Source organism: Amblyomma mixtum, chromosome 4 (genome assembly GCF_055824585.1).
Source record: "Amblyomma mixtum isolate Tamu chromosome 4, ASM5582458v1, whole genome shotgun sequence".
Classification (NCBI taxonomy): Eukaryota; Metazoa; Arthropoda; class Arachnida; order Ixodida; family Ixodidae; genus Amblyomma; species Amblyomma mixtum.
In genome coordinates this window covers 43945929-44090107 of record NC_143015.1, presented here as the reverse complement: position 1 = coordinate 44090107, position 144179 = coordinate 43945929, and the positions used below count along the sequence as shown (strand labels likewise).

General features: G+C 47.6%; 4 protein-coding genes and 1 pseudogene across 7 annotated transcripts in view; 3 read left to right on the top strand and 2 right to left on the bottom strand.

Annotated features, from left to right (window-relative positions):
* The window catches only part of LOC149346354 (U-scoloptoxin(16)-Er9a-like), a 23671-nt gene extending 7038 nt beyond the window's left edge, over positions 1–16633 (top strand). The window contains exon 3 of the mRNA XM_089541307.1: positions 16516–16633. Within this exon, the coding sequence (XP_089397433.1) occupies positions 16516–16633 (118 nt within the window). The remainder of the gene's footprint in view (positions 1–16515) is intronic.
* Positions 16634–28127: 11494 nt separating this feature from the next.
* Positions 28128–30441, top strand: LOC149346353 (uncharacterized). The gene is made up of 2 exons (XM_089541306.1): positions 28128–28619; positions 30436–30441. Exons 1-2 carry the CDS (start codon positions 28128–28130, stop codon positions 30439–30441), a joined length of 498 nt encoding a protein of 165 aa, XP_089397432.1.
* Positions 30442–53447: 23006 nt separating this feature from the next.
* On the bottom strand, positions 53448–93053 carry LOC149346351 (uncharacterized). Of its 4 annotated transcripts, none has more exons than XM_089586373.1 (8): positions 92782–93053; positions 91220–91466; positions 79924–80027; positions 79079–79210; positions 63027–63125; positions 60309–60412; positions 55648–55779; positions 53448–53584 (listed from the first exon to the last, which is right to left on the bottom strand). In XM_089586373.1, the coding sequence occupies exons 2-7, from the start codon at positions 91333–91335 to the stop codon at positions 55711–55713; spliced, it is 624 nt and encodes a 207-aa protein (XP_089442499.1). In that variant the 5' UTR covers positions 91336–91466; positions 92782–93053; the 3' UTR covers positions 53448–53584; positions 55648–55710. The 4 variants fall into 4 exon arrangements, with proteins under 4 accessions (XP_089442499.1, XP_089442501.1, XP_089442498.1 ...); XM_089586375.1 differs by having other exon boundaries at positions 91220–91431; XM_089586372.1 differs by lacking the exons at positions 91220–91466; positions 92782–93053 and adding exons at positions 61883–61998; positions 82062–82251.
* LOC149346352 (uncharacterized) lies at positions 71636–76050 on the top strand. Its single transcript, XM_089586011.1, has 3 exons — positions 71636–71712; positions 75272–75749; positions 75980–76050. Exons 2-3 carry the CDS (start codon positions 75284–75286, stop codon positions 76048–76050), a joined length of 537 nt encoding a protein of 178 aa, XP_089442137.1. The 5' UTR covers positions 71636–71712; positions 75272–75283.
* Positions 93054–96007: 2954 nt separating the features above from the next.
* On the bottom strand, positions 96008–97687 carry LOC149346350 (uncharacterized; annotated as a pseudogene).
* Positions 97688–144179: the final 46492 nt, after the last annotated feature.

The following is a 144179-nucleotide window of genomic DNA, read 5'->3' as shown; positions in this document are numbered from 1 at the left end:
ACGTTCGGACGGGCCCCTCGGGAGTTGGAAATAATTGTTTTTGAAGTGGGAACAGATGCAGCCAACGCAATGGCGACCTCCTCCGCGTGTGTTATGTCACGGGCTCGGAAAGTAAGGCAGTTCACTGTTTTGAATTGGTACACGATTGCGGACGTGTACAATCCCCCATGGTGGGGGCCGGAGGCATCCACGTAGAATACGCCGGGCTTCGATCCATAGTGGCGGGCCAGGGCTTCCGCCCGCGCCAGGCGCGATGAAGTGCTGGCCAAAATGCAGCTTCAGTCGACTGAGATTGTTACTTTCACAAAAAGGGCTGAAAGATTGAGGCAGAGATTCAGTCTGAGAGCACTAATCAGGAAATCGTCGAACTACGGCAGCAAATAAGCTGGAGCAATACATCAGGCGGAATAACTTGGAAGTACATGTACTTGCGCAAACCAAAAACGAAAACTTGTTCCAAAATATCTATGCTATAGCGCAGTACTTGAGCTTCCTCAGTGGACTCAGCACAACGTTGAAGGGATTCATAGACTGCCCGCTAAACATGGCAAAATCCCGGCAGTTCTGGTTCGCATTTCCTCTCGGGTAGCGAGGAACCAGTGGGTGGCAAAAAAGCGAAGTATTCGGAAAGCTGAATCAGCGGGGTACTTCCTTGACAATTTAACAGCGCAGAACAAAAGGCTCTTGTGGATGATGAGGACAAGAGCTACAGAAAAGCAGTATGAATATCATTGGCGCTCTAATGGAAAGCTCTTTACGCGCAAGTGCCAGGGTGAAACGGTAATACAGGTCGCATGTGATGCTGACCTCGAATAGATTATCTAAACAGACACCGCCTCTCTTTCGTCTTATATATCGGTTTCTTCCCTTCTTTTTCTTTTATGGCATTGCAAACGAAGCCTCTTTACTACTATGCTTTATCTTTTAACTCGGCGGTGCGCAGCTGTCTTTTTCACGAAAATTACAGGATGTCAGTCTTTCATGTGAATATTAGAAGTCTAAAAAATATGCAATTGGAAATGCAAACAGCTTTGGGTTTCCTGAATCATACATTTGATATACTCGCCAGCTCTAAAACATGGTCCACAAGTCGAAATGACGTTATCTTTGTTCCTGCCAACAAATTTAAAGGCGTGTTCACAGAAAACCGTAGAGGAGGTGGAATCGCATTTTATGTTAAAACCTTGACTATGAAGTTTTAACAGATTTTTTCTTATCGGTACCACTACGAATCAGTTGCTATGAAATGTTTTGAAACACTTATTGCTTGCGTTTATCGACCCCCATCTAGCGAAAGTGCCGAATTTATTAAGTTTGTGTGTGACCTTCTTGAATCAGCATGTATGATAAATTTCTCTCTTGTTTTAGTTGGAGATTTCAACATGAATAGTTTGACAAACAGCTCCCCACGACGTCTTTTTTAGGAAGCCACTGATACATTTACCTGCACCAATGTTATTCAGTCAACAACAAGAATAACTTTAGAGATCGACTCATTATTAATTTCTGTCTTAGAACTCATGAGTTTTCCAGATTTGTATCAGGTGTGTTTTCATTTAATTTAAGCGACCATCTGCTTATTTTCTGCTTTTTCTTCGGGCGATAAGAAAACGGAAACAAGTACCAACTCACCAGATAGTACATGGCAATCTCAGTCAAGTGTATTTGGCTAGGTTTAGATTGGTGATGGAAAGCACTGCCTGTAGCTACGTTCACAATGTGTTAAATCCTAGTGTAGTGTACATCTCCCTTCTGTTAGTAAAATGGAAATATGATACCACATTTCCTTTGAAAGTGGGAAAAGCCCACAAAGTCTCGAAAGTTGTGGGCAACATTATATCAACGAACTTATACCCGTGAAAAACTTTTTTGAGAAATTCATCCAATCGACAGATCCAGTCATACTGAAGGAATACAAAAAAGTTAGAAGTTAGTTAGGCTCTGATATTAAAAAAGCAAGGAAACAATAGTATAAGAACAAATTTGCTGCAGTCTCCAACTGCCCAAAGAAAATCTGGGACTGTCCCAGCGACTTCATGGGAAGGGCGACATTCCATATTCGTAGCACATTAACAATCAATGGCGCTGAATAGAGTGGCGCTGCTTAGGCAGACAAGTTGAATGCGCATTTTGTAATCTCTGGTGAATCATCTTAGAAGCCGGACAGAAATCATGTAATTGGATAATTAATTGCTTCTCCAATTGGAAGTTACATGTTCTTGAACCCATGCACTGAACATGAAGTATTAACATTCCTTAGAAATACATTATAGGCAAATCAACTCCGGCAGGCGCAAATAAAATTAAGGCTGTTGCTGGTCTAATCAGCTTGCCCTTGCAGCACATATGTAACAACGCATCACTTGAAGGTGTTTTTACAAATGGTATGAAAATTGCCACACTGGTTGTTTTACACAAAGATGGTCTCATGACAATATAAACAACTACAGACCTATATCTGTACTTCCATTGTTTTCTAAACTGCTGGAATATTTGATTTATAATCAGACTGTGTAAATTCTTTGACGACAGACAAATGTTTGTTAAAGAACAGTTCGGGTTTCGTAAGAAGTCAATGGAAATGGAACTGCTTAGTGTAAAGTACAAAAAAAATATTTTCTGATATGGGTGACAAACAATTCACGGTCTCAAGTTTTTTCGATCTCAAAAAGGCATTTGATCCAATTAAACATGATATTTTATTTCATAAGCTGCCGTTTTATGGCATTCGAGGAGTTTACGTAAATCTGATCCGTAGTTATCTTTCCCGTCGCGTGCAGTACACACGTTTGAAAGGTCATCAGTCACAACCTGGACAATTAATTTGAGGTGTTCCACAAGGGTCTATTTGCGTCCAATATTTTTTATACTTTATATCAATGATATAATAGCCATCCCAAGAACTCCCACAATAATTTTATAGAATTTTTTCTGGCTTGTGTCTTAGTAATATTCAGTCTGAGGCGAATGCGTGGTTACAAGAATTGTGTTTATGGTTAAATATAACTTAACCAAAATTAAATGTTAATAGAACAAACATTATCCTGTTTAAGGCACGCAACAAGCGTGATGACTTTGAAATTAAGCTCACATTCAGAAAAAGTTTAACTGAGCGTGCTTCTTTCTACAAGTTTTAGGCATCATTTTTGAAGAACGCTAGAGTTCGACCATGCATATTCACAGGATTCATGCCAGCATATCAAGGCCACTCTATGTGCTATATAAAATTAGAGACCTTGTTCCGAAATGGCTGAAGTGGCAATAATATATTTACTCTAATTCAACTGTATCTACATTATTGTGTACTTGTTTTGGTAGGTACAACGAAAACCAGCCTCACGAGGCTGATAACGTGAGGCTGATAACGTTACAAAAAAAATCAATACGATGTCCAAAACCTTTCATAAATGATCCTGCAGGTTTGTACTTCTCCAAAAATCCCATGCTAAAAGTAAACGAATTATTTCTGTCTAAATTGTTTTCTTATGTCTTTAACGATTTGAAGCCTCTTCCCAATAATTACCTTGAATGCTTGCCTGGCATGCTTTATAAACTAAGGCATGCCAGTAACAGAGTACTACTCTTAAAAACTAACCATGGAAAATAAATGCTATCATATTTTATTCCGAATCTTAAAAATAAACACACTCAGGCCATCGAAGTTGAATTGAAATGCTTTCATATTTAATTCCCAATCTTCTAATTAAACATACACAGGCAATAGAAATGATTCAGAAATATGTTTCCCAGGACTCCTTCAAAGGGATTGCTATAGCTACCTTCTTTCTTGTTCGAATGATGAAAGGGTTCTTCACGAGAAATTCTTGATGCCTTTGTTCGTCCGTTAACTCTGTGAATTCTGTTGTATTTCTGTTCTAATATGCATTGTAAACATTTAGTGTACAATTATGTCACTGGAAAAAGTATGCACCTTCCTCCTAATTTTGGCCTTGTAAAAGTATGTGTTTTTTTTTGTAATGAGAGTGTATGAAGATCTTGCTTCTTTTGCTGCTTGTACTGAGCGTTGTGTCGGGTTCTTGGGCCCCGCCAGGCAGAGTATATTTGCCTTTGCCCTTGTATCCGAGACCTTGTTGTCTTGAAGAAAAGAATATCTATATATCTGTCTATCTATCATCAGCCTGACTATGCCCAAGACAGGGCGCATTTTTGACGTGTAAGGCGGTTAAAAAATGACAGTTTTCTGTTTTTAAATAGGCCGTAAAGGCACGAAATGCTTTTTATGGACATCTTCCGCCCACTAGTGCTGAAAATTGCAAACTACGCAAATGCGAGCCGCAACTCGTGTATGGCTGTTGGAACAGCGTAAAATCCCTCCGCACGAGTGCGACAGGTCGTACGCGATATTTCTACTGTCTCGCAGGACCAGTGCAGCTCAGGTGTGGCGGTTAATTGGATAAAATGTTAAAATATTTGTTCCGACTCCAAGCTGCCGACAGATGGTATTGTCCACAGGGATATCGATAAATAAGGCCTGGACGTCCACTCCACTCCACACAACATACAAGCGATGGTTAGTACCCTGTGGTAAATGCAAGCGTGAGCCCAAATGCAAAGAACTAATTGCACCTTAGCTTATGGCGTCTGAAAAGCTACATTTCAGCCGCTTCTTTCATTCTGATATATAGAAGAGAACATGCATGCGCTATTATGAATAATTCTCGCTTCTCACAATATAAATAAGATATCAGGCCCCGCGTCTTTTCCCTCGTGTTAAAAAATTACAGTGAAATCGGTGATACACTCAGGCGTTTGCGACTTTTGCAAATAATAAAAACTGTATCTTTTGCCCATTTCTGAATAAGGTGGAGGCACTGAGCGACTACAGAGAATGTTAAGATATGCTGTATTCTATTTTCCTAGGTTTATTACCCAGGCGTCACGAAAGTAAACATTTTCATTATGATTAAAGGATGGAACGACCCACAAAGAAAGGAGTTGTAGCGTCACAACATGGAGAGGCGCTTTAAAAGACGAGGATTTGCCAGACACGCGCGGGGTGGAATGTTCCAACGCGCTCAGGCCAAGCGGAATTTTGCGCTGGCCACCGCTACTCATCGCGCCTCAAGCTGCCTTGAATAAATCTGGTGATGCGTCCCTCAGCGACAAAGAGATTGTGCTAAAAATGCATTTCAAACATATTGTATTAATTTCATATTTATTGCGCATTTTTTGACCCTGTGCTTAATCTGCAATACGAATGCTTTGTGAGCATACTAAGAATAATATTTTTAATGCTTTAAAGATACACGAAAAGTACATTTTTGCCCACTTGGTGTATCTATAATGCGTTAAAGATATACTAAAAATATACATTAAATACATTAGAGTAGATTAGAAATAGACTTTAAATGTACATTTAATACATTCAATATATATTCACTTCGGCTTAAAAAAGGTCTTCTGGACGGCTTCACAGAATGAGACAGGTTAATGCTTCAACTGCAGAACAAAGTGCACACGCGTAATCATCGTCAATCAAGAGATGTATGAGATATAAAGTCACGTGACGGAATGGGAACTGCAAAGATACCTACACAGCAAATCATGACTAAAGAGACGCAGCAAACAAGAAGTGCTCTGACATGATTTGTACTAGGCTTGCCTTATATATATACCCACCGAGAGCGACGCACTATCTTGCCCGGTGAGGCGTTTTTTGCACAAAGACTGTGGGCACCCAAATTATCGAACGAGTGCCATATTGTTAGCGTTCGAATTTGGGAGTAATCTAGAACTGAATTGCTAGTTGAAACTTGCGTCAGGCATAGGTCAGGAGTCGAACTGTCAACCAACAGATACCGGGCGTCTAAGGGAGCCTGTCGGTGCTGCAGTCGGGGTCCTTTGCGCTGGCATATTCGGGCCCGGAAGTACCCAAGGCGCCTTTGCCGGTATCATGCTGTGACGTTCTCCGCGCGTAGAGTAAATAAGTGGTGATTACCTTCCTGCTAGAAGTTACCATAAACGAAAGGACGACAGGAAAGGGAGAGTTTTCACTGTTCCCTTAAACGTCATTTCGAGCCCTAGATTGTTCCACGGTAGCTTGAAGTGTAATGCAGATATGTTTACGTGGACTGCCCATTTGTTAGAATTTGAGTATACTTTAGACGAATTGATTGCATATTTACGAAAGTACACATTACATACATTGGCAACACCAAGATGCGATTTCGCTAAACTCGATTTCGAACATTAGATTGTTCAATGGCAGCTTGAAGTGTGTCTCAAATATACAAATGGGGACTGCCAGTTTGCTAGAATGTAAGTATTGTTTGGACGAATAAATTGCAAACAGCTAAACGTACGAGTTGGTGGTACATATTGAAATGTAAACAGTGCAAGGACGAAGACCGCAGTAGAAGAAACACATGACGAGCGCTATAAATACGCATTAATTTTGTACTTGCGGAACTACACTTCAAATACACTGACAAGATGCAAATGCCATTTTCCGAAACGCAATTTCGAGCCCTTGACTGTTCAACAGCAGCTAGAAGTGTGATGCAAATACGTTTAAAAGGACTGCCCGTTTGTTCTAATTGAAGTATGTTTCGGATGAATTAATTTCATATTTACGGAAGCCCACTTTTAATAGACCGACAAGATTATAAAGCTGCAGACATTTTTTACACGTCTTTTAAAAGTGCTCGAAGTATGCTTTGGGCAAGGTATTTTTGGTACATTTTAAGAAAATATTTCGAATAGCAAGCATAAAATTGCAGGAACGTATTTCATACATATTGAAGCGTGTGGACGACGACGACAAAGAGCGATGACACGAGTGGGAAGAGTAGAAGACGACAACGAAGTTCGGACTGTGTTCTCGGTGCCGCTCGCAGCTGTTCTTTTCTATCTGTAAATATTTGTAAATATATTCTTTCCCGCTACATATTTGGTGGAGGTGCGGATTTCCCCTAAGCCTACCGACGACGGAGCTCCGCAGCGGCCGCCAGTTGCCTTCACTCATCATGACCCAAGACGCCTCCCAGCAAACCTCAGCCCTGGCCATGACATCACTCGTTCTTTCTCCCCCTCGTGACCCTGGGACATTTTCTGGTACCGACAACACTGACGTCGACGACTGGATCAACATGTACGAGCGAGTGAGTACCTACAACCGCTGGGATCCGACCCTTATGCTCGCAAATGTAATATTCTATCTAAAAGACACCGCCCGGGTCTGGTATGAGACCCACGAAGACCATCTAACCAGCTGGGACGTGTGCAAAGAGAAACTCCGCGAATTGTTTGGACGGCCGCTCGGCCGAACGCTTGCCGCTAAGAAGGACCTCGCCTCCCGAGCTCAAACATCTACGGAGTCCTATGTGTCGTACATTCAAGATGTGCTGGCCCTCTGTCACAAAGTTGACGCCAACATGCCCGAGTCTGACAAAGTCGGCCACGTGTTGAAGGGAATCGCCGACGATGCCTTCAACTTGCTCGTATACAAGAACTGCACTACAGTCGACGGAATTATTAAGGAATGTCGACGCTTCGAGGGAGCCAAAAGCAGGCGTATTAGCCAGCCGTACACAGGCCTCCCCAACACGGCTGCGACTTCTTCATGTGAAGACCTGCGACACCGGGAAACTCCAGCGCCCCCAGAAAATGTGACCCGCATCATCCGACGCGAGCTCGAAGCTATGTCCCCTGCCCTCTGCATCTACATGATGGCGACAACCGCTTGCCTACCATCTCTCTGGTACAAGCTGTCGTCCGCCAAGGGCTTGCAAACCTTGGTTTCCAGCCCGTCAGCCCTGTACGGTCTTCACCAACACCCGAAATCACTGCGATTGCTCCTGGACGACCTTCGTACTTCACTCCACGTCGCCGAAACCCTAACGACTGGCGGACAACCGACGACAGGCCCATTTGTTTCCATTGCCACCGCATTGGCCACATCTCCCGCCACTGTCGAAATTATTGGTCCCGTCGCAGCACATACCGTCCTCTCAGCTCCCACCGCGACGACGAACAGCCCAGCCACTACACGCCCCCTCCAGCCCAGCACAGTGCTACAGTCGACGGCCAGATTCCCCGCTCCGGCCGGTCCCCGTCCACCCTGCGTCGACAGTCTCGTTCGCCCCAACGCCGTCGTTCCTCTCCTGGCCCCTACGGACGCTCGCAAGCGGAAAACTAGACACTGCAGTGTCTGGAGATGATGCTGCAGTACAGCCCCAGTCCCAAAATCCTCGATTAGCCCTTCGCGCACACCATAATTTGCTCGCCATTCATGTCGATGGAGTGCCTGTGAGAGCCCTGATCGATACAGGCGCGCACGTATCCGTCATGAGTTCAGCCCTACGACGCCGCCTCCGAAAAGTACTAACCCCTGCACCCAAAGCCGTTCTCCGCGTTGCTGACGGCGGAACGCTACATGTTGTTGGACTATGCACAGCCCGTGTGACCATATCCGGCCGCCATACATCCGTGCTGTTCTCTGTTCTGGACCGGTGCCCTCATGAAGTCATTCTTGGCCTCGACTTCCTGTCTGAGCATTCAGCCCTCATTGACTGCGCCACTAATGTTGTTCAGCTTGACCTTCCTCTTTCTGCTGAGTCGCCGTCCCCAGTTATACACCGTCTTTGTGCTGTCGACTTTGTCCGTCTACCGCCTCAAGCCGCAACTTACATTTCTTTCTCATCTGTTCCCCTTGTACCTGATGGTCACTACGTAGTCACTCCGGAACTTGTCATCGCCCTGACGCGCAGTTGCGCTTCCACACATTGTATTTACAATGTCGGCCAACCGAGCGTGCCTTCCGGTCCTGAACTTTGGTTCATCCATCCAACCGCTCCCGCAAGGCAACTCACTCGCCACGCTCTGCCCTGCTGCCGTATGTGTGATATCAGTGGTGGACAGCTGCTTACCTTCCACTCAGCAATGCCGGTTGCCTGCGGCCCCATCAACAGCGAACCTAACGGACGACTACGCCGACATGATCGCTTCTGACCTACCGCCGATGCAAGCTCGCGATCTTAGGTGCCTCTTATCATCTTTCCGCGACATCTTCGACTTTGATAGCCGTGTTTTGGCTCGGACCTCTGTGTTGACGCATCACATAAACACCGGTGATTCCGCTCCTCTCCGCAGACGTCCGTACCGAGTGTCCAGCGCCGAACGCACCGTTATAAATCAAGAGGTGGACAAGATGCTGGCAAAAGACATCATCGAGCCCTCGTCAAGTCCTTGGGCTTCACCAGTCGTCCTGGTGAAAAAGAAGGACGGCAGCTGGCGCTTCTGCGTTGATTATCGGCACCTCAACCTCATCACAAAAAAGACGTATATCCACTCCCAAGGATCGATGATGCATTAGATTGCCTCCACGGCGCCAAATATTTCTCTTCAATTGATCGTCGATCGGGGTACTGGCAAATTGCCGTTGATGAAAAGGACCGCGAGAAGACCGCCTTCGTGACGCCTGATGGCTTATACCAGTTTAAAGTCATGCCGTTCGGCCTCTGTAACGCCCCGGCTACCTTCGAACGAATGATGGACTCCCTTCTTCGTTGCTTTAAATTGTCCACTTGCCTCTGTTACCTAGACGATGTTGTGGTTTTCTCGCCTACTTTTGCCACGCACCTCGAGCGCCTCTCCAATATTCTGACAGTGTTTCGTAACGCCGGACTTCAGCTAAACTCATCGAAATGCAAGTTCGGTCGTCGCCAACTTACTATTCTCGGACACCTCGTTGACGCTTCTGGTGTACGCCCAGATCCCATCAAAATTCAAGCTGTGAAGGACTTTCCTCTTCCGAGGTCGTCGAAAGATGTGCGCAGCTTTGTCGGCTTGTGCTCGTATTTTCGCCACTTTATCAAAGATTTCGCCGGCATTGCTCGTCCCCTCACCGATCTTCTCAAGAACGACACCCCCTTTACCTGGGGCCCTGCTCAAGAGAACTCATTTTCATCCCTCGTCCATTTGCTGACCACTCCGCCCATCTTAGCACATTTTGACCCGTCGTCTCCCACAGAGGTTCGCACCGACGCCTCCGGATATGGCATCGGCGCCGTCCTAGCCCAACGTCAACAGGGTCAAGATCGAGTCATCGCTTATGCCAGCCGCCTACTTTCAGCCGCAGAGCAAAATTACACCATTACTGAGCGCGAGTGTCTTGCCCTTGTCTGGGCAGTAGCTAAATTCAGGCACTACCTGTTCGGCCGTTCATTCGCTGTTGTCACTGATCCCACGCTCTCTGTTGGCTGTATTCACTAAAAGATCCCACCGGTCGTCTTGGTCGCTGGGCATTGCGCCTCCAAGAATACTCATACTCCGTCGTGTACAAGTCAGGGCGCCATCACCAGGACGCTGACTGTTTATCCCGATACCCTGTGGAACCACCTGACCTAGAGGACGCTGAGACCCTGCCCTGCCTCTTAGCTATCTCTGATCTTGCCGATATTGCCAACGAACAGCGCCACGACTCATCTTTACGACCTATCTTTGATGGCATCCGTTCTGCAAACCGATCTCCGTCTCTGAACCTTTATGTGCTCCAGAACGGCATTTTGTACCGCCGAAACCTACGCTCCGATGACCCTCCGCTCCTGCTCGTGATACCCCAACGTCTACGTTCTTCTGTCCTTGAAGAACTGCACGATCTGCCGACAGCCGGTCACCTTGGCGTGTCCCGCACGTACGCTCGGGTGCGGCATCGCTTCTTTTGGCCTGGTCTCTATCGTTCCGTCAAGCGTTACGTGGCCGCTTGCGACCTGTGTCAACGTCGGAAAAGGCCCTCCACTTTGCCTGCCGGTCTTCTGCAACCCAGCGACATACCTCCGGAACCTTTTCATCGTGTTGGCCTTGACCTTGGCCCTTTTCCGACGTCCCTCTCCGGCAACAAGTGGATCGCTGTCGCAACTGATTATACGACTCGGTACGCCATCACGCGTGCTTTGCCGTCCAGCTGCGCTACTGACGTCGCCGATTTTCTTCTGCAGGACGTCATCCTTCACCACGGCGCCCCTCTTCAACTGCTCACCGACCGCGGTCGTTATTTTCTATCCAGAGTAGTTCACGACATTCTTCGTTCGTGTGACACGCAGCACCAGCTCGCGACAGCTTACCACCCGCAAACCAATGGGCTTGCGGAAAGGTTCAACCGCACGCTCACCGACATGTTAGCCATGTACGTATCGCCAGACCACCGAGATTGGGACGCAGCCTTGCCTTATGTGACATTTGCATATAACTCTTCCCTTCATGACAGAACAGGCTATTCTCCTTTCTACCTTTTGTTTGGTAGGCATCCCACCTTGCCTTGGACACACTCATCCCTTCTTCAGCCCCCACCACTGCTTACGCTCGGGACGCCATCTCCCAGGCCACGCTGGCGCGCCAAATAGCACGTAGTAGGCTCCAAGCCTCTCAAGTTTCCCAGAAGTCAGCCTACGACCGCCGTCACCAGGCCGTCGAATTTACCCCAGGATCACTCGTCCTTTTCTGGACGCCCTCTCGCAGCGTCGGTCTCTCCGAGAAGCTCCTTTCGCACTACCGTGGCCCTTACCGTGTCGTGCGCCGTGTTACCGACGTGAACTATGAAATTGCTCCCCTTGAAACCACGCCATCGTCCTCTGGCGCCACCACCGACATCGTCCACGTCTGTCGCCTTAAACCTTATCACGACGCTCGTACGTCGCCGCCCTAACGCCGAGACGGCGTTTCAGCAGCCGGGGGTCCTGAAGCGTGTAGACGACGACGACAAAGAGCGATGACACGAGTGGGAAGAGTAGAAGACGACAACGAAGTTCGGACTGTGTTCTCGGTGCCGCTCGCAGCTGTTCTTTTCTATCTGTAAATATTTGTAAATATATTCTTTCCCGCAACAATATTTTTAGTGCATTCATGTATACAAAATATGTTTTAAATACATCTTAAATTGCCCATCGTATATTCAAAACGTATTAGTTTTCGATAAGGGGTCTGTCGCCCACATAGGTGACCTCGGGCTACTAGGACGAACGCAGTTAGCAGTCGCTCCGTTTCACCCCCTCCCCTGCTTTCTCACGCCTATAAGGTAGCAGCTATCTGCCTGCTGCTCTCTCGTCCAACCCCAGTCATCTGTCCTCCACCAGCCGCGTCATCGATTCGTCTCCATGGCCGCCTTCCCAACGAGGCGTGTGCACTACTTAGACAACACCTACACTTCGTGGACTCTGTGTTGCCCGGCGTAGCGCCCTTATATGAGAAGAATCCTCCCTAATATTACTTTTAGGGTCTAGCTAATACGCATACGATGTTTCCCGCCAGGCCATATGCTCCTCGCATACCAAGATGCGCCTTCCAGACGACCTCTTTGAGCGGCTCATGTTGCCTGAACCCGGGCGTACTCTCTAGGACTGCATGAAGGCGGCGGAGAGACATGAAGCACGACATGAAGGCGGCTGTGGTGTCATTTGCAGTCATGACGCTATGACCTCGCCTGCGAGCCGTTTGACGGCATTGCGCAAACTTCCAACCCATCCCTCGCCTCCTCACCGCAGGAATATTGTATACTATCTGTGGTTTCCTAAGAACGCGAAGAGGCATTAGTGGATTTCTGCATTGCCATATCCCTAGACCACGCCTCTTCTCCATGCACCACAACACCTCTGGTCCTTGTTGTTGAGCCCGCGCTCCTGCTACACCAAGTCCCGACCCCGCCACAGCCTCATGCCTGCTCTGCTCCAACACCAGGACCTCGTGCATACCACCGTGTCCCGCTCTACGCTCTCCCTCTACGCCACCATGGCTTTCATCAATGCCGCCTGCCTGTTGCATCCCTTGCTCACTCTTTGCCACTAAAATCGTCGTGGGAAAATTCTCAGTCGCACAGTAAGGTTCCCATCGCTCCAAACGATTACCCCTGAGCCCCACCAGTGCCGTTTCACCGGCGTTCACCCTGCCTGGCTGTGAGAACTGTTCTGCATAATTCCCGCCAGCCTTTAGCCTATGGTCTCCTCCCAAGCCGTACCCATGACAGTGTAGAGACAGCCATCCAGCGATACCACACTCACCGGCACATCCTTGTTGCGAGTGCAGCGTCCTTACAATTTCAGACCCCTATTGGCCTCCCGCGCAAGAAGACATCATGCTACCTCAGCTAGCTCGACTCGTCGCATGTTTCCGACTGCTCCGTTTTACCCACTCGCGACGTCCGGAGCTGACTTTGTCATGAGACCTTGCATGCCTACCTGACTCCAACCTTCACACGGACATTCCGGCAGATACCTGTGTGTGCCTAGTGGCTTGGTCATGGCTTTCTCGTTCTTTGCTCTGCTTAGCGTTAGCGTTATTTTCATTTGCTTCTCCACATGGTGTCTAGGTGAGGGGGTTTTATATTGCGAATGCATGGACGGCAGCTTGAAACGAGCAGAAAGGGCCCGACACGCGCATTGTAGCACATTTAAGGCACTCAGGCAGAGCAGACGTGTTGTACGCTCGCCACCGCTGCTCATGGCTCCTCAAGCCGTCTTGAGTAAATGTGGAGCCGCGTCCAGCGCCCGTAGACTAAACACGGTGCTGTCTTATAATGGACAGTTGATTTTGAATCGCCAGTAGAAGATTACCAAGTGCACTTAAGGAACGTGTGCGAGAATAATAAAAAAACAGTGCGACTCTTTTAAAATTCAAATGTAATTCAATTGATTCAACTGAACCTGCATACTAATTATATTGCAATTTTATACTGTCACGTTGTAGTGACGGCAGTCCAGCGGTCAGGAACACACCAGCAAGTCTGGGAAACGAAGCTCTTTATTTGGGCTGACTTGCGCCCGCAAGAGAACTAAATCACTCGGCGGCGGCGTAAGCAACAAACGTGCTCGTCAGTCGTCGAACTACGAATGTTTGCCGCTCGCGGCATCGCTCAATTTAAAGCCGTCAAGGAAACTTCCAGATAACAGGTCAAGATCATCTACAGTAATCTGGAAAAACCTAGATGCAGCCTTTCATGGCTGCGATCAAGCGAGATTAGTCTGGTCGCTTCTCGCGTCACGAACAAAAGTGATAACGACCATTTCCTGCAGCCTTGAGCGTGAACGAACAAACACTACAATGATACTTGGCAATACGTATTACATTCCAATTCTATTTTTGGCAGTTCCTCCAGTTGTGAAAAGTAATCCTGACTATTACAGGTCAGCATTTCGTCAAAAAAGAGGGCTGTTGCGGGCTGGTTGGTGCATGCTGATAGAGAGGATGTAACAGCGCTTAAGACGAGAAGCACGCAGCGCATGTGTTTGTCTCGTTCCCTCTGTCCCATTTAAAAGCTGTAGAAGCATCGTAGTTAACCTTGTGCATTTTCACGCCTTCGATGACATCAAACCAATGCGGCTAATCTCGAGTTTTTTAACGCTGCCACTTTTTGAAAATTGATTGTGAGGAAAGGAAATGATGCAGTAACTGTCCGACCCATCTCGGTGGACACCCGAACCACGCCATAAGGGATGAGATGAAGGAGGGAGGAAAAACCGGCTCAGGCGGAGCTGGGTTTTTGTGCCGATGCGCCATCTAATAATTGTGCTTTAATATACAGTACTGTGCATGTCTATCGTAAAGACTTCAGAAATGTTTCTCGCCTTAACCGCCGGCTCGTTTGCGGTAAAACTGACTACACCGCTTGCATATTGTGGTAACTTTAGTCTCATATCAAGTTTTACAGCAATACTTACTTGATTCAACCTCGAATGATGCAATTGCGTAATCCCCTGCGTCGAGATTGGCGAACTCGAAGCCGGCAGCGCCGCATTTTCGCGCAGAACTGCACTGGCGCCATCAAAGGACCTGCGCAGCTTGTAATGCTGACGTCGGCGCCCTTCGCGTCGTGGAAATTTACTATGCAAACAACAGGTGGCGCTACTAACGTTATTTGGCAAAAACCCGCAGTTGGCGGTTTTCGGTTCGTCGGTTTCAAGGCAGACGATTGATAACTGGTTTGCAACATGCGAGACTCAACCAGATAAGTTGGCAAACTTACTACGAGACAAAAGTTGTCGCAATACCCAAGATGAGTGCGCAGTTTCATTGTAAACTACCAAGCAGTTGAGGCGAGAAAATGTTTCAAAGGCTTCCCGGTAAAGATTCACAATTGTGTATATTTGCCAGCATTTTCCATGTTTTAAAGCAAGAAACGAGTAGAGGCGATCCACAAAGTAGACGTACCCATTGAAATCGCGCAATATTATCAACAGAAACCAATCCAACAGTAAGAAAGATGCGTTTTTTATTCGAAATGGACTCAAAGTTGCGATGTCCGCTAGGAAGGGCCACAAATGCAATCTGTTTTAAAGCTTTTTCGGCCTAAAATATTCGTTTTCTGTGAAATTAGTGTTTGTGGTTAGAGGGTAGTAGTCTCTTGATATAGAACAGCATCGGTATGTCCTCAATATCCAAACAGTTATCGCTTATGCATGTTTACTGTTCAAAACAGGACCTACCTGCATCACCCCTAGTAGATAAAATTAACAACGTCCTATCGCATTTAATGATTAATCAGAAGATAAATAACTGCTCATTAAGAACCCTTATACCGATGGCTATGGAACTATGTGCATAACAAGTTGAAGTGTTGCTATTCGGCCGGTACAAGTCTTTCTTAGGAACAGCAAATAGTGTTACTAAATAAACTATAGATGTTCCTCGTGTCACACCACATATGCCTAGAAGGCCTCCCAGAAGGCTTGAGCAAATGAAGCGCTCATTCCAGCGCTATGAGGTGGGGTTGCCGCCAGAGTACCGTCCGGCAATGTGGACTCTCATCTACGACTACCCTAGTGGTCATGCGGACAGGGCAGGCACGACCACAAAGAAGAGAAAGACATCCTGAAGGCAAATGAATCCCGGATGTGAACCCAGAATGAACATTATGGGCTAAGGACTGCGTTGAAAAACCTTGTCTCAGGCTACCGCCACTGCGCACATGGTAGAGCTCCTCACAATTCTAGTTAGAATACTGGATCGATAAAAATATGAAAATAATAATGTAACATTCTCTAAGATTGATGGGAATACTTTATCAAGGTAAGGCGTGGAGACATGCAGTGGGTTTTCACAGGAAGGCGTGGTACGCGCCAGACGCCAACAGTGGATGCAGTAATAGCGGCAGAATCATAGCTAGGGTAGAAAAATAACAGAGAAGACCAAAAAATCTACAATTTACGACAATAACTGCGCTGTAACAAACTAACCAACAGTGCCACGAAGAACGTATCACACTCTAACATTGTACTTGTATTTAAGAGCACGTTATCACAACACAGCAGAGATAGAAAAGCGTTTTTAAAGATGCCGCTTGCATCTTTGAAGGACTACGGCCTTTTACCTTCCAAGCACTAACAGGTTTTTGGACATTGCGATAGACAGATTACCAACGCTAGATAAAATCCTCTTCGTCAGCGTTCAGCAGTTCATGATCGAAATCGCGTCTACATGCTTTTCTCGTTTCAGCGCACCTATGCGCTTCTTGTTTGCTTAAAGTTCTTTTCTGCCTTCTGATTTTAGAACAAATATCTGTTGCAGATGCAGCGTGATGCGAGTAAGCCCCCCGTGTTACCTCACCCCACGGACCGAAGGAAAATACCCCTACTGCTGTCCGAAAGATATCTGCCCGAAAGGCCACAGATTGCACCGGCAATAAAGAAACAGTTATGAGGCAATGCTGTTTTTGTAAATATCTCGAATACAGAAGTGACATCCGGGACCCTATTTATAAGGGTCTTTGTGGAGAACTTGTTCTGAAAGTTTTTTTCATGAACCGGTCGGCTGAAGCATATCCCCAGCTCTGCAGCTGATCGACCCAATAATAGAAATGTACAAAGGGTTTGGTTTGGTTGGTTTGGTTTGGTTTATGGGGTTTAACGTCCCAAAGCGACTAAGGCTATGAGAGACGCCGTAGTGAAGGGCTCCGGAAATTTCGACCACCTGGGGATCTTTAACGTGCACTGAATGTACAAAGGGCCAGAGTGAAACCATCCATTTGCGATATTGGGACGATTACATGCGCTGCTTGGGATGTCACGTGGAACTCTCCCAGAAAGAGCGGCCGTGGGGAACGAAAACGTTTTCCAAGTGACACGAGTGCTAGGCTGCTCGGAGTAGCGTGCACAGTATCATATTCTCAAAATTATTCTGCACGTATCACCTAACTCATTCCGCGATGCTCATAAAACAGGCTTTCAAAAAAAAAAAAGAAACGAGATACCAGGAATCTTTCGGGGCTTCATCCTTCAACTGTCAAACTATGAAGGCACCAGCCAGAAACATGGTAAGCTCCATATAAAATAAGGTACTGAGATCATGTTTAAAAGCCAATGCCAAATATTTGTTACCGCAGCTGACATTTCAGAAATTGAAATATCGTGAAATCGCGACAATGGCCATTCAGTAGAGCAGTAGAGTTGCTATTGCTTAGACCGATGCCCATATTATATTTCTAGGGGCCAGGGAATCTATTTGGCTTTAACAACGCAGTGTCAGTACCCCCAGTACTTCGCCTAAAGGTATTTTCGGGCCATTTTGTTCTCCTTTTCTCCCTCTCGTCTTTGCTAATGTTGTGAAAAACAAATGAGACTGTCCCAATTCTCTCAAGGCTACATAATATGGCGCTTACCTTCACATCATCGATTCACTCGTGACAGTCCTATAGAGCCGCACGCAGTTTGGAGTCTCTCTGTAGCTGCGCCAAGAAAGTGCCACCTGCGTTTATGTTCTGCGCCTGCAAGACTCAACTTGAAAAGTTGCCGAAGAAGAAGCGCAGCACCGACAGCTACAAGATCCCGCCGTGTAACCACTGACGAGGTACCGAAGGTAGGCCCATGCAATATGAGAGACAACAACAGTTTCACAAAACGACAAACTGTACATAAGTATTCCCTCTATCCCTGCATCTCTACTCATCGAGAGACCGTCTCTGACGGGGCACCCCTGATGCGAAGATCAAGCTTCAGTCTTCGAGTTAAACCAACCGTCTCTGGCGGGGCACCTCTGGTGCAAGGAGAGTAGAAGAACCTGAACTTTACTGGCGCCGTCGGCAGGATCCTGCGGCCATCGGAAGACGGCGCAGGAAGAAGACTGAAGGCAGGGAAAAAGGCGACGACAAGGCAACAGGTCAGCGTTCGAGAACGGACCTGCAGGGAGAGACAGCGGCAAGGACCACGGCAGTAGTCCAGCGACGCGGGACTGCGTCCGGTCAAGGAAAGCAGCGCGTCGAGAACTCGACGGTCACCGGCGGGTCGCAGCAAGTGACGACAACGTGCACGGGACCAGCGGCGTGCGACAGCTCATCGCAGCGTCCGGTGAAAGTGGCGGTGGACTCCGACGCCAAGGAGTTGGCAATGCGGATCGACGCATCGAAACTGTGAGTTTCCTTCGTCGCATTGTTAGCGTCTCTGTGCATGTGTTCGAGCTGGTAGGACAGTTGAGGGATACAGACGGCGGTATGGAGAGTTATCCATGCCGGCCCACACTCGACGTGAGGTACAGAGTAGAATTGGCGAAGGCGCGGTTAGCTTATTTTCAGGCTGAGCTTGCAAAAGTCAATGGAGGAAAGGCGCTGCTGTGCGAGGAAAAACCCCAGGATTTTAAGTGCGTCTTGGAGGCATTAGAAGCAAAGCGCCAGCAGCTAGCGCTGGAGCTCGCTGAGCTCAAGGAGGCTAGGAGAGCTAGTGAACTAGCCAGGGGAAACTGGTCGGAGTCCCGAGAGGCGAGGCCACCTGTGCCGGAAGGTAAAGCCTTATGCTTGTCATGCACAGGACAGGAAAACAGCAGTGAGGACGCTGAAAGCAATCAGCCGGTATGCGGGAACGCATCTTCGTTAGGAAAGGCCGCAAAAGGTTCAGGAAGTGAAAACGAGATTCCTGAAGGGCGCGGAAATATCACAGCTTTTCCGCCACCACGGGCGGCTAGCAATGAAAGGGAGCAGCCCGAGTCAGATCATCTGGGGGCGATCGAGACCAAACTGTGCGACAACAAACAGGGCAACGATCAATCTGCAGAGGTTAGCTCTACCCCAGATAAGAGCAGGGACGAGGGCGCGAGTTCAGGAATAAAAACTCGGTCTTAGGCAAGCTGCGAAAAAGAGCAGTTGGTTCAGCGTGAAACGACCAGCGACGAGAGACGTCAGATGGGCGAGCTAGTGACAGCAGGAAACCTAGCGTTGCCGCAACCGCACACTGTGTCGGGCATAGGGCGTGAAGTGCCCCGTATCGTTAGTGATGGCAGGGACATTCCATCCGAGGCAGAGAGCGGAGGTGGGCCTGCTGGGCCGACCGGGCAGAGCGCCGCGCAATTGTCGAACGCACCCGATGCGTGTCCGGCCAGGTCATTTGAGGACCCGGAAATGGGTGGCGACTTGCCACAAGGCAAATTAGCGTCAAGTGACTGCGAGGGATCTCATAGAGCCTCTGAGCAAACAAGGGAAGGGGAATGAGGGGCTCGTTATAAATATGACAGAAGCCAACAGCCACTGAAACCAAGGGGCACAGGGGATTTTTGTTTAATTTATTTATTTATTTTGTGGTGTTGATCAATTTAGAATATTACTGAATATGTTATCGCTTAAAGCTAATTGATTAGAAAAGCAGAAGAAAAAACAACCACATGCCGCCGGTGGGATCCGAACCCACGACCTCCGAATTACGCGTCCGGTGCTCTACCTCTGAGCTACGGCGACGGCTGTCAATTCTTCTGCTTTCGGGGGTATTTATGTTTACAAGTAACCTAACCTTGAGAGTGTTCATCAGCGCCACCCACGTTCATAAACGGCGGATGTGGAACGTCCTGAGTACCGCAGGTGTGACGTGGAACGTCATCGAACAGAGAGGGTGGAAGCTGAGTGAGAACCCTCTTATGCTTCCTATGGCGTCAAGGCTGCCAGAACCGAGGCCCTTGCTAAGCAATTAAGCAAACAAGGGAAGGGGAATGAGGGGCTCGTTATAAATATGACAGAAGCCAACAGCCACTGAAACCAAGGGGCACAGGGGATTTTTGTTTAATTTATTTATTTATTTTGCGGTGTTGATCAATTTAGAATATTACTGAATATGTTATCGCTTAAAGCTAATTGATTAGAAAAGCAGAAGAAAAAACAACCACATGCCGCAGGTGGGATCCGAACCCACGACCTCCGAATTACGCGTCCGGTGCTCTACCTCTGAGCTACGGTGGCGGCTGTCAATTCTTCTGCTTTCGGGGGTATTTATGTTTACAAGTAACCTAACCTTGAGAGTGTTCATCAGCGCCGCCCACGTTCATAAACGGCGGACGTGGAACGTCCTGAGTCCCACCGGCGGCATGTGGTTGTTTTTTCTTCTGCTTTTCTAATCAATTAGCTTTAAGCGATAACATATTCAGTAATATTCTAAATTGATCAACACCACAAAATAAATAAATAAATAAAACAAAAATCCCCTGTGCCCCTTGGTTTCAGTGGCTGTTGGCTTCTGTCATAGAGCCTCTGAGTTAGACGACGCCGCGAAATCGGCAAGCGCCGATCACGCAGGGAGCGGCAATTTCAAGATTTACCCGTGCAGGAAAGGGACAAATGGCTCCAAGCGAGGCATAGTAGCTGGAGGCAGGTGCGTGGCCTTCACGTTGAAAGTCAGCGCGTGGAGCAGTACGTTCTGTGCTGCAGTACGCTAAATCCTGTGTGGCAAAAGCGGCCGCACTGATATGATTAGACTGGACAGGGGCTATGCTCCTTACGCAGCACGCGTCTCGTATTGGCGCGCCGAAGAGAGCGTGCCTTCAAGGGCGTCGCGAGATCAGGGATTTGGACCCATCGAGTATCACAACGTTTTCGATCCTGGAGGGCAGCAACTTATTAGTTATTGCCCCGTTGTGGCACCAGCCTAATGAGTGAGTGACCGTCAGGCGTTAATCGGGTTGATTAACACGTAGTGGCTCGAACGCACACGGGGACGCTCGATGCGACCAAGGAGGCTCACGTGGCCGCTTACGGACTCTATATGAGTGCCAATGAACGCTCCGGTTGCAAGTGTCTGTGTGCATGTGTGTCCATTCGCGAGGACGAGTGTGTACTTGGAGGTGGTGAATTGGGTGCAACCCACCAACTTGGACGCCGTGTTACGCGCACGGCAGGCATGCCACTGTGCGTATTTTAGTGTGAAATTTGCTTATGTTTTCTTGGTGCCCGTAAGCATTTTGCGTAATGTTGTGTTGGTGGCCCTGTGCATTATTTTGCTTTTGGTTTTGTTAGTGCTAGTGCTAGTGTAGCTGCGGTATGTCACCCACAGGGTGGTTTTGTGACCCGTACCGATCCCTTTGTTATAATTCTAAAAGTGGCATTTGAGCCCTTTGTAGAATCTTGGGAAGGGCGTGTAAGAGATCGTTAGTGTACGCGGGGTCATCGGAACGCGGCTGGGGGCGCTCAAAGCGAAGCGTCTCCTTTCTCGGAACGCGGCCGCTCGTGAATGCGACGGAAAGTACGGGTGTCCCCCGCCCCGCGGTACCGATTCGCGCACGTGCTGGTACGAATGTATATTTGTGTTTGTTTTTATTTTATTTTGTGGCAGAGAGGGTGGTCTACCGTGTAGAAGTCGGAGGGCTGGACATGCCCTTGAAGAGCCAATCATGTTAAGAGTGCAACATGACTGGAAGCTACCAAATGTGGGCCGGGCCTTTAGGGCTTTAAAACCGGGCCCCGGAGCTGGAAGCGGGGTTCTGCGCTAAGGTGAGATGCTATGCATCTTCGGCTATGCCGAGTAGGGGCCTCCCCTAGTATTAGCCAGATCCACCTTTTTGTTGTTGTGTTTCTCTTTGCTGTTTAATTTCTCTCTAGTGCCTAAACTTGTGTATCTATTGTAAATATCTGTATATAAATCTTTAAGTCTCCCTTGATCCCTGCGTCTCAAATCATCACAAGACCGTCTCTGGCGGGTCGGGCGAGAAGACGAAGCATTCCTCCGGATCCTCCTAGATGGGAGGAATGTTTCGTGAAATAATTTCATGGAAGTGGAAGCAAAACAAAGATTGCGACGTAGGAAGCCAAGGGCGCATGCATGAAAAATGAAAAGGCAGAACTGCATGAAAAATCTTCAGAGCCTGAGCAGCGCGTTTGCTCTTGCGGACAAGAACGGCTGCATTTTAAACAATTCTGGGCAAACTGTATGGTCCGACCTACATTCTCATCTGAAACCACGCGTCCATGCGCTGCGAATCCAACCAAATGAACTGTCAACGCAACATGACCGAGCCGGAAACCAACAGCTGTGATTCTAACAGCAAAAAAGAAAAAAAACTTACAAGGAGGCACACAATTACTAAATATCGCGTATACAGGCTGCATGCTGACGCCAGGTACAGAACCGTGTAAACTATATTGCGTCTGGGATGAAGAGTGCAGAGTTCGGCCTGGGTACAGCGTCTGTCATAACAACAGACCCGTATATATTTTCTTGAGGTCCGTGGAACCAACGCAGTATGCATTCATTCCAATGATATGCGCAATCTTTATTTGCGAAAGGCGTCCAATTTTGTCACGTACACTGTGATTTTTGCCCATGCGGTATCCAAAAATATCAGATTTTTTTACAAATATTCTTGCAGTGCTCTGTGCTCCTCTTCAGCTGATTTTTTCATTCTATGTGAGCTCTAACGCATGCGCGCAGGAAATAATTTGGTAACATTAGATTCTGAAAACTGCTAACATTGAAATAAAGGTAATAATATAGAAATTTTAGGAGGAAAGCACTACTTAATACGATACCAACCCAAAATCTTGCGCTCGGGTAATCTCGGCTGAGCTCGCAGGAGCGGCACGCCAACAGAAGCCAATGGGAGAAGTGCATCTCCGCAGCAACGGCCGAGTGTAGAGACGGTGGGAAGATGAAGAGCGCGAAATGCGGTTGCGTACACGCGCAGCTGCCAGAAAGAAGACGCAAAAAATCAACTCGATTTCGCACATCACTCGGTTTAACTGCCTTAAAACCCTATTATTTTTTTTGCGCTTGGTCGCACCAGCCGCTAGTCAGGGTCTCATGTAGAATGAAGAAAGAATGTAAAGATAGGAATTAAATTATGAATCACAATATATAAAGGAATAAAACAAGAATAATAAGTAAAACGAAAGAGCCAACTTGTTACGAATATTGAAGTGAATCTTCTGGTATGAACCTGCACACCATACCTCCGGTGAAGCGGGTGGTATTGGAAATGTGAGCTTAAGTATGACTATGGAGAGGGGATTCAAAGCGCGCTTCTTTAATTGGACGCTAAGATAGAACAGTCTTGATATACCCCAGATATTCATTCGTAAGTGCGTCGAAAAGCTGTCCGGTTCTATGTGACACCCTAAGGTTAGCATGGAGCGAATGGTTTGTAGGGTGCACTTCAGCCTTTCTTTGCCTCGTGAAGGAAAAATATCTTAAAATTGTGTGCAAAAAATTCTTTGCCTCGTGAAGAAAAAATGACCGAAAATTATGCACAACAAAATTGCCTATTTTTCGTTCCGCAATCGAAAACAAGCCGTTTGAGTACAGGCGGTCAGAATAAGCGATCACCGTGATAGTCCTGAAGCTTCGATGTAATCACTGCAGGACGAGAACGCTGGTAACTCAGCGTTCCCGCCCAAGTCATCCAGCTTTCTGTCATTGTAAGCTTACACGCTTCAGATTATGACTCAAATGATACAAGTGCAACCTGTTAAACACATGGTAAAGCTTACAGGCACTTCGAGCACATCAGCACGAGGAGGAGAATGGCATCCCGGCAGTCTTAAATGCATTTTGGGCTGTCCACCACGCTTATTGCAGAAACAGGTTCCGCAGCAGAAGCGCTTTCCCTGCGTACCGTTATTTTCAGAAATCAGCACATAACTAGTTTTTCAACTGGCAAGAGCTGCGGTAGACACTAAAAAAATTAATTCGGAAGGCAGTTCTTTCTCCCAGAATAGTTTGTGCTGGCACATAGATCTCCTATAGAGAGACTAGAGCGTAGCTTGTAAGACGCAGCCGAGAGAGAAAAGTAGAAAGGCAACCTAACTGGGTTTCCCATCGCCAGCAAAATGCTTGCTTCGTAGCCCCCAGAGACGTGCGGGGAGCCAGTCTACATTGCAGCTGCCTGCAAGTTGAATTCCTAGCATTCATTAGCTCGTAACAGCCAAACGTTATTATTTTGATGCAATTTTTTGCCCTCGGGGCAAGCATGATCAAGCGGCGCGACCAGTCAGACCGAGTTCCTTGTGAAATATTGCACATGCGTGCCTGTGCATTTGACCGTCAATGACATGTTTAATCTTGAAACTTAGAAAAAACCACCTAGGCGCAAATAATTTCACAAGGACAAAAAGAGACGAGGAGGCAACGGGCAGGCGCCAACTTCCAACTGTCTATTGCTCGAAAAAACATACATTTATAGCCTCAGGCAGCGCCCACATTTACACACCACGTGCCTTATTGCAGCCGTGACTTATCGCCGGGCACAAACATTATTGCTCAGAAAATCGTACTCCGCCGCATACAACTTAACTGAAGCGTCACTCAAGCACAAAGCTGCCTTTTTCTTTATGTGAAAGGCTTCCAATAACAGCCTCGCCTGCTTGAACTTGGTTTTGCACAGAATCTTCGCCTTTTCCAGTCGAGGTGCACACTTGAACCTGTTAACGTGGCTCACTAAAGTGGCGTATTTATCTTTATTACTCACTATCTTTTCGCCATGTTCCCCAAGGCGTTTGTTGATTTGTTGATACACGTCCCGTTTGCTCTATATAGGACATACCACAGGTCAAGGGCATCTCGTACGCCACTCCTTCCACGCAGCGTATGAAGGTGCGCTGTTGTTTTATGCTGCACCCAGGGCGCTCAGTGCCACAAATCCGGGGTATAAGTTTGCTCAACTTGTGACGATAAGTCACGGCTGCGATAAAGCACTTGGTGTGTAAATATGGGAGTTGCCTGAGGGTATAAATGTATGTTTTTTCGAGCAATAAACAGTTGGAAGTTGGTGCTTGTCCACTGTCTGCTCGTCTCTTTTTGTCCTCGGGAAATTATTTGCGCCTAGGTGGTTTTTTTCCAAGTTTCAAGATGCAAAGCCAACTAGCCCGTCAACATTCCTTACTGGACATGTTTAATATCGGCTGCATTAGAAAGCTCAGTTCGCAGAACCTCCTGCAAAAGCGATCGCATTGCACCAGTCGCAGTTCGCGCGGCGACGAGCTCATCCAGCAGCAGGTTGGCTTCTCGCCGCAAAAAGCGCCCCATCAGCGCCGCAGCAGCACTCGCCGGTTGAGTGCAAGATTGAGACCTCAACGGCTATACTGGTGGACGTCAAAACTCACAAGAACGGCCAATACAATGATCTTGTAATGGAAGACCTGACAGGCAGGCATTGTTATGTTGTCTTTGTTTTCTTTTATAGTCATAACGCCTCTTCACTCTAAATCCAGAACAGATGGCAGATAGCGGAAGCACATCTGCAAGCTATATCTAATCTTCTCCTTTTGACAGCAGTTAGGCTCGTAGCATAAATTTAAAACCATAATTACGGTTTGAATCGTCTTGTGAGAAAAGCCTTATTCTGCTACTCGCCCTTCATTGAGAGGAGCGCGATGCACTTTTTATGATGTCCCGGGATTTCATTTGAATTCGGCTGCCGATAGACGTTATTGAAATAACAGCCTTGTCATCGACGTGAAATGAGCAGCATAAAATAAGAATAAAAATTTCAGCTCATAACAATAGCATAAAAACCATCAAAGCAATCCATGCAAAACGCCGCAAGGAGGGCGGGTTTTTTTCCTAACACTTTTCATGAAGACTGTGGATTGCATCTGCAAACAATACTGTTGAGACATAAAAAAAAGGTTATGTCTAAGAAGAAATCTTAGATTAAAACGACATAAAAGGCCGTTTTTTTCCATAACTATTCCAAGTCCACAGGGACATCTTTTCTGAACCAATTGCCGGCCACTAGCACATACCTCCTGATAACTATTGTAACCGCTTTAATTCTAGCAGAAGTCTCAAAACAAGCTATGTGGCGAGATCCTGGTGCCTACAAGAATGGTAAGCCATGTAAATGCAGTTAGCCCTTTATGCGCTTTTAGTTCGTTAAGTTTTGCATATCGCGAACGGAGAGTTCTTGTGAAGCTGCAGGAAGTGGATTGCGCTTTGATCAGTTTCGAATCGATGTGATTACAATTCTTTGGCAAACTGCAAACATTTAGTTTCATTTTAATCACTTACCTCTTCTGTAAAGGAAAGACGTGGACAAATCACGCAACTTCATCTGGAGTATGTGCCGCTAGTAATGCCCCGGCAGAGGCAGCAGTCAAAATATCTGATATGTGATTACATTTTGGCTCGGTTATCCAGGTTGTGAATATTTCTGATTCATGGGGCAACAAGACGCGAACTGCTCTGCTCTAACAACAAGTTAACGGAATGGCTAAGCCTTTAGACTCTTAGCGGCTTTCATAAGTATGTATGTGGAGGACAAACTGTGCAAGAGATTCAAGATTATCATCTGAAATAAGTGGACATAATGTATATTTTCTCTCAGAAATCGTTATGTATCGTGGCTTAATTAAGCAGGAAGCTGGCGCTGGCGATTGCAATGCAATATATACAATAATTTACCGCTGTACTTTTCAGTTACGATTGGGGCGATTTGTGGCACTACCGAAAGCCGCTTGTGCCCTCGTCCATTAGTTATTCCCTGCCAGAAAAGATCAGATTCTCTTTCACATACAGCTCTGAGCATCTATAATAACTTCAATATGTTATATGGGTTGTGCTATTCAGTTTGATATATCAAAAGAAGTTGTCGGTAATCAAGATAAGCAGCCATAAGATGTCGCGCACGGTGGAAAGAGATAACAAAATGTGTCTTGTGTGCCCTTTCCACACTATTATAAAGTAGATGCACAATTTGGCCCTTAAGAAAGAGCTGCTCGATGGTTTCCACTATAGAGAAGAGACAAAATTCCTGAATACACAAATGTATATTTCCTATTGAAGAATACCTTTTGATGTGGAGGTCGGTTTGTACATCCACAGAAAAACACTTCGTAAAACGCAAACCCGCACCTTACACACGTCCGTAAACACACCTTGTTCATTTAGACCGAACAACATAGAGCGATAGAGTAGAGTTAGAAAGAATAACCTAGGCTAGTACGTCCTTTATGATTTTCCGCATTTCCCAACGCGTTCAGTTCAACTTTCCATCAATACAACTGTTCGGAATTAGTACTGCATGACCTTTAAGCAAAAAACTGAGGAAGGAGCTTTGGATCAAAAACCTTCGCGAAGTCATGCAACATTAGAGTAATGAGAACATATACATTTTATAAATTGTCAATTCTGATGAAATTCCCGCAAAAAGCGACATTTTCGGGACAGGAAAGTAGTCAATGGGTGTTTCTGTCTCTTGTGACACAAAAGGGCTACTGATAACTGAGCAACCATCTTTTGATAGTTTTGTTACAAAGAGCGTTAAATGCGTGGGAAGCTCTAAAACAAGCATTATAGGAGAAAGACTACGCAAATAATGAACTGCGTAAGGAATCCACAAGAACTGATAAACAGCAAAAATATTTCGATCACACTGGTTACTAGACTGCCGCTTGTTATTATCACAAGATACAAGTTTATCATTTCATGATACCGTGAAACAGCTCAAGCTTGTCCCCTTGGTCTTTGATATTGCATAGAGTGCCTTGAAGAGATCGAATTCGCTCACAGGCCCAGTCTCGTTTAACGTCGTAGATTTTAAACTAACATCTTAAGCAAGCAGTTCAGTCCCTATAAAGGTCAGGCGGTTATTATTCTAACTCATAGAGGTTGTAAAAAGTTTTGTCTTCCGATATATTCTGTGAGACATCTTCAAAAGGACACTTGATTGGCTACCGGACACACCTACTGGTTAAAAAGCCTGCCAACTGCAAATAAAGGCTTCTTAAGAGAAATGCTATATTTCAGTTGCGAAAGCAGCAAAACAAAACTGGTGGCCATTAATATGTGACTGATTTAACTTTCAAAGCGCCAATACGGCCCAAAAATTGAATGATTGTTTGCCCAGAGCCGAGTAGCCACTATACGATGGTCACAGCAAATAGCAAAATTTAACATAATCACCCACGTGCAAGGAGTGGGCTCGGCAGACCAGGCAGCGGCATGTGGCCTTACGCACCCTTCTTCTGTCTAACCCAGGTTTTCCTGCTTGGTCATGCCGGAGCGGACTATCAGCACAACTTTCATCAAGAGCCTGATGACATCACGAATCTGGCTACGTGCGTCACGCCTACAGCGCCGCCGCATCAGCATGTGACCTCACCGGACATCCCTTTAAATAGCCGACCGCAAGAATTCCACTTCAGTGGGCTCGGCAGACCAGGCAGCGGCATGTGGCCTTACGCACCCTTCTTCTGTCTAACCCAGGTTTTCCTGCTTGGTCATGCCGGAGCGGACTATCAGCACAACTTTCATCAAGAGCCTGATGACATCACGAATCTGGCTACGTGCGTCACGCCTACAGCGCCGCCGCATCAGCATGTGACCTCACCGGACATCCCTTTAAATAGCCGACCGCAAGAATTCCACTTCAGTGGGCTCGGCAGACCAGGCAGCGGCATGTGGCCTTACGCACCCTTCTTCTGTCTAACCCAGGTTGGTGCCTATTATTGTACATTTAAAAGTGATTGCCGTGGTATCCTGGTTCTTCCTTGCCCCCAGCAGTGCATTCGTATCGCATGTGATGTATACCTGATGTGCGAGTTGATGTTGTGTGGCGACGTCGAACTTAATCCTGGCCCCGAGACAGACTCTGACAGTATGAGCACGCAAGAGATGTTGAAGCAACTGATTCTGGGACAGCAAAAATTGACAGACGAAATGGCAGCATTAAGGACGCATAACGCAAAGATGGAAAAAATATTGTGCGAATTCACTCAACAGCTGGATCTATTAAAAGACCAATCAGCGCGTGTAGAAAACCTGGAAAGAACAGTCACCTTCCTACGCGAAAAAATTATTGACTTGGAGGACAGAAGTAGGCGTTCCAACTTAGTTGTGTTTGGGGTAGAAGAAGACAGCGATGAAACAGAATCTGTCCTTAGGGAGAAAGTTATTTCTGAGGTTTTTCAAGAGAAGCTTGGTGTGACATGCAACTCAGTCGCCAGAATCCACCGTATTGGCAAAGCTGGGAAAAAGCGACCCGTCATATTGTTCTTCCAGGACTTTAATGAAAAACAAGAAGTAATGCGGAATGTCCGTAAGCTTAAAGGAACCAAATATTCGGTACAAAATGACTATTCACGTGACACGCTCAGAATAAGAAAACTTTTATGGGATAGTACAAAAATTGATAGGGATCAAGGCAAGAAGCCTATTCTGGTGCATGATAAACTAAAAATGGACGGGCAAATTTTCGCGTGGGATGAGGCCAACAATTGCAGAATCAAGATACGAAATGAGCCGAGTAAAGAGTGACTCGCATCACCGCTTGTCAAGGAACTCAAGCTTCCTAACATAAATGCGCGCAGCGTGGTAAATAAAAGCGATCGTCTTGAATCCATAATTCTAGGGTATCAGCCACACATTGTTGTAATCACAGAGACTTGGTTGCACGAAGGAATTGATGATGAAGATGTTTTCCCTCCCCTTTACCGGGTGTTCCGTCGGGACAGATCTACCAGAGGAGGTGGTGTTGCCGTACTCGTAAAACATGGCATCGACACTTCTTTCCTAACTCAAATTGAAAACCATGAAAGCCTCGCGTTAAAACTTTCTTGTTGGGGACGGTCCTTTCTAGTAATTGCAGTTTATAGAGCTCCCAATTCCCCCCCGCAGTTTCTACGTGAACTGTCTGATTTCATGAATGATTTTCATCATGACAGAATCTAATTAATTGGTGATTTGAACCTTCCATCAATTAACTGGGACAAGCCCTTTCTTAATCCCGATCATGCTGCTCATGAAGAGCACATATTTAATATTATGTTGAGACATGACTTGCAGCAAGTAGTGAGGCAGCCAACACGTGTACAAGGTTGTACTTCTGTACTTGACCTTATCTTTGTAAGCCGATATATTAGTGACTACCATGTTTCAATTGAGCAGGGAATTTCCGATCATGATTTGGTCCATTGTTCTTTCCCAGTCCATATTGTTTGCAAAAAGCCTGTGGCCAAAGTCTGCTATGTAAAGGACTTCTCGCGTGCGAAAGATGAGAGCGTGTTGGATTATTTAGATTTTTGCCTCAGCAGTTTCCGAGGCAGTAATGCTGATGAGCTATGGAATAAATTTAAAACACTATGCACTCACTGCCTTGAAAACTTTGTCCCTAATAAAATAATAAAATCACGCAAAGCCTCTCCCTGGATCACACGTGAAGTACTGCAATTGAAAAGAAAAGTGAAACGTTTGAAACGTGGAGGCGCCAGTCGTTCCATTATTCAGTCTTTTCAACTATCCTTTAATGCAGCTGTGAGGACCGCTAAACGCCATTACTTTGAATACAGACTGCCTAATTTCATTCGAACTTCACCTTAAAAATTTTGGAACCACTTATGTCAAAAGAAAAAAACCTATTGACCGAATAATGCACGACGGCAAGCCTATCACAGATAAAAACGATATTGCTACGCAATTTAACCGCTACTTCCACAGCGTCTTTGCTAATGCAAGTGGTGAACACGGTCCTTTTGAAACGCCCTGTACTATGCCTTTTGTTACGATATCAAGACCTGGCATTGTTGAATTGCTCCTAAACCTGAAAACTAAAGCGTCGCCAGGCCCTGATAAAATTCCGAACGCTTTCTTGCGCCGGTATGCCGAAAAGCTTTCCGAGTTTCTGGCTGTTATTTTTCGCGCATCTTTGTCATCAGCTGTGATTCCTTCAGAGTGGAAAACTGCACGTGTTGTTCCTGTTCTAAAGAAAGGGGACGCATCACTGATATCAAATTATCGTCCCATCTCTCTCACTTCAACCTGTTGCAAATTACTAGAACACATAATAACCAAGTTCATCATCGGTTTTCTTGACGATAACAATATCCTTTCTAACGTTCAACACGGGTTTAGGAAGGGCTATTCTACTGTAACGCAACTAACATCGGTTGTTCATAGTTTCGCATCTGTACTTGATAAAACCGGCCAGGCTGATATTATTTTCATGGATTTTAGTAAATCATTTGACCTCGTCTCCCATTTTAAATTAATTGACAAGCTTAAACAAGTTGGTCTTCCTAACTTTATAGTTAACTGGGTTTCAGGTTACTTATCTAACCGACAGCAGTTTGTTAGTATTGACGACCATTATTCACACATCCTGCCTGTCTTTTCTGGTGTTCCCCAAGGAAGTGTCCTCGGTCCCCTGTTATTTTTAATATATGTGAATGACATTGTAAAAGTAGTTACTCATCCCGTTCAAATCCGGCTGTTTGCAGATGACTGTGTTTTGTTTAATGTAATTACATGTCGTGCAGACCAACTATTACTCAATTTAAACCTAAACAATATTCTGGATTGGTGCAACCAGTGGGACATGAAACTTAACGCTCAGAAAACCGTATTTATGAGATTAACCAAGAAAAAAAAACAGCCTTTTATACCCTTACGCTCTTCCATCATTTCCACTTTCGGAGGTAACTGAATATAAATATCTTGGCGTGACGATAACTAATAATCTAAGCTGGAACAAACACATAAGTAACGTATGCGCATCAGGGTTTCGTAAACTTTGTGTCCTCAAGCACAAACTGAAGAATGCTCCTGCGGACTTGAAATTTTTAGCCTATTCATCATTAATCAGACCCAAGTTAGAATACGCTTGCATTGTCTGGGACCCATTTACTAAAACTAACATTCAAGCGCTTGAAATGATCCAGCGCAAGGCCATTCGATTCATCTTTTCAAAATACCGTTCAACCGACTCACCTACTGCCATAATGCGAGCAAACCGAATTCAAACATTGCAGGTAAGACGTAAAATACTCAGATTAAAATTTCTTTTCCTTCTCAAACATAACAAGTTGTCAATGTGCCCGGATCCCTACGTCAAGCCATTTTCCGCTCCACGACCAACAAGACATCGCCACTCTGATTCACTAACTCCATTCACCGCCAGAACTAACCTATTTAAATACTCCTTCTTCCCCCGCACCGTAACTGAATGGAATGCTTTACCTTTAACAGCACTATGTGACATTGACTCCATTGAAGAAATAGAAGATTGACGCCATCTAACTTATTTGCTTTGTGTTTCGAATTTTCTTTCAGTGTTTTATTTTGTATATTCATTTTGCACTGTATTGCCCCTCCTGCTAGGGCCCAGAAGGGCCTGCAGTATTCTGTAAATAAAAATAAATAAAAGTGCAGAAAATGCTAAGCAACAAGATTTTACCTAAGAGTTGATCCATGTTGATGCAAGGAGTTAACGGTGTGAAAGGTTTAGGAAAACATGGACGAAACAGACTGAGAACAGGAGAAGTGCCAACTGTCCAAAGTTCACATTCAGCGCTTCTGGGTGCCGTATGTGTTTATTCCTGCTCTCTTACCCCTCTGCGCAGTAACCTCTTAATTCAATAATCAACGCGAGCGTCAGAACGCCTCAAAATGCGGCGAAAGACTGCGGAACCCAAATCCCTGATTCATCTATGCCGCGTGACAAAACTTCACCCGTCCTCTCTCTTTAATCGCAAGCAGGGGCATGATCAGTCGGTTGACCTGCACAATTGAAGTCACCCATTACGCAGACGAGCTGTTCAAAGCGTAGTAAACTAATCATGCCTTCAAAAAGCTAAGTGCGTTCTACCGCAGCATTAAAACCGCAAACAATATTCAGTCGCCATTATCTCCACTTATACAGATAATCTTGATGTATTAACCACCCGTCGCTCTTGATAATATCAGTAACGGCAGAACAAAGAATGCTTTTCGCAGAAGCCAAAAGCAGCCCCCAGAAATGGCTCGTCAGCAGACTGCGTCTTGACGAAATCCTAATCAGAAAAAAAGGCAGTAGTGCCAGCCCTTTCGATCTCCCCCATATTCTCTACTTTGTTGTTTTGAACGGCCAGAACCTCAAGGCGCCTGATGTAGAAAGGGTGCGTAAACTTTCCACAGACATTGCAATACCGCTACAGCTGTCAGATTATGGTCAATAGATAATTACGACATTTTCGACACTGAAGCCACTTATAAGAAGTGTTAGCTGTTTTTCTCACTTTTTGTGCACCGTTAGTTTCGTTTCTAGTCATCCAGATTCTTCCACATCTTCAGAGTCGATACACTTCACACTGCGAAATAAATTCACAATACCTCAGACTAAATTCACTTCTAGAACCTCATATATCGTTATTTATTCTAAGTGACGAAGAGATGTAACGGCCAATATTCACAAGCATTTTAACTACGTCTCATAAGTGGTACGGCGCGCTCAGCCCGCTACAAAGGCGAGGCGTGGTTTCCACACATCTAGGGCTGCCGCAAGACCTGGTCGAAACAACGCAACACACTTTAACAACAGTTTTTCTTACAAAGACACAGGAAGTGTCGACGAGCACGTATCCACTCTATCTCTCTCCTCAATCATTTGAAGTCAGCCTAATTTTACTTTATTTGCAACGCTATAAATTATCACTCCCGTCGGGCATTGTATACTCATGCAAACCTTTCATTATGAAATTATTTTTTACGTCTTCGCAATGCCTGAGGAATCGTGCTATAGCTATCCTGCATACTTTCTTTCCCAGGAAAGTGCTATTATAATGGCAATGTATACAGCCCAGATGATACCTTCTAAGATACAAAAAAAAATGCGTGGAGCATGGTTGCGTCGAGGTAAATAGCGCCTACGGTTACGTCGTCGGCCTGACATAAGTTTCTTCCGACAGCTTTCCTTCTTGAGCGAAGTTCTTTAACAGGCCAGACAATTTCTGACTGGAGACGCAGACTGAATTTCTCAAGCGCATGCATGCAGATTGTGCTCGGTAGACGCATAGAGTTTTTTCTTTTTAACGCCATCGTGTTGAAAGTGCCGTTCGACGAGAAATCCAGTGGCAGCACGAAAGTCCCATTGGTCGACAGGGTCGTGACATGACAACCACATAACCTCTTTCGAGTATTTCGAATACCTCACATTAATACTGCAACCCAACAGTGATAGCGCCATAAGACAATTCCTCACACTAGTCTATAGGATCGTGACGTCAACCACCCAGTGAGGAAGAGGGAAGGAATGAGCGAAATAAGAAATAAAATAAGACTTCCTCTTTCTTGATATATTAGAGGCTTTTGTATAGTGGAAATGGCGCAGTAACTGTATAAATTCTCGTTGGACATCTCAGCCGCGCCGTAATTACATGTAGCATGCTGACTGTTGTGTCTAATCTATAGAGAAATTGGGGTGTTAAAAAACTGCACCCTGATTTAACTGGTTAAGCTCCATGCTATATAGCAGCATTAGCACGTTTTCCGCAGTATAGCTTTATTTTATGGCGGTTGCACGAGTAGGCGCTTTTTCAGATTTCAGGCATACGTACGTACGCGTCTAAATACAGGTTTATGGCAGGCGTCGCGCCTGCCCACATGGTAACGGACAAACCGGTGGGCAGGTGTACCGAGGTGCCTTCAAGGCAATTAATTACCTTCATAAAAATAGGCCTTTAGGCCAAAACCCTTTAGGGTGAATTCGTTCACAGCAAATGACTTCCAGGTAAAGGCCTTAAGGTGAAATAACCCTAACACGTGGAGACTTTAAATGGCCACAGTAATTAGTGGAACTACTTGACATTCCGCACTTAGCCGTGGTAAACCGTCCTCTATTTTTAGTGCGGTAGCACTTATCTATATATATATATTAAGCAAACAAGGTAAGGGGAATGAGGGGATCGTTATAAATATGATAGAAGCCAACAGCCACTGAAACCAAGGGGCACAGGGGATTTTTTTAAATTTATTTATTTATTTTGTGCTGTTGATCAATTTAGAATAGTACTGAATATGTTATCGCTTAAAGCTAACTGATTAGAAAAGCAGAAGAAAAAACAACACATGCGGCCGGTGGGATCCGAACCCACGACCTCCGAATTACGCGGCCGGTGCTCTACCTCTGAGCTACGGCGACGGCTGCCAACCTTCTCCTTTCGGGGGTATTTATGTTTACAAGTAGCCTAACCTTGAGAGTGTTCATCAGCGCCACCTACGTTCATAAGCGGTGGACGTAGAACGTCCAGAGTTACCGCAGGTGTGACGTAGAACGTCATCGAACGGAGAGGGTGGAAGCTGCGTGAGAACCCTCTTATGCTACCTATGGCGTCAAGGCTGCCAGAACCGAGGTCCTCGCTAAGCAATTAAGCAAACAAGGGAAGGGGAATGAGGGGCTCGTTATAAATATGACAGAAGCCAACAGCCACTGAAACCAAGGGGCACAGGGGATTTTTTTTAAATTTGTTTATTTATTTTGTGGTGTTGATCAATTTAGAATAGTACTGAATATGCTATCGCTTACAGCTAATTGATTAGAAAAGCTGAAGAAAAAACAACCACATGCCGCCGGTGGGATCCGAACCCACGACCTCCGAATTACGCTTCCGGTGGTCTACCTCTGAGCTACGGCGACGGCTGTCAAACCTGCTTTCGGGGGTATTTATGTTTACAAGTAACCTAACCTTGAGAGTGTTCATCAGCGCCACCTACGTTCACAAGCGGTGGACGTAGAACGTCCTGAGTTACCGCAGGTGTGACGTAGAACGTCATCGAACGGAGAGGGTGGAAGCTGTGTGAGAACCCTCTTATGCTACCTATGGCGTCAAGGCTGCCAGAACCGAGGCCCTCGCTAAGCAATTAAGCAAACAAGGGAAGGGGAATGAGGGGCTCGTTATAAATATGACAGAAGCCAACAGCCACTGAAACCAAGGGGCACAGGGGATTTTTTAAAAATTTATCTATTTATTTTGTGGTGTTGATCAATTTAGAATAGTACTGAATATGTTATCGCTTAAAGCTAATTGATTAGAAATATATATATATATATATATATATACCTAGCAGCCTGCCCAGCATATCAGGCGGCAGCAGGCTGCTGGGGAGAGCAACCTGGGTCGCCACTGAACAAAACCAACCCATGTCCCATTGATGGCAGCCCCTTTCAGAGAAGGGCAGTGGCGCATCGTTCAGTGGTACGCGGGAGTGGTACGAGGAGTGGTACGAGGACTCACAGGTATATATGAATGAATTTTAGAGAATGGAAAATTCCGCTCGCATGTACAGACAGTAACGCATTATTTTTATCCGAATAACTGCCATTCGTGAGCAATGGATCAAAACATGGAAGCCTAACTGAAACGACAAGTGCTAGCGCAACTTATTCACATTTGGCCTAACTACGTAAATTAGCCACCATTTTTTGTTTACGTTTTTTGTTTAAATTTTTCCAAACTTGAAATTTCGAGTTTCAAACGAATGTTCTTCCAGGCGTTCCTCAGCTTTTTCTTGCGATAAGCCGCCTAAGCTGCTTGTTAGGATTCGAGTCCCCGTTGCCTCTTTACGGCGGTCTTTGAAGCCACGTGTACACGCCGCTGGACTGCATCTTCTGCCGGCAACTTTATCAATCACCTCTTCTTTCTCGCTCTGCTTCGCGTTTCTTATTTACGGGATTCTTTCCGCTTCCTGTTTATAAAGGTTATGCTGTTTAGCCGCTTTGCTTAGGATTGTCGCCTCTTTGTGTCCTCTGGATTGGATTACTCAACCTGTGCTACACCGCAACGTTCGAATGACATCCGAGTCGAATGACATTCGAGAATTGGAATGACATTCGGACTCGACGGACTCCCGCGGTGCTACACGACACTTTCCAAACGCATTCGAAAGCCTGAGCTCGTTTTCAGTGTAGAACGACGACGACGGCGGTGGTCACACTAGTCCAACAACAACACTATATATCACGCTCAACAGCAACATGTCATTATAGTGAAATATCTAGTTTACTATAATATCATTGTAATGGGACAGATTTGTCAGGCCAACGACACCGACGAATCCGATCGGCGGACGGTCAGCCTTGTCGGCGGCTGAGCGAAAGCACGATGATGAGGCGGCCGTGTGAATATGTTCGCGCTTCTAAATGAGCGATACGAACGGCTACATTTCACATGTGCACACCTGAACACTCACCAGCGATAAGCGCTTGCCAAATTAATTTCAGTCGACGACGGCTCCCTTCCCTTCCGCGACGACTAGGCCTAGCGAGTCCGCCGGGTTGGATCTGTGATTGCGGTGGTTGTGAAGAGCGAATCACAAGCTTTGGCGCATGCAAATGGTCACCGAGTGTAGTTTTGGCAACAGCGACCTGAAATCAACTATTGCTTACACCGCAAGGCACGTATACGATGAACGGCAAACGCCGATGTGACCCAGACTGCCGAGTCGGGCTTCACGGCCAGCAGCAGTCGTCGCCGTCGCTAGCTTGTGGATAACAAGTTAGGCCGTTCCAGTTAAAGCGAATGGTCGCCAAACATACTTCTGCATGAAGTAGTTTGAAATAAAGTACTGGTCACGTCGGAGGAAGCCGGGACAAGAAGCGAGAAGCGCCGGTCCTGCTCGATGTCAACAACCCGGCTGTCGTGTTTCTCAAGCGTGCGATCGCATCATCGCTTCCGACACATTGTCGCACTGCGTAAACAAGCATGGGTACAACTGGTAAAAAAGAAAACAGGTTGTTTAATAGAACTAAAACACAGATTACGTTTTGTGTCATAAAAAGAGCTCTAGCTGTTCGTACGCAGCAATGTAAACAACAGTATGAGTACAGTCGTCCTCATCGGCGCACTCCTGTGAAAATTTCATGGTGACGCGGTTCATGTTCGTTGGTGTAATATTACCTTCAAGCACTCCCTCAGACAGAGCACGAGCTATTTCCTAAACAAACAGTAGAAAAAAGCGAGCAGCGGGTATCGAAATTAACAGCCACAGAGCCGAAAGCAATCGCTCGGCTGTGGGCGGGGCGAAGCGACGGCAGCGGCGACGGCTATTGGTCGGTTCGGGCTCGATGGCATTCCAAAATCTGGAATGTCTCCGCGTAGCTCCGTCGACTCGAATGTCACCTGAACCGAATGCCGTTGAAAAACTTCGTGTAGCAGCGTTGGTTTGGCATTCGAGTCGGATGACATTCGGGTGGAAGGCATTCGAAACGCCCGTGTAGCAGGAGTATTATTTCACGTTGCTGCTTCACTTTAGTGCACATCCTTCGGCTCCAGAATCTGCGGTTGCATCAGTTTCTTCTATAGTTTACTATTTCTGCACTGCGCATTCCTCCGGCGACTTGTTTCTTTAGTGACCGCGGCACATACCCACACGAGGGATTGGCCAAGGTTTGTAGGTGACTGTAAACAAAGAAATTACACAGGTGATCGCGACCCGCCGTGGTGGCTCCGTATTTAGCGCGCTTGGTTGTTGAGCCGGAGTTCCCGGATTCGAACCCTGCGGCCCGGGCACCTGAGGCCGCGTTTCGATGGAAGCGAAATGCAAATGCACCCGTGTGCTGTGCAATGTGAGCGCACGTTAAAGGTCGAAATTATTTCGTAGCCTTCCACTACCGCACCTCTTTCTTCCTCCTACCTTCCTTCCTTTCCTTATTACGTGGTTCAGGTGTTTAAAGAGATGTGAGACAATTACTGCGCCATTTTCTTTTATCAAAAACCAATGTCAAATTTTCATAGATCCTCGCGCGGAAAAGAGAGGCATGGAACGTGGGAGTAGAGTTTAGAAGTGACGCAAAGTAATGAAAAATATTTCAACAAAAGAAAAATAAATAACCGATTTATTTAACCACCACGAAGACAAAAAATACATATTTGTAGACATTAAATAGGTTTTTGAATACTGCTTTATAGAGAACCTTCCAATTTCAGTACTGTAGTCGTGAGGGTATCCGCTAACCCTGCTTAACTCAAATATATTTGCACTCGAACTGAAGCAGAGAACAACTGGAAGGGACAGAGGAAGCACTATGCTCCTATGTGGAACCTCCGGTTTATCTTTACCATCTTCAAGAGAGGCGCAAATATGCTGTTTTTTTTTTCACTTCCTCGCATGTGTCACAAAAGTCCCACCTCTGCACAAATCGCCATCTTCCCCTTCGTCTTCTTTGCATCTTTCACCCTTCTCCTATTGACTGCAGCTAGAGACGCTTCTCCGAGATTAACCGAGCCTCCTTCCATAGGTTGTAGGTGGCGTAACACTCCTCTGAGGCTACCCGAATTATTCCGATGTTTCACCAGCAGAGATTTGGTTTTGTTTGGTTTTGTGGGGTTTAACGTCCCAAAGCGACTAAGGCTATGAGAGACGCCGTAGTGAAAGGCTCCGGAAATTTCGACCACCTGGGGTTCTTTAACGTGCACTGACATCGCACAGTACACGGGCCTCCAGAATTTCTCCTCCAAAGAAATTCTAGCCGCTGCGGCCGGGATCGAACCCGCGTCTTTTGGGTCAGCAGCCGAGCACCATAGCCACTGAGCCACCGCGGCGGCTTCCACCAGCAGAGAGGACTGCTTTTCGTTAGCGAGGTATCTAGTGCTAGCTCACTACGAATGAAGAAGAATAGCCGCCTTTCCTTGAGTTAGAGCCTTTGTGCATGGGCTCGAGCTCGTTGGCTCCAAGAAGTGGTGTGTCTGCTTCCTTAGTTCTAGATTTCTACAGGAAATCAGCCCCGACATAAGCGCCGACGCCATAGTGCCCCCTAGCAGCTCTCATGTAGAGACATTTTTGATCAGCCCCACTCCTTGTTTTTAGCAAGGAGATGACTGCCACACATAAACTCGCGTCCGTGACAACTCCAAGCCAGAATGCCCGTCTGGAAGAGGTGAAAACTTCGTTTAAGAAACGCAGTGCCATCAAGCCAGCTCCGTAATATTTCCACGAAACCCAAGTGGCCCCAAAACCGCCGTATCTTCCTAGGCTATGCTTTAGCGCGCAGTAGTGAGGATCACCAGCGTTGAATCGGTGAGCCCAAAACCTTTTTTGTCTGCCAGTTACTCGTCCACTTGACACGATAACCGGCTTTTGTGATCACCCTGAAACCCATTGGCTGTTAATCGATAATCAACAAGTACATGAGAACCCGTTACTCGCGAGCACTGCAGTCCACAAGAACTTCCACAAGGACGCAACCATCGTTACGATGCGTTGAGATGGCTCAATACCCGGCGACACAGCAAAGCTCGAGAGGTGCGCCATTAGGCGTTAATAATGCTGTGATGTCTACAAGACGGCAGCACCGCTTATGACAATGGAGTCCACGAATGCCTGAGACAGCACAGCGAGTCCACTCAGGCTCTCTTAGGTTCCTCTCTACTTCAGATTTCCGGCGTCCTGTCACGAAGCAGATTCAAGACAATGCTAGAGGAAAAGTTCACAACAGGTGCCGAATTCGAACTCTTGTCATTCACCAATGAACTGTAGGAGGACAAGGGATGCGAAAACTTTGACCAAAAGTTACGAACCTTCAAATCTGAGGTTCTCCTTTTCAGGCGAAGGTGTTGAAACTGGAAAATACTGTTCGTATGTTGCTCCTTCAGAACCATGGAGGGCGGAAGTAGTAGTTCCGTGGCTTCTTTACAGTAGGTAGATGAGTTGCGTATATGGGGCGTTCATAAGAAAGAAGTCAGGACGGGCGAAAACTAAGTGTGGTTTATTCATGAAACAAAAAACTTATATCAAAAGCAGATACATGAAACAAAAACAAAAAAGCTGGTCTTTATAATCCCGGCATCCTTACAGCAGCTATCAACTGTAATAATAATCGTAAAAGCTTCGCATACTTCTACCACAGGACACTGTCGGAGCTGAGTTCTCAAAAGAGCAGAAAAAATTGGAACGGAAGCTTAAGCTCCGCCTTAAGGGTATGACGCGATAGCCTAATCTGTTGTTTGCCCATATACGCAAAAGGTGATTCTCTACAATGAATTCATAGATCCCTGTGAGCTCTCATGCTCCTCCTGGTGCACTGGTGAAGCGGTTACACGATGCGACATTACCTTGTGATAGGAGGTCCTCCCAGCGGTGGGCCTCGTGCGCCCAGGTTTCTCTTCCCGAGCGAGCAATTATTAATCTGCCACCTGCCACTTTTGCGACTTTGCTCACTATCCGGTGGCAGGTTGTGATGACATCGCAAGGTCAAGCGACCTGGGTGGCCCACCTACCTCTCAGGTTGCTCTCTGGAGACAACCCGCCACAGACATTCTCGTAATTTTTCACTCACAACGCCGACCTCGACGAATCCGACACTGGATTTCCTGGCGAACTCGGTCCTCTAACGCCATCACGTTAAAACTGAAAGCATCAACAAGCTACGGCAATATGAGCACTAACGGAGCCACACATTAACGAACAAAAGCACAAAGTAAACATGTTGTCATGTCGAATAGAGCGTTCTCACATTAGTCAGGTGTATTGAAAGGGGCAGAAAATCGCTGCCTTTCTGCGGTAGGTCTCAGAATGCCTACCGCAGCGGTGGCATAGTGTTGTTAGCATAAACCTTGCATGCCGGAAGTGCATGGTTTCCAGTGCCGCTGGATACCCAGCGGTGATGCAATAGCTGCAAGCAACTCCTAGCCTTGTGCTCAGCTTATTCAGGGTGAAATTGTTCCAAGATGGGCCTCTGACCACACCTTAAGTGATTTTAGCATACGCCTTGCATGCGGGAGGTGCGGGGTTTGATCCCCAGTGCCGCTGGGTACCCAGCGGTGATGCAATCGGTACAATGATCTCCTAGCCTTGTGCTCGGCTTATTCAGGGTGAAATTGCTCCAAGATGGGCCTCTGACCACACCTTAAGTGATTTTAGCATACGCCTTGCATGCGGCAGGTGCGGGGTTTGATCCCCAGTGCCGCTGGGTACCCAGCGGTGATGCAATCGGTACAATGATCTCCTAGCCTTGTGCTCGGCTTATTCAGGGTGAAATTGCTCCAAGATGGGCCTCTGACCACACCTTAAGTGATTTTAGCATACGCCTTGCATGCGGGAGGTGCGGGGTTTGATCCCCAGTGCCGCTGGGTACCCAGCGGTGATGCAATCGGTACAATGATCTCCTAGCCTTGTGCTCGGCTTATTCAGGGTGAAATTGCTCCAAGATGGGCCTCTGACCACACCTTAAGTGATTTTAGCATACGCCTTGCATGCGGGAGGTGCGGGGTTTGATCCCCAGTGCCGCTGGGTACCCAGCGGTGATGCAATCGGTACAATGATCTCCTAGCCTTGTGCTCGGCTTATTCAGGGTGAAATTGTTCCAAGATGGGCCTCTGACCACACCTTAAGTTATTTTAGCATACGCCTTGCATGCGGGAGGTGCGGGGTTTGATCCCCAGTGCCGCTGGGTACCCAGCGGTGATGCAATCGGTACAATGATCTCCTAGCCTTGTGCTCGGCTTATTCAGGGTGAAATTGCTCCAAGATGGGCCTCTGACCACACCTTAAGTGATTTTAGCATACGCCTTGCATGCGGGAGGTGCGGGGTTTGATCCCCAGTGCCGCTGGGTACCCAGCGGTGATGCAATCGGTACAATGATCTCCTAGCCTTGTGCTCGGCTTATTCAGGGTGAAATTGTTCCAAGATGGGCCTCTGACCACACCTTAAGTGATTTTAGCATACGCCTTGCATGCGGGAGGTGCGGGGTTTGATCCCCAGTGCCGCTGGGTACCCAGCGGTGATGCAATCGGTACAATGATCTCCTAGCCTTGTGCTCGGCTTATTCAGGGTGAAATTGCTCCAAGATGGGCCTCTGACCACACCTTAAGTGATTTTAGCATACGCCTTGCATGCGGGAGGTGCGGGGTTTGATCCCCAGTGCCGCTGGGTACCCAGCGGTGATGCAATCGGTACAATGATCTCCTAGCCTTGTGCTCGGCTTATTCAGGGTGAAATTGCTCCAAGATGGGCCTCTGACCACACCTTAAGTGATTTTAGCATACGCCTTGCATGCGGGAGGTACGGGGTTTGATCCCCAGTGCCGCTGGGTACCCAGCGGTGATGCAATCGGTACAATGATCTCCTAGCCTTGTGCTCGGCTTATTCAGGGTGAAATTGCTCCAAGATGGGCCTCTGACCACACCTTAAGTGATTTTAGCATACTCCTTGCATGCGGGAGGTGCGGGGTTTGATCCCCAGTGCCGCTGGGTACCCAGCGGTGATGCAATCGGTACAATGATCTCCTAGCCTTGTGCTCGGCTTATTGAGGGTGAAATTGCTCCAAAATGGGCCTCTGGCCACACCTTAAGTGATTTTAGCATACGCCTTGCATGCGGGAGGTGCGGGGTTTGATCCCCAGTGCCGCTGGGTACCCAGCGGTGATGCAATCGGTACAATGATCTCCTAGCCTTGTGCTCGGCTTATTCAGGGGGAAATTGCTCCAAGATGGGCCTCTGACCACACCTTAAGTTATTTTAGCATACGCCTTGCATGCGGGAGGTGCGGGGTTTGATCCCCAGTGCCGCTGGGTACCCAGCGGTGATGCAATCGGTACAATGATCTCCTAGCCTTGTGCTCGGCTTATTCAGGGGGAAATTGCTCCAAGATGGGCCTCTGACCACACCTTAAGTGATTTTAGCATACGCCTTGCATGCGGGAGGTGCGGGGTTTGATCCCCAGTGCCGCTGGGTACCCAGCGGTGATGCAATCGGTACAATGATCTCCTAGCCTTGTGCTCGGCTTATTCAGGGTGAAATTGCTCCAAGATGGGCCTCTGACCACACCTTAAGTGATTTTAGCATACGCCTTGCATGCGGGAGGTGCGGGGTTTGATCCCCAGTGCCGCTGGGTACCCAGCGGTGATGCAATCGGTACAATGATCTCCTAGCCTTGTGCTCGGCTTATTCAGGGTGAAATTGTTCCAAGATGAGCCTCTGACCACACCTTAAGTGATTTTAGCATACGCCTTGCATGCGGGAGGTGCGGGGTTTGATCCCCAGTGCCGCTGGGTACCCAGCGGTGATGCAATCGGTACAATGATCTCCTAGCCTTGTGCTCGGCTTATTCAGGGTGAAATTGCTCCAAGATGGGCCTCTGACCACACCTTAAGTGATTTTAGCATACGCCTTGCATGCGGGAGGTGCGGGGTTTGATCCCCAGTGCCGCTGGGTACCCAGCGGTGATGCAATCGGTACAATGATCTCCTAGCCTTGTGCTCGGCTTATTCAGGGTGAAATTGCTCCAAGATGGGCCTCTGACCACACCTTAAGTGATTTTAGCATACGCCTTGCATGCGGGAGGTGCGGGGTTTGATCCCCAGTGCCGCTGGGTACCCAGCGGTGATGCAATCGGTACAATGATCTCCTAGCCTTGTGCTCGGCTTATTCAGGGTGAAATTGCTCCAAGATGGGCCTCTGACCACACCTTAAGTGATTTTAGCATACGCCTTGCATGCGGGAGGTGCGGGGTTTGATCCCCAGTGCCGCTGGGTACCCAGCGGTGATGCAATCGGTACAATGATCTCCTAGCCTTGTGCTCGGCTTATTCAGGGTGAAATTGCTCCAAGATGGGCCTCTGGCCACACCTTAAGTGATTTTAGCATACGCCTTGCATGCGGGAGGTGCGGGGTTTGATCCCCAGTGCCGCTGGGTACCCAGCGGTGATGCAATCGGTACAATGATCTCCTAGCCTTGTGCTCGGCTTATTCAGGGGGAAATTGCTCCAAGATGGGCCTCTGACCACACCTTAAGTGATTTTAGCATACGCCTTGCATGCGGGAGGTGCGGGGTTTGATCCCCAGTGCCGCTGGGTACCCAGCGGTGATGCAATCGGTACAATGATCTCCTAGCCTTGTGCTCGGCTTATTCAGGGTGAAATTGCTCCAAGATGGGCCTCTGACCACACCTTAAGTGATTTTAGCATACGCCTTGCATGCGGGAGGTGCGGGGTTTGATCCCCAGTGCCGCTGGGTACCCAGCGGTGATGCAATCGGTACAAGGATCTCCTAGCCTTGTGCTCGGCTTATTCAGGGTGAAATTGCTCCAAGATGGGCCTCTGACCACACCTTAAGTGATTTTAGCATACGCCTTGCATGCGGGAGGTGCGGGGTTTGATCCCCAGTGACGCTGGGTACCCAGCGGTGATGCAATCGGTACAATGATCTCCTAGCCTTGTGCTCGGCTTATTCAGGGTGAAATTGCTCCAAGATGGGCCTCTGACCACACCTTAAGTGATTTTAGCATACGCCTTGCATGCGGGAGGTGCGGGGTTTGATCCCCAGTGCCGCTGGGTACCCAGCGGTGATGCAATCGGTACAATGATCTCCTAGCCTTGTGCTCGGCTTATTCAGGGTGAAATTGCTCCAAGATGGGCCTCTGACCACACCTTAAGTGATTTTAGCATACGCCTTGCATGCGGGAGGTGCGGGGTTTGATCCCCAGTGCCGCTGGGTACCCAGCGGTGATGCAATCGGTACAATGATCTCCTAGCCTTGTGCTCGGCTTATTCAGGGTGAAATTGCTCCAAGATGGGCCTCTGACCACACCTTAAGTGATTTTAGCATACGCCTTGCATGCGGGAGGTGCGGGGTTTGATCCCCAGTGCCGCTGGGTACCCAGCGGTGATGCAATCGGTAGAATGATCTCCTAGCCTTGTGCTCGGCTTATTCAGGGTGAAATTGCTCCAAGATGGGCCTCTGACCACACCTTAAGTGATTTTAGCATACGCCTTGCATGCGGGAGGTGCGGGGTTTGATCCCCAGTGCCGCTGGGTACCCAGCGGTGATGCAATCGGTACAATGATCTCCTAGCCTTGTGCTCGGCTTATTCAGGGGGAAATTGCTCCAAGATGGGCCTCTGACCACACCTTAAGTGATTTTAGCATACGCCTTGCATGCGGGAGGTGCGGGGTTTGATCCCCAGTGCCGCTGGGTACCCAGCGGTGATGCAATCGGTACAATGATCTCCTAGCCTTGTGCTCGGCTTATTCAGGGTGAAATTGTTCCAAGATGGGCCTCTGACCACACCTTAAGTTATTTTAGCATACGCCTTGCATGCGGGAGGTGCGGGGTTTGATCCCCAGTGCCGCTGGGTACCCAGCGGTGATGCAATCGGTACAATGATCTCCTAGCCTTGTGCTCGGCTTATTCAGGGGGAAATTGCTCCAAGATGGGCCTCTGACCACACCTTAAGTGATTTTAGCATACGCCTTGCATGCGGGAGGTGCGGGGTTTGATCGCCAGTGCCGCTGGGTACCCAGCGGTGATGCAATCGGTACAATGATCTCCTAGCCTTGTGCTCGGCTTATTCAGGGTGAAATTGCTCCAAGATGGGCCTCTGACCACACCTTAAGTGATTTTAGCATACGCCTTGCATGCGGGAGGTGCGGGGTTTGATCCCCAGTGCCGCTGGGTACCCAGCGGTGATGCAATCGGTACAATGATCTCCTAGCCTTGTGCTCAGCTTATTCAGGGTGAAATTGCTCCAAGATGGGCCTCTGACCACACCTTAAGTGATTTTAGCATACGCCTTGCATGCGGGAGGTGCGGGGTTTGATCCCCAATGCCGCTGGGTACCCAGCGGTGATGCAATCGGTACAATGATCTCCTAGCCTTGTGCTCGGCTTATTCAGGGTGAAATTGCTCCAAGATGGGCCTCTGACCACACCTCAAGTGATTTTAGCATACGCCTTGCATGCGGGAGGTGCGGGGTTTGATCCCCAGTGCCGCTGGGTACCCAGCGGTGATGCAATCGGTACAATGATCTCCTAGCCTTGTGCTCGGCTTATTCAGGGTGAAATTGCTCCAAGATGGGCCTCTGACCACACCTTAAGCGATTTTAGCATACGCCTTGCATGCGGGAGGTGCGGGGTTTGATCCCCAGTGCCGCTGGGTACCCAGCGGTGATGCAATCGGTACAATGATCTCCTAGCCTTGTGCTCGGCTTATTCAGGGTGAAATTCTTCCGAAATGGATCTCTGACCCCACCTTGAGTAAACTAAAATACCCTCCGCCATGACGTTATTCGGCCGGCGCCCTTGCGCCATAAAACTCCTATCTTCATCTTCTTCCAAGACCTAATGGCTTTTTTATATCACGATAGATAGAAAACCAACGACGTAAAAATTTTGCTTACTCTGCGTTAAGGAGATCTCTACCAAAGTTGCGCGTACTGATTTTCAACATTTCAGTGTTCCTTCGCATTTTTTGTTTGCTTTGAGTTCTTTTCTTCCTTTTGATCTTGGCAAAAATATCAGTTACAGATGCGGCGCTGTTATCACTAGCCCGCCGTGTTTCGTCACACCAGAGAAGGAAGGAAAATACCCTGACTGCTTCCCGGAAAGTTCTTGCCCATAAGGCCACTGATGCCCCAGCAAATAAAGAAACAATGATGAGTCATGATAGTTTTTGGAAAAATCTCGTACTCAAAAATTATTTGGGAGTACCCACTTTCGAAATTATTCTGCATCTATCTCTTACGGCGTTCCGAGAGTGGTGACCATAGAACCAGCTTTAGAACAAAAAAGACACGAGTTACCAGGAACAATCACTCCTGTTTTCTCCTTCAGCTGCCAAACTATGAAGTCGTCAAAAAAAAACCATCAACACATTCATGTAAGACCACATACAGTAACCATGTTGCAAAGCAGAGCACCAAGTCTTGTTTTGCGCCGCTGAAATTTCAGAAATTGTTATAGAGGCAAAAGAAAATAATTAGCATTGGATCGATTTTATAGAACTATCTGAGGTTGCTTGAAAACAATGTCCAAAGTAATCGTTCTTGACGAAGGCCCAGAAATAAAGTTGATATTCTTTAGGCGGAGGCCTCAACTATATTTGTAGGAGCGAGGGATACATCTGGCCATAGAAGAGCAGTTTGATATTCCTTAGTTCTGAGCTTAAGGGTGTTTTCAAGACATATCTGTTCTTGCTTTCTTGGCATCATTTCTATTATTGCGAATAATAAATTGGAGGGCATTTATCCTCACAAGGGAATATAAGATGGCGCTCGTCTCCACGTGATCACCTCACTCGTACAGGTACCTAGGAGCCGCACGAAGTTTCGAGTCTCCGTGCGGCTACAGCCAAACATGAGGCTCACGTTAAAGCTCAGCGCCGCTAAGACAGCTGTAAAACCTGCCGAAGAAGAAGCATAGTGCAGACGTTTCAAGATCCTACCATTTGAGCCACTGCCGTGTAACCGAAGCTGCTCCGTCCAGTAGAAATGGCGCAACCAGTGTTCACCAAAAGTCAAGTCTTTTTATTTCTATATAAATTTTCACAATACCGTTCGGATATCATACACCCAAGTAAAAAGCTAATCAGAAAACCAAATATCTCTCTGCCACGAAATATGCGGAGAAATAATTAACTGAATGTCGTCCCGCTGGCTCAGTGATTACGGCGCTCGGCTGCTGAGTCAAAATACGCAGGCAAGATCCCTGCGCCGGTGGTCGCATTTCGTTGCAGGGGAAATTCTAGACACCCTTTTACTACAAGATGTCAGTGCGCGCTGAAGAGCTCCAGGAGGTCGAAGTTATCTGGAGTCCTCAGCTACGGCGTTCCCTATTGCTTGAGTTGCTCTGAGACACTAAACCATAAATAAAACCCAAAACGTTCGTAAAATGATTAAACTAACTTTCATTTTCGACATCTTGTTTTAGGCGTCCTTCGCCGCACTGAAAAATACTTCTTAATAAGGAAAAATTACCAAATGTCTGAATTCAATCTGCTTATTCCAAAATTGAGAAAAACAAACGTTGTTCAGTCAGTTCTCAGAAACAACTCAGAAGAGCGTTGCTCTTATACCTCTTTACCGAGTACTAAGATCGTTGAGTGCATTTTTACTTTACTCTTGATATCGTAGACATCGTTAGCATTGAACAGCACACATATCTGGCACCATTAGAGTTGTTCAAGGAGATTATATTATTTGAAACAGTGTCCTGATGCCTGAAAAGAGATCACGGTTATTTATGGCCAGTAGACAAGCAAAATTGATGCAGGAAAGTACTAACCTATAATGAACATTCAGCGGGATCAGAGTAATGAGAATAATATATCTGGCGTTCGTAAATGTTTGATTTACAGTTTTTGGTGGTTTAGCGTCCCGAAGTGACTAAGGCTATGAGGTATGCCGTAGTGAAGGGCTCCGGAAATTCCGACCACCTGGCGTTCTTTAACGTGCACTGACATACAACAGTACACGGGCCTCTACAATTTCACCTCCATCGAAATTCGACCACAGCAGCCGAGATCAAACCGGCGTCTTTCGGGCCAGCAGCCGAGCACCGTAACCGCTGAGCCACCGCGGTGGTACGTTCGTAAATCTGCTGCGCAAGAAATCATATTCAGGGAGAGCACATGAAAAGTAAAAAAAAAGACAAATTACAGATAAACATGATGTGCAGCGCATATTTCTGGCATTTTAAAATTGTCAACATGCAGATAACGATGTTTATTGCTGTTACCAAGCAACGTACCTGGCAAATACTTTGTACTAGGCTAATATCTAGGTGCCAGCGAACAGGCTGCAAATCAAGTGAGGTATTGCGCATTCGAGTTTTACGATCAAAATATTAAGCGTAACGCGGCTAGGAAAGCGTAGAGTACAAATTTAGAAAATTACGAACAAGCTATGCTCTGTTAAAGAAGTTCATGAAATTCGCTTCGAAGGCACCCTCCCAATAGCACTTGCAGCGTTCGCGGGTAGCGGCTGTTTTTCGAGCAGGCTCTTCTGTGTGACGCAACTACTGGGGACGTGTGAGAGCTAAGGCTAGAGCTTTCGTCTCATCGAGGTCCTGCTGATGCCTGCGGCTACGCGTGTGCGATCGCACTAATCGAGAAACTACTTCGCGCAGGGGAGTGTTTCATCGCCGCTCTGATGTTCCGCGGTCTACGGTGTTATTGCCTGCAAAGTGCGCTGATGCACATACGCAGATGTGCCGACCTGTGTGCACCGCATGAACCAGCTACTGGGGCAGCGCCGCCAGCTGCGCGAAGGGAGTACGCTGCTGAAGCGTCTGAATGGCTGTTCCCAATGTAACTGCACTGTAACTACGCAATGTAACTACACTGGTCACACGTACCTCCTTCCCATCTTCTCATTACAGCGGCTACAAAAGTAGGCGTGCAAAATGATTGATGGATTTTTATGTTTGCCTTACCTGCCTACACCATATAAGAACAAGGGTGCACGCGAGCATTTAGCGACGCGGAGCTCCATCGTTGCATCAAATGCTTAATTAATCAGGTAAAACGGCGAAAGATGTCCTTACAGCGCACCGACAGGAAGGTGAGCCAAAATCCTGCTTCGTCGCCAGGGCCGTATTGACCGCTAGCAGCAACCCTCCTCTCTCCAGAGCCTTCCTATAATAGCCTCCTGGTAAAAAAAAAAAAAAAGCATTGAGAGAAGGGGTTCACCGTGATGCTTTCGGTAACAGCTTCTCCGGTTAAAAATGTTAATAGTAATAAGAATCATGAAGTGGCTTAGTGGTTCCAGAGCTCGGCTACTGAGCTGCAATGCCCCGGTTCGAATCCGAGAGCGGCGGTCGCGTTTCACTGGAGGCGAAACGCATAATTCGCCAGCGTTCTGTGCGATGTCAGTGCACGGTAAAGATCCCCAGGTGGTCAAACTATTTCGGGACCCTCCGCTACGGCACCTGTTTCTCTATTTCTTCTTTCACTCCCACCTTCCTCCCTTCGCTCCTGGCGCTGCTGAGGTGCGCATGTAGCAATTATACAGCAATTATTCCCTATCCCCGAAAACCAACAATCCGGTAAAAAAAAAAAAGGCGCGTCCATAATAGCCTGCCTTCATTGGACTGTGCAAGTGTATTTAAGTTATTCCGTTTAGGTAGTTCACAGTGTTTAAATTAAAAACGCGTTATGTTCACTGTATTCGTATCTTTCATAAGAAACTGACTGAAAATTAAACATTTCTATCGCCACCACCGGGCTGCTTCACCAGCAAAGCTGCACTGAGCCAGAAGCCCTAAAGAGACAAAGTTAACGGTCCTGTTTTGAGGACCCCGGCGTAGTCGTAGACTCCGGTGTGCTGGTAACTTCCTATTGGTCATGAGTGTGGCGACGTCACATGCGAAGCTGTGCAATGAAAACGACTAAAACATTAGGTCAGTTGAGTTAACGATGTCTTAGCATGATTGAAATGACAGTATGAAGATGACTACGTCAATTAATTACTGTGAATAAAAAATTGGCTGAGGCTTAGCTTGGTTAAGCCCCAGTAATTGCGAAAGCAATTTCCCCTGACTGCGCCTAGGTTGGCTGGTGGTGTGTCTTGGTGGTGCTCTTAGTAAGGGTTATGTTATGTTATCAAAGTTAGTTAATGACGCTTAAGCTTCGCCTTTAGGAGTGCAACGCGACAGCGTGTTGTAGCGCCGCTAGGCATTGCACTGAACGCCACCACCCGTTCGGCGCGATGCCTTGCCCTTTGAGCGCGACGCTTTTGAGGAAAGGAAATTACGCAGTAATTCTCTGCCATCTCGGTGGACACCCGTACCGCACCGTACAGGAAGGGAGGAACGCCACCACCCATTCAGCGCGATGCCTTGCCCTTTGAACGCAAGGCTTTTTGAGGAAAAGAAATGGCGCAGTAATTCTCTGTCATCACGGTGGACACCCAAACCGCACCGTAAAGCGGTGAGCCTCGTGCTCCTCCCGCTAGGGGGCGCTACAACCGCTTACCGCTGTTGGTAGCTACCGCCGCTCCACACCGACGGCGCGAGCTGGGGCCCTGGTTTTTCGCAGCTGGTGTGACGTCACACCGGCTGTAGCGCCCCTAGCGGAGGAGCGCGAGGCTCACCGCTGTTGGTAGCTACCACCGCTCCAGACTGACGGCGCGAGCTGGTGCCCTGGTTTTTCGCAGCTGGTGTGACGTCACACCGGCTGTAGAGCCCCTAGCGGAGGAGCGCGAGGCTCACCGCTGTTGGTAGCTACCACCGCTCCAGACTGACGGCGCGAGCTGGGGCCCTGGTTTTTCACAGCTGGTGTGACGTCACACCGGCTGTAGCGCCCCTAGCGGAGGAGCGCGAGGCTCACCGCTGTTGGTAGCTACCACCGCTGCAGACTGACGGCGCGAGCTGGGGCCCTGGTTTTTCGCAGCTGGTGTGACGTCACACCGGCTGTAGCGCCCCTAGCGGAGGAGCGCGAGGCTCACCGCTGTTGGTAGCTACCACCGCTCCAGACTGACGGCGCGAGCTGGGGCCCTGGTTTTTCGCAGCTGGTGTGACGTCACACCGGCTGTAGCGCCCCTAGCGGAGGAGCGCGAGGCTCACCGCTGTTGGTAGCTACCACCGCTCCAGGCTGACGGCGCGAGCTGGTGCCCTGGTTTTTCGCAGCTGGTGTGACGTCACTCCGGCTGTAGCGCCCCTAGCCGAGGAGCGCGAGGCTCACCGCTGTTGGTAGCTACCGCCGCTACACACTCACAGCGCGAGCTGGGGCTCTGATTTTTCGCAGCTGGTGTGACGTAACAACAGAGGTCAAGCTAACGTTCAATGGTAACTACCGCCGCGCCCCGCTGAAGGCACGAACGCTAGCAGTATTGCTTTCGCAATAAAAATTGGGGAAGTGAGATTTGAAATCGAAGCCATGAATATTACCAGAACTCACCTATAGGGAACATGGAAGCTAACGATAAGGGTTCAGCTTAAGTTAATGACAGATCATCAAGCACCTGAAATAACAATGATAGGTGCAACATTAAGAGACCAGAATAGGGCTGAGTGGGTGAGGGATCTAACGCGGTTTAATGACAGCCCGGGAAAAAATCCCGGAGAAAAACCTACGCACCCCGACTTTTTTCGTGTACATTTTTCTCACCTGCTTTCAATTCCCATACCTCCCCCCTCCTTTTTTTCCTTCTCTTCCCCTCTTTCTTGCTTCCCCCTTGTAAAATCACGTGCCAAACATTCATACTAATTCCTGATGAACCCAGCTTCTGGCCGAAACGTCGCCCTAATAAATGTTTCGACATGAAGCGATGTCACTCCTTTTACTTAAGTTTATATATATATATATATATATATATATATATATATATATATATATATACGTGACGGCGAGCCAAAGAACTAGGCATGATGAGGAATGGCCATGATATAATTTTTATCGCGGTGGGCCTAGCGCGCGCGCTCCATGCCGCGCCACTGCCCACTGAGTCGTTTTTTAATCCGTGACACAACCCGGGGCTACAGAGTAATCGTCCCGATCGTGCGAACTTGAAAAGCAGTGACGATGAAGACAGATGTGACGATGGGCGTGGCAGGGGTAATGAACACAGAAGGGAAGGAGATGCAGGGCTTGGCGTCGTCACGATGAAAAAGATAAGCAGGTGATCGGATGAGCGCTGGTCCACCAATCTTCCGGCACACGGGCCACCTGGAGCCGGCGACCGAGGTCCATGGGCGCACCAAATGGCAGGCGCGGGGTGGCAGTGTGCTCACGTGTCTCGGATCGTCCGGTCGCTTAGGGTCTAGTAATAGGAGCGTCGTGTCTTGAGTTCGAGGCCTTCGACGGGGCTGGGGCGAACGGCGAGGTAAGTTCTGGTCAGGCGTGCTGGGGCACAGCCGGGCGTCGCGGACCAGGAACACGAGGCGGACGACCACGGCAGACGTAGCATGCCGAAGCTTCAGGACCAGTATGGCGATGATCACCCTGCACCACACACCAAATATTGCACGATGGCAAGCCGAAGAAGTAGGCGTGATGACAGATGGCGATGATACGAATTTAATGGCGGTGGGCCTAGTGCGAGCGCTCCGTGCCGCGCCACTGCCCACTTTGTCGCCTTCTAGTCTGTAACAGTGTGTGTGTGCGTGTGCGTGTGCGTGCGCGCGTGCGTGTGTGTGCGTGTGTGTGTCTGTGTGCGCGTGTGCGTGTGTGTGTCTGTGTGCGCGTGTGAGTGTGTGTAAGCAGTGACTATGCGCTCGCGCTCTTCTCGAGCGTCTGCCTGCCGCAGCCGCAGCTACAGCCTTGGTGCCGTCGGTTATCCTTTTTCCAATGTCTTACATAGTATCATTGACGGGATTTCCGGCGCACTCCGAGCGTTCAGTTTCAGAATCGAATCCGAAAAGCTGAAAAATCAATCACGAATATCTAAATATCTGTTGCACTTACTGGCATGCTGCAAAATGTATTAGCTTTGAATTTTAAGTCTTCAATATTGCGATTGCAATATGCAGCGTAAGGTCAAGAGTTAAAAATTTAATTAACTAAGTTTGGCTAAATAGTTCGATAAATTTGGCCGCTATTTTCTTATCTTTTGTTCACAGAGATAAATACAGGGTGTTTCACCTAAGACTTTCTGCAATTTTTAAAAATAAGCTATTTGAATTAGATGCGCGCTTTTTCTGGCATAGCATTGTCAGTGGTGTAGTACATCATAATACAGCTAAGACGTGCTAACTAGCAGGCTTGTTAACCAATATTTAATAGTTAACTTTTAAACTATTACCGTTGGGCTCCTTAATTATAGAGAGGCATGTAGCCCATCGTAAGTGATGTCCATATCCGTTTTTAGAATTTCGAGAACGCGATTATCCTCGGCGCTGTGGCCCAACAAATTTTGGCTATTTCGACGAGTTACGTGCACTGGAGAGGTTGCTTTGCCTGCAAGCTTCTCAAATCGCATGTATTTTGGCGCGATGTAGGCGAAATTTGTTGGGCCACAGCGCCGAGGATAATCGCGTTCTCGAAAATCTAAAAACGGATATGGATATTTCTTACGATGGGCTACACGCCTCTCAATAATTAAGGAGCCCAACAGTAATAGTTTAAAAGTTAACTATTCAATATTGGTTAACAAACCTGCTAGTTAGCACGTCTTAGCTGCATTATGATGTACTACCCCAGTCACAATGCTATGCCAGAAAAAGCGCGCATATAATTCAAATAGCTTATTTTTAAAAATTGCAGAAAGTCTTAGGTGAAACACCCTGTATACATTCCGTGAAGGTGGCATTCACGATACTACCAGCGCCTTTATTTATGTAGACGGTTAAAAAAACAGCCTGTATAGTAAAGCGTGTCTCTTGCGAAGTTTATGATAATGTGACGACAGTAAGTGCGATAATATCATGTACAAGCAGTGAGGTTGCACGAAACAGATAAATGATGAGAAATGTCTTCCAGCTGATTCAAAAAGATAGGGGCGATGCAGCTTTTCGAAACTGAAAAAAGGATTCTTTCGCATTTTTTAGCTACAAAGGCGAAAGGTTATTCATCTGCTATATACAAAATTTCGGTATAAATAATTTCTTTATGGACAGGTTAGAATTTACTTTGAAGCTCAGGATTTCTGACGCACCTTCTCCTACCTTTTTTTTACCGCCTCTACGTTTGTCCTGCCTAGTTCCAAACGTTTCAGTGCCCAACTCTCCAGCTTCAAGCTGTTGTAAGTTGATTTGTCTTTTTTCTGGCAGCCCTTCCCCAAAGCGTGGACCATATCAGTAACATTTCATTGCGGCTCTAAAAGGAAACTAGCCTCTTGAAAGGCGAGCACAGAAAGGTTGCCTCTCCGAAAAAATAGCGAATGTTTCTGTAGAGATGCATAGACAGCAGGTATTAAATGCTACTGTGAATGCAAAGATAGTTTGCAGAGGCAGGATAATACCTACGTATGCCGAGCAGGAACACAATTTGCGCGAAAGAAATTTCGCTTTGTCAAAAGTAACCCGACGAATCCGGTGTGTAGGGGCAAAGGAGGAGTTTGTGCTTACCAGGAAGCTCGGCCTGGCTGTCTTGTGCGCCTTGCCCGAGATGACGTAGGTGCAAGGATGTCTTCATCGTCTTCTTGAATGGTGCCGTCGGTGTCGTGGTGTTCGGCACGGGCCGAACGACCACCCCGACACCTGCACGGTATCAATACGCAGAATGCTGTGCCCCTTAAGGTGTACTGATATTATTTTAAGCTGTTAGGAACCACTTCACCGCATTTCTGAAAGGAGGCGACGTCTCCTCTAAGTCTGGAGGTACAAATATATGATAAGCACCCAAAAAAGACAACATCTATCAGTAGTTTTGCTCAAAAGACTTCGCGATTAATATTCCGACCTTTGAGAAAGCAATTTTTTAAGACACAAGAGCCACATCGAACACTGAACAATCCTGCTCAAAGACCTTGAAATTTTATGCGGAATTAAAACAGGGTCGCCAAGGGATATTCGTTTGCAAGAGTAAATATTTTCGTTATTGTTCAAGCAGCTTGAATTATGCTGCTTTCGCGGTTTGACTTTTTCTCCCTTCTCGACATGAGTTTCGACGTATACTCAACTCACGGGAACTGCATAAAATCATAGCATTCTTGGGGCTCTTTTTCTACGATTCCACTTACGGTATTCATCACAGCATCACGTCCCGACCACTAACTCTGTGCCTGCCACATTGCACTCCTGGTGCAAAGCACTTCAAGCGTAGAGCATGAATTCGAAAAGCACAAACGGCGAAAAAAGCTAGACACCTGACAGGGACGGTGGCAAATGACGCAGTAGCTATTAAACAGGCGTCAAGAGCAAAACAGCGAAGCCACACGATTTGTCAAAGAGAAGGTAACACCAGGCGCTTCGGCGTCTGGATATCGCGGATCCGCATGTCATGAACGTGTACTGTTTATTCCAGATGAGGGACCCCAGCATTGAAAGCGCCCTTCCACTTATTAAGGCTTTCTGGTGGAAGCGCGTTTCCAGCGCTGCACCGAGTAGCAGGGCTAGGTTGGCATCAAAATGACCAGACCCCCCGCTTGAGCGCCTTGTGACAAACGAGAATGCGTGTTGCCAAACCCGGACCTTGCTCAATGATATGGCGCCTTTATCGACAGTGGAATACATTTGTTGGTTTGATATACAACCTACTTCACCACTAACCCCATTTCGGCACCACCCTCGACCCGAGGCGTAAACTGAGAGCTCATGGCTCCAGCCAAGTTTCAAGTCTATACTTTTACAACGAAAAAGTGGCCATTTGGCATTGGAGTTATAGTACTGAATTGAATTGAATCCAAACTTTATTTCACAAATGTGCACATCCTTTAGAATGAGCCACAGGCCAAAACCTAAAGAAGATAGCTTGAAAATGCCTGTGACTCATCTAAGAGTCATTACAAAATAATAAATAAGATAAACACATACATACAACGGTGGCAGGTCGCATACGAGCACACTATAGAAAGAATTTATAATATTTACGATTGAACGGATTGCTACACAGAGATGTAGTTTGAAACTAGAAAAAACAATTAAAACTGAACAAATGCATTTGAAAGTTATACACACTGCTGGGTTGATGACAAATGGGAAAAGGACACCGATACATACACAAACTACAATATATGAAAAGAAGTTATGGAATATTATTTACAAAGTACACTTTTAAATCATGTGGTCGGAGGTTATACATGCTAAGCTGGTTAGATTCGTAGCTGTTTAGAACATTAGGTATAAGAAAATTAAGTGCTTGTTTACCATAATTAGTTCTAGCGCGTGGAAGTGTCCATTTTGCAGCTGATGGGGGTTGAACATACTTTTCTGCGGGCTTTAACATTGCGATATTAAGCAAAAAATTGCATATTGATGGTGAAGAAAATTTGAGATAGTATAATAGGCGGTACTCAAAAAAAATATTTACACGAATTACTTCATACTTAATAAACAATTCAGCCGTATGGGCAGTAAAACTCGCACCTGCGATAATCCTGAGAGCTTTCTTTTGGAGAATTAGAATTTTCTGTAGATTTGTTTTGGATGTGGAAGCCCAAACTATGTGGCAATAGTTAATGTGTGATTGGAATAGCGCATGATAAATCATTCGTTTTATACAGGGAGGAAATTCAGGGCGGTACCGAGCAAGAAAACTAACGGGAGGAGCTAATTTTTTACGAATATGTGTTGCGTGTGCGGTGCAGCTCATACAGGCGTCAAAAATTACCCCGAGTGATCTGAAGGTGTCCACTATTTCTATTTTATGGTTCCCATGTTGAAGATCATCGTTTAAGTTAATTTTGACGTTTTTAGGTCTGGAGAAAACAGCTTTAGATTTATTGGTATTAATAGACAACCCATTTTGAACGGACCACGCATGCAAAGTTTTAAGAACAGCATTACCGCGATTTAATAAGTGATCTGTTGAGGAGCCCGTTAAGAAAATACTGGTGTCATCTGCGTACAGAATGAATTTAACGTCACTGTCAATGTTCACGAGGTCATTTATGTATACGTTAAAGAGAAAAGGACCTAAAAGGCTGCCCTGAGGCACGCCACAGTTTATAACCTGAAGAGTGGATCCATGTCCATCACAGAAAACAGCCTGTTTTCGATCAGTGAGGTATGACCGTAGAAGATGGAGACACATTCCTCGAACACCATACATTTCAAGGCCATCTACGTCCCATTCACTGAGATCCGGTAATGCACGCAGGGTTGGCACCTGCAAACCAGTCAAGCCCTGCTGCGTCGTCATTGATTCTTTACGAAGTCCAGCTCGTAATCTTATCAGGACCTCAAGTGTGCCAGTCGCGAACCAGCGATCGTGTGTTATCGTCAGAAGCGGACGCAGACCGACCACGAAAGGATTATAGAAACCTCAGTTGGCACCACCTCCTTGGCATAAGCGGCCACCGATGGCTTCTGTTTAACTTGTACCATTTGCCGTTATAGGTAGGCGTCCTCTGTTTTTTTCATTATTGGGCCTTCATCTTTGCTCAAAAAGATATGCCTGTGCACGTACACTGCCCGTGTTGATTCTGAATCCACCTCCCTCCGACGGTGGATCAAACCACACAAAAAAGGATGTGTTGCCTTTTCTGGGCTTTTTTTACATTATGTGATTGCTTCAGCGTCTGTCTTTTAGGGAGACTGAAAAAACAAAATAAATAAAATGCATCCACAAGAGTGGTCCAGCACACGATGACGGGAGAATTTACTCAAGAGGAAAGAGAATGCTATCAAACTATTAGAGTGAGAGTATCGGACGGGTATCCAGCTGTGGTGTTTGAGAAGCGCCGTCACACCCCTGTGTAAGTTGAAACCTGGGGCCTAATTGCCTAAGTGCCTAACGCTCTTAATCTCTGAATATGGCGGCAACTCCAAAACATCTTCAAAGCCCAGCTGCTATTCGTCGTCTCCGACCACGCCCCAGAGGCGCACCTACCGGGAACAAGCCTGACCAATAGGTATCATGGCTTATATTTTATTTTGGAATTGTATTAACATAAGAGCGTTACATAATTTGCCCCCTGGTCTGTCTGAGCCCAAAATAAGCTACGCAAGCGGAAAAAATAGTATGGCCATGAAGTTTATTAATTAATTATTTTTATACATAGTGCAGCCCCTGTTGAGTATATTACGGAAGTGGGCCTAAAAAATCATACAAAAATGGCAGGGTGTAACACACACACACAAAAGCTTCATCTAACATGTTAGCATATATAGCGTGAACAGTGTGATAGAGACGCTGTAACTAATAGAATGAGGCAATAAAAAATGAGCACGCACACAAAAGTGTATTGATAGCTGCTCAAACTGAGTTTCATGGAAGCGACAGCGTTATGAAAGGAATTTAGTTCCAATGTTCAATAGTCCGAGGGAAACAACTGAACTTGTTAGTACGACCTAAGTATGTATTAACATTACGGCTGTGATGACACTCCGTTTATTGAGCTACAAAGGTGCAAGATACACATAGGTGTGACATGATGAAGTGAATTAGCGATGCAGTTGAGGAACGTCAGTGAATCTATGTTATGGCGCACGGAGAGAGGGGTTATATTCAAAGAGGACAAAGCACAGTAAGGTGAAAATAGCAATCAGCCCGACATATACCGACGTTTGCATTAATAAAATACCGAGAGAGATAGGGCACTAAACCACACCTTTGTTTACCTTTGTGAACTTTTCATTCCGGTTCCTCACCACTCTGTGCTACTTGTTTTTCTTCGCCTTTTTAAAATTTGCTTTGGTATGAAGTGTTGCTTGAAGTGCGTATTTTGTTCCGAGTCATTTCATTCCTGTTTGTTTCGTTTTTCTTTTTTAATTTTTTTGCTGATTACGGCTGCCTGGCGTACTTCATTTTGTACTGGAACGTTTCACTAGCCTCACGCCTATCGGTCCAAATATTTTTTATGCACTGCCTCATAAGTTCGAAAGTAAACAATGTTTTGACTTTGAGTTGATCGCAACTAGGCGACTATGTCTAATTGTTCTAAAGTTGTTATTAAATTTTTTTAACTGAATTAATACTTAAAATTATAGCTTATAATTACTACTTAAAATTATAGATAGCAATCCTATCTGAAAAAGCAATGTTTTTACGTAAACAAAAATCTAGTTTTGAGAATTGCTTAGTCTTCCCTGACTAACCTGGTATATAAATTGTGTCTATTGCTCACCTTGTGGCCGTGTAAATGGGCCGAGGGATGATGGGCGGGAGTTGAACAGTTATCCAGCATCTTCCCACAAGGAGCTGCTCCGCCAGCGATGTTGTTTCGCGGGCCTGGACCACAAAAACACTCGCAATCAATTCCTCATATCGCGCTCATTTCATTGGACCCCAAAAACCGAGACCTCAACAAATAGGCGAGCCCAGACCAGCCCAAGAACCCCCTTTAAGCTGCTGCGCCATGGTGGAAAAAGAAGGAGGAAGCGCGAAGCCTGCTCACTCTTAAGCGGACTGCTGAGAGCGGGAAGCGCGTTCACTTCAGTATGCTAAGTAGTCCGCTAGGCAGTCCCCGGCTCTCAATGCAGAGGTCGCACTGAGCTTGCGTTTGCAACTATAGTGGCGAAATGGGACTATCCCGCTTTTGTGACCTACCGATTTCGCTAAGTTGCCCGTGCTATGCTTGCCTCTCCTTGGAATCTACTCAGTTGTCATTAACAACTATCGCTTATCTCTGTCCTCCACCTTACATGCTCTGCCCGCTCCCATTTCGTCTTCTTTACCTAAGGAGGCATAGGATGCCATTGACTCACCTTTCTTCCCTTATCTACTTTATACTCTCTTCCTGTCTTTGCTTACATCACACCTGTCATTTTCCTTTCCACACCTCGCTGTGTTCTCCTAAACCCAATTTTAAACCCTTCCGATTACCTCCAAGCTTCTGCCGCATAGATGAGCACTGGCAAGATGGCACAATTATCACTTGATGCAGTAAATTACCACCCATGACCTGAGAGTACCTGCTAAATGCACTGAACCCTATTGCTGCTCTCCTAGATGCTTCTCTCTAGGATTAAGGAACTGCAGCCATTACTTGCTCTAGAGTTATATCGTTCGTTACCCCTCAATACTTCGCAGTCTATGCCAACTCCTCCTTTAAGTACTTGCTTCGTATACTTCACTGAGACAACTCACAAAGAGAAGCTCATATACCTGCCGCTCACATTTAAATGAACTGTTCATTAGAAGCACACGAACTTGAATCTTGAAAGACACGTAGAAGGCAATCACAAACGTGATCAATGCAGACTTCGTTTGAAAAATGAATGAAAGCGCAAACGGGGAAGAAAAGCACCCAATAAGCCCTACCGACTTGGTCGTTCTTGCTTGGATGCGCTGGGTTTGGACATTTAGCTTTGGTCGGGATCAGAAAGAGGTGCGTGGAGGTCTCCTGCTAATTTCGACCTCCGGGGATCTTTAACGTGCGCAGACATCGCATAGCACACGGGCGCCTTAACCACTGAGCCACCCCGGCTGGTGGCAGTAGTGACAGATGTGCGCTGCATACGTTGGCATTGACAATGTTCTGCCAGAAATGCGGCGCTAAAGCCATAGTGCGCATAACTGGGCCTGAATCGCGCTTATAGGTACGTGGGGTGATGAGAGAGAGATGTGGGCTGCACTCATTGACACGCTATGGTAGAAGCGTGGCGCTCAAGCCATAGGCCGTCGGCATTCACTGTGTTCATTGGCGTTGGCATTTACGTTTTACACTCCGATAATTTTAAGGAAAGAAAGTGCGCAAACCTGGCTCCCTGGGTGGTGAGAAAGAGATGTGGGCTGCACGGGTTAAGGCTGACAACGGTGAACTCTCGCGATCAACCGCTTGCTGCCACCGGCCAGGTTGGCAGGATGGGTGGGCACTTTAATGCAGATATAAAGACAAACAGGAAATTCTTACCACTTATGAAACGGGGAAGTATAAGATGTTTATAAAGCTAGAAATTTCTATATAACTTGAAATTTCTATAGACACCTTCCGTTTAGTGGTAAATATATTTATTTATGAATTTTTGTTCTATTTTCCCAATCACGTAGGTTTGGTAATTTTTTTTATGTGAAATGAAGGAAGGTCTGGGTTCACAATGCGTTTTTGTACACTCGTGTTTTAAGGAACCAACAGAAGCCTTCCATTATGGCTTGACAGGACATGCATGTTTAAGTACGGCACTTTACTTTAACCGTTCAGTAAAATGCTTTTTTTAACTTATTTGGCACCCGACTCATTTCAAGCACTGCTCGAACCTGCTAAACGACGTCGATATTACGTGTACCCGTGCCAAAGCGTGGTCAAGTGGTTCCATATAACTGTAATACACCAGCCGACAAACAAGCGAAATCGGCGCTTGCGTGTTGTCATTTTCCTAGAGGTTGTTTTCACGCTCATGGTGGGATTTACAACATCCCGTCTTGACAGCTGACGTCTTGCCTCTCACACTGTGATCGAGACATAGCAGGTCAAGCATTGGACGAGGGTCCACAAAGCAGCACTGGTGAGTGACTAGCATGTGACAGCACGAGTAACTTGGCCATGTTGAATGAAATGCAGGTGAGTGAAGCTGCAGGTAAGATTTCATGTATCATGCCCTGTGGCCCGTTTCTTTTTTGAATTTTTTTAATCTGGGGGAAAGGTGTAGAGGGACGGCGCTCGCTATTAAGCTACGCATGATAAACAAAACACACACAAAATGAAACAACACTTGAGGTCAGGGTCTAGAAGGCAACGTGGGGAACCCATTCCTCTTATGCAAGTGATGAAAGCATGCTATAAGCCTTCGCGAGCACTGAAAAATACCCACATAAAGTGAATGAAGTCGGCAGATAAGGAACATAACTCAGCGGGTTTCATGCAGGGGGCGTGGCGCCAAAGGCAGTGGCAGGACTTGCTTACCGGGTTGCTGCACACCTCCTGCCTGGGCGAACGCTTTCGGGGCTTGCCACATCAGCTTCGCTGCCACTGGGGTCTTGGGACTCCGGAATGTTGTGGTCCCTGTCACGTGGTTAATAACTCTGTGATTGCGTGCTGTACGGCACCGACATGCGTTATCAACGGGTGTATAAGATTCACCGACTCGTTCCTAATGCGGTTTCATAGTTATGCACAAGGATGATTCAGGAAACTATTTTCAAAAAATACGGCCCGGGGGACTAAGGGCGTCTGCACAACTTTTTGCGAACTCCGCGATATTCAAGGATTCAAATCTATCCATTGTTATGCCGGGAAACCCGCCCGGATTCCAATTCTGCAGGTCGCAAACTTTCTGCTGCGAACGTCCCTTTGACAGGCCCTGGTGCTGCGCCGCAAGGCAACGCGCCCTAACGCTCCCTTGACAAGCCACGATGCTGCGCCGTAAGACAGCGGTGTCTAAGGAGAAGCATCGGCGAGCAACGTGCCTGGACACGTCGCTGGGTGCCAGACAGCGAGGCGCCAGATTCCTTCTCTCCCGGACGCCACCGCGCGCGGCAAAATTTGAAGCGGTTGGCCCGCGCGATCGCTGATTGGTCCTTTCGGACTGCCGTCGAGTGCTGCCTTTGGATTGGCCAGTTCTGAGGGGCCGCCGTTCCTGAGGCTATATAGACCAGATTTTTGAGCCTCTCCTGGGCGCGGCCATTTTGCACCGACTGGCGCGCCGCGGTGCGGGCGTTTCTTTGGGGACTGCGGGGCTGCGGCAGTTCCGCGGCCGCGCCTGCATATAGCCGCGCTTCGGGCGCTAAAAAAACATTGTCGAGCATACTTCCGCTGCGTGGCTGTGTTGCAGGAAGTATTTACGTTATCAAAGCGATAACATTGACGCGTTTTAATGACATTTAGTTTGACATTCAGGTTAATTTTGCCGGCGCTTAGAACGCGCTCGTGCTTATATCGAATTCCGTCTTGGTGCTCCACCGCAAAGAAACTTTTTATTCAATATCAAGAATTAGGTGTGCGGCTAGTATGCAGTTCCAATTCCCATGCACTCTTATTCCTTCCTGCCGGCCATAAAGCCCCCCCCCCCCCTTCCACAAACGGCTTTCTTGTCGCCGCGCCAGTTTATCAACAAATTACCGCTGTGAGCCCAACTGAGTCGCAGCGCCAACAGAAAACAAATTTTGTCATGGTTTATGCAAACTGGTGCATAAAAACGTACTTTCGCTTAATTTATAAAAGCTTGAATAGATATGAGCAGCTAATCCAGCTTTCACTAATTCTGAGGTCCGAAGTCGCGTTATGTTATTCAGGAGCTCTCGCCGCGTGTGAGAGCGTTGCGTAGGCGTTTGGCTAAGTGTGGAAAATGTAATGAAATCGCGCATATTTTCCTATGAATAATGTAGATACCGCACCGCTGCGGTGGCTCAGTGGTTACGGCTCTCTGCTCTGGCCCAAAAGACGCGGGTTCGATCCCGGCCGCGGCGGCCGAATTTCGAAGGAGGCGAAATTCTAGAGGCGCGTGTACTGTGCGATGTCAGTGCACGTTAAAGAACCCCAGGTGGTCGAAATTTCCGGAGCCCTTCACTACGGCGTCCCTCATAGCCTGAGTCGCTTTGGAACGTAAAACCTTAATAAACCAAACCAAGCTAAGGTAGATACCAACAGCAGAAAGATACTATAGATAAACCTTTACCCCCCAGATACCTCTGACATGTGTGCGGAAAAAGCAGCTGAAATCGGTAGCGGTCGTGCTTACAATCCTGTGCATGAAATGTTCTGAATGGGAACAAGAGCAAGCTCAGCGCAAGGATGCTGAACACGTACTGGTGATCGAAAACACGCGCTCCGTCGGGAAAACCTTCAGTCTGCAGCTCGCCTATCCAGTTACTACTCGACTGAGTCAAGTCAATAGATCTACATTCTAATGCATAATATTATCATAGATGATATCGCACGTAAAAGGCGACAACAAACGACACGACAGCGCAGAAATCTGCTTCGAAGTGCCGGTTTCCAGTCCGTACACTACCTGGTCGACTACCCTCGGATGTCACGTTAACGAGTAACTGCGCACAAGATAACCGCAGCACTGTCTGGAAGAGGGCAAATGTGAGTAGTGACGCACAGCACACACCCTCATACGTTAGCTGATGGAGCACAAAACGGCAGAAGCGAACACGTAAACATATGCGTTCTATGCGCGGCGCCGGCGCGACCCGCAGTCCCTCGGGCCGCGCGCGCCGACAGATGGCGACTGGCGTCGAGAGTAGGCGCGCGTCCGCAGCCTGCGTGCGAGGGTAAAAAAATCTGGTCTATAAGCGCCACCGCTGCCGCTTGGATAGCAGCTACAACTGACGGAGTGACCGAGTGACCGACCCACCGTGGTCGAGTGCTGCTCACGAGTGGAGTCGGATGGTGTGACGCGTTGGTGTCTCGCTGGTCGTCGCTGTGCGAGAACAGTCGCGTTGTGTAGCTCTCGGCCCCCGTGCCGATGTTGAACTATATTATGCCCTGTACATAATGTATAAAGCGTTTTCTTAGTCTCACCGACGCCTGACTCGGAGTCTTCGCTACCGCTAAGAGAGCTGGCAACGCTCAGTCACGAAACGGGTGGCGAGCGCAACGGGACCACCTCTATGGCACAACATTGGTGGCAGCGGTGGGATGCCCAAAGTCACAACATTGGTGGCAGCGGTGGGATGCCCAAAGTCACAACACCATGCTGTGGGTCCCGCATGCCAAGTGTTTTAGCTCTATGATTTAAAATGGTGACGTAAACGACAATTAAATTTCAGGCTACTTCTCATAGCAACGGAAAAGTGCGGAGAAGATCGATGTGACGTCACGGATGGTAAGATTTCAATTTTCCGCTGCCGTCAGCCATACCTTACCGTTCGTCACTGGCTGCTCCCAAACAATGTTCGGTGGCCATACCTTCGATTCCGTTGGTTTTCTCCCCACAACGCGAACGTTAATGGGCTGGAAATGTGAGCGGTACCATGTATGACATCATCAAGCACACACCACTTGGCGCTTTGCGCTGCGTAGAAGCTTCAAGGCCACCGCGATTTTAATCGCTGATTACGTCACAATTTCAAATGTTAGCCAAAAACACGTCGCTTTACCTGCAAGTTTCACGCATTCGATCCCTTTAAACCCCTCGAATTGCAGAATTTCTGCAACTGCCCTCCAAGATTTTCTCGAACATTTGAGATTAAGCCGCATCACAGTACTCCGAGCACCTTCTCTCTATCAGACTAAATCGTTTTTCAGAATAATGATAGAATATAACCATTTAGAGCTGCGAAAACCGAAAACCTAGACTCAGTCCGTGGCCGGGGACGGTACACTCGTGCACGCGTTGAATGGCTGAACTAGTGACTACAAACGATGATCACAAAATTCCATGAGACGACCTAGTAAAAGACTCGAAATTCTGTTAGTGAAGTGAGAGATAATAACTTGCAGGGAATATTTATGACATCGAAAATATTATGTTTCCCGTAAATATCACGAAAACTGCGGCCACGGGTACAGCAAGCTTTGAAATAGATTGCCGCCGGAATAAAATGACTCATGGCTGCCAAACCTGGCGGTGGTTATCAAGAACGATAAGAAAACCTACGACATATATTTTGTAAATTATGATATCCTTGAAAATTTTCCACAGCTGCACGGTAAGAGAGAGGCGCTAGCATTCCCCGAAGAAACAACGTAACTGACATGTAACGAGTTTGCCAAGTGGGTCCAGACGAGGTCCTGATTTTTGCTCCAGACCCGACACAGCTGCACGAGGTGGCTGTATACGCGTTTTTTTTTTCCGGCACTCGTATTCATGCTCACGTTGGGATAAACTGCAGGACCCAACCGTAAACATTGCACAAGATGCACTGAATATGCGGCGCAGTATTTCAGAGGCACCACCTGGGCTCAAAAAGCACCAGGGCGTGCGATGTCAGTGCACGTTAAGGTTCCCCAGGTGATCGAAATTATTCGGGAGACCTCCACTACGGCACCTCTGTCTCTCTAGATGCAAGCTCTGCAACAACAAATGCAACTTCAATCCCTCCAGATGCAGTAGCAAATTTCCGCTGTGCAAGAAGAATTCAATTCTAAAATTCAAGTCATCACTCAGGGAGTCAGGAAACGCGCAGGAATGACTGACAACCCCCGGGCCAAAGTCCACAGAAGACACACAAGCGTGGCTGACGTCAGCGATTGTGAATCCGTTGCTAGCAGTCAAGATGGCCCCCTCCCCTAAACAAGCACAAAACCACTTAGAAATCTGGCAGTGGAATTGTAGAACTTTAAAAAATAAGGACAGTTCCTTGCTTATGTTCATTCAAAAGTCTCCTATACCCCCGGACATAATCTGTCTCCAGGAAACCCGCGTGGCTCCTTACCTTCGTTGATATTATACAATGGCACCTACGGACTCGCAAAGAGTAGCTACTCTTGTGGCCAAATGAGTTACGACAGTCTCACATCAACTCCCCTTCATAGATATTAACCATGTTCTAGTTGAAGTTCTGTCGCCAAAGAGGGGAAAGCAGAGCATCTTTACCCTAAATATCTACAGCCCTCCAAGCCGCAAGAAGGAAGACTTTCTGCCTATGCTAACAGAATGCACCAGAATAGCCCAGGACAACCCCTTGGTGGTTCTGGGAGACATGAATGCAAGACACAGCTCCTGGGGCTACATAAGCGACTCTCAAAAAGATGGTAATCTACTTGAAGCCGTGGAAATGCTAGGTTTAGGGCTCGTCACTGATACTACCTCTCCTACCAGAACAGGGAACAGTATTAGCCGAGATACCTGCCCAGACCTTACCTTCATTAAGAACATTAATCACGCAACCTGGACTAGTCTAGAGGAATCCTTGGGCAGCCACCACAAGATCATAATCTCTCTATACCAACTGCCAGAATCAGAAGAGCTCTGGGAAATGTACAAATCACTGACTGGACAAAATTCAGAGACTGCCCGCCGCCAGAAGGAGGCATTAAAAATATTCAAGAGTGGACTCAACTAATCAAAGATGCCCACTCAAGCAACACTCGAACCGTCCAACGGACCGTAGAAGCACCGGAAGTAGATCGCCACCTATTGCATCTATGGGAGGCTCGAAAAGGCCTCACTAAACGCTGGAAAAAGCAGCGTCTCAAAAGAAAACTAAAACTACGAATTGCTAAGATTACACAGCAAGCGCAAGCATATGCTATACAACTATGTAGACAAAAATGATCTGAGTTTTGTGCTTCCCTGAAAGGCACCCTAAGCACAGCCCAGACATGGACCATCTTAAGATGCATGCTCGACCCGAATAAGGCCAAATCAGTTGCCAGCCGAACTCTCCAAACAGTTGCCCATAAGTTTCAAGGCACAGGCCAAGACTTCATAACAGCCATGCATTGCAAGTACCTAGGAGACCACGCCCTTCCATGCACCCTGACCTATGGAGGACAACAAAATCCAAGCTTAGACGCCTCTACAACGGTATCTGAAGGTTATGCTGCAGCAAGAACAGCTCAGCGGATTACAGCACCGGGCGGAGACAAGGTTACCAACGCTATAATTCGAAACCTCAGCAACGACCATCTGAAAGACCTAACAGAATACATTAACAAGGAATTATGGGAGAAAGGCCAGGTACCAGCTGGGTGGCGCCATGCGGACATCATTATGATTCCAAAGGCCGGGAAACCACCGGCAGTAGAGTCCCTGCGCCTATCTCCTTAACCTCCTGTCTGGGCAAACTGTATGAAAGAATCATACACACCAGACTCCAGAACTATATAGAAGATAACGTTTACCCCTACACCATGGTGGGATTGCAAAAAGGTCTCTATACACAAGATGCCTTCCTAAGGATTAGTGAAGAAGTGATTTATACAATACCCACCACGGAGAAAACCTTCTTCTAGCCCTGGATTTAAAAGGAGCCTTTGACAACGTCTCCCATCAGGCTATCCTAGAGGAGCTGAATAGTCTAAACTGTGGAGAGAGGATCTTTAACTACATCAAGGCTTTCCTCTCGAACAGAGCCGCCACCATAGGCATTGGTGAAGTCCGTTCTCATCCCTTCCCCATGCCTAACAAGGGTACTCCTCAAGGGGCTATAATATCCCCCCTCTTTTTCAATATTGCCATGCTAAAGCTAGCAAGAAAGCTTCAAACGCAGCCCGACATAGGCTACACGGTCTATGCCGATGATATAACTCTATGGGCCACACACGGCTTCTTAGCCCAAAAAGAAGAAGCCCTACAAGAAGCCATACACAGGGTTGAAGAATATGCTGCGGAAAGTGGTCTGGAATGTGCCCCGGAGAAGTCTGAGGTCATTAGACTCCACAAACTCCCTTACACATCCCCAGGAGAAGTTGACCTTTTCCTGGGAGGACGCAAGATTAATGAAGTGGACAAGATCCGGATACTGGGGCTGTGGCTTCAAAGTAACCTCAGATCCGACCATATGATCAGAACCATCAAAACAAGAGTTAATCAAATCTCAAGAATGATCCGCCGCATTACCTGGCACCGCAAGGGTATGAGAGAAGAGGACACCCTTAGACTCGTCCAGGCCCTAGTTCTGAGCAGGATAACATACGGCCTCCCTTACCAAAAACTGGGTACTGTGGAAACCAGAGCTATCGATACAATCATAAGAGGGGCTTACAAAACTGCCCTCAATCTTCCAATAGCCACTTCTACAGAACGACTCATAGAGCTTGGTCTGCACAACACTCTTATCGAGCTCCAAGAAGCCCTCTTGGAAAGCCAAAAATAACGCCTTCTAACAACCAATGCGGGAAGGACGATCCTGAATAAATTAGGGACATGGCCGGGGCTGGAGACAAGAGGCAGTAAATCCTCTCTTCCACTCCAAACCCGAGAAAAGATTACCGTTAGCCCAATCCCACGGCACATGCATCATGCTCATCAGCAAGGTAGACGACAAGCGAGAGCAAAGGCACTTCAGAAACACCTATAAAGCGACCGTGAAGCCGTTTGCGTAGACATTGGGGCCTACCCCACGCCGGGAAAGTTCTCAGTCGCTGCGATTGACCACCAACTAAAACCGGCTCTCCAAGCTTCTATCTATGCAGAAAACCCCTCCTCTGCAGAGGCTCTGGCAATAGCTATCGCCATCAAACATAAAGACCAAAGAGGAGAGTCCTCCCACGTTATAACAGACTCCCAACAAGCCTGCCGAGACTTTCTTAATGGCAGGCTTCCCTCAAGAGCAACACAGCTACTTGGCAATCTCAGCCAAACACACAGACTAACATGGACACCTGGTCACGAAGGACTAGCTGGAAATGAGGTAGCCAACGATCTAGCCCGAGATTTAACCAACCGGCCGGATCCTCATCCCTACCCCACGCCCATGCCTAGCACCTATGGTGACAGATTAGAACATATTCGGCTGGAGCGCAGAAAATACCCACCCCCTCACATAAAACTAGACTCCTCCGCAGCCATAGACTTTCCCTAACTTGTTCATCCTACACAAGATTAGCCCCACTCAATATCAGAATACATGCCCTTGGTGTGGAGCTTGCCCTACGCTCTACCACATATCGTGGGAATGCACAACGAAACCAAAACACTTAACTGTATCCAGCCCGACATATGAGCAGTGGGAGGTGGCCCTGACCAGCGAGACCCTGGATCAGCAACTTCAGTTGGTTCAGCAAGTCCGTCAGTCAGCTAAAGCCAGTGGCGCCTTGGACTAGGGGTGCCACCCAAGGTGCTCGAGCAACCTTCCTCAATTCAAATAAAATTTTTTTTCTCTCTCCCTTCCTTCCTTCCTTCCTTCCTTCCTTCCTTCCTTCCTTCCTTCCTTCCTTCCTTCCTTCCTTCCTTCCTTCCTTCCTTCCTTCCTTCCTTCCTTCCTTCCTTCCTTCCTTCCTTCCTTCCTTCCCTCCCTCCCTCCCTTACGGCGCAGTTCAGGTGTCCACCGAGATATGTGAGACAGATACTGCGCCTTTTCCTTTCCCAAAAAAATCAATAATTTAATTTAAGATGCTGGTCATTTGACACGGCGAAGGGCATGGTCGCAGGTCAGTGACGCGGCATCGTGCTGCTGACACACCGATAGTGAAAGGAGGCAATATGAGAACGATGCTCATTGCGAAAAAACTCCATATTGTTCTGCTGAGCAGTAAGAGAAGAATAAACGATGTCAACATCTTAGTGTTTCACTCTATTAACAAGCCAGAAACAAAATAACTCTATTGCACTCATAATTTCGTCTCGTGATTAGCTTTTGGTTTAGGCAGACAGATTTCCTATAAAAATGAGCTATTCCTTCGCTGCAAAGGAGAAGTATCTGGCAATCATGAATGTGGACGGAACTGCAGCTCAGCTTGCTCTATGAGACCTCTCCATTGTGTGCATGCGGACTTAGAAACTTCTAACAAGTGATGGGTCGCGAAAAAGGGACACATTGTTAGATATACACGACCGACACACAGAGCGTATACTTTTTCAGAATATTGCCCTAACTAGCCCACCTCAAGGTTCTACTCCTGTAAAACACTCGCTCTTTGGATCGTTCCGAACAGGTGCAGAAATTTGTTCGACGGGATCAAGCCTGCTTTTGTCAGTGGCACACAACAGCCCACCGAGGAATACAGCGACGCCCTAGGAGCCCATATTCGAAAAGTGCGCAGCTGGTCGCTTTCTTGCTTGCTCATTTTTGCACCAGTCAGGCAACAAATCTGACCGGGGCTAGGAGTCTGTAGCATGTGGCGTCTCCTGAAGAGAAAATTACCGGTGCTTTAGCTGTGGTTCAACCGAGTGAGAAGCGGTAGCTTCACGACGGCTTAGCCTAAACGCATGACGTCACGGCATACCACGTGAACACATGTGGAATTCGGCGAAGGCGCGCCGCTGATGATTATGATGATATCAGCTTTGTTTTCCGCCAGAGAAAGAGGCCCCCTACTCCCCGTCCCCGGCATGCAGGCCTTGGTGACGGGGGCCGGGGCCTTGGCGATTAGAATAAGGCAAAGAGGTCTTGAATCCTCGCGGCTACTTCCGCCAGGCGGATGGCTTGTTGCTTCCGAGGGTTCTCTACAATTTATATTTGCTTTACTCCCTGAGGAGCTTGCGCATTCCCAGATTATGCGGTCGAGGGTCTCTCGTACCACACAGTCTCTGAACATGATATGCCCAGACCGGGTTTACGAAGTTCCTAGCTTGGAGGGGCCGTGACGCCATTTCCTCCCTATTGTTTAGACTTTTTTCCGGTGGTGGCAACAGTCTCCTCTGTAACCTATAATTTTCAACAATCTCCGTATAATTTTACAGACGCTCGGCCATGTTCCGGCAGTCGGGCGGCTCCATAGCTACCCGGAAGTAGAGAGGTCGGGCTAACTCGTGGGCCGCGTCGTTGCCAGGAACGGACGCGTGTGCGGGAGTCCAAATTAGGCTAATATTCTGTTTAGCCGTCTACTGGGCAGAATCCTCGCCCCTTCCGGTGAGATCCTAGCCTTTTAAAATTATAGATAGCTGTTTTACTATTGCTAATTATAAAATCGGCTTTTGTTCCAACGCAAGCGAGCGCTATCGCAACTTCTTCAGCTGTTTCCGCGTTGTGGCTTCTAATGGTGGCTGTCGATACGGGAGCACCGCGGCCGTCGACCACTGATGCGACCGCCGCAGCCGACTTGCCACTTGCCGTGTCCACGTACGCAACCGACTTGCTGTCCATCGGGTCGAAGCGTCTGATTAGTGCGTCTGCTCTCTTCTCCCTCCTTTCAGTGTTGAATATGAGATAGATGTTACGAGGGGTGGGGGGGGGATTATTAGTTTTTCTCGGCAGTCCTGCGGAATGCTCAATTTGGCTCGTAGTCCCCTATCTGTTTGCAGGCCTATCGTTTCAAGGATGGCTCTGCCCGTGGTTGTTAGCCTTAATCTCTAGCGGTGTGAAATTCTCGCAGCCTCCGCTATTTCGTCCCATCTATTGTGCACTCCCACAGAGAGCAGCTTCTCTGTGGAGGTGTTAATCGATAAGCCCAGGGCCCCATGTATGCACTGTCGAATGAGCGAGTCAAATTTCTCCCTCTCCTCAGCCGTAATGTTTAAGAAAGGTGTGGCATAACTCAAGCGGCTGATTACTTATGCATGGGTTAGTTTAAGCAAGCTTCTTTCCTTCAGGCATCGTCCTTTCAGCGCGACCCTTCGAAATATGTCAAGGGCTTGCGTGGCAAATCCCTCCAGCCTTTTGATTGCCCCATCGTTATATCCATTATCCTGAATAAATAGCCATAAGATTCTGATTTAATCTACCTTTGGAACTGGCTTTCCCTCTATTTTAATGCTAAATTTCCAGTTGTGCTTGAATCGGAGTGAGTTCGGGTTGCAGACGGATAATTCTGATTTTTGCAGAGGGCAAAGGGATCCCTACTTGCAGCATAGTCCACGACAGTGTATGCCGGAGCCTGCAGGCGCTCCTCGATACTCGCATTGCTCCCCTGGTTATTCCAGAGGTTGCTGTCATCCGCATACATACTGAAATTTATCCACACTATGCTCCGAAAAGCTTTGGGGAGAGCCCTCATGGCCCCATTGAAGAGGAACGGGGAGAGAACTGAGCCCTGCGGAATGCCCCTGCTCCCTAACTTCAGTGTGGGAGGCTCGACGTCTTGGAACTTCATGCCGGCAGTTCTGCCTGACAGAAAGTCCTTGATGTAATCGTAGATTCGCGCGCCTACACCCGATTTCATGGATATCTTGGAGGATTGCTTCGTGTTCGACATTATCAAAAGCGTTTGTCAAGACTACGCCGAGAATTACCTTGGAGCCTGTAGAACGCGAGTCGATTATGTCATGTTTCAGTCTGAGCATAACGCCTTGCATGCACAAGTCCTTTCGGAAGCCGACCATCTCGTGCGGCCACAGATAGTTTTGCCTCATAAAGAGCGTCAGTCTGGTCTGGACTACGCGCTCCATCAATTTCCCCATGCATGATGTTAGGGAAATAGGTATTGAATTTTCTAGTTTTGGGGGTTTACCCGGCTCTGGGATTAGAATTAAATTTGCCGAGTCCCACTCTCGAGGCAGGTGGCCTTTAGTCCAAATTTCTTGCATGTACTCCGTCACAGCGCTGATGGAGTCATCGTCCAGGTTTCTTAAAATTTTGTTAGTTATTCCGACAGGGCCCGGGGCCGATTTCGTTTTTAGTCCCAATATTTTTGCCCTCACCTCCACCTCCTTGATGGGTGCGTCGAACTCCTAGTTGGGAGCTCCGTCGCATTCTGGGGGGGTGGTACTGTGGGTATCGCCAATGTACTTGTTGATTAGTTTGTCCATAAATTCTGCATCTGTTCCCTCAAAGGCGTGCCTGGCTTTTGATAATCTAATTCCGGACTGGGTTATTGTCGGATCTAATAGGTGTCTTATCAGACCCCACGTTTTGGAAAGGCTCATGCCCGCTTCCATCTCCTCACACCTGCTGCACCAGTTTTGTTCGTAAAATTTCATGGCATAATTTTCAATTTTCTTGTTATGTCTTGCGACCCTCCTTCTAAGATTACGGTTCCATTTTTGCTTCTTTAGTCTGCGCTCCATGCCATGTTTTGCCTCCCACATGTGAAGTAGTTTGCTGTCAACTATCGCCGGGGCATCGTCCCCTTCAAGCTTCTTTGTTGCCTCTTCAACGTGAGACTTGAGGGTCTTAGTCCATTCTTCTATGTTTGTGATCTTCCCTATGGCAGCTTTCTCTCGCTTCTTCCTAAATAATTCACATTCCGTTACCCTCGGTTGGCGCGCACGACGCGTCTTAACTCGTTTTTTAAAGATCGAGGTCAGAATGAAATGATCGCTGCCGGAATTGTTCTCTGAATTTTGCCACTTCAGATCTGTCACATTTCTAGAAAAGGTCAGGTCAGGGGAGGTGTCTGCGCACACGCGGTTACCCACCCTGGAAGGGCTACTAGGGTTTGTGTGTAGTGTGTGCCCCAGCTCATGCACGTCCTCCCATAGCTGCCTGCCTTTGGTATTGTAGCGCCCGGCGACGCTATAAAGCGCCGGCGCTGAGATCGGCGTTCCCGCGCTAGAGGAAAATAAAGATGAACAGCGCGTGCTGGGCGCGCACGCCCGGCACGGGCAGTTCAGAACTAGAAGCCTGCCACGCTGGTCGTCTCTCTCTGGTGCTCCGCTGCGACCCCGCCTAATACCTCAACAGTGGTGACCTGGCGAACCGTGCCTTCTATCGCAGCGGCGTTCCAGCATGGCGTACTGGCAGCACCCAAGTTTCGACCCGCCGCTCCCGGCGTTCCGGCCTGCAGGCGTCGGCGGGTGGTTCGCCCAACTGGAGGCTGTGATGTACCTGAACGGCATCACCATCCAGCCGTTCAAACACGAAGTCCTTTGTGACATCCTCCCGGCCGACCTCCTGCGTCGGCTCACCTACTCTGCTTTCGGCGGCCGGCCATACGATGAGCTGCGTGCGGCCGTCTTGGCGTACTTCGGCGCCTACTACGTTCCGCCGCCGCTCTACGACGCAGCGGACCCGTTTTCGCCGCCGCCACCCTCTGGCCCTGCACCGGCCTCGCTCGCGCCCACGCAGCCTTCATCAGAACCCGGACCGCCTCAGCAGCCCCTCGCCGCATCGCCGCCACTCCCGTCCAGCGTCTCCAGCCCGGCTGTCTCTCTCGACGCCATACCAGGTGGGATCCGCACAAGCTCCGCCTCGCGTCCTGCTCCCACTACTATCCGACCCGCGTCTCTGGCCCTGCCTCCTTGCGCTTCAGTGGCGTTGTCGCCAGAGCCTCCTGCAGCCAAGGACAACTCTGCGGCAGCAGCCGTGCCGAGGCTTCCCACATCTCCACCTACCTCGTCACTACCGTCAACAGCTCTGCAGGCCTCTGCTGTGAGGTTGAAGCCGCCACCACAGCATCTGTCAGATGCCAATTCCACTACCCAGGCAGCCACACCGCCTGCCCAAAGGGCCACGCTCCAAACCCTCGGTACTGTCACCCACTTCTCGGCGTCTGACCCTGGCAACTCGACACTGTCGCAGCAAGCGCCTGTTTTGGTGCCTGACTTGAGCAACCTTCAGCACCGAATGATCAAGTTACCCACACCGAGTAGTGCGGCAACTGTCCATCCACCAGCTGTGTCTCTTGCTGTCCGCCAGCCGTCTGATGTAGCAGTCTCAACTACACGGCCTGTCACTGCCACAACCTTCTTGCAGACACCCACAGCTGATCATGCCCACACACGCATCGACACTGGCGAGGTGCTCCGGACTGTCACTCCCGTTTCATCCAAGCACCTTGGATTGAGCCCAGCAACTTGCTCCGGCATCGTCACAGCTGTCACCGTTGTGTCGACGGTCCCACCACATCTGCTGTCAGTCCATGGAGCCGTTTCGGCCGCTCCTGTGCTTGTGATCGCGTACACGGTGCGTCAGATCTCCATGGACATCAGCCGCAACACTCCAACATCCCTGACACTTGTGTCAGCGGGCAGCACTACAGCCGGTGACGGCCTGACCATGGCCTCCCCTGCCTCCATGTCCATTGTCAGCTCGCTACCCTGCATCATTCGCCCGTCGCGCAGCAGCCAGGCTCGTCCACCTGAGCCCGCGTCCTCCACCCGACGGCTCTTCCCGGACCCTGACATGAACTTACTGGACACTCATTCCTTCCTCTCTTCCACCGAGTCCACATTTCGACGTTCCGTCTAGGCGGAGGGCCCTGTAGCGCCCGGCGACGCTATAAAGCGCCGGCGCTGAGATCGGCGTTCCCGCGCTAGAGGAAAATAAAGATGAACAGCGCGTGCTGGGCGCGCACGCCCGGCGCGGGCAGTTCAGAACTAGAAGCCTGCCACGCTGGTCGTCTCTCTCTGGTGCTCCGCTGCGACCCCGCCTAATACCTCAACAGTATCTTGTTTAGCGTACCACCGTTCCGGGTGCGCGGCATTAAAGTCACCGACTATTAGCAAGGGGTTAGCCCCGGCTACCTTAATCGCTTTGCTGCTGCAGACCCTCACATCACGGCCTAGCACGTGAACACAGCATGCGCACTTTATGCCAGGCGTGTCGATGCTACTTCGGTTATGTACTCGGTTTGCGAGGCCATGCCGTCATGACCCAGCACGTTAACACCGCATGTCGACATATTCATAGGCGCGCCGGAGCTCCTGCCATCATGTACTCGGTTAAAGATCGGCTAACGTCATACAATATCACGTAAACGCTGCATTTAGACCCCTCGGCGAGCCCAAAGTTGATCACGCAACCATATTTTGGCTGACCTTGATGTGACCTTGACGTCCCCGGCTAGAACTTCACTACGATTTGACATGACCTTGACCCTTGACCTGCCCAATTGCCTCACCGTTAGTCTGACCATGGACCATCAACCGATCACCCATTGACCATCATAATATTATTAGTACTAATGTCCCTCTACAACTATGTTTTGTAGCGAGACCTACATTAGACGTATTCGGGTTGTTTCGCTTCGGCCGGTGGCAACACCGCGAGCTGAGCCGTTGCCTAGCCAACGCCGCAGCTGGCAGCGATGCTCGCCACGCCATCTGGCATGTTTGAAGCGAAACCTGCACTGCGGGGCGTCGTGCTTCGATTTTTGTGTGCCTAGTTTTCACCTCCAAATGACCTTGAGCTTCAAAAGTAAAGGAAAGGCGCATATCTGGCCCCCTGGGGCAGTGGACACCGTAGTCGCGCGCTAAGCTAGAAATCCTATCTATCGGGCGCTTGGAAAGCGAAACGAAGGCGGACAACTGCAGTCTTGGAACAGTGAACACCTGTCGTGCTTTAAGCTACTTGGCGGTTGTGACAGATATGCGCTGCATGCGTTGCCACTGACAACGTTGGGCCAGAAAAGCGGCACTGGAGCCATAGGCTGTCGGCTTTCACTGAGTTCATTGGCGTTGACGTTAACAACGTTTCATACTGTGATGATTTTAATGAAAGGAAGTGCGCCTAACTGGCTCCCTGGGTCGCCTGAATCGCGCTTACAGATACGTGGGCTGATGGGAGAGAGAGAGAGAGAGATGCGGGCTGCACGCGTTCGCGCTGAAAACGTTGTGGCAGACATGCGGCCCTGCTGCAATAAGCCAAAGCCTTCTTTGGGTAAGCAAACACTCGTGAACAATTAAACCTGCCAGGGTGACACGGGTGGGCGCGCTGCCTAAGGAGTGCCCGGAAAGCACTTAGCGGAAAGCACTCAGCTTTCGATACGGCTGGGGTAAAGACTAGGGGAAATCGAATGGGTGTGGAAGTTATGGGCACCGTTGCAATTTGGTTCAGTAATTTCGAAATGGCCTCTGCAGGTTGTTGCTCGTGCCTTGTATCTTGAGTAAGAAATGCTTTTAACAAAAAGCAGATAATAATTGTGCGGGAAAAGCGGCTTCAAAAGAGAGTATCTGTTCATTCGTTTTGTGCATTATATGAACAAGGGAGGGGAAAACCTCAGGTTGCTTGAGCCAAGCAACCTGAGGTTTTCCCCTCCCTTGTTCATTTTGTGATCGTCAAGGACCATCTACCACACCCTCTCTCTACCATGTACATTATATTGTTATAGCAAGGTTAGAATTTACTTTGAAGTTGCGGATTTTCATCACACTTTCTCTAGCCATAGTAATTAAAATTCGTTTTTTTTTTACCACCTCTACGTTTGTCCTGCCTAGTTCCAACCATTGCAGTGCCCAACTCTCCAGCTTCAAGCTATTGTAAGTTGATTTGTCTTTTTTCTTGCAGTCCTTCCCAAAAACGTGGCCCATATCAGTAACTTTTTATTGCGGCTCCAAAAAGAAACTAGTCTCTTGAAAGGAAAGCACAGTAAGGCTGCCTCTCCGGACAAGTAGAGAATGTTTCTGTAGACATGCATAGACTGCAAGCATTAAATTCTACAGTGTATGTAAATATAGTTTACAGAGAGAGGATAATACTATGTATGCCAATGAAAAAAACAATTTCCGCCAAAAGAAATGTCGACGCGTGAAAAGTAACCCGACGAATTCTGTGTGTACGGGCAGAGCAGGAGTCTATGCTTACCAGGAAGCTCGGCCCGCCTGTCTTGTGCGCCTCGCCCGAAATGGTGTAGGGGCAAGGATGTTTTCATTGTCTTCTTGAATGGTGCCAGTGGTGTCGTGATATTCGCCGCGGGCCGAACGACCACCCCGACACCTGCACGGTATCAATACGCAGAATGCTGTGACACAATGCAATTTAGGAACTTCAGTGAACCTACGTGATGGCGCACGGAACGGGGGGTTGGATTGCAATAGGACAAAGCACAAGTAGGTGAAAATGGCGATCATACCGACATATACCGACGTTTGAATTAACGAAATGCAGAGAGAGATAGGGCACTAAACCCATCTATTTTACGGGTTTTTTTACTTATGCGAACTTTTCTTTCCGCTTCCTTATCAATCTGCGCTTCTTGTTTTTCTTCGCCTTTTTTAAATTATCTTTGCTACGAAGTGTTGCTCCAAGTGCATCTTTTGTTACGAGCCATTTTATTCCGGTTTGTTTATCTTTTTCTTTTAATTTTTTGCTCTTTACGGCTGCCTGGCGTATTTCATTTTGTACTCGAACGCGTCACTAGCCACAAGCCTATCGGAGCAAATATTTTTATGCACTGCCTCGTACGTTCGAAAGTAAACAATGTTTTGACTTTGAGTTGATCGCAACAGGCCGCGTCAAGTTAAAAAGTTAATTATTAAAAATTTGTTGAGCGACTTACTACCAACAATCATTCACCGGCTTTCTTCAGTCCACCAATGCTAGTAATACTATCTGAAAAATCCGCGCTTTTGACTAAACAAACACCTAGTCTAGAGAATTAGTTAGTCCTCCATTAATCACCTGGTATATAAAATGCGCCTGCTGCTCACCTTGTGGCCCTGTAAATGGGCCGAGGAATGACGGGTGGGAGCGGAAGAGGAATCCAGCGTCTTCCCACCAGGAGCTGCTCCGCCAGCAGTGTTGTTTCGCGGGCCTGGATGACAAATACACTCATTTCAGTGGACTGCAAAAACAAGACGTCAACAAACAGAGAAGCCGAGACCTGCCCAAAATCCCCTTTGAAGCTGTTGCTCCATGCTGGAACAAAAAGGATAGAGCGCGAAGCCTGCTCACTCTTCAGCGGACTGCTTAGCGGACTGCTGAGAGCGAGAAGCGTGTTCACTGTAGTATGCAAAGTAGTCCGCTAGGCAGTCCTCTGCTCTCAATGCAGAGGTCGCACTGAGGTTGCGTTTCCAACTATAGCGGTGAAATGAGACTACTCCGCTTTTAGCTGCCAGTCTGGTGAGTCCACAGGGTGCTTGTCACGTCGCATGTGCCGTTTTTCCGGCGTACTGCCCGAGGTTGTCCACAGACCCAGTATGCGTAGTGCGTGGAGGACCATTCAGGAGATGAAGCAGGTACTTCGCGGTCAACTACAAGCAATTACCTATAATTTGGAGGTAAATGTGATCGCAATCTAATCAGACACATTCCAGACACACAAATATCTAAGCTGAATATTCAACAGGTGCGCGAAACAACTAATTCTCCCAGACTTGTGGCTTCCGCCTACAGGAGCAAGCAGCCCTGTCCTCAGAAAAAGGCAAGACTACAGTAAACGGCGGCCCATAAAAAACTACAAGTTGCCATCTAGTTCAAAGCAATTAAATGTCGCTTCAAATCGGCATACTTAAAGCCGTTTGTATGCATTATTTTCGCTCTCAAATTTTTCTGCTATCATCATCATCAAACAGATCACGTCCACTCCAGAACAAACGCATCTCCTACCGATGTGTAACCCTGTGCAGCGCCATCTGCGGCAGCCCTCTATCCCTGCGAACCAACTGATCTCATCTCCCCATTTCGCTTTCTATCGCCCCTGCTATGCTTGCCTTCCCTTGGAATCTACTCGGTTATCATAAGCGGCTATCGTTTAACTCTGTGCTCGAGCTTACATGCTCTGCCCGCACCCATTTCGTCTTCTTTATCTCAGGAGGTATATGATGCCATTTACTCACGTTTCTTCCCTTATCTACTCTATACTCTTTCCCTGGCTTTCTTTAGATCACACCTGTCATTTTCCTTTCCATACCTCGCTACGTTCTCCTCGACCTAATTTTAAACCTTTCCGATTACCTCCAAGTTTATACTCCGTAGGTGAGCACTGGCAAGTTGGAACTATTATCACTTAATGGAGTAAATTACCATTTATGACCTCAGAGTACCTGCAGACTGCACTGAACCCTATCCTTGCCTTCACCGATGCTTCTCTCTAGGAATAAGGACCTGCGGCCACTACTTGCTCTAGAGCTATGTAGTTCGTTGCCATTCAATACTTCTCCGTCTATCGAAAACTCCTTTAAGTACTTGTGTCCTGTGCATGACTGAGACAACACATCAAGGCAAGCGCATCTACCTGCTGCTCACATTAAAATGACGTATTTCGCAGAAGCACACGAACTTGAAGGGTGGCAGAGACGTGGAAGGCAATCATAAACGTGATCAAAGCACGCTTCGTTCGAAAAGGGAAAGACGGCGGAAAAGTGGCAAGAAAAGCAATTACTAAGGCCGAGTGACTTGGCCCTTCCTAGTTGGGCGCGCTTTGTTTAGACGTTTAGCTGTGCTCTGGATGAAGGAGTTCCATGTCTAGTCGGAGGATGTCGTATTGCCTCAGCCTTGTTTGTCTCGTTTGTTCATTGCCATTCCCATTTGGCGATTTTTGCAACATAGTTCACGGATGGTGTATAAAGTCTGGCCTTGGCTCGCTATAGATTGGTTGGTATTTTCAGCACCCGCCCTGTCAGCTCTTATTTGTTTGGTTTGTCTATTTGTGCTCCCTCTTCTCGCTGTGCTAAACAAATGAGCTCAAGCCAAAATCCCAATTCTAGCTTCTATTACCTCTCGAGATACTGTTATTCCTTTCATCTAGCGTAACTGTACACTGTCGCTTTCCTGCTGGCTCTATTTTTTGCGTTCTTTTTTTGGATTCCACAGTATTTCCATCAAGTACGCATCCGCAATTCCTCACCCAGATTTCTGCCCTTCTTATTTTAGACTGTTGCACAGATGCCTTAAAAACGCGTCCCGCTGCCATGCCACGATCCGCCATGGGCCGGTCTGGCTGGTGCCGCTGGTGGCCTTTGGCGTTCCGGTAGCTACATCTGCGAAGATTTCAGTGCCCGATGCACAAAAATTCTGGCATGTCGGCTCTCAGCTCAGGTCAGTCGTCAAAAATGCCCTACCTGCCCTCAAGAAGGGTTTCCTCAAGAGCGCTTAAAGCAGCCAGAAGCAGAGAGCTCCGAGCAGGTAGCCCCAGCCCCCAAGTTTCCACACTAAAGCGGTATAACGTCTTCTACGCAGCTTTTTGTCCAGAACAATTACAGAACGAAACCGGTTAACGAATTTCATTGTAACATCACCTGCAAACACATCTCTGCGAAGCGTTCAAGGTAGCTATAGATTGTATGATATTACAGCACAGAAACCTTCATATCACAGAGATGATAAGCAATCAAGAATGTAGGTAAACATAGTCAAGCCAGAGTTTACACAAAACGCGGTCAGGAAAATAAGCGGCAACAACAATAAACTTTCGAAAACTTTAAGCTCTCAGCGCACAGTCAAAACACGTGTTTGTCAGAAAAAAAAACTTTAGAATGCACGTATTTCCTCACGGACACGTGTGTCGGATATTTGCTCCTCGACCTAAAGAGGCGCCTTTGCTTTACGAGTCCGCTTAATCAATGTTAGTAAAACGCACCTTTGAGAATATGTGCTTCATGAACGCTCTTTAATTATATTTTCAAATACTCTCAGGGCCCGAAGTCATTGCAGAGGGGAGTGGGTTACATTCCAAGATGAAATACAAAAGTACAGCAGATATATGCATATTAACGTATGAAATTAATTAACAGCAAATACGACAGCGTAGTAAAGACCGCATCAGTATAAAAAGCATAGCAACTTTTGCAAGCATAAAATAAATGAAATGACATGCGTATCAAGCTCAAACAGCTTTACCATGCGCGTTTTGAAAAGAAGGGGACAACGGTTTTAAAAAGATTGGCTGGATTAGAAAAATAGCTAACAGAGAAAAAAATGAAAATGCTGCAGTTTCTTGGGTTTATGACAGCAGCAGATTAGTCAATGCAGGCGTCAATGAAGAATTATCAAAATTCGTAGTAGAATGTTCTTGCGGACTAGTTGGTTCATTGCAGAAAAACTTAGTACTGCGCGAATGGGACAGGAAAGGAGAACGAGGAACACAGACGACAACACAGGCGCAGACTTCCAACTGTTTATTCGAGACCGAGAACTGTCCTGTCCCATTCGGGCAGTACTAATCTTTTCATCAAAATTCAACTATAGATCCAGGAAGGTGATTACAACTTAGTGACGAACCTCGGATGAACGAATTGTACAAATGGTTGGTTTGGCATGAAGGAATACAAACCTTACGACTGTGGTCGATGCGATGTAAAACATAAGATGATGCTTTTATCGCTTTATCCTTTAGAATGGGGTTGTCATGATAAATCTTATGGAATAGGCAAAGACGTAGAGGATGTGGACGTCCTCGGAAAGGTCCGTTGTAGCGACCACAGAATGGTAAGATCTCGCATTAGCTTAGATTTGAAAAGGGAGCGCAGGAAATTAGTGAAGCGGAAGTCTATTAACGAGTTAGCATTAAGAGGGAAAGTAGAGCAATTCAAGATTTTGCTTCAGAACAGATTTTCCGCTCTAACTGAAGATGCCGACCATAATGTTGAAACAATGAACAATCGTCTCACAGATATCATAACGGAGTGCGCCGTAGAAGTAGGCGGTAGGATAGTGCGACAGGATACCGGGAAGCTATCTCAGGAGACTAAGGATCTGATTAAGAAACGGCAAATCATGAGGACGTCTAACTCCGTAGATAGAATAGAGCTAGTAGACCTGTCGATGTTAATAAATAAGCGCAAGGTAGCCGACATCAGGAAGTTTAACATGGAGAAAATCGAGCATGCTCTAAAGAGCGGAGGTAGCCTAAAAGCAGCGAAGAGAAAACTAAGCATAGCTAAAAACGAGATGCATGCGATAAGAGACAAAGATGGCAATGTCATTAGCAACATGGATAAGGTAGTTAAAGTAGAAGAAGTTTACACAAATCTCTACATTAGCGATTGCAATCAGAATGTTACTGAGAGAGGCAGTGAAACACAGCAATGGGACATCCCGCCAGTAACGAAGGAGGAAGTAAAGAAAGCCTTGGGAGCAATGCAGAGAGGGAAAGCAGCTGGTGAGTATCAGATAACAGCACATTTGTTAAGTATGGAGGAGAGATTGTGATCGAAAAACTAGCCACCCTGTATACGCAACGCCTTGTGACCTCGAGCGTACCTAGAGCTTGGAAAAACGCTAACATTATCTTAATTCATAAGAAAGGAGACGCCAAGGACTTGAAGAATTACAGAACGATCAGCTTACTGTCTGTCTCGCCTACAAGGTATTTACTAAGGTAATCGCTAATAGGGTGCGGACAACCTCAGACTTAAATCAACCAAATGACCAGGCAGGCTTTCGTAAAGGATACCAGACAATAGACCATATTCACGCAATCAGTCAGGTGATAGAGAAATGCGCAGAATATAACCAGCCCCTATATATAGCTTTCATTGATTGCGAGAAAGCATTCGACTCAGTAGAAACCTCAGCAGTCATGCAGGCATTGCGAAATCAGGGTGTAGAAGAGTGTCATGTGAAAATATTGGACGATATTTATAACGATTGCAAGGCTACCATAGTTCTCCATAAAGTCAGCAATAAAATTCCAATAAGGAAAGGTGTCAGGCAGGGAGACACGATCTCGCCTATGCTATTCACTGCCTGTTTGCAGGAGGTATTCCGGGGCATGAAATGGGAACAGTTGGGGATAAGAGTTAATGGAGAATACCTAAGTAATTTGCCATTCGCTGATGACATTGCCTTGCTAAGTCACTCAGGACATGAACTGCAAACCATGATCAATGAATTGGACAGGCAGAGCAGAACGGTGGGGCTAAAAATTAACATGCAGAAAACCAGAGTAATGTTCAACACCCTAGCAAGGGAACAGGAGTTCGCAGTTGGTAGCCACATGCTGGAAGTAGTAGGAGAATATGTCTATTTAGGGCAGGTAGTGACAGGTGATCCAGATCATGAGAGGGAAATAACTAGAAGAATAACAATGGGGTGGAGCGCATATGGCAGGTTATCTCAGATCATGAATGGCAGTTTACCAATATCCCTCAAGAGAAAAGTATACAACAGGTGTATCTTACCGGTACTCACCTATGGGGCAGAAACGTGGAAGTTAACAAAGAGGGTTCAGCTTAAGTTAAGGACAACGCAGCCAGCTATGGAAAGAAAAATGATAGGTGTAACGTTAAGAGATCGGAAGCGGGCGGAGATGGTGAGTGAACAAACGTGCGTTAATGATGTCCTAGTTGAAATCAAGAGTAAGAAGTGGGCTTGGGCAGGGCATGTAATGCGAAGGCAAGATAACCGCTGGTCCTTAAGGGTAACGGAGTGGATTCCAAGAGAAGGCAAAAGTAGCAGGGGGCGGCAGAAAATTAGGTGGGCGGATGAGATTAAGAAATTTGCGGGAATATGGTGGCCGCGGGTGGCGCAGGACAGGGCTAATTGGAGAGACATGGGAGAGGCCTTTGCCCTTCAGTGGCGTTGTCAGGCTGATGATGATGATGATTATGATGATGATGAAGGTTTTTGAGGAGAGGGAAGGGAGTAGTAGATCTGAAATCTCGAGAACTCGATGGACACCTCAACCGCGCCCTAAAGCATGCGACAGAAGGTAGATATGTTATTGGACGGCACTCTTGTCTCAAGCTAGCCTCCAATATGACTGAATTATGTAAGCTGCAGATTCTATGAGACCACTCGGAACGCTGTGCGACGAACGGTTGCTCAAAATTTTGATGCGATTGTAGTCGGCAATACTGCCACCATATGAGGTCAGCCAGTGATGCCATCGCTGGGATTTCATCTACACCTTTATGTGTTAGAGGGTGGGGATGGGGGTGAGTGAAGACATGGTACTACGTCACATTACAGCGTTCTGACTTCACTTGGCATGATGTCATATTACATAGTTTCTCACGTCACTTGGTATGACGTCACGCTCATATTATATCACAAATGATTACAATAATCAGTCTTGGCATTACCTATCTACATTAATCAGTATTCTTTAGTCATGCTAATTGCTTTACGTTAATTAGTGTTAATATTAATGTGATGCCTTCAGCTGCATCACGTGACTCGTCGGCTTGTGACGTCACGTGGTTTAGTCTCTTGCGCGGAAACTTTTCTTAAGGAGCTGTCTAATGCGTTCGCCTTAAAAAGATTCCTCGGTGTGCTTGAGTGCTTTGTTGCATTCAGTAGCCGCTGCGTGATGAGCAGTGCAATGTTCTTGAGATCCGCTTAGTTTCGCCGAGCGAAAAATGCATTACACAAAAAAAACTGTCCGCGCGTTATAAAGCAAAGCCTTGAAGCGCATTTGAGAATAAGCTGCTGGTTTTTCTTCCTTTTTCTTGCTATCCCTCGCTGAAACCAGGTGAGAAAGTTGAGAATGGCATCTGAAATACTCGCAAACCTGTTGGACGAAGGCACAAAAAAACATTTGGCCGGGGCTTAGCTTTGGTTAAGCCTGGTAGGTTGCCAAAGCAAAAGCGCAGCGCCTTCAACTGAAGGAACGCAGTGCGCCGTGTCTACAGGTCACGCGTGGCTACCGGCCGCCGCTGCGCGACGACTCAAAGCGTCTTCGGTAATTCATTTTATATTTGGTTTTGATGTTGTTACTACTGAGAGAGAGAAAACATAACCTACAGCTGGTGTGACGTAACAGCGGCAGTAGCGCTACTGGTGCGCAGCCTGGCAAACACACAGCCGGGCTCTCTGAAGGAGCAAGGTGGTCGCCCATAATTTACAGCTGGTATGACGTCACAGCGGCAGTAGCGCCACAGGTGCGCAGCGCGGCAAACACACCGTAACTGCAGCCGGGCTCTCTGAAGGAGCGAGGTGGTCGTCCATAATCTACAGATGGTATGACGTCACAGCGGCAGTAGCACCACAGGTGCGCAGCGCGGCAAACACACCATAACTGCAGCCAGGCTCTCTGAAGGAGCGAGGTGGTCGTCCGTAATCTACAGCTGGTATGACGTCACAGCGGCAGTAGCCACACAGGTGCGCAGCGCGGCGTAACTGCAGCCGGGCTATCTGAATGAGCGAGTTGGTCGCCCATATTCACTCCGCTAAAGGTCAAACGTAACTGCGGCCGGGTCACGCGAAGGCTTGAAAGTGCGAGTAGTATTGCTTTCGCAATAAAAAAAATCTGTCTCTCCCGTAACCGAGAGTAGAGTAAGCATGAAATGTTTACGGGCACAACACGAAGCGTGCGCGGACACGACGATACGCAGGCCGGACAAGAATCTACCGGATGTCCCAGCTAAATGTAACCAAACTGTAAAAAAAGGCGAAGTGTCCTAGTCCAGTGAAACCAACTGAGGGCTGTTCATAGTCGCGTGGCCATAGTCTTGAGTATTTTTTTCGCTCTTCAAAGTTAATTAATTAGTCCGGTTTAATTCGCTAACTTTTTAATTATTGACTTCAGGAAGAAAGTGTCAATGCAAAAGTTTTAGATCGCCTCGAAAAACCGCTAGTAGTGCTGTTTCCGTCAAGTTACGATTTACAAAGCTTCATTTATTGGCCTTAAAAGAAAGTTATCACGTGACCAGCTGCTTGCTCACTTCTCTGCCCCAATGTGCACCCAAAGTCGCATCGAGGAGAGGACTTCAGAAAAAACGGATTTTATTCTTTAAGGCGCGTCTTGGGACGTTGGAGTGGCACAGTTGTCATGTGCAAGCTTTTTCTTATTGTGCGGGTTATGGTTAAAGGCCGATAAAAAACTACTTTACGTAAATATTACTTTGCTGCAAATGTCTCAGTAAGCTGTTTCTCAAAGCGATCTACAACTTTTCCATTGACACTTTGTTCCTCAAGTCAATAATTAAAAAGTTAGTTAATTAAGCTTAACTAATTAGTCAACCTTGAAGGACGAAAAAGATACTGCAGACTAGGTCACACGACTTTGAACAACCCTCATTTGGTTTCAGACGGCTAGGACATCCCGTGTTTTTTAAAAGCTTGGTTACATTTAGCTGGGACACCTGGTATATGCAGCGCGTTCGGAACTGTCTAAAGTGCGTAGAGGCGAAAGCTTTTTCCGCAACACTTTGCCTATGTGACACTGGTGACGTCACCACTGGATTACGTCATACATAATTGATGACGAAGTAATGACACATTATTAATTAGTGACTAATTACTGATTAATGACTAAATACTAATTAATGACGGTTAAGCTTCGCCTTTAGGAGTGGAACGCGATAGCGTGTCGTTGCGCTTCCAGGCAGTCAAGGAACGCCACCACCCGTTTGGCGCGATGCCTTGCCCTTTGAACGCAAGGCTTTTTGTGGAAAGGAAATGGCGCAGTCATTCTCTGTCATCTCGGTGGATACCCGAACCACACCGTACAGGAAGGGAGAAACGCCACCACGCGTTCGGCGCGAAGCTACCGGCGCTTGTATGCCGGTCCTGTAGGAGGGCTTAGAGAGTCTCGTTAAATCTCGTACCGTGCCCGCATGCTCTCGTTTCAGCGCCCGGCTGAGTGGAATGCAGTGCCCGGATGTTGGCTCTCGGTCGCGGCGTGACGTCACCACACTGCCGTCGAGGGAGCTAAAAACATTTCATGCTTAATACTGGTTTGGTTTGGTTTATGGGGTTTAACGTCCCAAAGCGACTAAGGCTATGAGAGACGCCGTAGTGGAGGGCTCCGGAAATTTCGACCACCTGGGGTTCTTTAACGTGCACTGACATCGCACAGTACACGGGCCTCTAGAATTTCTCCTCCAAAGAAATTCAACCGCCGCGGCCGGGATGGAACCCGTGTCTTTCGGGTCAGCAGCCGAGCACCATAACCAGTGAGCCAACGCGGCGGCCACCATGCTTAATACTGAGGCAATCAACTTGCTTAACATCTCAGGTACGTTCAAAATACGCGCTCAACACTAGAGAGCAGAAATAGGGATTATTGTCCCTGGCAACATTCCAGGCCTGGTACATCTCATCTCCGGTGTGAAACGTGAAGGTGGGCCATGCAAAAATGATACACTAGATGAAAGTTCCACATGCTCTAAACACGAATACACCGATATGGGAGTAAAATGGGAGTAAGCTGTCCTCTTGCGCAAACCCTTTTTTAAAGGGTGTGTGCTCGAGCATAACTTTAGCCCCTTTTTACTCCTCTCGGTTTAGAGTGCAGTACGATAAGGTTTATAGCGACCCAACCGGGTGGTGCGTAAACAACCAGCTGAGAGAACACCACATTCCGGTAAGGGAACCTATGAGGAACGTGAGCGATAACCGTCGTTGCTGCGAGGCCTCGGTTTAATCGGTCGAGTATGGTAAACTGCAAATTGTGGGGGTTTAACGTCTGAAAGCGACACATGGTCATGCCCTTTTCAGCCCTTCCTTCGAGGTAATTTGCGGATGTCCATCTGCTGTATGGCTGCTAAGGTGCCTTTCCTTACAGCTGCACATAACGCCTACACATACGCACAGAGAGCGCCCGAGAGGCTGTCCGGCGCTTATGGCTTCTCTTTGAATTACCAACCGTGAACCGCGCGAAAGGCGTTCCGAAGAATATGGCGGTGCCCTTCAACCACGAACCTGGAAAGGAAGGTTGTAAATGTGTTAGGCATGGCCTGCGTCCATAGGTGGTTCAACTGATACGCCTGACCCGTATAGACGACAGGAGTGTAGGCTTGTGGTGTTTGCATGATCGGTTACGGTCCACAACGACTCCGGTCGACCCGCAAAAAGAGCCAGAATAAGACCTGGCATGTAAAACTATATGCATGCACTTGTCCTCTCGGTTTAGAGTGCAGTACGATAAGGTTTATAGCGACCCAACCGGGTGGTGCGTAAACAACCAGCTGAGAGAACACCACATTCCGGTAAGGGAACCTACGAGGAACGTGAGCGATAACCGTCGTTGCTGCGAGGCCTCGGTTTAATCGGTCGAGTATGGTAAACTGCAAATTGTGGGGGTTTAACGTCTGGAAGCGACACATGGGGTACGAGGGACGCTGTACTTGATTGCGTCAGATTTATTTTCATCTCTTCAGGTCCTTGAACGCGCTGACTTCGGACAGCACACGGACGTTTCTATAATTCGCTTCCGTCATACCATGGCCGCGCCGGCTATATTATGATCCAATAGAAGTGTCCAACAGGTAGGAAATTTTAGAACTGACGTTCTTCTTGGCGTACCCATGTGTAAGCAGTACGCTTCTGGGAATCAGCGGCTGAACGCCAAACCCACTTAACCATCGCGGTGAGTATCGGATGACAGGTCAAGAGATGTGGGCTGGTTGTGTCGGATAAGCTGTCACTGGTAAAAAAGTTTTCTATAAGCTCATGAAAGACAAGTGCATGCATATAGTTTTACAAGCCAGGTCTTATTCTGGCTCTTTTTGCGGGTCGACCGGAGTCGTTGTGGACCGTAACCGATCATGCAAACACCCCAAGCCTACACTTCTGTCGTCTATACGGGTCAGGCGTATCAGTTGAACCACCTATGGACGCAGGCCATGCCTAACACATTTACAACCTTCCTTTCCAGGTTCGTGGTTGAAGGGCACCGCCATATTCTTCGGAACGCCTTTCGGGCGGTTCACGGTTGGTGATTCAAAGAGAAGCCATAAGCGCCGGACCGCCTCTCGGGCGCTCTCTGTGCGTATGTGTAGGCGTTATGTGCAGCTGTAAGGAAAGGCACGTTAGCAGCCATACAGCAGATGGACATCCGCAAATTACCTCGAAGGAAGGGCTGAAAAGGGCATCACCACAATACTTGGTGGGAGGAGGTGTAAGATTGCAGGCTAAATATACGCTTCAAGATGAACGCATTAAAGGGACAAGAAATAAACGAGGCGGTATTTGGAGGAAAGGAAACCCTAATTTTAGTATTGAAATGAAAAGAGGAAAGAGAAGAAAACAACAAGAGGAAAAACAAACGGGAAAACAGAAGAAAGCCCTCGCGAAAAGTACAGAAAAGAGTCAAAATGCAGACGCACACTTGTCTCTTACACGAGCGTCGAGCGAGGAGGAGTGGTTGGGCGCCGGGCAGTCTTTAGGCCGAGGTCAGCGTCCCAGTGTCGACGCACAGTTGTCGGCGTTATCCACGTCGGCCTCAACGCTGCCATAGGAAATAGTCAGCGTCTGTGGGCTCCGGGCATGGTCCCCGGCTGAGGTAGCCCGGGTACGCCACGGAGGCGCCAGAAGCGGCCCGTGTGGAGAAGCTGTCGGAGGGAAGAGTGGCGCCTGGGTCTGTAGGCTGAGGCCCAAGCCCGGGAAATCGGTCAGCCAGCAGAACTCGTCCACGTCCGTCGCCGACCGCGCTCTTCTCTTCCACCCCCCGTCACCCCCCACGTTCTCTCTGCCACGTATTATTCTTCCACGCGCTCAGCCGTACTCCTCTCCACGCGCTACCCGTGCTTTGTCGTCTTCGGCCCCACAACCGACGCTGGGTGGCGTTATCTCCTTACACTTGGCAATCAGTAATTACAGTGCAGCTCACATTACTCCGCAAAAGTTACAGCAAACGCGCCGGCCGCGCAGGAGCGCAGAATCGGCGCTCCAAAAATGAAGCCGTGAAAGCCGCCGAAATAGAGGTGCAGTGCGCATGTCGACAATATGAGCTGCGCAAGCCGCTTTGACAGTTAAATAAGCACCAAAAATACCTAATTGCCACAAACTTCTCAGTTCAAACAAAGAAATCGCCTACAGTAGCTGCGCAGTATTTACGCATTAGCGAGCATCGTAATTGCGCATAACCAATTGCGGGTGGAAAGCGTTCGCAACTGCAACATTGAGAACGCAGCGTCTCGTAGCATCCGACCGGCGCCTTCAATAAGGGCTGCGTCTAGGCTCAGCTAAAGAATTCCCTAAAAAGCCGAGGTTTGCTGTGGAGATCGAGTAACAATATTCCACTGCTTCTCCAACACATGGAGCGGCACCGCTGAGTGTGCGGAGCTAGTATTCACCTACGCCTAAGCTTCAGTCACACTTGAGAATTACGTGATTTTCTCTCTGCTTTATCCGCTGCGGTTGCTCATGTGGCTAAGTCGTAGGTGCGATGCCTACTGCGGCCGCCGTATTTCGATGGAGGTGAAACACAAAAACGCCCGTGTGCTGTGCGATGTCAGGGCAAGTCAAAAGGAATTATGCGATCTCAATTATCCAGAGCGCTCCACTGCGGCGTCCCTTATAGCCATGTATCACTTGGGGACGTTAAACCCCACAATTTACAAATATTTTTTTTCTTCTCCGAGAACATGCGTTAACGAAATCCTTCTCCAGCGCCCTGAGCTCAAGAAACGCTACATTCGCGGCTCGGGTGGCTTCTACTCTGCCTGTTCGGACAATGTGCTCACAGATAAATTCGTCGCAAAGCATCGCATATTTCCTTTAACGATGAAATTTCGCCTGATGGATTCGAACGAGGCGAACGACTTCAAAGGAGCCGAAATTGAACAGTGAACTTTTAAAAGTGGGTGAAGGCAACGTGGTGGCACGCTTATTGTGAAAAGATCCAAACGACTGCTGGGTGGGGGCTTGCACGAGAAGGGAAAAGACAAGTTGACACCTACCTTTTAAGACTGCAGCAGAAGAGCTTTCGTCGCCGCCGGCATTGATCGCAATGAACCACGTCGCTTCTAAAATGGAGCTCCTCACTTGATGCCTGTACTCACTAAGCAAACGAGTAGGTTTTAGAACGCAGCTCTCTGGCGCCCGTTTCTGCGTTTCGTGGCGTTGCCGTCGCCGTTGTCCGTTCTAACCAACAGTGGACACCTCTTAATCGCGCTTTAAGCTGAGAAACCAAAGAAGCGGGAACTTGGAAAGCAGAGGGAAGGCGCATAACTGCCTTCTTGGAACAGTGGACACCCCAATCGTGCTTTAAGCCACGTTGCAATAAAATTGGTAAATTTGTTTGTGAGGAAAGTAAATGGAGCGGTATCTGTCTCACATATCCGGTGGACACCTGAACCGCGCCGTAGGGAAGGGAGGAAAGTTTGAGTGAAAGAAGAAAGAGAGAAAGAGGTGTGTAGTGGAGGTCTCCGGATGATTTGTACCACCGAGGATCTTTAAGACGGTTGGAGGGGGGGGGGAGGGGAAAGCAACTAGGAGTATCTGTTACAGCTGGCGTTGTCGCTTCCTTGGACGCGGTTGCTGCGACGCGCGTCTCTCCTTTCAATCTTTCCTCTCACATCTTTCAAATCTCTTCTGTCTGCACGTGGCACCGAGTTTGGCTCAGCTCGAGCCAGTGGGCAGGCTCGTGCACTTTCCTTTTCATCTTTCCTACAGTCGCAACAACGGGATCTTTAACGTGCGCTGGCATCGCGCAGCACAAGGGCGCCTTTCGCGCTGCGCCTCCATCGAAACGTGGCCGCCGCGGTCGGGTTCGAACCCAGGTACTCCGGCTCAGCAGACGAGCACCTTAATCATTGATCCACCGCGGCGGGTACCGTTAGTGACAGATCTGCGCTGCATGCGTTGACATTGATCACGTTGTGCCAGAAACGCGCCGATGAAGCCGTAGGCGCTGAAGCCACAGTGCGCATAACTGGCCCCCTGGGTCAGTAGACACCTGAATCGCGCTTATGGGTACGTGGGGGGATGCGAGAGAGATGTGGGCTGAAGGCATTGACAACGCTGTGCCATAAACGCGGCGCTGAGTCCTTAGGCCGTCGGCGTTCATTGTGTTCTTTGGGGTTGGCGTTGACGATTCACACTCCTATCAATATAAGGAACGGAAGTGCGCAAAACTGGCTCCCTGGGTCAATGGACGCCTCAATCGCGCTTATAGGTGCGTGAGGTGATGAGAGAGAGATGTGGGCTGCATGCGTTAGCGCTGACAACGGTGAGCGAACTCTCGCGATCAACCATTAACTGCCAGGGCGGCAGGGTGAGTGCGCTGCCTATCCGGTGTCCAGAACGCACTCAACGTTATAGACGCCAAACCGCTAATAGTTTCCCGATACGCCATAGCTTTCCTCTCTAACCAGGTTCAGCAGTATTTGAACCGCAGCTAATTTTGCGTTTCGTCTCCATGGAAACGCTGCTACCGTGGTCCGGTTCGAACCAGGGTACTCGGTTCGGTGGCGGCGGACCTCGATATGTGTACCGCCTGAGCTGAAACCCATAGCCGCCGCCGTTCTGAACTGCGAACCGCCTGCCTATATCTTTGGCGCCCGTTCCCGTGTTTCGCGGCGTCGCCGTTGTCAATCGTAACCAGCAATGGACACCTCAGTCGCGCTTTACGCTGCGAAGCAAATGGAGCGGGAGCTTGGAAAGCACTATAATTGCCCTCTTGGAACAATGGACACCTCAGTTATTCTTTAAGCTATGTGGCGGTCGTCATAGATGTGCGCGGCATGCGTTGGCATTGACAACGTTGTGCCAGAAACGCGGTGCTGAAGCCATCGACCGTCGGCTTTCATGCTGCTTATTGGCGGTGGCGTTGACAATGTTTTACAAGCCGATCATTTTAAGGAAAGGACGTGCGCACAACTGCCTCCCTGGGTCAGCGGACGCCTGAGTCGCTTTTAAAGATACGTGGGTGATGAGAGAGATATGTTAGCTACATGCGTTAGCGCTGATAACGCTGAGCTAGAGTGTACTAGAAAGTCTAGCTGAGCGCACTGTCGCGATCAGCCATAAAAACCACCTGCCAGGGCGGCGGGGTGGGTGGGTACTTTACTGTACCTATAAATGGAGGGCGGCGAGCGACGTGCAGACCTTGAGCCAAGTACTGCCAGGGCCGATTCGTCTGTGCCCATCAACCCGCATGGGCTCATTTCCGTTTTCATCGAAGGTCGTGATGATCTTTCAAGCGATTTGAGCACGTGGCCACTGGTCAAGGTTGGCCGAAAGACAAGTGGGCCATGGCGTTGAGCCTGTCCTTGGTGCATTTGTTAATGATGCATGTTAAACCCCACACACCATACTACAACGAAAACATTGCGGCAGCTGACATACTGTTGCACATTTTATTCAGTCAACGTCGGAGTGCAGAACATTGTTCACATCCAACCGAATTCCTTGACGACCTTCACCGCGTAAGCCCTGCTGTCTGTTACTGTCTCAAAGGATGCGTTGCCAAATCGTTCTCGAAAGCACGCCTGTTAGAATAAAAGAGAGAAAAAAAGGTCAGTAAACAAGAATATAAGTGAAATATACATATTGAAAGAGCGACAAGGGTCCCTCTTCTGCCGGCAGACCTTGTTCCACTCGACGATTTTGGTCACTCTTCTAAACTCCAGATTCATTGAAAGAAACATGGCGGTTCAGGGGTACTGGTGCTTGCCAACGAAAACAAGAAAAACTTTTAGTTTTTGTCAGTTTTATTTTGTCAGAATCTTCAGTGTTATTAGAGTGTACTAGAATAGGTTGAGTGGCCCGACCACAGCCGCGTCCGTGAGGCGCGGCGCGCGGAAAGGGCAGAGGGCGCTGCGAGCGACCTGGCTTGGTCGGCTTGCTGTCGCCTGCTTGCGGAGTTGCGGATCGCCGCACGCTTTGGTGGTACTCCGGCGGCTGGTTACGCTGTTCATTCAGTACGGACACAGATTTGCATCAGCATCCTTTAAATAACAGACTGCTTGTGGGCGAAGACAATTTAAGTGCCTCCCAATTGTAACGAAATACTGCCGAGAGAATTGCTTGCTCGGAGCGTCTGCTGCTGGGACGGATTACGCGCTGCGCAATCGCTGCTCTGAACTTGTTTCGACCGCGGCGATCACCTAGACAAGTCTGAATCGATGCCGTCGTCATGTTGCGAATGCAAGTTTTTATTTGCTTTGTGTAAGCTGTGGAAACTCAAGCAAGAACAAGCGTTCCGTCGAACCTAGCAGCCGACTCGACGGTCGCATTAACAGTTTCGGCAAACTGTATGGCCAGTTTCTCCCTCAGTACATCTTCTTCCATAGTGGCATTCTTAGATCTCATTCTTTCAATTTGCCCCTTTAGGCTGAACACCTTTTTGGGCAGCCGCCGGTGCTTTTGTAAAGTGGACCTTAGCTTCTGCGCAGCGGTCTTGGTCTTTTTGACACGTTGATTCTTCAGCCAGGAGATTTTTGTAAGAAGAGCTTTACGCAGGCAGCGACAGGACATGCAGGGCATTCCTAGAAAGAATGTGCAGTCACAATCTTGTTAGTCAACAAATATGCTGCAAGCAAGGAATAGGTAATGAAATGACTGAACCAGTGCTTCTATCCCTGGGCAGTAAATGCACTGTAAAAGAATGATTCGAGCTCTTTGACAACAGAGAATGTTTGCAGCTTTTACATTTTTAGCCTGTAGCGAGCCCCCTGTTTAGCATTACATGAAAATGATGCCCAAATTCATGCAATTGACAATAAAGATGATGAAGCAATATTTATCCTCTGTTGTTGTTGTCACCATTCACTTTTTGCTGTATAAACTTCCCTGCTTGACATCTGTTTTTTGCAGGAGTGATTTTGTAAGATCCTCTGTCAAAATTGTTGACGCACAAATGGCACCAGAACATTTAATTAAACTTGAGGCATGAAGGAGGGCTTCTTCTGCTCCAAGCACAGTTCTTACAGTTCCTTCGGAAACCTGTTTCCCTCCGAGAAATGCCTTGAAGGAGACATCCTTCTTTTGACTGAGGCTGAAAAGAACCGCTCTGTCCGAGCGCACTGTTCCAGTGCACGCCTCCAGGTGTGTGAGCGCATATACGGTGCCTTCGGAGTTTTCGAAATGGTGTAATGACCACTTGGCTGACGGAGTCTTAAGATGATTCAAATTATCCTCATCAATGCTTGGCGAGCCGCAATCGTTGCTTTCTAGTTCATCTTGTAAAGCTGTTGTCGAGCATGGGCTCTCTTCCCTCCTTTTTTTTCGCCTTGCACCCTGCAGCTTTGTAGACGCTTCCCTTTTTCGAGGCGCACGCTCGACCGGGACCGCCTTGCTTAGGTATTTAGGGGCATTTGGCAGTATTGTAGGCACTGCATCACTTCCGAACGCCGGCACTCCACACTTCTTTCCCGCCCACAATGTGCACGTACTCACGGAGAATATAGCGGTCCTCGAAATGCAGTTCACATACAGCACATTTGCTATCCAACGGCTTGTGGGCGCGATGTAGATTCTTTTCCCACAGCTTCTTACGGGTTTCGTCCTTTGGCACGCTGAACAAGGAGAGTTTCTGAGTGGCTTCCACACCAGCGTAACCGGTGCAACAGCCAGGCGCGTAGCAGTGCCGATGCCGGTCCTTCGGCATATTAAACACCTCACAATCTCAGCCACGCTCAGTGAATCTCAGCCAATCTCAGTGAAGAATTTCATTGCAAAACATAACAAACAACGCTTCGCACTCACGCCACCATCAGCACATCTCTCCGAGTGGGACCCGGCGCGGCCGGCGCTTCCCAATCCACCTCGACCGCAGCGCCCCCGCATAGCTTTCCGCGCGCGGAGCGTCATTCGAAAGCATGCGCGTCGGCGCGGGTCGCGGCACTCAACCTATTCTAGTACACTCTAGTGTTATATCCTAGTGCGGCTCCATTACGAAACGATGCTGGATGGCTTTCTTAGTTGGATCAGCTTGGATTTGGAGGAACGAGTGGAGCAGTGGCTGTCGCAGTTAACCTTGAGTGGCATTTATTTCGGTTCTTTATCGTGAGGAGTCTATTTTCGTTCATTATTTTTCATTACAACCGAACATTAAGGGTGCTAGGGTTTGACAAAAAAATTGACTTTCCCTCTTCTACTTATATGTATCATTCCCGATATATATACTTAATGAAACCATCGATCAATGTTCTATAGACTACAAAGGAGCAACACTAGTTAACTATCACAAGAATAAACCGAACAGCAAGGACTCAGTAACGGAGGTTGTGAAAAGTAGTTAACAGCCTACTGGTTTTAACAACTGCTTGATCATTAATAGGGTATTAAATACTTGCATGACATTTGGTTTATGCCACCGACCGATCCCAACACGGTATCACAGATTTTTTCACACCTTTAACCACGATGCCCCCCGTATCACACGCGCTCATCGGATATCCCGTAACTCCCACCCAAACGCTGTCTACTCCGAGAATTCTCGTACTGTAACATATCAGCAGTCTTTCTTTCTTTGCACAGCCAACGACTGGAATGGCCTTCCATCCGAGGTGGCGACCATCATCAATCCAGTCCTTTTCAAATCCGCCATCGAAGATCATCTGTGTCTAAAATAATAGAATTTTGTCAGCCCATACCTCATGTAATGTCCTTCTGGACCTTTGAGGAATAATAAACAAATAAATAAATAAATAAATAAATAAATAAATAACACCTCTCAAGTGCCTTCTACTGTTGCGATTGCGTCTCAGCAACATATGTTCTCTTGGAACCAACTAGTACGGGACTTGTAGAAGTAGGAGTACAATACAGAGCTGGTAGTATAAAAGACACATGTAAAAGCGCTCTATAGTGCTTATTAGGGCTGCACACTGACCGCAGTCAAGCATAGTGACGACAAAAAATCGACAGTGACCATAGGTAAACGAAGTAAACGGCACAGATTATTAGACCGATTTCGCTAGTACCTGCGCTACGCCACCGCCGCTGCGATGCACTCAGGAAGCTGTGGTACTCTTGACGGCGGCGCCGTCGGGGTGGTGCATCGCGTACGCGCGAGAAGCAGTCCTCTTTGCGTCGCCACTCTATGTTTCTCTTCATCAATGACGTATTTGTGAGAGAACTGGCTTCACCTGAGGCGCGTCATGTGCTTCGACAACTATGCGAAACAAAGGGCCCTGGATTTTTTGTTTTCTCGAAAAGATCCCCGAGATAAAGCGTGGACATGGTCACGATAGGCAGCTGTAGAAGTCCTGTTTAGCACATCTTGCCGCCCTGTCCCCGCTGGTCAGTGAACAACGGAAATGGTAAACTTTTAAGGTTTGAAGCTCTGAATGCCTTTGACGCACCGCTCAGCTTTGAGGCAGTCCCTTAAATTTCTAACTAGGCGGCGGTCGGATCCACCTTCATGCTGCGTCGCTAAGCAGTCTTTGCAGCGATTTCTGCTTGATATATTGTTGTGGGCAAGCAACTGTGCGACATTTTATTGTCGTATTCAGGAATCCACAATGTCTATGCTTGATGCGGGTATTCACCCGATACCTCAAGCTGCCATATATAGTAGCAATTGTGCTTGCTTGATTTCATGGAATGAAAAAGTGTGGCTATAGAACTGCGGAATAAAGGAATGTTTCCTGAAGTTTTGTTGCTGCGAATTGGTCTTTGAGCATACGAGACATTGCCAGTTTAGCAATATGTCATTTGGTGAGAATATCCTTCCCGTTTTAGTCAGTTTTCCGAAAATAAAAAGAAATGGTAGGATTTTAGTGTAGTTGAACCAAGTAAACATGCGAAAGAATGTTTAGTCTGATTGGCTTATTAATTTGCTTTGCTAGGTCGCTGATACGTCTGGCGACAATAATCGACTTGGGTTAAGGTCTGATCGAGGTTAAGCTGGTCTGATTTGTTCGCGCCACGCAAGATTGACACCACCGTGAAAAAGCTCTGAAAGGTTAGGGATCAGGTGGGCGATATGGTCAGCCAGGTATGGAACGGGGGGGGGGGGGGGGGGGGAGGGATGCGATGCAAAGACGCGCTGTAACCAGCCGAATCCTGTGTTCAGCGCCCTACCTCCACCTGCGCAAACACGATGAGAACGCTCTCGAAGTGATTCACAGCAAACAGAGCTCTCGACCTCCCCATTGCAACATCCACCCATCGTCTCCTCGGCCTGGGGATGACGAACACCTTTGCGGAGGTGCGCGGGGCTCATCTCAACAATCAATACTCGCGGTTTAGCGAAACAGGTGCGGGTAGCCGCCTTCAGACCCGCCTCCGCATCAATTGCTCAGCCCATTAGGAGAAGCGGGTATCCCTGCCCGAAGCCTGGCGCTTCGAACTAAAGGTTCGCCCCCTCCCCAATAACATGACACATGATGCCCATGATGGCCGCCGCCTCGCGCGAGTCGAGGCCATTTCCGAGCAGTATGGTGCTCGACGAGGGGTATTTTACACGGACGCGGCCGGACCACACCATGGGGGTTGGTACACAGCGGCCGTCGTCCACCAAAACACCCGAGTTCTGGGCCTCACCTTCCGTGCCCCCAACATTACATTCGCGGAGGAAGTTGCTATTGCACTTGCAGCCACAGATTCAGCATCCCGAGCCATTGCCACCGACTGTACGGGAGCTTGCAGCAATTTTGAAGAGGGAAAAATTCCAGATCGTACCTTCCAAATTTTGCTCAATGTTAGTACCGGGGTTTCCCAACCAGGCGCACCATCATCTGGGCCCCAGCACATGCGGGGATTGAGGGAAATAAGGTAGCTGAGACTACCATCCGTGCGCTTAACCACTGGGCATCGCCTCTGCAGCTGCCTGATCCGGAATCTGATTTCAATCCAGTTATCACTTTTTGGGAGATCTCTGTCCTTCGCCCAACGGCTCACGGCCGATACCCACCCCCCTTTAAATGCCACAAGAAGGCGGAGGAGCGTTGGCTTCTTCGCCTCTATATCAACACGGTACTGTGCCCTGCAGCGCCTAAATATTTTAATTCAGCCCTTTCGGGCGAGTGTTCACACTGTGCGGAAGTGTTTGCGGAGACGTATCACATGGTGTGGGCATGCCCTGCCGATCCTGCTTTCTCACCCCCCCATAGAGGACTGGGAGGCTGCCCTGCTCCGCTGCTCAAATCTCCAGGACCAACGAGCACTGGTGTCAAGAGCCCTGGCCGCTGCGGAGGCCACAGGGTCGCGGACTAGGGATCCCTACTAGTAATTTTGAGGGCCAAGCAATACCTTTTTTTGTAAATAGCATAAATAAATGTTTTACACCACCACCACCAAATAGAAGTTGATAAAGAGGGAGATGTGCAGTGAACAGCGCGAGAGTATCCTGGAGTTTAACACGAAGCTTGATCGGCCACGGCGATAACATTGCGCTCTCGTGCAGTGGCCAGCAGGATTGACCTGTTCACTGCCCCGTGGGTTCGAATCCCAGTCGCAGCAATATATTTTTAGTCAAGCTCAAGGTCAAAGCTTCCGTGATGGCTCTGCTTTTGTAGCCTTGGTTGTGAACTAGAGGAACGCTAATCTAGAGTTTACCCATCAGTCAGCCTTTTAGACTGGTACTGAGAAAATAGCGGGAGCAACTTGCATGCGGTGGGCCCTGACAGCAAAGATTATATTACCCTAAATGAAAAAAGAAATTGGTTTTGCAAAAATCTATCTGAAAATCAATTTAATCGTCAAAAAATTAAAAACTATTCACACCTAATTTGGTGCACTCAAAACTTCCCCGATTGGCTTATCCTTTTCTTATTTTGCAGTGAACAAAAGCAACTGTCACAAATCTAGAAAAGCAGCATAGCTCGCTCGTATTGCGGAGATTTCCTGCCGGTGACCCTGCAGAACGCATCGGGAATGTATTTACAGCTTTATATGAATAAAAAAACAAGCTATCGCTGTGTCAGTTTTAACCAAGGACGATGATGAAAAACAGACAGCAAACCTGCTGTGACACGGATATGGTGATTGCCGAGATGAATAGAACCCTAAATTAACATGAAAACATCCAAAAGAACTGCCCTTTCAATTTTCAGTGCCCGCATATAAACTGCTTCCATCTAAGTGTGCAGAGATGCATGGACGCCTAATTGCGAAAAGAAAAAGAGCCTGCTTCTCAGCCGATTGATCGCATTGAAAGACCTGGGTATAGTAAAAAACCACTGCATATGGGAATACTGTCTATCGGTACGTGCCGATTGGTTGCTCAATTCCCGATAGGTTGCCGACTGGTTACTGATTGTTTGCTGGTTACTTCAACCTGCATCCTCAATCATGTCGCCAACCATGGGACTGGAGGCTCTGTGCAGGAAGCGTTTCAAAGTGACTTCTATGAAAGCGATTTCTCTTCAAACCATACTTGCGTTTTTCCCAACCAGCACCTTCATACCCTATAGTATCCATATTTTAGCCTCAAGGTCGACGTCTATAAAAAACATGGGAAGATTTAGAACAGCATCGATGCTGAGGTCAATATTTTATCTTCGACTTTCTTAAAGCACTAAGTGTATGGGCACGATACACATATCCGGAAATTGCAAAATCAATTAAACAACACTCACCAATCCACTGAGCACACCTTTTCCATTGGCATAGGGAATCTTGGCCACTGTGTACGCATCAGCAGTCTGCCCGGAGAACATGAGCAACACAAAAACGAATTTTGATATTGCTGCACGGACCAACACCAATTTGTGACGTTGCCGAGATACAGATGCCCTGCTTTCACCGTTTTTGCGTCACAGGCGAAGTCATGCCCTGTAGGAATGCATGTAATTATAAGCTTTTAGAGCAGCTTGCTCAATTATAGTGCCCCGCTGAGATAGTGCTTTGTAACAGAAGCCAATTACCTCCTTGAACAAAACGTACAGCTGTGGCTCATCGACTGAAAGCTCATGTGAATTTAAAATACCCAATATTTGCGCGCTGGCTTTGCCCAGCTAGTGGTACCGGGCAGAAAAGCGGTGAAATAAAGAAAGCAAAGCAAGTTATTTACTCCTCATGCAATGTACCTATGAAGGAGGCCGTTTCTTCACCGCTGGCAATATTTTGAGGAGAGCATCAAAACTATGCAACGCCATTTTCAAGTGTTTTTTTTAATGTTACCATAAGTGTGCGTTATGATGGCAGCTAGAGCCAAGCTGGTTTCGCTTTTAGCACGTCCTGCTATCCCTTTGCTAATGTTGCGTGAAAATATTATTAATCATACATTCTAGCCTCTCTGAATCGGAACGATATACTGGCACTGGCTTGTCAAAGGGATTTGGTACACCGCTTGTGATGAAGGTGTCGTGTATCAGATTCCCCTTTGCGATGCGGTCGAAAGTATATCAGCAAAGCTGGCAGATGTTTGATTGAGCAGTAAATTGAACATGCTCTCAACGTTAGCAACGGTTTGTAAAAATCGCTTCTCGAGCATATTCCTCCTGTTGAGTGAAATAATTTCAGCCTTTCTTTGTGTAATATGTTGGGACGTGGTAGGAAGAAGCAAAGGTAAGTTAAAAAGAGAATTAATTAAAGTTGAAAATAAAAATTAATATGGACATGCGCTAGCAATCAGTCTGTGTTCTCTTCTAATAAAAGCTCACGTTTCCACGAATTTGATCTTGTCCGCACATGTTATATTATGTCTTCTTCTGGCGTCTAAATGTGACGCCTAAAGCAAATAAAAATTGTGCAGTTTTCACTCAAACGGTCTATCTCAGTTACTGTGTCTCTTTTTTTCCGCTACAGTTTGTTTATCAACCGTGCAACAACCAGCCCAACAAACCACGCTGGCGATACCCTAATTGGGCGCTCTATAACCAAGGCATTTATGCGCATCGCACAATGTTTTGGTTATTCCTACACGTTGGTTTGAGATCTAGATTTGGGAACCACGGTTGTCCTTGCAACTAAGCTGTAGAGACAGCTCTGCTTGAATGCAGTTCGGAAATGACGTGATAAGCTTACGAGAGCGAACGCAACAGCGTGGCAGCTACATGTGTCGTCCGCGGGCGCCCCCTATATATGTAAGGACTGTGCTGGTCTATCAGCCGAACGCAGTGATTTCCTTTCAACAGTGAGGGTAAACTTTCCGCAGCTTGAAGCCGGTGAAAGAAGCATCTGCTCAGGTATCAAGGAAAAATACTTGGAAGTTCAGTAAATCTTAATACAAAACTTTGGCCCGGAAGATGAAATTCTAAGCATAACCTTAGCAGACAGGATGAGAGCAGGAGAGGCCTGTGTGCAACTCGAACTATTTATATACTAGCTGAAGTAAAGAATGCGTATGAGCAGTGCGTGTGATTAGAATGAAAAATAACCAATGGTCTCTTGTAACAGAATTATTTCCTTGAGAAGGCAAGCATAGCAGGGGGCAGCAGTGTGTCATGCGGGCGGCTGAGTTTGAGTTAGCGGCGATGAGGTTGCCGCAGCACAAAAGAAGGTCTATTGGACGGCAGTGGTAGATGTATTGTTTTGCAGTAACGTAGTTAGGGTCGTTCTTATTAACATGATGGCGATGCTCAGTCGTAAACGATAGGGTATAAAAAGGACCAGTGCATTTTGTAGCGAAAGCTACATTGGCCACGAACTTGCGATTTCGCTGTGGCGGTGCTATGAGGAGGCACAAAGACCGACCTTGAGCCGTTGCCCAGCAACCGCCTCAGGTGGCGGACGCCGCGCGCTCGCCGCGCCATCTGGAATGACTTCCCACCGCGCGCCACACCGAAGAGCCGCCACCGCCGCCGTTTGGTATGACGTCAGACCACGCGCCTCGTCGTTGCGCTACACTCCGCTCGCTTCGTCAGCTGTGTCGCATGCCTGATAATATGTCGGAGGGTTGGAAAGCAGGTGGTGGTGAAAAACATTTATGGGAAATTAAGTTTTTTACAGAAAGGTGATTGGGGTAGGACCCTATTGGCCCTTTCCCCTTACAATACTGGGTGGAGCCCCTATTCCGGTGCCCCATTGGCAAGCAACGCCGCCCGCGTCCGTTGAACCAAAGCCTTTTGGCTTTTTAGGTCTTGACAGCCGAGCAGGGCCGCCTCCCAGTCCTCTCTGGTGGGGTTGGGGTTGGGGGGGATAGATGGGTTTGATTGACACGCCCAAACCATGTGGAAGGTGTCAGCCACCTCCCCACAAAACTGGCACGCGCCATCAAAGGATGTATTGAAATGTTTAAGCACCGCCGGGCACAGTACAGTGTTAGTCAGAATTTTAATGAGGAGGCGCTCGTCAGCGCGATCCAGACCCTTACAAGGGGCCGGGCAGCGCCGGTGCTCCTCCTTGTAGTAATCGGTGATTTGTTTGAATGTAAGGGCCAGATTGTCTGATTGGAAGTACCCTTCTAAGGACAAGGAGATAGCCCGGGGAGATAGTGCGCGGGCGGCCTGATCGGCCTGTTCGTTTCCCTGGAGTTCCTGGTGACCGGGGGCCCAAATCAGGTTGCGTGGAGTTGGATCTTCGCATCGACAGCTATATTCCAGTATGCGCCAGGCAAGCGGAGGAGCCGAGCCCAACTCGTAGTTCCGACAGGCCCCTCGCGAGTCGGTGATGATGTGTTTTGACTTGGGATTCGTGAGAGCCAGAGCAATGGCAATCTCCTCCGCGTGTGTTGCGTTGTAGGCTTTGAAAGTGAGCCCGTTAACTGTGTTTGTGTTGTGTACGACTGCGGCCGTGTACCACCTCCCGTGGTGTGGGCCGGCAACGTCCACGTAATACACGTGTTCTTGGTTACCATAGTATCGCGCCAACGCTTCCGCGAGCGCTTGGCGACGACCGCTATGGTCTTCTGTGGACATGTTGCAGGGAAGGGGTCGGACCCGGAGGGCGCATCTCCAGGGTTCTGGCACTCTCTCCCTTTCCTCAATGTGGTAGTCATGTTTGATGTGTAGCCGGTCCAAGAGGCGGCGACCGGACGTGGTCTGTGCAAGACGCGTGTATTGGTTGACTAAGTGGACTTCTCGAAGCTCCCTAAATGTGTTCACCACGCCCAAGGCCAGAAGCCTCTGGTTGGACGTGGTGACCGGGAGATCGAGAGCCCGCTTGATGACTTTCCGCAGGATGGCCTCCAGTTGGTCATCATCGTGTTTGCGCAGGTGCAAGTAGGCAGTTGAGTAGAGGATTCTACTCGTTACGAAAGCATGGGCAAGCCGCAGTGCATTGTTGCTTCGTAATCCGCCCCGCTTGTTGGAGACCCGGTGGACCATGCGGCCCACCTGGTCTCCCACCGTGCGAAGTTTGGCTAGGGTGGTGTCGACTCTGCGTTGGTGGTGTATGAAGAGGCCAAGGACGCGGATCTCCTTGGCCTCCCGGATCGGTCCCGAGGGGAGACTGATGCGAAGCGTTGTTGTGTCCCGAGGGGAGGGACGTAAGTGCACAAATTATGATTTAGCTGGGGCGCACTGGAGTCCGCAGTAGGCCGCGTAGTCGTCGACTAGGGTCGCCGCTGCTTGCAGGCAGGACTCCATGTGGCCCAGGTTACCTTGCGTGGCCCAGATTGTAATGTCATCCGCATAAAGAGCGTGATGTATCCCGGGCAGAGAAGACAATTTGGAGGGAAGACGAAGCATTGCCAAATTGAAGAGCAGGGGAGACAGGACCGCGCCTTGAGGTGTTCCCCTCGAGCCGATGGTGTATGGCCCGTGTTCCGCATCTTGTATGCGTATATAGGCTTGACGGTCTGTAAGAAATCGTCTTATGTAATGGAATGTTTTGTGGCCACAGTTGGTGTTATTGAGGTGGTCCAGGATAACTTCATGTTTGACGTTGTCGAATGCGCCTTTATTATCCAAGGCCAGGACCACCTTGTCGTTGTCGTTGGAAAGGAGAGGTCGAGTGCGCCGCAACCGCAGTTGAGGCGGCAGTATGGCAACGTATGCTGCCAACGTCCCCGCGTCGACATCGGCCACTGGTTCAGTTGCCTTTCGCTCCGTATAACCCGGCTCAGCCGGGCTGAGCCACAGCCATTTTTATAGGAGTTATCTGAACGCAAACTACAGCACTTTAAAAGAACGTCTTGGCAAGTTGGCAAGAAAGCGGGACGAAGCGCCACTCACAACTGATTTATTCGAAGAAAAACATGCACAAATATATGCCGTCTGACATGCAAAGAATGCCGTCTGACATGAGTGGCGCTTCGTCCCGCCTTTCTGGCTTCTGTTCTCTCTTTTTTCGCGCCTGTAACCAAAGGAATACAGCACTTTAATACACATTAGCATCATCAATAGCATACCTGCGCCTATTGGACGGCTAAGGCCTCTCCACCCCTAACCTTCAAAAAAACAATCTCTTCCCCCAGACGCGGCCAACCTATTCCCGCAAAACTCCTCTTTTAAGCCCTGCTTGTCCTCCGCTGAGCCCTAGTATGATTATATTCGCTTGGAATTTAATCCATAAGCGCAATCAACCCTCCGTTTGGTGCTCTGAACACTGCACGTCCTTACTGAATGTAACTGGTAAATGCACAACACTGCAATTTTGTTCTAGTTATTTCACTCATGGTACGAATAATGGTGGCTGTTTACCATAGGTCCGACCTCCAACAACATTGTATACTTGATTGCCTATCGTAAACTTTTAAGGCGGAAGCCTTTAATGTCTCATCGTTGTAAGCAGGAGCTGTCGACAGAAATGTCACGCTTTTCAGTTGGTCGAAATGGTCGTGACGTCACAGTGCGCTCATTGCAAACGGGGCCAATTGTACTTTGGCGACCAACTATGCAACCAATTAAAGGCATCGTATAGTGATACTCCAAGTAAGTTTGACTGATTTTAGTTAATTGCTTACTTAGCCAATTAGTCCAATTAACCTTTCTAGTCAGACCAGATAAATAAGTAAAACCGAGTAAGAAATTAGCCGAGCTTGGGAATCGAACCCCGGTCTCCGGAGTGCGAGTCGAGCGCGCTACCACTCCGCCATGCAAGCTCGACGGATTGGAATGAACAAAGGTGCGTCTAGTGAATACGGTGTCTTCGTTCACTCCCATCTTCCTCCCTTCCCGTTACGGCGAGGTTTAGGTGTCCACCGAGATATGAAAGACAGATACATTTCCTTTCCTGAAAAACCAATTTACCGATGAGCAAGGCGTATTTGTCCGCGTTTCAGATTGGTCCAAATTTTCGTGACGTCACCACGTGCGAATATTGACCGGTGTCCACCGAAATATGTGAGACCGTTACTGCGCAACATTCTTTCCTCAAATACAATTTTCGACTAGTGTCTACTGAGATATGCGAGACAGTTAATGCGTAATTTCCTTTCCTCAAATACAATTTTCATTTTCTTCACTACGGCCCCTCTTTCTTCTTTCACTCACACTTCCTCCCTTCCTGTACCGTGCGGCTCAGGTGTCCACCGAGACGAAAGAGAATTACAGCCCCATTTCCTTTCCTTAAAAAGCGTGGCGTTCAAAGGGCAACGCATCGCGCCGAATGGGTGGTGGCGTTCCGTGGACCCCTTGGCAGCGCTACAACACGTCGCGTTCCACTCCTAAAGGCGATGCTTAAGCGTCCTTAATTGGCAGTTAATTAATGCACCAACAAAATGTGAAGTGAACAATCGCGTAGCAGAATGCAGCACTCAGGCTTTCGCCTTTCAGCACTTTAGCCGCTAAAGTTCCTCATAATTTTTTTTCTTCACAGGCAGTTGTACCCTATCTTAAAATTTCTTCGTACTACCTCTCCCAAAATTATTCTTTCAGTGTTCGAGCCCTCAATAATGCGATCCCAACTCTTTTCTGGGTCAGATGCGCCACAGTGTGTTCAGAAAATGTGATTCTGATCAGATAATATACATTATTTCTTCTGTTTAGTGGGCACTATTTCAGCGCAAAAATACGACAGATGAAAAGACATCGAAGCTACAGATTAGCGCTATAGCTTCGTGGTTTTCCTTGTAAGTACAGAGTTTTTCTGCATTAAAATGTACAGAGACAAGATCGTCAATTTTCTTGTCACGAAACCTTTCCAAGGCGAGTTTTTAAACGTACCACGAAAAAGCAGTTTTTAATAGCGGACAAATTTTATTACTTTGTTTGGTTGGCTTCGTGGCTAGAATTTTGCCACATTTTTAACGAAAGCTATTATCAATCCGCATTCCACATCTGCATTTTAGAGCACCTGTATATATACTGCTTTAACATCACAGATTGCGAAGACTGCCTGGAATTTGATGCTTTGCCTGACGCAAATTCTTTCTGGGAATATATGTAGGCTATAGAAAGAGGCTGGCTCCGTTTTTTAGTACCACCCTTCAAGGTTATTGACTCCTAGAAACAGTCTATAAAATACAAAGATGAAGGCAGCACTAATCGTGGGTGCGAGAAGTCTTGTCAGCACACTGTGCTGAAGGGGCTCAGGGTATAACAGGGGGAGATGTGCTGAAGTTCTCACTGCCGAAATTTCCACAGATGTGAAGATTTTTAGACTTTTATAGTGAATCTGAACAAGGTACGGTGGACGCCAAGGTGTGTTCAGTAAGTCCAGCCTGCACGGGTTGCGTAGGAAGAACATACCTTGTTACTAAGAGCTCTCTCGAGGCAGTCCACAAGCTGAAAGATAGGAAGCACGGAAGCACATGTTATTATAGGAAGGACATGAGATCAAAGGGAGATTTTATTCATTAAATGTATGTAGGATATATGAATATATATAGGGAACGCATCTAAATAACTTCATATTCATATCCACCCGATTGTGTGTGGAACCTTTGTTAGTGCCAGAAATAATATGGAAAATCTAGACTCACACAATGCGGCCACATGAGCACAATATAAGGGGGTCGAAAATAAATATTTCCCAAAAGACTTGTTTATCGTTTATACTTATGAGATTTTACGTCCTAAAGCGACTCAGGCTATGAAGAATGCCGTAGTGGAGGGTTCCGGATGATTTCGACCACCTGGGGTTCTTTAAAGTGCAATGACATCGCACACTACACGGGCATCTAGAATTCGCCTCCATCAAAATTCGACCACCGCGGTCAGGTTCGAACCCGCGTCTTTTGGGTCAGCAGCTCAGCGCCTTAACCACTGAGCCACCACGGCGGCACCTAAGAGTTTGGGTAGTTGGGCATGTTGCTAAGTGATTTAAAGGAAACTATTAAAAACAGGCACTAAAAGAACATGAAAATGTAGGAAACGCAAGGTCTAACTTCAATATGATTCATTTCTTTCGTATACCATTGACCGCCCCCCCCCCCCCAAAAAAAAAAAAAACGAAAAAGTTACGGATTGACCGGAGGTGTGTGAGACCAAATGAGTGCTGATGAGAGTTTAGGGGCCGAGTATAAGTATGTTTTCTTTTTCAAAGGCAAGTTAGCCTTTAAAGACCAATGAGCTCACGGTTTAAACTAAACTTCGGAAAAAGTATCAATGAGGAACTTGTATATCGAGTCGAGAAACAGCATACTTAAATTTTACAAGCTAACATTAAGTAGGTGTTCTTACCGGTCCACAAAGAACGCCTGCCATTGAGTTAGCATCTGCTCCCGCAAACGAAAATGGGTACCAGTTACGGTTATTGCATATTAGTTGCGCGACTCTCAATAATGAGGAACCTAACAGTAATAGTTAAAAAGTTATCACTGAATATTAGCTAAACAACTTGCTAGTTGACACGTCTTAGCCGTATTCCGCTGGCTTATAACGCTGAGACTGCTATGCCTAAAAAGTGCCGGCGCAATTTAGTACACCTATTTTCAGAACTTGCAGAAAGACTTGGGTGGAACACCCTGCGCTGGCGCCGGGTTTTATTCCCGTCAGTGCAGATGATGGAAAGACTTTACCCTACTCGAACTTGCACGATGTGCAAGGGGAACTGCATTACTTCCTTTAACACAGGAGGAGTCGTGAAAATTGTCTTCTATGATTCGAAAACATACCAGGAAGAGTGACTTCGAAACTGCAGCGTCTTTGGCGGTTGCTACTAGATTATCATGAGGAAGACAGCTCAAAAAGAAGCTGGTGATATGGTTTGTGGTCTACGGGGTTTAACGTCTTAAAGCGGCTCAGACTATGAAGGACGCCGTAATGAAGGGCTCCGGATAACTTCTGTCACCTGCGATTCATTAACATGCCCTGATATTACGCAATGCATGAGCCTCCAGCATTTCGCCTCCATAGAAATGCAACCGCCGCACATGGATCGAACCAGCGTTTTTCGGATCAGCACCCAAGCGCTATAATCACTGAGCCATTGCGGCTACCATGGGGCGAAGGAATTCAAAAAAAATAAGTGTATGAATGACATTACAAAACCAAAGAGGACTGCAGAACGTTACTGCGGTGAGATAAGTTTTACCATCATGTTTGGCAACTGACAGACTATATTTTGCATTGTGCAATAGATTCCTCGCACACTAGGGACACCGCAGCAGTTTTATAGACCTGGCCGCCATGGCTATGCTGCCATGCCAGTTCTTCAAGTTCCAATGCATTTACATCTCTTTAAATGCTGTGAAACTACCCCCATTAAAATGCACGTGTAAAGGGTCAAATCCCAAGTACTCTTGAGACTTGTATATCGAGAGATATTCCATCTCTTATTGTAATGTAAGGGTCGCCTACTGATGCACATATATTTTGTGTAGAAAGCATATTGTGAAGTGATTTCAACATACAGTACCATATAGTCCAATGCACTAAAAAAAAAAACGCCATAAAACCCTCGAATGAGGCCCCCTAGCCAGTGGGGTAAACAGATTGTCATGACTTTGAGGATAATATCCTTGGAACTTTTCGCATGTCATTGCATGTCTTGGGAGATCGGATGAGTTTAACCGCAGCTTATGGTCTATGCCTTTATATGAAGGACCTGCTCCGAGGGACATGTGCACCTTCATTCTTAAGTTGTATCTGACCATAGTACAGGGCTGTCCTGAAAGTAATGAGACAAATTTCGGCGTGGCGCGTGCATGCGCTTGATCGGGAAACCGCTTTTGGGGAAAGGAAGGGGAACCTTCAGCGTCACAATGCAAAGACCTCAGTTGGCTTCGAGCAGGTCAAGAGAGTGGACGAGTTTAAACGTGTACCCCTCTTTCGTCGCTGCGTTGAGGAAACCATGGAGCCAACGTTGGAACAGCGCGACGCAATAAACTACATAAATCACCCGCCGATACATTTCACAGCATGTGGTAATGGTTTGGTTTGGTTTGGTTTATAGGGTTTAACGTCCCAAAGCGACTAAGGCTATTAGAGACGCCGTAGTGGAGGGCTCCGGAAATTTCGACCACCTGGGGTTCTTTTACGTGCACTGACATCGCACAGTACACGGGTCTCTAGAATTTCTCCTCCAAAGAAATTCAGCCACCGCGGCCGGGATCGAACCCGCGTCTTTCGGGTCAGCAGCCGAGCACCATAACCACTGAGCCGCCGTGGCGGCTGCATGTGGTAATGATGCAGTGTCCAGATCGCAAGGGCTCCAATGGGAAAAATCATTTAGAAATGGCCGTTAAGATGTTCAGGACCACACAGTCAACGTTACCCTCCGTAACCGTCATCGACGGGCGCCTGGAAAGTTGCTCGTCGTGAACGTCGTCACGACCGTTTGTAAATGCTTTGTGCCATTAGAACACGAGACCTGGACATCGCATCGTTCCCACACGCTGTCTTGATCACGTTGATTTTCTCGGTAGGTGACTTACTCAGTTTATTGCAAGGCTTCATCGCGTAGCGCTGTTCCAACGTTCGCTCCATGGTTTCCTCGACGCAGCGACGAATCATGGGTAGACTTTTGAACACGTCCACTGGCCTCGCCTGCTCGCAGCCAACTAAGCTCTTCGCATTGTGAAGCTGAAGGGTCCCCCTCCTTCCCCCAAAAGCGCTTTCCCAATCTAGTGCATGCACGCGTCACGCCGCGACTAGTCTAATTACTTTCAGGACAGACCCTGTACATTTGCCCCAGTAGATCTGGCTTCCTTTCCCTCTCAGCCCCTTCTTCCTTTTTATCAAGATGCAAAAAAAAAGCGTTAGCAGCAAGCGTAGCCAAAAGAAAACGAACTATGAAATTCACACAAAAGTTCCACTCAAGTCATATATAATGCATAAATAACTGAAAAAAAAACCTGCCGCAACAGTTTGACATCTGTGTGCGATGTTCTTTTCCTTCTTTTTGTCTGTCAGATCAGCTGGCCAACAATTTTTGCACTACGAAGGTTGTGTATTCTAGCACTACAGCGTTCTGCATTGCAAGTCTGGCACCTCACAAGGACGCAAATGTAGCCCAGTGGACTCCTGTATTGCCCTAGTGCTTCTAACGTAATAAGGGAGTAATTACTCGTTGACATCCAGCCGACCGCAGCTATACGGCTACAAAGGAAAGCTATACAGGTTCCTCAGAAACATTGTAGTTTAAATAAAATTCGTGCTGGTCCGGGGTTCGAACCCGGGACCACCGCTTCACAGGAGTAGCCGCTCTACCAATTCAGCTAACTAGGACGGCAAGCTTGTGGTAGGGAGAGAGCGGATTGATCAATAACTCGAATTGGGATCTGTGGTGGTCAAATATTTAGACGAATTCCCCAAAGTAGAGTAGATTTTTAGCAAGCGAGTAACTACTCACTGACATCCGCCCGAGGGCAGCCATACGGCTACAAAGGAAAGCTTTTCTCAGAAACTTCGTAGATAAAGAAAGGAGCTGTGCAGCCGGTGAATTAGCTTGAAGTTCTTGAATCTGCGGATGAGCTTTTGCTATTTGTATAAAAAGAAAAAGTTCTTAGGTCACTGGCGCTAATCAGGGCGCAGCCGCGTTGTGAGTGCTTTCCGGCAGTTGGACATGAGCTACGAATCAGGAGCCTGCAAACTGTGCTGCATATTCGAACACCTACTTTTGGGTGACTGTGCCTGAGCAAAAATGCATTAGCCGACGGTTTGTAAGACTACATCGTTTCATTTGCTGGTTCACATCAATAACTAGTTACCGAGACATGCATGTGTCATGTGCATGCCCTTACTGAATGCTCTTGGGATGTCCTGGCCGTTCAAGACGCAAAGAAAAAACGAGTTACTGTCTCTACCACATTGTGCATGTGTGGGCGGCTGCAGTGTTGACTGATGCGATAAAATTATTATGAGACATATTAACACGAAGCGTAGTCAAATGTTTCTAGGCTGACTGGCATGGCATAAACCCATTATAAAATGGTATCAGTGACATGTTTCACGGTTGCGGGTCAGAAAGGGTGAAATTGTGAGACAACTGCCCTTTATAAGAAGGATTTGCCCCCTAAAATTGCCCTTCTCTAGGAACATAACGTTGTTAGTTATAGACACTCCAATCCACCCTTAAAGGTGCAACATGACTTGCAGTGTACTTCGATCATTAGTGAAAAGAAATATGATGTACTTGCCACCAATGTAGTCTTCTCTGGTATGGTGTCCATGCAGCTTTCAGCTATTGCACAGCCGTACTTGAAGTACTGCAGTGAAAATTATTCTCTTTCACCACATGCTCATCTCATAATTCGTTACATGGTTTTCAAACCTAGTAGGTATTCCTTACGAACCGTGAGCACTAGGCGCCACACTTCATGAACTTTGGTGACATATCTGTTTGTCGTCAAAAAAGGAAATAAAGTCTGCTTGAGCCGGAGAAGCACGTTACAGGATTCAGTAAGCGAGATGTGCTCAACAAAAGTATTGGCCCCGTGGTGAGCCAGGAATTGAGGTTCAGCATATAGAGTTTCGAGTATTAAATGCGCCCCTACGCCTAGTTGCCCGTAGACCTTGTCATAGGCATGATTTAGGGCATGCACAATCGGCGCGCCGTCGCCTTCGTGCTCCCTGAAATCAGTCGGTCAGGCGAAGTCGCGGCCATTAGCTGTAATAATTCTCGTTATATCACGGTGGCTTAGTTCGCTAGCTAAATGAATAAAAGGGTGAAGAAAAGACCATCGTTCTATGCTCCAGGTTGATTTTAGCGGTAAATGCGCAATGTTGCAGGAAACAAGCGCAGTTGGTCATATCGCGTGAAAATCATTAAAAGCACAAAGTCAAGGGATACCTTTCCGAAAGTATCTCGATGACAAATGGAGAAGAAATTTATGCTGCTTACCACTCTGAACATTGTGGGGGGTATATATTGCATCACATGTAAGATTTCTTTGTGACAGTCCTTCATAACAGCTCCAAACAACGCTTTAGCCCGAAACAGTCTCGGTCCATGACCTGGACAAAGTAGACGGAAATGCACAGGACATCAGCTATGGTAATTTTTTGCCCAGGCCTTTACTACTTAGACACCTGGCAAAGTGCCACCTCAACCACGTATATTACAGTCGCAGGCTTCTCAAAAATTCAGTAACCTGAATTTGATGAAAAGCGTTGCATGAAATTATTACCGTACATTTTCCTTTAATTTTGTGAAAGAGATAGTTTGAGAAGGATTGCATCCTAGTCCTTCAAAGCACAATTAAAGTGTCGCCAGTATTTCCCGCAGAAACAGCCTTTCCTTGGGTGAAGCAAAGTATCTCAGGTAACAGAGCTCTGCAGCGTAAGTAAAAGTTAGCATAGAGTGTGCTCGTCTAATCTTGAGTATAAGAAATTGGGGTTCGCTTATGCTCTAGACCAGGTGTTCTCAAACTTTTTTGCTTGGAGGGACCCCAAAAGCCTTCATTAAGTTCCAGGGAACCCCCCCCCCCCCCCCCCCCCCCCCTGCTTTCACTTACCAGCAATGTTGTCGAGTGTATTTTTGCAAAGAGAGAGTTGCAAAAGTTAAATGTTTATTGCACAGATTAATACAAATACTAATGTGATGGGTGGTACTGCTTCCCTTTTAAGAGCCAGTCAAAGCGTGGCTCAGTAGCACTCAGAGCCAGTCTCATATCAGCTGCCGGGTCAGGGCCGGTGAGGGTTCTCGCGGAACACAAGAAGACAGCCCGCGGAACCCCTGTGTTCCGCGGAACCCAGTTTGAGAACCCCTGCTCTAGAGAGTCAAAATGTTTCGATGGCATCATCGAGTTTTCCAGCGCAAGGCATGTGGTAGACGCCAATCAACGTCAAACAGTGGAGCGGAGACTCCATTCAAGTGACGTGAATTGCGGGGCGCCGCCCAATCTGGCAATCAAGGCGGCACGAAAAAATTCTGACGGCACTTAGTCTGCTTACGTGGAGGAATGCGAAAGCATGTGTTTTGAGGACAGGAAAGGTTTTTGAGCAAAAGAAAGGGCGGAGCAGCTCTGAAACCTCGACATCTCCTCAACCCTCCTTAAAGCGTGCAATTTAGCGGTCATATGTTATAGGTCAGAAGCCCTGTCGCAATATAGCCTCCAACTTGATTAAAGCATGTAAGCTACGTGCAAAGAAAATTGCTATCACACCACCCGGAACGCCGTACGGCGAAAGGTTGCTCTAAATTTTGGTTAATGTTTTCGGGAATACTTCCAACACATGACATCTCTTGGATTTAGTCTCCCCCTGGGTTGAGGGGGGGGGGGGGGGGGTTATATTACAGCCGGCGTCGTCGCTTCGGCGGACGCGGTTGTTGCGACGCGCGTTTAACTCTTTCCACTCAAATCTCTCAACTCTCCTCTTTCTGCACGTGGCAGCGGTTGTGGCCCAACTCAGGCCAGTAGTCAGGCCCGTGCATTTTCCTTTTGATTCTTCTTTCAGTCGCAGCAACAACACAGCCTGCAGTATCTGCCTCGAAAGCTCTGTCGACACTTCGGCGGACGCTGTTTTGCGCCTGGGTCTCCATAATTTCTCCTCTCTCCTGTTTGTACTTGGCAGCGATTATCCGCGTCAAGGCGTCGGTAATTATCCGGAGCTGGTCCGCAGCATTACGGACGCCTTGAAGCAGATAGCCTTCGAAGGGCTGTCCTTTGCACTTCCAGGGCAGCCCCCTGAGGGTTGCCTTGCGCCACGTAAGGGGTGCTGAGGGCGAGGTTCGGGGTCACGTGTCGACGGAACCACGGTCAGCACGACGCCCGTTCCCACCCGCAGGCCAGCAGTGCCGCTGAGCGAAGGAATTAGAAGGTGGTGAAATAAGACTGAATTTATTTACATTTTTACAAGAGTCAGGAGCACAAAGAGCGTCTCGACCGCATTCGTCACCGAGTTTTGTCGCGTCCTTCTTCCCTAACTTCCCTAGGTTGATCACGCCATCGCAAAGATGAGAGCGGCCGGAAACTCACTCGTGCGCACTTGTGGACACACCTCCGTCACGTCTTGAGCCTGGGAGAGGAGGTTGACTTCTAGGTAAAGTTGAATGCGGAATGCGACGTTCTCGGACCCGCCGAAGGCTCCCCCGGGCTTCGACACCTGTCCGTCAGAAGACATCCGTCGTGAAAGGGGGGGAATGCAAGGTCGGGAAGAAGGCAGTAATAGTTCTTTGTCCTTGGGGACGTTCGCGAAGGTTGCAGAAGCCCCCCGCCAGCCCGCCGCGGTGCTCGGTACGCCGAAGAGCCACCGAGACGAGGGCCCTTGACATCCGCCATGCTCTCTTTTATGTCCCTTTGTTCCCTGGGGTCCTGCACTGGGACACTGCAAAGTATGTTGCCCTTGCCTCCAAGATCCATTCGGCACGCCTTGAGGCAAACATCGTAGAGTGCGTAGGGGTTTCTCGGAACCACCCAGGAGAAACGTGGGTGCTATCTTCTTCCTGCTGACGCCGATCTTAGCAGGGAAGGCAGAGATTGCCCCCTCTGCATTGCTTGGCAATAAATGTTTCGGCCACCACCGCTACCACGGCCGGCAACTTTCATGGTAGAAGAGGAGGCAGTGTTGATAGCTCTTGTCGAAGAACGCCGCCTTATTTGGGACGTTCGGCACAAACGTCATCATCACCGAGATTTAAAAGAGCCGGCGTACGGCGAAATCGCAGCAGCTGTGGGAGACGACATAAGTTCAGCGGTAGGTATTTTTCTACCCTCTCATGCGTTGTTGCTGTTTGTGTCGTACTGAGCATGCCCCTATAGTGCTAATGTATTCATTTTAGCCTAGTGTCACCGCTGTTAGTTATACTGTGTCCATACGGCACGAGACCATCGGCGGGCACCTGTCATTAAATTCTCCCGGCGATCGATGCCTGCTAAAAATATGAAATATTTGGAACAAATTGTGCGTAAAAATAAAATATTTGCAACAATTTTGCGCTTTCGCTGCAAATAAATCTTGGAGCCCCTCTCATACATTAGCCTGAGTCGCTTTGGGACGTTAAACCCCATAAACCAACCATAAACCCGCCAACTTTCATACATTATGCAAAAACGCAAACTTTCGAACTGTTTTTAAACTTTGAATAAGAACGAAATACAAAACCGGCATTGGTGTAAATTTAAGTGTGCACAAAAATAAAGGAAAGACAGTAGTCAAACTTGGTTTTTATTTCAGCACGTGGACACGGAGGCAGAGCTGAGCCCGCAGCACCTCTGGGGGACGGATGAGGGAGTGACACCAAGAAGCTATGTACAGACAACTGGAGCCATCCCAGAAGAAGACAATGCTGTAAGAGCAGATGTTCAAGAGCAGGAAACTCTAACCAGGGTTCCAGGCCTCTCGAGGGCTAAAACAAGAAGTAAAAACGAAGATGACGAGGCAGATCAGCGCAAAGACCTTCTAAATTCCGCAGTAGATGTCTTGGAGAGAATCCAGAGGCTGGCCACAAAAGATGAGTGTGATGCCTTTGGCACACTCTTGGCACATGCTTTAGGTCAAATCCCAGCGGGGCGTAAATGGCAGCTGGCAATGTTGCAAACCTATCAGTCACTAATCAACTACAGCGCATCCCGTCATGCGATCGCTACAGTTGTTAATGTTACTGATCCGTAATAAATTTGGGAGACCATACTTGGTCGCTGCTGTTCACTGCAAGCTGATTTGTATCTCTTTGTTGAAGTAATATTTGAAATCTTCAATTACCTTCTCAGCAGCTTCGCAGTAGCTGCAGCCTGCCTTAGGTGGCTGCATGCCACTTGCTCTGCTATCAGTTTCTCACCACGTTTCCCTTCAAACGTGTCCTTGAAGGAGCGTTGAAACCTGTTATTCACAGGGAACTTAAGTTATTTATTGTGTGTAACGAGGTTGCAATACTTATCCACCGACACCTGAAATGTCACCGAAGCCGAATGCTATGGAGGTGGGTTTTCAGCTATACTAACTGCATCATGCAGCTCGTGACTACATCGTTATAGCGCACGTTAAGCTTGGTTTCTTTTAGATAATAACACCTACGCAACCTGCTAACCAAATATCAGATCTCCATGACTGCCACCACCTAGTCGGAAACAGAAGCATGTGTTTTTAATGCCGATGCATTACTACCCTCGTTCTTGGATTTTGCCGTGGTTGCTGTGAGGCCTCCTTTGAGCTACCATTGGAAAAAAAAACTCTCCACCAGCGGGCTTCGAAGCCAGGCCAAGGCATTATAAGGTGAAAGCCTTTAATGGCTCATACTGTTGTCCGTCTGTTAACAAAGCATGTCAAACGTGTTTAACTCGGGAACTAAAAATTATAGAAGAAAACCAATAGTTTCTTCAGATAGAGGAGGGAAAAATGAACCTAGAAGCCGATTTTGATGACTCCAGAGCAATTAGTTAAATATAGGCAAAACTGTCCCAATTGCGTCGAAATAGCGCTGCCGTCGATTTAGCCACGAGAACGATGTGACGTCACATCCACCGGAAGTCATCACGGGATAGTGAAAATTAAATGGTCAGAGAAATGTCGGATTTGCGTCAAATTAGACGAAAAATTGTGTAATTAGGTGTAATTAATATTCAAGATCCCCGAAAGATGTATAATTTGGGTATGGATATAGCCACCGGAACGGTGTGACGTCACATCCACCGGAAGTCGTCACGGCATAGTGTCCTCGGCTTTCGCCTCTCAACGCTTAAGTTGCCAAAGTGTCCAAGCAATTTTTTCATGGGTCATCTTCCTGCAAAGCTGCGGGTGTTGTTTTATTTACTGGTGAGCAAACAACTAAACCTCTCATGCACCCAAAAAATGTACGTCTATCCAAAGACGTTCTTAGGCCAAACACCGCTGTATTTCATATCTTCCCCTACATTCTTGCTCCCACTTCTATATGTACAGTCATAATTAAAGCGTGATAATTATGGCTTTCTCTATCAGCAATGAATGTACTGAAGGCATAGGCGCTTATCGTGGCTCTCCTAATTTACATGCTCTTGTAAATGCAATTATTTTTTTCATCCTTCTAAAACAAGTCACGAAAAACAAATCATTTACTTATTGCCCATTCCTGCAGCCCTCAGTGTCTCCTAAATAATGAGAGCTTAACTTTTTCATTGGTTTCAGCTTTCTCAAAAAGCATGCAGTTGCAAATGTGCTGAATGTGAAATATATTGTTACGGGGAAATACTATTTACATTTATTTACAAGCCGTAGGTGAATAATTCCTAGCCGGGAGCACCAGCGCGAACAGGAAGCACCATCAACCTCTTCTTCTTCGTTCGTCCCTTTCACGCGGGAGTCCACTTCGTCTTCCACTTCCACTGCGTCGTAACATGACCCCCGGCGGCACAAGCGCCGTCCCGGTGCTAGGCCGATGAGAGAGGAGCTGCGTGATAGGGCTTGAGGCGCGTAACGTGAACAATATCGGTGGATGGTCGACATGATGAGGACGCAAGTGTATGAGGTGCAACTTCATACGTGACGTCGGTGACCTGACGCACAACGCGATAAGGACCATGGTAGGGGGACAAAAGTTTCTCAGAAAGACCGACGCGGCGGGAAGGGGACCACAGAAGAACGAGCGACCCCGGCTCGTAAGTGACATGGCGATGGTGATGATCATACAGAGACTTCTGTGCTTGCTGGGACGCTTGTAGCCGAGTACGGGCGATTTGGCGAGCGTCTGCAGCTTGAGCAATGGCGTCACGGGCATAGGCGGTGACTGGACGGTCAGCAGATGGGACGAGTGTATCCAAAGGCAGGACGGCGTGTCTCCCGTACAAGAGATAAAAAGGAGAGTAACCAGTTGTGTCATGCCGCGAGGTGTTGTAAGCGAACGTGACGTAGGGCAAGGCGAGATCCCAGTCTTTGTGGTCGGGGGAGACGTACATAGACAACATGTCTGTCAATGTTCGGTTCAAACGCTCGGTTAGCCCGTTGGTCTGCGGGTGGTATGCTGTGGCAATCTTATGCTTGGTAGAACATGAACGCAGGATGTCGTCAACAACTCTGGACAGGAAATAGCGTCCGCGGTCTGTGAGTAACTGACGAGGGGCACCATGTTGCAGAATGAGATTGTGCAAAAGAAAGTCTGCCACATCGGTCGCGCAGCTCGTAGGCAATGCACGGGTGATCGCATACCGAGTCGCATAGTCTGTGGCTACCGCGATCCACCTATTTCCGGAGTCCGAGGTCGGGAATGGCCCAAGGAGGTCGAGCCCTACACGGTGGAACGGTTCCACAGGCACGTCTATAGGATGCAGAAGACCAGGAGGTGGTACCGAAGGCTTCTTCCTGCGCTGACAGAGGTCGCAAGTGGTGACGTAATGCCGGACTGTATGGTATAATCCAGGCCAAAAGAAACGGCGCCGTATCCGGTCGTAAGTTCGTGCCACACCAAGGTGGCCAGCGGCAGGCAGGTCATGGAGTTCTGCAATTATAGAAGACCGCAGCTGCTGGGGAATGACTAGAAGGAGGGAGGGCCCGTCAGGACGGAAGTTGCGGCGATAGAGGATGTCATTTTCGGTAACGAAGAGCTGCAGGGACCGCTTCGAGCTTCCAGAGCTGAGGCCCTCGATGATGGTTTGCAAATATGGGTCTTTGCGCTGCTCCTCGGCGATGTTGTGTAGATCAGAAATGCCAAACAGGGAAGGGATATCGTCAGTGTCACTGAGAGCAGGTGGCTCGACAGGGTACCGAGACAGGCAATCAGCGTCTTGGTGGAGACGTCCAGACTTGTACACGACAGTGTACGAATACTCCTGAAGGCGTAGCGCCCAGCGGCCAAGACGCCCGGAAGGGTCTTTCAGCGAGGACAGCCAGCAAAGGGCATGGTGATCCGTGACAACAGAAAAAGCACGCCCGAACAAGTATGGCCGGAATTTAGCTACAGCCCAAACCAGGGCGAGGCACTCACGTTCGGTGATGGAGTAATTTCGCTCAGCAGGTGACAGCAGGCGGCTAGCATACGCAACCACGCGGTGTGGGCCCCGGGAGCGTTGAGCCAGCACGGCTCCGATCCCGTAGCCACAGGCGTCCGTGCGGAGTTCAGTTGAGGCCGCGGGATCGAAATGTGCCAGAATCGGGGATGATGTCAGCAGGCGGACAAGCGTGGAAAACGCACGTTGTTGATCAGTGCCCCAGGTAAAGTCTGTGTCGGTCTTCAGGAGGTCAGTGAGGGGACGAGCGATAAGAGCAAAATCTTGAATAAAACGGCGGAAGTAGGAACACAGCCCAAGAAAACTGCGCACGTCTTTCTGGGAATGTGGACGAGGGAAGTGTTGCACCGCTGCAATTTTAGCTGGATCAGGACGTACACCGGAGGCGTCGACGAGATGTCCAAGAATGGTGAGTTGGCGGTGGCCGAATCGGCATTTGGACGAGTTGAGCTGTAGCCCAGCCGTACGAAATACAGTCAGGATACTCCTGAGACGCTCAAGGTGCGAGGCAAATGTGGGCGAGAAGACAACAACATCGTCAAGGTAGCACATACACGTTGTCCACTTAAATCCGCGAAGTAGTGAGTCCATCATCCGTTCGAAAGTAGCTGGTGCATTACAAAGTCCGAACGGCATGACTTTGAACTGGTATAAACCATCAGGCGTGATAAAAGCTGTTTTTTCGCGGTCCTGCTCGTCAACGGTGATTTGCCAATAACCGGAACGAAGATCAATGGAAGAAAAGTATTGAGATCCGTGGAGGCAGTCGAGAGCGTCATCGATCCTAGGGAGCGGGTATACGTCTCTTCTTGTGATGCGGTTCAGGTGGCGATAGTCGACGCAGAAACGCCAACTGCCGTCTTTCTTTTTAACAAGGACGACTGGAGAGGCCCAAGGACTGGACGACGGTTCGATGATGTCCTTAGTGAGCATCTTTTCGACTTCCTGTTGTATCACTTGGCGTTCGGAACTGGACACTCTATAAGGCCGGCGGTGCAGAGGAGCGGCGTCACCGGTGTTGATACGATGCTTCACAATAGTCGTACGAGCCAAAGGGCGGTCATTGAAATCAAATATGTCCTGAAAAGATGCCAGAAGATGGGTAAGCGCCTCTGCTTGGTCAGAAGAGAGATCGGAAGCGATCATATTGGCGAAGTGGTCAGGTCTCGAAAGAGCTGTGACATGATCGTCCGGAGAGGACGATACACAGTTTGTGACTGCGGAGATCACGTAGTCGTCGGTAGGGGACAGCGTGGCGAGGCACATGCCTTGAGGAAGCGTCTGGACGTGCGTGCTGAAGTTGAGAACAGGTAGACATGCGCTGTTTGCCGAGACTGTAACAACTGTATGGGCAAGGGCAACATTCTTCGTGACGGGCAAATCAAGGACAGGAGTGATGATATACTGGCCGGTAGGAAGAGGTGGAACAGATTTAAACAATACGTAAGTAGCGGCTTCAGGTGGCAACCGGATGAACTCGGCAGTACAGAGACGGTGCACAACTGGGGCAGGTGGGTCAGAGAGGAACGGTAGGTCCAACTCAACCACACTTGTAGCACAGTCAATAAGGGCTGCGTGCTCACCAAGGAAATCAAGGCCGAGTATGATGTCATGAGGGCACTGATTCATAACGGTAAAGAGCACGGTGGTTTGTCGGTCAGAAATCGTCACACGAGCAGCACACAGGCCGAGCACTGGGGACGTTGTACCATCGGCAACTCGAACAACGGCTGTAGGAGCAGGAGTCAGTACTTTGCGAAGGCGGCGTCGTAGGTCGGAACTCATCACAGAAATGTGGGCGCCCGTGTCAACCAGAGCAGAGACGGCAACGCCATCGACTTGTATGGTCAGTAAATTGCGCGGGGCACGAAGAACTAAACGAGGATTTTGGGCCCGGGTCGTCACTGCAGCATCACCTCTAGACGCTGCAGAAACTAGTTTTCCGCCTGTGATCGTCCGTAGGGGCCAGGAGAGGAAGCGCGCGGTCGTTGCGGCGAACGGGACTGGCGGCGCTGTGGGGACGGTGAGCGGCTGAAGCGGGGCGTTGAGACGTCGGTGGTGGGGCTTGACGGGTTCAAGGGTCGCGAGAAAGAGCTTGAGTCTGGAGCGTCGGGGCGATAATGTGGGGCCGAGTAACGGGTCCGCTGGGAGGAATACCATCGACTACGGCAATGACGGGCGATGTGGCCGACACGGGAACAGTTGAAACAGATGGGCCTGTCGTCAGGTGTACGCCACTCGGAGGGGTTGCGCGGTCGAGGAGCGGTGTAAACAGGCCGGACAGGGTAGAGAGGAGGGACTTCAGGTACTTGGGAGGGATGAAGAGCGGCGACAGAGCTTAAGCCTAAGTTAGCAATTTCCTGTCGCACGACGGCTTGAATAAGTGGAAGGGACAGGGGCTGGTTGGCTACGGGTGTTGCTAAGGAAGCCGGAGCAATGGCTTCAAGCTCACGGCGTACAATACGGGTCACGTTCTCAGGTGAGGTCGGCTGGTTCCGAGAACAAAGATCTTGGCACGACGAAGACGCAGCCGTGTTGGGCAGGCGTGCGATATGCTGGGTTATCCGTCGGCTTTTGGCGTCCTCGAAGCGGCGGCATTCCTTTATGATGTCTGCAATCTTGTCAAAGTTTTTGTAAACGAGCAGATTGAATGCGTCGTCTGCGATGCCCTTGAGCACATGGCCCACTTTGTCAGCCTCGCTCATCTCTGTATCCACGGTGTAGCAAAGAGCCAACACATCCTGAATATAAGAGACGTAGGACTCCGTGGATGACTGGGCGCGACTTGCGAGATCTCGTTTTGCGGCAAGCTGCCGGCCGAGTGGTTTGCCGAAAAGGTCGATAAGTTTCTGCTTACAGTCATCCCAACTGGTCAATGTCTCTTCGTTGGTATCGTACCACTTGAGCGCCGTGCCCTTAAGGTAAAAAACGATGTTCGCAAGCATGAAAGTTTGGTCCCACCGGTTGTTAGCGCTGCACCGTTCATACTTGCGAAGCCAAGTCTCGACGTCAGCGTCGTCGTCCCCAGAGAAGGGTCCAGGATCACGAGGGTGAGTGAGGACGACGGAGGACACCGATGCTGCCGTATCTGGAGGAGTTGTTTCCGTCATTGTCGGCCGTGGAAGGTAGCGGCGGCGTGACTGCGTCGTAACAATATCATACGAAGTTCATGAGTGCACAAATTTCAGAATGAAAATGAGTGAAACTGAGTGTGAAAACAAGTATGCAAACTCTGTTTTCTTTGTTTTCATACTGGGAGTCCATGCTTGCAGAGCTTGTACGATTGTAATATGCTAATAGCCATGTGGATTAACGTTGTCATGCCTGTTGCACCAATTGCAAATCAAAGGCGTCTTTTTCCTATCTCTGAGGTTGAATATTTTCTCTGCTTGGTGATGGCACGCTATATATGTGAAGGAGCAACAGCCTTTATTGCTCGTTGCATCACTCCTATCACTTATGGTCGACCTATGCTCCTTTTTGCTCTCATTAAAGCTCTCTCTCTCACTCTCCTATCACTTTTGAGTGTAAATAACGCCACGTGTTACCACAGTTGAGTTGCCTGCCTTCGCTTCTATAGGCAATCGGGATATTTTGAAAAAATAAACACTTCACTAATGTTGTACAGAAAGCTGACAAGGGCCGGTAATGAGAAAAAAAAGTGGTTCTAATGTTTGGTGCTACTTTAGGCACAGCTACTTACATATGTTGCTTATTTTGGTTTTTCATTTTTGCTGCACTTTACCATAAGGTGCCATGGGTACGCACAATATAGCACTCTTAACATGCATACCGCTCCTCTTTCGCATAACGTTTGCAATACTTAAACAAAATAACACGTTACCAATCAGGATGTTAAGTACATCTAAGCTCTCATGAGGCATGTGCAGCTCTCGTGTTCCCTTACTCAGCCTAAGGTAGTTGTGGAGGGCAACAGCAGCAAGAACAAGGCACCTGCTCGTCGAGGACTGTGCCGTAACGGTGCCCTGGACATTTGCCATGAGTTGGCGAGCACGCTAAAGGCATTCTCCGGTGTGCGTCTAGGCCTGGACCACCTGTAATGAAGAAAGTAATAACATCATATTGGTTTGTCATCTCGGCTTCTGGGAGTGATGTGTGTGTACTCTTTTTGCTGAAGCAAAAAAAATGGTGAGAAAAAATTTGGCTGCAAAGCTGTGCTTAGCTCACGAGCTAGCATGTGTTGTGAAGACTTTCCAACATTTTATCATTGTCGGATACAGTTTAAATGCATATGACCAAATAAAGCAGAAAATCGGCAACGCCCTGCATTAGTACTTGGTGTTCTGTCTGCAATTTCCCCTTCAGAGCACAGCCACACAAATACAGTTGTTAGCCTTACTGCCTTTACGCCACCATGCTGCACTTCAATTCTTCATTCAACATACACTGGAGAACAAGAACAAAAATACATGCAAGAAATGGGAACTGATCTTTAGTAGTATGCAAAACGGTTCCTACCTGTAGTTGAAGATTCCCTTCTCAAGCTGCGGCTGTACCACAGGATAAGGCCTCATTAAATATGACTTTAGACCAAAGCCTTCATCCCCCCAATCACATACGGTGCTGATGTGAATGAGTGTGGGTGGTGGCAGGAACTTCACGTCGTGCTCAATTTTCTTGCGCAGCTTTGTGGGCAACCACACCCCACTATCATTTAACCGTCCGTTTTCCCCGCATCTAAAAAGATGAAGTTCAGATCCGCATCAACAAGGGCCATCAGCACAATACTGCATGAGCCCTTGTATTTGCTGAACGGTGCTCCACTTTTAGGTGGCTGACGTATGACGATACGTTTGCCATATTTGCCATATGTTTGCCAATGCAATTTGGCAATTGTCACAACTCCAGGAAGCCACGAGCTACTCTTCATGTGTTTCTGGAGTCTGTAGAAAAATATAATTGGCAATATAAATGAAACAATACAATGATACGAAAAATGTGCACATTGGCAGTTGTCAATGGGCCTACCGCACTGTACACATACCGCTTTAATGCATACTAGTTTGCGCAACTTAGGATAACCTGCCAATATGTAGTCTGTCATGTGCAAAAATTTAGGCATGCGAATAATGCCTGTATAAAATATGTTCTGATTATGAACGAACTCTGACAGCCCACAGCCGGTGTAGAGAATTTCAAGTACTGTTTGTTTTATTGCGCAAAGCTTGTACCATAGAGCTATGTACGGCCATATCACAATGTCCAGTGCCATTTAAGGTCCTTACACTGCCATCATGAACTCATCTCCCTGTTGTGAATTAGATATACACCACAGCCATAACGCAAAAGAAATGTCAGATATTTATGCGCCTTCACAACCTCTGGGGCCAGAACGTGCTACAGGGCATTGCACACTTCAAAGAGTATGCGCGAAATGGTATTGTGGTCGACATAAAATACATAATGCAGGGACATCTGGCTGTCTCCTGTACAAGTAAACACATCTTTGAGTCCTGTGCGACTTATGACTTCTTGCAGCAAAGCACTACACATTTGGGATCTAGAAAAGATACTACAAACTTTGCGCTGAATTATTTTCCTCATGGTTACGTCCTGTATGCTTAAACACAGCTTATTTGATGGTCAATTTTATCTGCCTTTGTGAATTTCATTGTAATATGAGTTACCAAGCCAGAATTATGCGGAGGTCAGAGACAATGATTGATTTTTGTTATGTTATCGAATAACATTGCAGATCAAAGCTGCTTACTGCCGGCGACATGGCGCGGGAAAGTCATACGTGCACACTCACCAGTTGAAAGGTGTCGCCGCTCCCCTGCCTGAATGGCCTTTCGAAAGGAGGTGTCCACTTTTCGTAAGTGGTGTCGGATTTTCGCGAGGATATTATAGAATGCACTGGTGTCCATGCGAATGCATCTTCGGTATGCCTCGCTGTCCTCCAGTGCCAGTTCGCGCATCAAATTCTCGTAGGCGCCTTGTTGCTTACGTTGTAACAGCCACGGCTGCACCTAGCTTCCACTCGGCTTTTTCTTTGGCAGCTCTGTCGCTTCTAAAAGCAGCCCGGCTGCTGCAGCAGTGGCCGCTGCTTGAACATAGTCCGTTGTGCGCATATGACCGCGACTGCCGCCCGCCGCTCGGCAGTTTTGGAGATCGCCGGGATGCAAAATACGCCGCCGAGACTAGGGGCAGGCTTCCGTTGGCGTGTGGTCGGCGTTATTAGACAACTTTAGCATAACGTGTACCGTGTTACCTTACCGGTGCCGGAGTACCGGGAGCCCGCGCGCAGCCAATGCGCATGCGCAAATCGCCTTGACGGCACCAGATGGCGCCAGGTACCCAGGAGCTGCGCGCGAGCATGCAGCATCGGGACCAATCAGCGCACGCTCACCGGCGGTGGGCGGGCTCGCGGTACTCCGGTAACGGTAACATGGTACACGGTATGCTAAATATGCCTTATTAGACACCTTCAGCATACAGTGAAGAAAATACCTTTACTATACCGTGTACCGTGTCCCCGTTACCGGAGCACTGCTGAACACGCGCTGATTGGTCCCCATGCTGCAGGCGCGCGCGCAACTGCCGGGTACGTGTGGCCATCTGGCGCTGTCAAGGCGATTTGTGCACGCGCGTTGGCTGCGCGCTCGCTCCCGGTACTACGGCACCGGTAAAGGTAGCACGTTACACGGTATGCTAAATGTGTCTATTGTCGCCCTCGTGTGACTCGCGGATCGGCCGATGGCTGCCGACTCGCCGACGCGACGCCGATTCACTCATCGGGCGAAGATCGGTGGTCGGTCTGCGGCTGCGCAGCGTGGCAGAGGCGCCGACAGCGCGAAAATCGTCGCCGACAAACATCGGACGACCGAAATCGGGCGATCGTCTGACTAATGTGAACGAGCCATCTCCGTGAGAATGGTGGCGCAAAAAGTGTTTAAAATGGTGAAATGGATGTGATAAACACAATTTTGTGGCGCATAAGTTTAATATAAAAAACTTCGCCAACTGTGCAAGTCTAATGCGTCCTAGGTAGGGTTACCGCAAGAGTATCTAAGAATTAGAAATAGACTGACATCCAAATTAGGCATAAAGAACCAACAATTTACTTAACTGAATTCTGATATACTATGGTAGGCAAATCAAAACACGGGCCTCCTTAGAGATCTGAGGCGAAAAGAATGGTTGGTTGGTTAGTTGGTTATTGGGGTTTACGTCCCAAAGCAACTCAGACTATGAGGAACGCCGTAGTGATGGGCTCCGGAAATTTCGACCACCTGGGGTTCTTTAACGTGCACTGACATCGCACAGCACACAGGACTTTAGAATTTCGCCTCCATCAAAATTCGGCCGCCCCAGCCGGGATCGAACCCGCGTCTTTCGGTCAACAGCTGGACGCCGTAACCACTGAGCCACCATGACGGGGCGTGAAAACCATAATTAACTGAAATTTACCCTGCTGAAAAAAGTTCTATGATGCAATAAACTGATCCAGTTTATTTTTTATTTATTGTATTTTATTTATTTCAATACCCTAAAGGCCCAATGCGGGCATTACATAGGGGGGGATTCATCAAAGAAAACAACAGATATAAAACACAGAATACAAACGGCTGAAAACATAACTAAACAAGTTAAGAAGGCAGGTACAAGTTAATAAGAGGAACAAAAAAAAAGGCTAATATGAGGTATTTGAAAAAAATTCACATGTAGCAAACCGCGCAAAAAATCAAGAAAAATCCCGGCTTCGAAAGTTACTAAACACAGCATCTAACATTTTGCGGAACGTTACGGCCAGCACACACACACACTAGAGCAACCAAGAAAAAACAAAAAAAAACATAAGGAGTGAATCACACAGTGAAAAAAAAAGAACGCACATCAACATATGTTAGAATTTTCTAAATAGGATCAAAGAGCTGTTTGAAATGAGGATGTTTGAGCGATAGTCGCAATGCTAGAAGGAAGCGAATTCCACTCTTCGATAGACAAGACCAATGGTGAGTATTTGTATCGTTCTGTCCGAGCGAAAATAGGTTTAATCTTCTGCATGTGATCTACACGAGCCGATGTGTGCAATGCCGGGAGAAGATGAGAGCTTGAAAATGGTGTGTTTCTGTGGTAGATAGTATGGAAAAAGGATAAACGGCTGAATTTTCTGCGCATGACCAGAGGCGAGAGATGCAGCGATAGTTTCAGTGCTGTTACACTTTGATACCGAGAGTAACGGGAAAGGATGAAATGAGCAGCTTTGTTTTGAATAGATTCCAACATGTTGATAAGATAGACGTGATGAGGGTTCCAGATCACCGACGCGTACTCTATCGCACGCCTGATCAGCATGTTGAATGCGTGTAGTTTTGTGTCTTGGTTGGCTTGGTGCAGTCGGCGTTTAAGAAGACCAAGTTTTTTTAAAGGGACACTGAGGAGAGCTCTATTAATATTTTTTTTATAGCAAAATCCGATAGTTCGGCATTTCATGGCTTTGTTGCCACTTGGCCGGCAGCGAAAGATGCATTTATTTCTAAGAAATTTGGATTCGAAGTTGAAATAGTTTTTCCCGCCACTCTGATTCAAACTTGGGATTCTGCTATGACGACACAGAACTAAGTGACGTGAAACATGACATTCACATGACGTAACGCAGACTCCGTGATTTCTGGCGGCCAGCAGTGCGGCCCAGCAGCAGCCGAAAAGAAAGCTACCGCCGGCCGCACGTTGAAGGCATCTATCGGCTATTGCGGCCGTCGCTTCGTTTACATTTGCACCGGCGTTTTACCAGCGTTAGAATGGATCCCGTTCTCGAAGTCGTCAACGAAGTTCTCGCAAATAGACGCCTTTAGCATACCGTGTACCTTGTTACCGTTAGCGGGAGCCCCCATACCGCTGAGAGCAAGCGCTGATTGGTCCCGGCGCTGCAGGAGCGCACGTAGCTATCGGGTACGTGGCGCCATCTGGCGACGTCAAGGAGATTTGCGCATGCATTTGCTGCGCCTCAGTGATTCGTAGCTTCTCGTGTCCTAGTGTTGCTAGAACTATTGGTTCTAGCAACACTGTTTTGTCCTATGACGCCATGAAGCTTGTACTTGCGAGTTTGGCCTGTGGCGGCGATACCTGTATTTTGGTTCTTGCTTTTTTCTATGTTACAGGAGCTTTGTTAGTATGAATGGCGTTTTTGTAATCAGGAGCTGGTATTCTGTCGATGCAAGTCAACTTCAATTTCTCCTCAGGGTCCCTTTAAGGCTTTGTTAGTGATTTGTTCAATATGAGTGCTCCAGGATAAATTAGAGTTAAAATTTACACCGAGGTATTTTACCGACGCTGCAGTTTCAATGGTAGTATTATTAACTGAGTAGGCATTAGGGCTCATGGTGGCAACAGAAGTAAACTTGAGGTGTTTAGTTTTATCGGCGTTAATTACCATTTGCCACCTGCCGCACCAATTAGTTAGCTCATCAAGATCAGTCTGGAGAGCAACGATGTCGCGAGGGCTAGATATTACTCGGTAAATTACACAGTCATCTGCAAATAATCGTATTTTGATGTTATGTTCGACGCGATGTCATTAATATATATTAAGAAAAGCAGTGGACCCAGCACCGAACCCTGAGGTACTCCTGAAGCAACACCTGTACGCCTTGATAAGAAGCTCCCTAATTTAACCGACTGAAAGCGGTTTGTTAGAAATGCGTTAATCCACTGCGTAGTATGTTGATCCAGCTGCAAGTTGCGTATTTTTATCATCAGACGGTTATGAGGCACGCGATCGAAGGCTTTAGAGAAATCAATAAAGATGGAGTCAATGTAGAGGGAAGAATCGATTGCTTGATGAAGGTCCGTTATTAGCTCAAATAACTTTGTCTGGCACGATAAATGTTTGCGGAAGCCATGCTGGTTGTTGTGAAGCAAGTTGTTCTGGTTAAGATGAGTCATAATATTTGTGTATATTATGTGTTCGAATACCTTGCAACATATAGAGGTTAATGAAATTGGCCTGTAATTATTAGGAACGGATCTGTCTCCAGATTTAAATACCGGGATTACATAAGCGGACCTCCAATCTTCTGGCACACATGTTGTATCGAGTGACTGTTGGAAAATGAGTGATAGCAGGAAAGCTGTGTGCTGGCAGGTTATTTTTAACAGCTTCGCGTTGATACCATCGGGTCCTGGGCTAGTGTGGTGGGTTAGGCGGTCAATTGCACGAGCCACACCAAGCGCAGATATGTGAACGGGTGAAAAAGGAATCTGGATATTGGCCTCAGGAAGCTGCAGTGGATTGCGAATGGGCAATTCATCTGTAAAAACTTGTGAGAAGTGGCTGTTAAATTGTTCTGCACATTTTTCTATAGGTAGAGTGCTGCCGTCTACACCCAAAAGAACAGGAACCGTACTAGCGCTTTTAGGATTAACAGTGTTTCAAAATTTCCTAGGGTCTGTTGTTATCAAACTAGGAAGTGTAAAATTAAAATATTTGTTTTTGGCTTCCGAAATTTGTTTTTCAGCTATTTTAGAAATCCTTTTGTAGTTTTCCCAGTCTGAATTTTCCTTTGTTCGAACGGCTTTCCTAAATGCTCTTTTCTTCCTATTTAGTGCCCTGTTGACATCTGTGGTAAACCAAGGGTCGTTAGTACGTGTGCTTATCATTCGTTTTGGCACACCGGAATCTTCAACTTCTTTTAGCTTGTCACGAAACAACTTCCAATTTTCACTGACCGTGCGATTATGAAAATTGGCCTGAAAACTATTTGTGAAAGTTTCCAGCAACAGGTTCATTTTTTCAACGTCCGCGCGTGCGTAATTGTAGATAAGCTTTTTCATTTTTGTTTTGTCGCTCCGTGGAAGAGAAAGGAAACAGTGCACAACTTTGTGGTCACTTAATTCTTCCAAGACGTGGATCTCTGAGAGCTCAGGATGGGTTGTTAAGATGAGGTCCAGGATATGCTTACCGCGAGTGGGCTCGTGAACAATTTGGGTGAGCTGGCGATATTGAAGTAAGTGAAGGAAGTTAATGTTGTCCTGTCGGTAATTATTGGAGTCAACGGTTAGCGTCGTCCAGTTAATCGCAGGAAAGTTAAAGTCACCTGCTAAAAATAGGAGGCAATTCGGGTGCTTTACAAGGATCTGCTCGATAGCGTCGTTTAAGAGTTCAATGAATTCAGGTTGGCTACTTGGTGGTCTATAACAGGCGCCTATAATGCAAAGCATATGGCCAAGTTGAGCGGAAACCCAGACTATTTCTAAGGGTGAGTCGATAGGGATAAGAGATGCATGGAAGTCTTCGTTAATCGCGATCAGCACTCCTCCTCCTCGTCGAGAATCAGCCCTATCTTTCCTAAATAATACGAACGGTGATGGAAGCGCGATGTCATGACATGAAACGTCTTCTGTTAGCCACGTTTCCGTACCCACGATGATATCAGCAGAGCAGGTATGTGTAATAGCTTTAAGTGCATCTACTTTGTTGTGTATGCTGCGGAAGTTTGCCAAGACCAATGAGATTGGTTTGGTTTTGACACGGTTGATTTTCTTTGCGGTAGACTGTCAATTCTCGGGGGGCATATGCCTTGAAGGAAGTTTATTCACGCTGTCTGTTGCAGAATCATACCGGTAAACACCATTTTTCATGTGAAGTTTGTCAAATCTTACGGAATAACGCTCGTTTTCTTTGATATTTGCTTTGGCGAAGTCGCGCAGCTTTTTTCGTGCATGAAGAACTTTTGGGGAGAAATTTTCGTCTAGCCAAACTTTTGGTTCCGTGAGATCTTTTAATTTATGTGCATTTCGAAATGCTTCAAGTTTAGATTTAAAGTTCAGGAACTTAACTATGATTGGTCGAGCTTGATCAGAACGCGGCTGGCCAAGGCGATGGGCACGTTCGATGTCACCGCACTGTATCTCGAGATGCTCGCTAAAGAAGTCCTTAACTATTTTTTCTGTTTCTGCATAGCCTTCGTGTTCTTCTTCAGCGAGTCCTGTAATAATCAAGTTGTTCCGTCTCATTCTTGTGTTCATATCCTCGACTACACCTGTAAGTTCATCGTTTGTTTTGCGTATGTTTGTCTTGACGTCTTCTACAGAAGAAGACACGGTGTCGATGTTGTTCTTCATATCAAGTACAGCGGACATATTTTTCTCTATTGCAGCAACACGGTCCTGGATGTTGTTTATGTCCTGTTTGATTTCGTTTAGCGTTTCTGTCGTTTCAGCATGGCATTCGTTTAGTAGTGCGAGCACATCATCAACCTTTGGTCCGGGGTTTGCTTCGACATCACCCGCACAAAGCAAAAGTAGGGACAGGCATGTAGAAAGCAGGAATGAAGTGGGTCTCGGGCAAAGTTCACGGACTAGTCCCGCCCCTGGTCTAAATCGATAGTCATGTTCGCACACATGCACGCGACAGGAAGAAAATGAGTCGATGCGAGCGCGATACGTGAACAAATCCGCACCCATTTAAACACAGCAATTGGGATCAGCGGCCACAGGAATATGCTAAAAATTGAGCAGTAAGTAAAAAGGCCTACTCTGAAAGCAGAAAGCACAAGTCACCGATATGCTCTTGTGGCCGCGAATCCCAGAAATGCGAAGGCGGAAGGTGGCTTTATAGGCGTCCCTGGCGATGAATCTGCTCCAGGTGGCGTTGTCTCCATCGATGACGTCACAGGATGAGTCTCGTTCCGCGGTGTCACGCAACGGAGACACCAGATGACAGGTAAGGCTTTCGATGATACGATGGGTCGATGGCGAGAAGCTTGCACGGTGCCCAGTCTTGGTAAGCGTGCGGCAGGAGACGAGTATCTAGAAAGCAGGGAGCACAAGTCACCGATATGCTCTTGTGGCCGCGAATCCCATACAAATATCATAGACTTATCATAAAAATCATAGAAAATTATCATTCAATGTCATACATTTCTGTAAAATCATCCAGTCATCATAGAGATATCATAGAAAATCATACGAATTGTATGATATCTCATATAGATTGTATGATATTCTATGATGAATGATCTATGAGGTTATTGCATCATAGAAATTTTTTTCAGCAGGGTAATCAATGAATTATCCTTTACCCTTGGCATTGAACGCAGTCAATCAGCAGAGGGCTCGTTCAGTGACGATTTCATCACATCAGTGAAATACGTGGTGCAGTCCCAGAGTCTTCCGCTCTCTCTAACTGCAGAAATTTGCCAAAGTTTACTTTTTTTACCGACCGCCGACATTAAGCGATGGATAATATAAATGCTCTTTCAAAAAAAAAATTATCGTAGATATGATAAGATCAGATTCCGTTTTTAAAGAACTGCTGGCAACTAAAACTATGTTTTTGCATATTCTGAATGGTTCTTTTTTAAACAGGATGAACACCACTACGGAGGATATGTTTTTGCTTATTCTCAATGGTTGTTTTTTGAAAAGGATGGATACCACAAAGGAGGAACATGACGGAAGCGAACAGGCACCTCCTTCAATTCTCTTGTCAACAGAATGCAGGAAGGTATTTATGTTAAGACCCATGCATAGGTCATAGCCCTTCACTACGGCATCTCTCATAGCCTCAGTCGCTTTGGGACGTTAAACCCCAATAAACCAACCAACCAACCAACCAGAGAAAAATGTCTATAAAAAATACACAATCGACAATTCGCCATGTAGGCGGCCATTCGATTTTTTTTTTTTTTGAATGAAGGAAACTGTACATGGCTCTGTTCTGTATGGTGGCTTTGTCTGATGGATTGATGGAGTGGGTACCACAGAATATTGCCTCTGATACGGTAATCTCTAGATCCTATTGAAGACAGCTGCAGAATGATTAGCATGTGTATAATAGAAACGTTCTTTGTCCTCGAATATTTAGACTAATTATTTTTCCTCCTTCGACGCGATCGGCCACTGTATATTGCTCAAGCACTATAAAGATATGCTCGCGTGGCCGTCACCAAATGTTTTTCGATAAGCACCTTCAAATAGTAATCATGTAGCGACAGTGAGATATTAGTTCAGCGATATCAAACCCGTAGCATTGCTCACCATAGGTTTCACTTTTAAGACCTTTCATGCCTATTATTGAAGAGAATATTTTAGAAGATCTGGCAGTGAATGCTGATCTAAATGGCATTCCTTGTTTCGCGTAAGTCCTAGACAACCGACGATATCATGTAAATGGCCATTGAGTAAGTGTGTGATTAGTTGCCAAGTAATGTACATGCCACGCATCTAATCACAGTCTTTGTAACGTGTATATCTGTAGAGGGTGAAATTTATTGCGTTTTCAGTCGTCAGCTTCTAGTTGAGACAAAAACAGAGCCTGTTTTAAGGCATGGCATCACTGAGGAGGGGACGTTTGCGTTGGCAGGAATACGTCACATCGATATACTGCTACACAGATTCATTGCAAATATTTTGAATTAAACATGCATTAAGGGCCTACATAGCACCAAAAAGATACTTGCAGCTGACGTGTACTTTGTGGTTCATTTATGAAAAAGTAATTTGCTGAACAGACTTTTCCAGGATATACCAGGTGTCCCAGCTAAATGGAAGCAAGCTTTTAAAGAACACGAGGTGTCCTAGCCGTCTGAAACCAAATGAGGGTTGTTTAGAGTCGCGTGACCTAGTCTCTAGTATTTTTTCGTTCTTCAAGGCTTACTAATTAGTCAAGCTTAATTAACTACCTTTTTAATTATTGACTTGAGGAGCAAAATGTAAATGAAAAAGTTGTAGATCGCTTTGAGAAACAGCTTACTGAGACATTTGCAGCAAAGTAATATTTACGTAAAGTTGTTTTTTTACCGACCTTTAACCATAACCCGCACAATAAGAAAAAGCTTCCACGTGACAACTGTGCCACTTCAACGTCCCAAGACGCACCTTAAAGAATGAAATCCGTTTTTTCTGAAGTCCTCGCCTCGATGAGACTTTGGGTGCACATTGGGGCAGAGAAGTCAGCGAGTAGATGGTCACGTGACAACTTTCTTTTAAGGCCAATAATAAGGCTACGTAAATCGTAACTTGACGGAATCAGCACTACTAGCGGTTTTTAGGGTGATCTAAGACTTTTGCATTGACACTTTCTTCCTGAAGTCAGTAATTAAAAAGTGAGCTAATTAAACTTAACTAATTTAATAGCTTTGAAGAGCGAAAAAAATACTCAGGACACGCGACTATGAACAACCCTGAGTTGGTTTCGCTGGACTAGGACACTTCGCCTTTTTTAAAAGTTTGGTTACATTTACCTGGGACACCCGGTATAACCATCTCCAAAACTAGCCCAAAGGACTAAGAAAAACAAAACCGCTCATGCGCCCCAAGATATCTGTAGATTATAAAAAATGGTGCCGAATCCCCTATATTCTTTCATTTAAACCAGCGTCCTATTGAAATATAGCGATTTTGTTTAATAAATGAGGTCAGAACTAAATAATAAGCAGGAATAAATAGGTCTAGAATGCCTTAAATGCGTCACTGATATCATGTTGACCCTCTCGTTGACTCACCTGATAATTCGCCTCAATACTACTTATTTTGAGTACATCTCGGAATAAAGTTTTTCTTAGTGGTCTTCTTTCTACTTCATCCATGGTTTTCGCTGTTATCCTTTTTGTCAGGTTACAGCTACCGCGCAGCAGCATTCTCGTAAAGCTTGTATCTGTAGTTTAAAAACCGCGTCTTGTCATACGCTTGAAAATGCCGTCAACGGTCACCTGTAAGGTACTTGAGAGCAGGTTCAACGTAAAGGCGGGATATATGCCGAGGAAGCTAGAGAAGGCCACCCGAAGGTTGCGGACGCAACAGCCGGTTCTAGGCTGACCACGACGGCGCTCAAGCAGCCCCCATTCGCACACGTTGCTGTGAAGAAATTGTGTTCATCGATCATCATCATCAGCCTGACTACGAACACTGCAGGGCAAAGGCCTCTCCCATGTCTCTCCAATCAACTCTGTGCTTTGCGAACTGCGGCCGCCGCATCCCCGAAAACCTCTAAATTTCATCCCTCCCTGCCTCCCCTGCTACACTTGCCCTCTCCCGGAATATACTCAGTCACGCTTAAGGACAAGCTGTTACCTTGCCTTCTCATTACATACCGAGCCCAAGACCATTTCTTCCTCTTCATACCGGCTAGGATGTCATTAAAGCGCGTTCGCTCCCTTACTCACTCTGCCCGCTTCCGGTCTCGTAACGCCCATTAGCTAAACTGTTATATGCGTGCTTACGTGCATGCATATGCTTTTTTAGGTTTTTTTTAGTTACAGAAACTTGCTCTAGTGCTGCTCACAGGAGAGTAAACCATGAGAACTAAGCATATCACACAGGTGAAAGAACTAGGGAACTCAATTAAGTACACGTGTGTACACGTGAAAGTGGAAGAACAACAAAAAAAAACGGTGGACTTACTTGGTATCGGGTCGTAGCAAGCGAAGCTATTGTGCGTTACCAGTGCCGCCACTGAGAACAGTACCCCAAGATTTACTTTCAGGAACAAGGATATGCGGGGATGTTTTTCCATTCCTGTCATGATGCAATAAAAATGTTCCTGTTTGGAACGGAACAGCGCAACACACATCGGTAATGTGCCGCGACTGCAGTCAAGATACACGTCATTGGGAACCGCATTGCCCTCTAAAAAAAACACGTTTTCTATGTTCGTGGAAAACGTTGGTAATTTTCACTTGGTTGAATAAATTTTACTGAACCGTAGCCGTGCTTAGTTACACTTCCACAAAAATATATTGTTTTCGACTCAGACTTGCTGAGAAATAAGTCCCCACCGCAAAGAGCAGCCCCCATTTAAGTAACAATCAGATTCTTCATTGACATAGTTGAAAGACAGCTCCTAAACATGCTGCATTAGTCACAAAATGCAGTCCATTGTTTCTTACTCATTTAAATTTTGCCTTCTTTCAAGGGGACATCCAATTTCTCAGCCTTACGGCGTACTTGTGCTCAAAGATTTCATCTGCCTCAAAGAAAGAAAGTGTCTACTTTACTCCGCTTTCATTTTCAGCCTCCTGCGGTAGAGCTGTTGTTGTAGTATATCAAATCCTTGACCCAGTGCTCGTTCTCACCGGACACTGACTGACCATTCTACTTCCGCTCGAAGAGCGGGCAATCACCCACGACCTATTTGAGCTCAGCCATGCAATTCCCCCTACCCAAACCACATCCCAATATTACTGAAACGTTAAAAGGTTTTGCTCTTGCTTCGGCGTTGCCTACAAAGTAGGGTGACTACCAAACCTCTGCTTGCACAGAACACGAAAACGGGTACATACTTGGTGAATTGTGACGCAAGTTTGCCTCGTACTAAAGCAGCAACGTTCTCCTTCGGTCTCTAGGAAAAAGGCAGGCTTTATCTCAGAGATGACCACTTTCTCATCGAGAATACCTCTCACTCACCATCTTTTACAGGATTAAGCTCCCTCTAAACGCTTCATTATCTTGCCACAGGCAGTGACAGTCTATCAGTTGCACAGCTACACATTCCCAACACTATCGCTGCTATTGTATGACTACTCCTTTCGCCTAACGCAGTTTCCGTACAATGGACAACATCATTAAACTTCCGATATATTCTTTTCCCGTTTACCTATTTTTGACAACCCGCTCCAATTTGGTAGGACAAGCGGCTGACACACTCGGCAGAAACTTATCAGATTTTTATAGGGCAACTGAAAATTTTAAAATGAAAGGTTTATGGTTTATGTTTTAAAGGGTTTAACGTCCCAAAGCGCCTAAGGCTATGAGAGACGCCGTAGTGGAGGGCTCCGGAAAGTTCGACCACCCGGGGTTCTTTAACGTGCACTGACATCGCACTGTACACGGGCCTCTAGAATTTCTCCTCCAAAGAAATTCAACCGCCGCGGCCGGGATCGAACCCGCGTCTTTCGGGTCAGCAGCCGGCGCACCATAACCACTCAGCCACTGCGGCATTTACTACCTTGCTTGTGAACAAACCAGCGCAAAAAAACACAACGGACAAGTGTGGTACGCCCCCCTGACATGGCTGTATATATACGTTGCATCCGTACTTCGAAAATAAAGTTGTAAGTTCAGCGCTCCTGTGCGTCGTGTTCCGCCTTTGTCTTATCCGTTGTGTTTTTTTGCGCTGGTTTGTTCATAAGCATATCCTACCAACTAGCCCAACAAGTGTTGCATTTACTACCACCATTTCATTATCAGGTTTTTCTCACTTTTAGCTAAAGATTGCAATAACAAATTTTAGAATTTTGCTGTTCTTGAGGCTGTCCTAATTTAGCATTGCTCTTACCTGCTAGAAAGTGGCGATTCGATCTTTCTTGGGAAAGAAATTTATGCGCGAGTTTGGCCCTCTACTAGACCACTGCTCGAACGCTCCGTCGAAACGAAAATTTGGAAATATGTGAGCGTGAGCTTCGAAACACTTCGGTGTGTATCACATCTCCGGCGCTATTTTCCCTGCAACAGAAGCAGTCTGAGACGGAGGGCCAGACGTTGCTATTGCAAACAGCGCGCTACTCTTGAAAAGCCATTAACAAAACGCATTTCAGCGCGTCCAGCCCCTTGATGAAAAAACGGCATCATTTATCATTGATCTCGGCGCGAAAAAAAAAGGAGTTTTGGCGCCCCTCTTCTAACTCACTGGTCAGTGATTGGAACGGTGAAATATTCCCCTGCTTTACTCAATGCTCTTTAATTGGAGGCCGCATTTAGCATCACTCAATACACACTTTCTTCAGCGAGGTTTGTTTTTAAAGTGGTTCAGGGTCTTTTTGATGGCATCACAATGATTTATTTGGGAGGTTAATAATGGACTCGCCAACCGGTGAGGAGTGTGAAAATTCAAGGGTAACATTTCGTATTTTTGGCTCCCATTAGAAAAAACGGACACAGCAGAAAAACAAGGGTGAAACAGGATCGTAGATTGCAAAAAATATACAACGCAACAGTGGTTCGTTTCGCGACACTCGGGTCAAGGGTAGCAGCAGTGAGACAGCCGTGCCCAAGTGTCTTGGGCGCCAGTCTCGGCTGCGGGAGGCGGTTGATTTGAAACACAGCGGCGGACACCCACCGGTAAAAATAGGTACAGGCGTTTCTCTGCCTGGCGCTCAGCTTTGTTCGGGGGTGTGCGCTTGAAAGAAGTTTCGGGAAACCCGCTGCGTTCCTCGCAGGCCAAGCCCATTTTCGAACGACATTGCAGCCTGCTAAAGGTGGTAACCTTCGGCCAACCTGCGCGAACGCAAGCAAAGCCTCGATCGCTGTCACTGAGCGCTCACACACCCTAGCACAAAGCAGGCCTTCCAAACTGCTGAGAAGGTAATGACAGCAGCGTCAGCGGTCCAGCTCGCCTCAATTCCACGGTGCCTGCGCGACGACGCCTCCTCTTTCGCGTGACGCACGCAACGTCGCCTGTAGTTCTCAGACAGAACGCCCAACTCTCGCGAATCCTTGATCAGCTGACAGAAAGCAGCATCCACAATAGTCATGAAAAGGGCCACAGGTGTGTTTGATAGCATGAGGCGGGTTTAACATGTTTGACAACGGAATGAAATCACTGATACGTCAACGCAGCGGTTTTGAGGTAACTAGCCGCGCAGAGGATGGAACCCAGCGCCTCCCGAATACGAGGTGGATGCTCTTCCCCGAGGCCACCGATTAACTCTTGGACCTAACCGCTGCGCTGACGGGTCAGTGATTCTTTCCGCCGTGAAAAACCTCAAATACACCTAGTGGGGTACAGCCCAGTTGTGGCTCTTCTTTTTAAGACTCCTGCTGATGCTACTGTGCCCCAGTCCATTAAGGTTTAGCGTGATTTGTGCGTTCTGTCTCAGAACAGCAGGCGATAGTCTGTGCGTCTCGCGAGAGGGAAGGCGTAATCGCGGACACACCGTGCTGGTGAGGGGAGTTGGACGGCTGGCGCTGTGGTCGTCACCTTCTCTGCAGTTGCGGAGGGTCTGATTTGTCATCGCGGAGGAGGAAAGGCCATTGCGCTAGGGTGTGCGCGCACCCAGTGACAGCGCATCGAGGCTCTTTTTACGTGCGACACACGTTGGCCGAAGGATACCACCTTTAGCAGGCTGCTAGATCAACTAGGCGTGGCCCCCGAGGGGCGCAGAGGTATTTATGAAGCTTTTCCCAAGCCAACACTCTTGAAGAAAGCCGGGCGGCAGGCCAGGGGACGCTTGTAATTATGGTAATTGGTTTGCGTCAGGCGGTGGGCTTCTAACAAACCGCTTCCACAAACCTAAACGGGAGTCCAAGTCACTGCGCCACGGCTCCGGTCCGTGGCTGAGTAATGGAAATGCGTCGGAGGAAAGTCTTATCTTCTTTCTCACGACACTAATGACAGCACTCCAGTAGCTGCTCTAAATTCGATCTCTCGACAGAAGCAGCAGCACACGAAGGAGCGCGTGCGCCAATCTTACAAATCGGTGATAAAATAGGGATACTCGCAGAAGCTTGCCGGTGTAAGTATCAAGCCATAGAACGCTCAAAAGCTGAAGCTCCAAGCTCGGAGAAGTTTACAGAAACCGGAGCGAGAATTCCAGCAGGGACCTTCGATTGAATTACTCTGCAGCATCTTGCTGATTAAAGGGCAACTCCGGCGATTTTTCGATGTGCATCGATTGAAATGAAATTTTAAGTCTGTATTCTTTATGATAGTCTGATGCCTCATGAAAAATTTCGCACCTGAAACCGGCGTAGTTTTTCCGCAAGCGAATTTTGAAGCCAAGCGCTCCTCGACGCGAGCGGCACCCACTGATCGAGCAACTTCCACAGGCCACCCTGTTCTGTGACGTCACTGGCGGGGCGGCGTGTCAAGCTGGTTGGGCGCGCGCTGGCGCTGGCAGTGCAGGGGAAAACTGAAAATTGGTTTTGAGGAAAAGTAAATGACGCAGCAATGGACACCCGAACCGCGACGTAAGGGAGGAGTGAAAGAAGAAAGGAAGAAAGAGGTCCGTAGTGGAGCTCTCCGGAATTATTTCGACCACCTGTGCAATTTCGCGCCATCTCAACGTGCTTGATGTGATGTGTACGCCAGAGAGATGGGTCACGGCAACTTCTGTTGTGCTGTGGGGTGCACGAATTCTTGATCTGTGACAACGGGCGTGATCTAGCGTAGGTTTCCCAGCGATAAGAACCTTCGCGATAAGTTGGTGAGAGCTGTTCGCCGTGTAAACTGGTCTCCGAGGAAGGATACCCGCTTGTGCTCGCGCCAGATTGCTATGAAGACAGCGTGTACTTCAAAGAGAGCTTTGGACTCGCTAAGGCTTCGTTCAACTGGCGCTTGAAGGCATATTCTGTGCCAACGTTATTCTAGTACAACCGTCTATCGCAGCGGCCAGCTGAACGAAGCGCGGCCGTCAAGAAGCGGTATGTTGGATTGTAGAGCTGTAGCTGGCGTGAACTCACTTCGAAAAGCTCGCCGTCGAGATAAAGCTTCGCAGAGAGGACTGTTGGTGATGCATGCCCCTGTAAGGACGTTGTGCACCGCGGCAACGTTCCGGCAGCAGATTCTTTCATCAGGCTGGGTCGGCCGGCACTGGCCACACGAACAGCTGTCGGCGGGTGCATCTCATTAACTTTCGTTCTGACGACTCTGTCACAAATGCATGCACAAGAAATGACTCAAGTAGTCACTTCTCCGAGTTCAGATCGTCTCCGTGCTGCAGGTGACGCGGCCTGTGGTGTGACCCGGCTGGCTCGCTCGGCGGTGGATCGTACCAAAAAGGCGACTCGTCCAGTCCAAAATCATCGAATGAGTCGTCTTATAAAGACTCGCTGGTCTCGGAAAAGCTGTCCTCCGCGCTTTCAGTCATGTCGACAGCGCTGCTCAGGGTAGTTGTGATATCTTCGGGGGCTTCACAGCGCGGCGAACCCGCTCGTGACGTCACAGTCAATACCGCACGAAGGCCCCTCCCCGGTTTCGGTTTTGCGGTTTCGGTTTCAAGTTTTGCGTTTTTTGCTGTTTAAAAATTATTTTACGGTTGCTTTTGAAAACCTTGTATCGTAAACATTACAGGAGGTTCCTAGAAACCCAAAACAGCCATTAACTTAAAATGGCTGAAAAATCGCCGGAGTTGCCCTTTAAGCGCCGACTTGTGTTTCTTTTTAGATGAGCTTAGATGAAAGCGGCGGCAGTGGCGATGCAGTGTAAAATAGGGACGAGCGAATGGAGCTCAGAAGAAATTTCTTGTGCTATATTGAAGAAGACCACACGTCAGTTGGGAATAACATAGCTTAAGTAGCTTTTTACTTTGTAAATTCAATTGCTGCATAACAAAAAAAAAGTTATTGCTTTTGCTGCAGTGCATCGCAGTGCTCCATTTATTTGTTGAATTCTATTCATGGTACATTTTCTTACGTCCCCGTTTAGTGAAGAATTTT

Excerpts from the sequence above, each read along its gene's own strand:
- LOC149346353 (XM_089541306.1), top strand. The coding sequence starts at position 28,128 with ATGTGGCCTTACGCACCCTTCTTCTGTCTAACCCAGGTTTTCCTGCTT.
- LOC149346352 (XM_089586011.1), top strand. The coding sequence starts at position 75,284 with ATGGCGTACTGGCAGCACCCAAGTTTCGACCCGCCGCTCCCGGCGTTC. Across the intron at positions 75,750-75,979 it reads CCGCACAAGCTCCGCCTCGC|GCAGCCACACCGCCTGCCCA; the intron begins GTCCTGCTCCCA and ends TCCACTACCCAG.
- LOC149346351 (XM_089586372.1), bottom strand. The coding sequence starts at position 82,142 with ATGGCGGATCGTGGCATGGCAGCGGGACGCGTTTTTAAGGCATCTGTG. Across the intron at positions 80,028-82,061 it reads TAAGAAGGGCAGAAATCTGG|GCCCGCGAAACAACACTGCT; the intron begins GTGAGGAATTGC and ends TTTGTCATCCAG. Across the intron at positions 63,126-79,078 it reads CAGGCGGGCCGAGCTTCCTG|GGACCACAACATTCCGGAGT; the intron begins GTAAGCATAGAC and ends ACCACGTGACAG.